Source organism: Rhea pennata, chromosome 2 (assembly GCF_028389875.1).
Source record: "Rhea pennata isolate bPtePen1 chromosome 2, bPtePen1.pri, whole genome shotgun sequence".
In the NCBI taxonomy this organism is placed as follows: domain Eukaryota; kingdom Metazoa; phylum Chordata; class Aves; order Rheiformes; family Rheidae; genus Rhea; species Rhea pennata.
In genome coordinates this window covers 23,927,598-24,071,776 of record NC_084664.1, presented here as the reverse complement: position 1 = coordinate 24,071,776, position 144,179 = coordinate 23,927,598, and the positions used below count along the sequence as shown (strand labels likewise).

General features: G+C 37.0%; 3 protein-coding genes across 8 annotated transcripts; 2 read left to right on the top strand and 1 right to left on the bottom strand.

Moving 5' to 3' along the window:
- The first annotated feature begins 7,858 nt into the window (after window positions 1-7,858).
- LOC134136855 (ATP-dependent translocase ABCB1-like) lies at window positions 7,859-46,376 on the top strand. Of its 3 annotated transcripts, XM_062569076.1 has the most exons (28): window positions 7,859-8,014; window positions 8,490-8,605; window positions 9,319-9,373; window positions 10,699-10,846; window positions 11,976-12,039; window positions 15,911-16,102; window positions 16,755-16,926; window positions 17,912-18,036; window positions 18,845-19,016; window positions 21,138-21,251; window positions 22,592-22,702; window positions 22,863-22,988; window positions 23,176-23,379; window positions 23,753-23,923; window positions 25,336-25,497; window positions 26,961-27,143; window positions 27,951-28,097; window positions 28,409-28,513; window positions 30,482-30,559; window positions 32,178-32,261; window positions 32,646-32,849; window positions 34,192-34,292; window positions 36,071-36,211; window positions 38,477-38,633; window positions 39,090-39,287; window positions 41,660-41,866; window positions 43,509-43,655; window positions 45,025-46,376. In XM_062569076.1, exons 2-28 carry the CDS (start codon window positions 8,514-8,516, stop codon window positions 45,229-45,231), a joined length of 3,867 nt encoding a protein of 1,288 aa, XP_062425060.1. In that variant the 5' UTR covers window positions 7,859-8,014; window positions 8,490-8,513; the 3' UTR covers window positions 45,232-46,376. The 3 variants fall into 3 exon arrangements, with proteins under 3 accessions (XP_062425060.1, XP_062425061.1, XP_062425062.1); XM_062569077.1 differs by lacking the exons at window positions 7,859-8,014; window positions 9,319-9,373 and having other exon boundaries at window positions 8,522-8,605; XM_062569078.1 differs by lacking the exons at window positions 7,859-8,014; window positions 8,490-8,605; window positions 9,319-9,373; ... (16 more) ...; window positions 32,178-32,261; window positions 32,646-32,849 and adding an exon at window positions 33,382-33,470.
- Window positions 46,377-54,385: 8,009 nt separating this feature from the next.
- Window positions 54,386-103,514, top strand: LOC134136028 (ATP-dependent translocase ABCB1-like). The gene is made up of 27 exons (XM_062567730.1): window positions 54,386-54,477; window positions 57,520-57,574; window positions 60,276-60,423; window positions 62,343-62,436; window positions 65,577-65,768; window positions 66,121-66,292; window positions 67,567-67,691; window positions 71,031-71,202; window positions 72,862-72,975; window positions 74,336-74,446; window positions 76,365-76,490; window positions 76,678-76,881; window positions 77,255-77,425; window positions 79,883-80,044; window positions 81,200-81,370; window positions 82,266-82,412; window positions 84,026-84,130; window positions 85,469-85,546; window positions 88,484-88,567; window positions 89,410-89,613; window positions 92,375-92,475; window positions 93,420-93,560; window positions 94,921-95,077; window positions 96,147-96,344; window positions 100,238-100,444; window positions 101,876-102,022; window positions 103,308-103,514. The coding sequence occupies exons 1-27, from the start codon at window positions 54,389-54,391 to the stop codon at window positions 103,512-103,514; spliced, it is 3,882 nt and encodes a 1,293-aa protein (XP_062423714.1). The 5' UTR covers window positions 54,386-54,388.
- Window positions 103,515-104,082: 568 nt separating this feature from the next.
- On the bottom strand, window positions 104,083-123,835 carry CROT (carnitine O-octanoyltransferase). Of its 4 annotated transcripts, XM_062569073.1 has the most exons (17): window positions 123,755-123,835; window positions 123,016-123,139; window positions 117,517-117,641; window positions 116,430-116,611; window positions 116,115-116,239; window positions 114,470-114,578; window positions 112,095-112,188; window positions 111,876-112,001; window positions 111,328-111,429; window positions 110,642-110,725; window positions 110,434-110,541; window positions 110,011-110,141; window positions 108,493-108,616; window positions 106,476-106,554; window positions 105,607-105,700; window positions 105,317-105,436; window positions 104,083-105,006 (listed from the first exon to the last, which is right to left on the bottom strand). In XM_062569073.1, exons 2-17 carry the CDS (start codon window positions 123,128-123,130, stop codon window positions 104,886-104,888), a joined length of 1,839 nt encoding a protein of 612 aa, XP_062425057.1. In that variant the 5' UTR covers window positions 123,131-123,139; window positions 123,755-123,835; the 3' UTR covers window positions 104,083-104,885. The 4 variants fall into 4 exon arrangements, 3 of the variants coding, with proteins under 3 accessions (XP_062425057.1, XP_062425058.1, XP_062425059.1); XM_062569074.1 differs by lacking the exons at window positions 123,016-123,139; window positions 123,755-123,835 and adding an exon at window positions 118,379-118,551; XR_009957565.1 differs by lacking the exons at window positions 104,083-105,006; window positions 106,476-106,554 and having other exon boundaries at window positions 105,348-105,436.
- Between the last annotated feature and the right edge of the window lie 20,344 nt (window positions 123,836-144,179).

Sequence of the window (144,179 nt, the reverse complement as noted above, 5' to 3'; positions counted from 1 at the left end):
GGTTTTAGGCTTTACAAAAGCATGTATGTATACTTTCCCTGAGAGACGTACTACTCTTAATCAGTTCAGTCTATTGGGACTATCAAAGTAAGTGGTAATTGATTAGGAAAACTGGCAATTCTGTCATGTGAAATGGCCCATCACAACACCGTTCAGAAAGAGACGTGTTTGGGACAAGATGAAGTACTTCAATGACCATTTTAAATAAAAATTTTCTTGTAAACACATGATCTCACATACACATTATATTTGGATTTTTAAATAGACACATGAGACATTCTCCCTGGTTCTGTAGCATACCATAATAGCCAGCTCTGATAATGTGGTGGCAAGGTACTTGCTGAATAACCGGATAGATATGTTCTCTTTCCTCATGAGCTATGGTATCAATGTTGGTAATGGGACCTGGCCTTGCACTGGTCACACCTGCTTACAACTACCAGCACAATGAACCTTATTATGAATTGATCACCAGCCATGAGTGATCACTGCAGAAATCATCTGTCATCTTCTAGATTTGGAGTAACCTATCAATCTAACTGTTTATTCCCAGGCCTCTTGCAAAATGCTATAAAATCTACTGCAAATGGCCTGCTATGTGGAACCATTACCAAATTATTTTCTGTAATGGTTATATAAAAGACTTTGTTTGCATGCCATTAAGCTCCAAGATACTCACCAGAGGTAGTTTAAAACAGATTCATTCTCTAAACTTAAGGCAGTACAGTTCTGCTTCACAGTGCTAACTGTACAAGACCCCCAGAGGATATTCTCTTTGAATCCGTACAGTATTTAGCATGAGAAAACCCTTACGTGCTGTAGGATTTCTGATCTCTATTGGAACAACATTCAGAGTGTGCCAGGTGCAGACACTCAGAAGATGGGATATGTAGGCCTATTCTTACAGTAGCAGATATTTCAAATAGCCTGACGTAGTGCTCAGATGGTCTGAAAATTGTTGGCTTGAGCTTCTCTGCTTACTGACCAAACCATTTACTGTCAGCGAACAGTGTCATAGAAAACAGGGTTGCTCTTAACATTTTATTCAGTAATGATGATCTGTTAATCATTTATTACCTCCTGCTGACAATAAAGATAAGTCAGAGAATTGCACTTAGTGTCATGACCCTGGAACAGCAATCCTGCCTTGCCTTGCCTTGCCTTGCCTGTCAAGCGTTTGTGTGCAAGCACAGTAAAAACTGGGCAGAGGTGAGTGACTCAGGGTTGACTCAGAAAGCAGGAAGTTTAGAGAACAGAAGATGAGGGAATAGGAAGATGAACAAAGGTCATTGAATTCCTTCAAACACCTTCGATGTGGCAGGAGCACTGGCCCAAGGCACATGATTCAAGGGTGCCTATGTCACTGACCTTTTGTGGAGCCATCCCCCAACTCTTCTGGCTCTGTCCTATAGCCTTCGTCTCCCATTCTATCTCAGAAGTAGACAGGAACTCCAGAGGTGCCTTCAAACCTCAACCATTCTGTGATTCTGTGACTTGAATAAGTGGAATAGAGGAAATTATTTTTCATGTTCTCTGTAGATAGGAAGAGGGTAACAGGCCTAAACTATCTCAAGGGCAATTCAAGTTAGACATCAGGAGAATGTCCTAATGGGTAGGTAGTTTGAAAAACTACCTTTTAGTTTTTAGGAACTTCCAGCTGAGTGACAGAACTCAAAATCTGTCAAGAATGACAGATGGAATAGTTGATCTGATCTGGAGGAAGGAAGATGGACAACATGATATTCTAAAGTCTCTTCCAGTCCTCATTTTGTGATATTATGAACTTGTAACTATAGACTAGACAAAGGGAACTTTGGGATTCAGTATTAATATAGAGAGACTGAACAACAAGTTTTCTTATTCTCATTATTTCCTGCAAAGTGTACATTTTTCACAAATTATATGCAAAAAAATCAAATATTTATAAAATGCCATTTTAAATAGTAATGTATAAAGTATGTATAATGTATATTAACAGTTTTGATTTTTGTATAAAATATAATATTTATGTTACTATAAATTTCATATAAAATGACTTGAGTTTATAACCTTCTTCCTTTTCTCCCCAGGAGTTCAGCTGTCTGTGATCCAAGGCATAGCTGCATAACATTTTATTGGACTTCTGAGGAAATTGCTAAGATCTGAGAAAGAGCTGTGAGAAAGTCCACAGAGTAGAATTTTGAAAGACAGGAAAAGTAAAATTGCAGACAGAAGTAAGATTGTGATGGAGGTAGGCAGCAGTTCAAGGATTCAAGAGCAAAAACACTGTCATGAAAAGATTAAAAAAAAAAAAATCCAGAAAAGCAGAGAGTTGGAAGATGGTGATTCAGCCACATTGAAGAATCATTCTAGGGGCTGTGGAAAGCCACCATGCCCCTCATTGATGATTGCCTGACTAGTAAACACTTTATCTTATTCAGGGCACTGAGCATACTAACACTTAGCTAGCAATAATGAGTTACTAAACTATCTTTTTGTGTAGTAAATAATCAATAACCACTGTATACTTCGAGGTTGCATATATACTTTGTATATGGCAGAAGGTGTCAAAGCAAAGTAATCCTGAGAGGGAGGAATGCAAGTTCAAGGATGTTCCTTATTAAAATTGCTTCTGTAACAAAATACGGAGGAGTGCTTGTACTGTTACTGTATTACCAGGCATAATATCATTGGCTAGAAAAATTGTGAGGAAAAAAGTAGAACATATTTGGGTTTATTTTATTCATCTGTAACAATATATGTTTTATCCTATCTAAATAGGGAAAATGTTTTAAACGCACACACAAAGTTACACCGAAAGTCACTGTTGTTTTTCCATCATTTTCCTTATCGTATTGAGAACAGTCAGTAACTTGTGAACTCCTGAACATTTTTAAATAACTGCATTATTGTACTATGTTATATTTCTTTGAAAGATACGTCTTGTTTTCCCTGATTCAAAAGACATTTGTTTTTTCCGGGTGCAAATTTCTCTTCTCATACTTTAGAAAGGTGGAACTTTCTAATCCTGGTCAAAGTACTGTAAGAAACCTTGCTAAAAATAAGACGAATGTAAACACAAGTAAAAGTAAATACACTTTTTACGTTACAACTGTAGTAAGAATCAAACTTTAAATGTAGCTATACTGTAAACAATGATTATATAAAACAGTTTTCTTTTTACACATTGATGAATCAGTCATATTTAATGACTTGAATGATAAGTAAGAACCAAGAAGGTTTTTTTCTATACACAGAAAATCTGAAAGTAAGGTATAGTCTCATCTGAATTTTCCACTATTGATTAAGTATGAACCAAATAATCCAAGCTTTCAGAAGCAAGGCTGAGTCTGTAGAGCTGCAAACTGAGACATTACTAATAAGAAGTTAGTGACGTTACTTTAGTTTTTGTCAGTTTGCCTTTCTAAGATAAACAATTGACTCAAATCATCAGACAATAAAATGGAGTTTTTCAATGTCACTAAAATATACTTTGCAGAGTAGATTTTTATTTCAAACACAAATAAAAGCTTGATGCTTACAGTGATTTAATTTGGGCTCATGCTTCATCCAGGACAAATAATTTGTCTAGCAGTTCCTATAGGAGATATATTGTGGTTGAGCATATAACATTGTTCAGAGAACACGCAGTTGTCATTTTCTGACTGGCTGGTAATTCTCCCCATACAGGACAATTCTGGTTGATAGAATGGTGGTCAAGCTGGTAAATTTTGATGCAAAGTCTTATTCTTTTCCAGCACTGATTAGCAGGAGAGACTGCTGAAATGGAACAGGAATTCCCTGGAGCTGTAAATTAGGGCTTACAGTTATTCTAACTTAAGATAGGGCTGAAGATCATGAGGAATCATTACAGGATTCCTAGAGCTCTCTGCATCGTTTTTCCTACTTTGAGCTCATTGGAAAAATTAATTTATGTCTGTATATCTAATTATAATATATAAAGGCTTTCAGTTGTCTTTTTCAGTTTCTTTTCTTATTTGCTATTTTTATTGATAAGCATTAGGAAAAGATTAGTCTTTTTTGGTGTTGTTAAAAATATTCTAAAAGTATCATGCAATCATTTCAAAATGTGTTGACTCTAGTGTGAAAATTATCTTAAATTTTCTGTGACAGTCATGTGTTCGGATATCATGCTTTACTTGACCACCCCTTTCACTGTCCTGCTTCAGATAAAAATTATATGGAACTAATGTGTAATCTGTGCAATAAGTTCCTCTAAACACAAGTTCTTTCCTGTAACTAATTGGAACTCTAACAGAGAACATGATATCTATTTTTCCAAGACTCTTTTCTGCCATTTATGATCAGTTTATCCATAAAATGTTAGGGCATGTTGACCTATAAAAAGGATTTAGAAGAGTAAGTTTAGATCAGTAAATTCGTTAAAAAATGATAGTGAGTTACAAGGTGTGTCACCTAAGTAAGACCTTGCAGTCCAAAAATATGTTAAATCATGCAAAATACAATTTTCATACTTTTATAAAGAACAAGATATACTGACAAGATATATGAATGGTTTGGGAAGGCCATCACTTAACAAAAAATTTAAGGTTCATCATTTATTATTACAGTACAATCTCTCATTGCAGTAATGTGCCCAAGAGAGAAAATTCAAACTTAGATTTCTATCAAATATGAGAAAGGACTTAATTGTGCCTCAGGCATTACAATCTCAACAGACTATTTCAAGGCATCTAGTGGTCATCTTTCAAAAATTCAAAACATTATTATAATTATAAGTCTAAAAAAATCTGTGAATATAATCTAGGAGATGTAAAAGGAAAAGGAAAATGGAAAAGAAAAGGAAATTGGCTACTACCTTACAGAAGAGTGTTGAGTAAGCCTTCTGAATTTTTACCAGTATTTTCACATTGAAAAGGTATTTGATAGTAAAGGTTCTCAGAATAATAATTCAGGAGATATCATTGCGTCTTGAATTGAAAAATTTCCATGAAGGGAGGTGGAACACAGAAGCAGCTAGCCTGTGGCTGTGATGAGCTCATGAATAATTGCAATTTTTAAAGCAAGATTAGATTTTTTTTCTCCCATATATACTTTAATCTGGACAAGACCATCTATCCTGATCCTGTGGGTCACTCAGCACAATTTTCACGTGACTAAGACATATACCACAGAATTCCAGAGAGGTAATTCTTTGAGCTACAGTTGTTACTATTTTCAAAGAGTTTGACTGTTTCATAGATTCATTATGGAATAGGGCCAAAATGGACATGCAGTGGAATTCTTTGACAATGCAGCTGTGTGAACCTCATCAGCCATCTTTGGCTTACTCCCATGCACCATGAGGGGTTCAGATTGTCCAACAGTTCCCATATCAACAGCTCCCTGTTTCTTCTGATCATTCTGATCATATCAAACTGGTTTGGGAGCTAATTTAGAATAGTTTATGAGCCTTACGTAGCTCAAAGGCCATCAATTGGTTACCTCTCTTTAAATTCATCCTCTGCAAGAAATTTTATGACCTATAAATAGAAGGATAAATAGATTTTCTTTCTTCATGGACTTTTGCTTGAACAGGGCACTCCATTTTGCTCTAAAGATGTTCAGAACATCTCTACCATCTCTACTTTGCATTAAGACAATGTCTATTTATACAGATAATGTCTATATGTGATTTCATGCTTCAGGACTTCAACCTACAAGACTAAAAAGAAATATTCCCTAATATTTTCAGAGCTTGGTCAAAGCTGGAGGTAGGATGTTGAATTAACTGATCACTCATCTGAAAGAGCGTAGAAAATATTTCACAAACATTTTGTTTATGTATTCTACTTACATACTGAGGACAAAACTGGTTGTCAGACCAGATGAAGAAGTATTTCCACTCAGATTAGATTGACAGGCACCTACATGGTTTCTTGGCATTTTTTATGTCTTAGATTGTGAATCATTACTGTGTTCACCTAGACATTTTTTACTACTGAAGTGCAGGTAATTTGCAGTGATGATGTCTCAGATTCTCCTGTTGTTGGTCTCTGACACAAATTTAATCTCTTAAATTGAAATCATATAGTCTAACTCAAATTATCCAATTTGATATAGAAATATCTGAATGATTTATAGCAAACTGAGAGATACAAGAAGAAAGATTTAGTGATTCTTTTCTGGACTCAAATTCCATGCGGTGGTCAAGCTAGATCACTGAAAGACAAAGTATAGAACTTATACAAAAATAGAAGTTTGTAACTTACTAAGTAGATGTAAGATACTGTACTATGACGAGTCTTTTCCTTTTTTTAATCTCATTTTAGATGATTGAGCTCCTAATAGTATGTTCAAAACTTTGGATGTAAAATGCTATCTTCCATTTTCTTTTTACTACTTTATGCAGACAGCAGAAACTTCTGTGCAAATACTGTTCTGATTTATGTGTATTTTACTTTCTAATCGTGATCAAGACTTTATGATAAGAACATTGTGATTTAGCTTGTAGTTTTGTCCTTTTTCCCCTTTAAGTTAAATAATTGTGAAAGAGCTGTATGTACTGTTTCATTTATTTAAATTAGTTGCCTTTTCTCTAGAGTCTATCATTTTAGTTTTATTCAGTTCCCACTGAAATAAACTGAAAAATAGTTTACTGAAACTAGACCAGTCTGGAGTACTGTATCTAGTTCTAGGCTCAGTAGTGCAAGAGAGATATGGAGCTGCAGTGCAAGAGAGAGATGGAGCTACTAGAGCGAGTCCAGCAAAGGGCTGCTAAGATAATTAGGGACTAGAGCATCTCTTGTATGAGGAGAGGCTGAAAGAGCCTCTATTATTAGAGGCTGGAAATGAGAAGACTGATGAGGGATCTTATAAATATCTGAAGGGATGATGTAAAGAGGATGAGGTCAGACTCTTTTCAGTGGTGCTCAGTAACAGGATGAGAGGCAACAGGCACAAACTGAAACAGAAAATTCCATTTGAACATGAGCAAAAACCTTTTTACTGTGAGGGTGACTGGCCACTGGAACAAGTTGCCCAGAGATGTTACAGTCTCCCTCTTTGGAGATATTCAAAAGCTGACTGGACTCAGCCCTGGACAGCCTGCTTTAGGTGACCCTACTTAAGCAGGGGGGTGATAATTTTCAGAAGCCCCTTTCAGCCTCAGTAGTTCTGTGAGATAGGTAACTTTTGATAAATTTTGCTTATTCAACAGTTCTGAACATACGTTGTTTACTATGAGCAACGAAATAATAGCAGTTAAGAAGTACAATAATTTCTTCGAACTTTTTAAATGTTTGTTTTTGTTTTTATTGAAGTAGTGCCTGAAATATCAATAACCTCAATACATTTCACAATAAAATAAAATAAAATAAAATGGTCTATTTCAAACCCTTTAGAGTCTGAACATACATTCAAAGATCAGAAGGATACTAATTGAGAAGGTCTCTGCTGACCATACTATTCCAAAGCAACATCTAAACTGAGCCTCTAACTCATCTTGTTGTTCTGCAGTTGCTTAAATGAGAAAGGGTATGCACTATGGTAAAATCCTGTTTTCCTTGCAGGCAAGATGGGTCATGTTTTTCAGGATTAGGATTAGAAGAAAGGAAAAGAAACAAAAGAGCGTTATTTGGTTTCATTCTCACTGCATATTCAAGAATGGATTCTCCCTCAAGCATTACTGTTACCTGGGGCATTCGGTGCCATCTCTGATATGGTAAGGAGGCATTCCTGGGCGTTTTAAGGGACATAATTAAGTTGACAGTAGAAGGGGGGAAGAATAGATTATCTAGACCTATTTATATGAATGACAATGAAACAAAAGTTATTTAAGGCCTTTCTTTGCTAAATATTCCTTTTAGGAGAGAGAGGCAGAGTCCGAAGTACATACACTTTACTCTCCAAAGTAGCTGAGGCAAAGTGATTGGGAGAAGAGAAAGCTGTTATCATTTCTGTTTTCCATTGAGAGCAAAGTTCAGTTATGCTGGGTGTCCCTAGTTACATTCATTCTGTTGACTGTTGAATAATATTCCAGAAGAGGAGAAGGAAACTAAGAACTATCTTCAAAGTAAGTCAATGTATTTATATTTAAATTGGAGATATTTTATAGAATTTGATGATAACTAAAGTAACATTCCAGATAACTGCGTATTATTTTAAATGAACGCCTACTTTCTCATTCATTTTCTGTAATTAGGATGAATCACAGAAAAATAAATACTCATAGTGTTCAAATGAAATTAAATGGAAGAGACAATTATCAAGTAGCTACAAATACAAAATATGGATGTATGTTTTCAAATTCAACAGATCTGGACTTGTTTGAACATGTTTGCGTTTGTCTGTTACCAGGACTTGCTTGCACATTAAATAAATTCATTTGCAAATTAAATGCAAAGTTAAATAATTTTATCAAATTTTCCTTATATATATTTTTTCCTAATATATTTCTTAATATATTTCTCCTTTTGAACAAATGGTCATTAAGATTACTTTCCTTGGCTTAATAGTTCTATATTTCTCACTTAAGTATTATTTTACAGAGAACTGTCTTAAATAAGTTTAAAATGCGTTCTGAAGATGAAAGGAAGCCTACTGCAGATAGAAATCGTCATGAGACCACTGCATCCAGGCAGAGTTGTGAATCTGAAGACAAATGGTAAATGTTCTTAAACACTTTAAACATGTTCTTTTATGAAGCATATATGATCTGATTATTTTTATTTTTATTTTTATTTTACAATTACTTGGAAAGCCTAATAACATAAGGCTTTACTCCAGCTTGTCAGTAGCACTGACTGACACATCCATTTTTGGCAGAAGGATGGAGAGGGGAAGATCTGTCACCTCATACCTTTTCCTTTTAAAGACAAAGTGTTCACAGTATTGAGTACATTTTGTTGAAAAGCAAATCGAAAATATCACAGAAATCATATCACTGTAGACATCTTGGGTACAGTGATATCATCAGATAACAATGTTAATTTTTTACATAAAATTTTGAGTGCTCTGCATAGTATCTTGAGCGTTTTTATTCATTTTCCATTCATGGATTGTGACAAAATTTGATTCTAGAACTTGTCTTTCTTTTTCCCATTTCAAAAGCTATAAAGTGCTTCAGTTCACCACCAACTTGTGGTAGGAGAGCTTAACTTAAATTTATAGCAGTCAGGAACTGATGCTCTTCATGTGCCTAGAAGTTTCCTAAAAACAAGCATCTGAAGAATGCACAACAAATTATTTTCATTTTACACAATATTGCTTCCTGTAAAATTATTTCATAATTATGTTTTAATTTAACTTCATTAATGTGAGTATTTCTGTGAATTGTTGTCACTTTTCAAATGCACTAAAACTATGATACCTTTCAAGCAAAGAAAAGAAGAAGAAAGCAGAAAAGGCTAATGTGGTCAGCCCACTAACACTGGTAAGATGTGAACTATCTAATCAGCTAGCTAGCTAGCTACACATATATACACACATACACACACACACACTTCAAAGTGTGATGGACAAAACGCATTTAAAATAACATTAGAATACTGCATATGTGGTATTGTCTCTACCAAATGCTTTAATACTACAGAATATCATATATACAATAGCAGTCAAGCAGTCTTTTTTTGTGAATATAATTTACAAGTGAAACCCTCTTAATATCAGTATGGATTCTTAGGAGCCTTCCCATAATGAACCAGCATGCTATACACACCTGTATTAGGATATTTGTGTCTGTGGAAAGTAATAATTTCCATACTTAATCACTTCTTGCAACAGAACAAAATGGGAGTCTGTATACTTAAGATTATTATTGCCATCCAATCCTCTAAATTACCAGTCACGCTAATCAACCTATTACTTATTCAGTCACCAGAGTCAGCGGTAAAGTGAAGGGAGCTACCAAGTATTTTAAGTTGCAGATAATTTTAGTTTTCTCTGTATTTTAAAATAAGATAATACATTAATATTTAATTAAAGTAGATCCTGGATGCTCTTTTAGTAAACCTGAAAGGTTTTTTATTTTGTTGGCTTAATGTGAATAATGCACAGCAATAATGTGGAAAATAAAAGTAATAAAACTAATTGGCCAATGATCCAGTCTCCCTACTTTGCTTTACCAGCATTGCATCTACACAGTTCCATTGCAAAACCACTGTTTTACTACAGTAAACCTAGTTTCTTATGGTGCAGAATCATACTAATATTTTTGTTGTAGAAAAGCCCAGAGTTTATTGAAGTCAATGGAAAGAGGTTTTTTTGTGTTTCATTAGGCTTTGACAATACCTATAGTACATTAGGATTTTTTTTTCTAACTACATAATAATGAATTTACAGTAAAATTAATTATTGTCCTAATAAGCACTGTAATATTAAAAATCTTGTAATTTGAACTTCCAACATCAAAATTAAAGAGGGCAAATTTCCTATACCTTGTTTTTATATACCTTTTAAAATGTTTTTATATCAATATCTAGATGTAGGTATTGATACTTTAAAATAGTACAATTTTCTAGTTTGGAGACTTCATAGTATAAAATGCTTTTATTAGAATAATTGAATTCTGTACAGTTAAATTTTAGTATCAAAAAATATAATATCATATATCGTAAATTTTATTTCTAATCAGATAAAGCTGTAGTTTTGTGACAATTAGGTATACAACTGATGGCCTTTTTTTTTTCTTTTTGACTTTGTAACCATTCTGTTAGTGTTCTGTGACTGTAATTAGAATGATTCTCTTCTCATTTGCAGTTTCGATATTCCAATTGGAGGGATAAATTACTAATGATAGTAGGCACTATCCTGGCAATAGCCCATGGAACCAGTCTCCCTGTTGTGATGATAATCTTTGGTGATATGACCGATAGTTTTGTTACTTCTGCAAACACAACTCTTCCAGGTAAGAATACATCTTCTATGGAGAAAACAGTGGCTCATATTTAGCAAATATCCAGGAAGATTAGAGCATTTTAATATGAGATGCTGATGTCAAAAACACCAGCTTGCTACTATAACATGAAAAAAAATATTAATTTTTGTATTTACTATCGTAGAGATTCCACTATGGATTTTTCTTTTTTTTTTGTCCCTAATTTTTAGTTTTTATACTAGTAGATTTTCTCAAATAATCTCCTACAATGCAGCTATATATTGAACAAAGCATGTTTAACAGTGGCTATGATAAATGGGAAATGTCTGGTTTTTTTTCTCTTCCCCTCACCATACGCTCCTGTTGCTCCCTTTGCGTAGGTCTAACAATTATAGTCAACAAGGTAAATTGGATCACTAAGTAGATTCAACAGAAGACTCTAACAAAAAGGAAAGTGCTTGTTTTCTCTTGGATCAATTTGTTGATTAGATTAATCCTGCCAAATCAGAAATACAAAATCAAACACAAAGGGAGTGGAAGAGATGCACTGCTGAATACAAGAGGGAGAAGTGATACTATTGCTTTGTGCCATCTCACAATTAAACCAGATTAGGTTGTACCTGCAATCAAAGATTAGATGTTAAACTTGTGAACAGGTTTGTTGCCCTTCTTTAGAGAGTTTTTGTTAAACATTTAGTAAATCATTAAACATTATATTAAGCAAACACCTAGACCTGTATTTTTAATAGCTGGCATTATACAAGTGCACTGTTCCTAGGGGTGGAAAACAAACAAAAAAAGGAACATTTAATGAGTGCTCAGGAAAATGTTTTATTCTCTAGTTATGTTGATGTGATTTTGTAGTCATCAGAGTCATGGTGTCATGATTAACCTTACATTGATATAATCATTGTTTTTCTGTAGGTAAAAATCTGAACTCTTACCTTTAGAGGTTCTTACAATTTTGCACTCCTTCTCCCATTAAAATTGACTTGTACCATCAGGAAACTTAGCAACTCAAAATTTGCCAAACTCCATGAAGGAAAACAAGTACATTAAAACCTGACATATTAAAAGTACTTAAAGTATTTATTACTTTCTCCCTCCCTTCCTATGCCTTCCCCCCTTCTTTTTTTTCTTTTTTTTTTTTTTTTTTTAGGAAACATTTCAGCATTGAATTTCTCATTAGCCATTCTTAAGAAGCTAGAGGAAGATATGACAAGGTAAATAGAAATTGATACTTGCTTTTCTTTTTCTAATCTAGGTTCGCGTTTCTGATCAAGCCATTCTTCTACCATACATGTTTTACATACTTTAAAAAACAGATAAGAAATTGTAACAAAAGAATTGTTACTTGATTAATGTATGTAACTCAGGATTTGTCCATTAGATTATTACAGGCACTGGGAGAATTCTTAAACATCCCCAGCCATTCCCAACAACTTCCCTTTAATTTCTTGCTCTCACCCATTCCTTTCCCTTCCCCTGAATGCAGTCTGTCCTCATGCCATCTTTATTTCTTTTGTTCCTTCTTCTCTTCCTCTGAATTTATAAGTAGTAATTGTTATTGTAAAAATGCTAATGAATGTAATCCATCAATTGAGCTATGGTGATTCAATGATAAAAAGCAGAAGTAAGATTGTGAGATACTATCTATTTCCCTGTCAAAGCATGAAGTTCAACTAGAATATCTGGACTAGAGGAAATAGAGTTAAATTCTGTGCAACCTTAAATCTAGCCTCCTAGAGCAGACAGTAGAAAAAGACAGCAGTCAGCAAGCAGTTCTGCTATGAAAGAGTAATGCTGCAGTTTGATAGAGAAAATGGCAAAGCTGAAGCATCAGCAGGCAATAGATGTGTTTTTAAGTGCTTTATTAGCCACTGTCCATGCACTTGGTATATGCAGGATGTGTAAAAGTATGTTTTTTCCTGTACATTTTCTTGTACCACTTTTCTTGTACCAGATTGTTGTCCTACCTGAAGAAAAAGATGAGCATTTCCTTTAATAACTTTTGCTCTCTCAGTCTGAAGCGGTTACTTCTTGGATTGATAATGGATTGAAGATTTATGAATTGCTTGAATCAAGTAGTTAAGTAGAAATGTAGAAGTAGAAAAAAGGTAGAAAGTAGTAGAAAAAAAATCTATTTACTCTGAAGAAAGTTCTTTACGCTAAAAAAAGAGTAACAGCTAGTCAGGGAAAGACTGTTACACAGAAGTGGAGAACCCATTTGTAATAAAAAGGAACTGGCAAGGAATTCACAATTATGTGTTGTAAGAGAGTATAGAACATAATTTCTTGCTCCCCCAGCATTTCTGCGTGTTAGTCTCTGACCTGAATGCAAGGAATGCACACACACCTTACATAGAATATACACATACTCAGTCATTTGAAGGCAAATGTTGAATAACTTGTGTAAAGTTATATTAACTGTTTTGTGTTTGGTAATTACTTGATGCCTAGTTGTACAACATTTTCCAAATCTCTTTTATGTTTATTTGAAAGGAACTTTAAAAATTGTGTTTTTATAGAACACCTTTTTGAAACTTATTAAGATCTTAGCTTGAATAGTATCTTTTGACAAGCTCAATAGTCTTGTAAATCATATAAGCAGCATTTCCTGTTACAGTTTAAAATTAGATCATTTTAATTAGACTGTTCTGTTATTCCTGTAAATATTAAAAATTTTTATATTTTATATTTTAAAATATAAATATAAAATTAATATTTTATTAATAAATCTAAAAAAATAGATTTATTTTCTCTACTGGAATTAATTATTCTCTATCTGTTTATCCCCTTTACTGGGTGGTCATGTGGATGAATGGCCTTTAAAATTGTATCACTTATTAATAATTGCTTTAATATTAAAGCTATGTGTGTTACTGATTTTATTTCCATTTTGTTATGAAAGTAATGATACATATAGCTTTAAATTTAACATTTTTTTCCCTCAAGCATATTTAACCTGTATTTTAGGAGATACTCTCAAGATGTACTGTAATTACAGAAAATTTTGCTGACACATGTACTGTAAAAGTAGTGTGTAAATCAATTTGTCATTTACAAGGGTTTTTTTTAGAAAGCTTGTATTATGCTTAAGCTAAAAAAAGAAGGAATCCTCCCTTTGTTCTCAGCCGGCTATTAGTAATCAGTACTGCTTAAAGAGCAAAGAGTACAGAAAAACAAACAAGGTGACATAAAGCAAGTGTAAATGTGACTATCCTGTTCTCGTGTGCCTATATATGGTCTGTGTGCGGGAGATCTTTTACTAGCATCACCCATGTCATCCCATCTTTTAGACATTAAATTTGAAAGTACAGATGTGAGTAAAAAGCAGCTTGACCTTCTCTTTGGAAACAATTTATCCTTAGCACTGAATGAGGAATGTATTGTTTGCTAATGACACAGGAATAGATTCTGTTTTCCAAAGTTTCTGGATAAGGCCTTGAGCTATTGTGTATATTAGTTTGAAGAAGCCCTAGTTATTTGTACCTACTCCTTGTTTTATAAGCACATTATATTAAAAATTAAAAATGATAACAAAAACTATAAATACAAATCTGAAGTGAATGCAAGAACTCCAAATGTGGACTTGATTATGTTTCATATTTAAATAATAGTTTGCCTAAAATCCAACTGTTTCTCAAAGGAAAAAGGACAATTAATTTACAATGCAATAAGCGTTTCTCTCTGTTAAGTTTTGGCAGTGAATTTACAGAATATTTCTCATCAGCATGAAATCTGGCAAAAATGTCAATCACTTTTTTTTATATATATAATATGTCATGAAACAAAGTCCAATCATAAAACAATTCTTCAAAATGATATAACATTGTGAAGTAATTGTCAAAAGTAATTTTTACTGAGTGTTGGATTTTTAGATTTTTAATGGAGCTGATCAAGATGATCAAGGTCAATATTCAGCTAATCATCAACCTTCAGTTAGACATTAACTCAATTTTAGTAATCAGTTTAGATAGAGTTCATTTTATAATGAATATAGTTCCAAAGTCTCAGAATAAACTGTACCTCATCTTTGCCACTGAAGACAGTATTAAAATTCAAAATTGGAAAATCATTTTCTTTTTTGAGCAGAGCATTTACACACAGATTTATGCAGTATGCTTCTGCCAAATGTCATGCTACAATTTTAAAGAATCAGTATACAGAACTTACTACATGTGAGTGAAAGTGATAATTGTTTTAAAGCTTTTTTCTTATTTTTCACTTTTGTATAATTACAGCAGTCATACAAATACATATATGCACAACAAATACTTAGCTATTGGTTTTGGCCATGTTTTGTGAACAGGGAATCAAAAAGTTACATTTTTCTAGTTTGTTTCTGGTTTAAGTTCACCTGTGATGGAAGTTATTTGATTATGTTTGAACACTTCAAAACAGTGGCTCAAATTCAGTTCCAGTTTGAGAAACACAGTAATTCACCTGCTGCTTGGTTTGGATTTGTGTTCCTACTTGTGACACAGAGCTGAAGGCATTTAAAAGTAAAATATTGACTATGAGCAAAATAAGGAGCAAAAGAATTTCTGATCTGATGGCATTTACTTGTAATAGAAATACATATATATATAGTCACATTATATGCTCAAATCCAGAAATATTTATAACATGCATGCATTCTACATATATATTTATATATACAGAAAAGCATGATGTATGTAAAAGTGTTTTTAAGCATGTTTAACATCTGTATGTATGTATTACGACAAAAATACTGATTTTGGAAATTAAACATTTAAGTGAAGAGGATAAAATGTGGTTCTATAAAATAATTTGAGAAAATGTGTACTATATTGATGAGAAGTTGAGAAGAAAAAATAATTCTTATCTAAGAATAGTCTAGTCTGTTGCATATCTAAAAGCAGAAATACTCATAGAAAGCTTGGAAAGATTTATAAGGAAATTCATTTTTATTAGATTAACTGATACAGTTGCAGGAAAAAGACATACTTCTGGGCATATAAACTCTAATTCAGATCTGAAAAGAAGCAGTGAGCATCAAGCTAAATACAGATTAGTTAGGCAATTAGAACTGAATTTGGAGAGTGTTGTAATTATTTTTTTTTCTTTCAGGTATGCATATTACTATTCTGGAATAGGAGCTGGGGTTCTTCTTGCTGCTTATATCCAAACTTCATTTTGGACCCTAGCAGCAGGCCAGCAAATAAAGAAAATCAGAAAACAATTTTTTCATGCAATTATGAGACAGGAAATTGGATGGTTTGATGTAAATGATGTGGGAGAACTTAACACTCGTCTCATAGAGTAAGTATATTATAACTTCCACAATGATATTTTATCTTACTAAAAATGTACGAGACAAATTTTAAATTTTTAAAAATGAATAATTTCATTGTATATCTCATGCAAATTATCTCATTGAGAATCTCAGAAGCTGAACTTCTGACACTTCTGATACTGGTCTATCACAAAGATACCAGAAAAGCCCATCCTAAGACATTACCTCTATGAAGATAAAACACGGTTCATTTCTGTGCACACTGGGGACTCAACAAGATGCTGACTGACTCTGAAGGTGTGAAAAGCTTGAACTTCATGACAAGCTATTCCTTTCTTTTTGCCCACATGAAAGGCTTTACCTTTTCCTTCCAGAGATCATATGGTTTCCAGATAGATCCAAAATCTGGAATTAGAAGAGAGATCAATAGGAACTTTGCACTGTAGGCAGAATTTTAGTCTTTTCAGAGGCAAACAGAAATTTATAGCATGAAATTTTCTCAAGAAATACAAAAATTTCCCATGACTGTGTTATATAGCACTCTATTCTTGAGCAAACTGTTGGCAGGTAATGGAATAATAAGTATCATCTTCTGCACAGCTGCCCATGTAACAAAACTGAAAAGCTTTGTATGCTTTCTATGTTTTCCTTCCTGTCTGGATGTAATTTGTTTTTCAGTGATGTCACCAAGATTAATGATGGAATAGGTGACAAAATTGGATTGCTTATTCAATCAGTAACAACATTTGTAACGGGATTTGTTGTTGGTTTCATAAAAGGATGGAAATTAACCCTTGTAATACTAGCAGTCAGTCCTGCCCTGGGACTTTCAGCAGCACTTTGGGCAAAGGTAAGTTAATATACTTTCAGTGTTATACTTTATATCAGTGAGAGATAATGAAGTAAACCTGCATAACTGTAATTCTCATGGTTGGAATGTATCACTTAGAATAATTTTCATAGCTTTAGACAACATTTATGTACATAAGCTATGTGAAATAAATTGTATACAACTGTCCTCATATAGTTTCAATATTATAATTCCCATCCAATGGACATACTTGCTGTTATTTTAACATAGCTTATTTTTATATGGAATAGGAGGCAAGAAATACCAGTAAAATATACACATCTATTACCGTTTAACTTCATCTACTTGTTCTGTTGAGACAAATTGCACCCCTGAAAAGTAAGTAATTAAGCTAGACCAAGCCTTGGTCTCAGATGCAGAGTCTCTTTTCAGAGTAGTTAATGGCTTTGGGAAGGAATATTAGACAGACTTAACTGAGTACTAAATTACCATGGGATTGGAGTAACTGATGTTAATGTGTAGTTTGGAAGCCTTCAGATTTTTTATAATATTTTATTTCCATTACATTTGGAAAGTTACATGTGCTTCTGTGATCTTGAATGTGTTGGGCAAGAGACAGGAGTAGAGAGGCATATGCCAATTATGTCCATTAGCTGAGAGTCTTCTCGCACAGTGGCCAATGAACACAAGTTACAGAGCTTGCTGGCTAAGGAGATCAGAATGGGCAGATCTGCCTCAGAACCAGAGAACCACAGCCAGCTCAGTATGAGTGCTCGTATCATCTTCTGCACTGGGTGAAAGCCGAGCTGAAAATCCAAATCTCAGTTGTTGAGAATGAATCTTGTTGAATTATTCGATTGAATTTTTAATATAATTAATAATTTTAATATTGAATGTTCTACCCTTTTAATGTAATATAATCAAAAGGCTTCATATTGTAAGATAATAATTATAATAAAAGCCATTATGACATACCTGTACTCATTCTGTTTTTCTTAAGTCAAAATATTTGATTCTGTATTAGGTTCTCTCTGCTTTTACTGACAAAGAACAAGCTGCATATGCGAAAGCAGGAGCTGTTGCAGAAGAAGTTCTGTCAGCAGTTCGGACTGTAATAGCTTTTGGAGGACAGGAAAAGGAGATTAAAAGGTAAGAGTGCTGCTTAGGCAAAAGAGTGCTGCTTAGGCAAAATGTTTGCTTTCATCAGCTAATTTTAAAATATTCACTTCAGATGGTTTGAAATTTTCTTGCATCTTCACTACTGAAAATCTGTCCAAACAAGTGAGCCTTGTGCTTACTGCATTTGTGGATAATGGGGCTGGAAATTATCTGTTGTTGCCTTTTGCAAGTTTCACTATGTATTCAATGACAATTATTTACTTTTCTAGAAACTCACAAAATAAGTAGATATATTGCCTCTGCTCTAGGAAGTGTATAAACTACTTAAAGCATCACACAGCAAGTGAAGGCGTTAGACAAAAAACGGCCATACTGTGAGAAAAGATGATGGTATCCTTAATATGTGGTTACTCAATATTTGTTAGAGTTTCATTAAACAATATCTCTATTTCTGCTGTAGAGCATCATTCTTATGCTATATTTTAACCTTTTATCTAAAGCTAACAATCGTAATCTCAAAACCTGTCACAAATGGTTCACAGTCCAAGTTTGTTAAACTGCTGGTTATTTAAGGAACTCACATGCCAGTCACTGAACTGTAATGCCCCCCTCCCTTTTTTTTTTCATTCTGCCTGCCATTTTATGTGACGTTGGCCTTTCTAGGGACTGCCTTAAGTTTCTGTGCTTGAGTGCCAGGCTTATCTTAGTGCCTTCTAAAGGTTATATGTTGTATATCTCTCGAAGTACCTTATCAGTGCTTTTTTTCTATTTCATCTACAGAATGTTTGGTGTTTTGGTACAAAACAGGGTCCATTTTGAACTTCTGTCTTTCTTCCAGATACCATAAAAATTTAGAAGATGCTAAACGCATTGGAATAAAAAAGTCTATTACAGCCAATATTTCTATGGGTATTGCTTTTTTACTGATATATGCATCGTATGCATTGGCCTTCTGGTATGGAACTACCTTGATATTAGCTGAAGATTATAGTATTGGCAATGTTCTTACAGTAAGTATCAGTAACTGCCCAATAATAAGACATGTTGTTTCTATAGTATCTCAAAATCTACATCAAGTCAAACAAAACAAATATTATTTTCAGATGTTTCTGGACCTCTTCTGACTTTGATAAGCTCAGATAAGCATAAAAAGAAACAGTTCAGTCAAAAATTGAAGTACAGTGCGTTTTTAACAGTATCCTTTTTTAAAAGGATAGAGGAAGAAAAATAAACTTCTAACTAGGAAATAATGTCACCATCCAACCAAAGGAAGAAAAACAGTTCTTCAGTACTTAAATTCTTCTCTTGATGCAGCAACCATTCTAATTTTGTTTAAGTTATTCTTTTTTTCATGTTTGTATAACAAACCATGTGTGTGAAGCTACTTCTGTTTTGTTTTATTTATGAATCACTCAGGTCTGTGAAAAATGCCTCTGAAGTATGGCATAGCTCTTTTGAACCTTTGCAGTACTAGGTCTACATTTTTTTTAAGAGGAAGGTCAGCATACAGACCATCTCAGTGAGGTTTACACAATTACTTGTGCCCCTGTGTGTAGCTTTTTCAGTTCCAAGTATTTAGAATAATTTGTTGTCAATGTTGTAGTTCATCCATACGGTGTTTTTATAACATGAATTGGAGGATGTAAGAGGTTGCAACACTTGATAAAATAGTGCTGCAAGATGCATCTTGGTAGATGGAGCCAAACATGGTACTTTCTTGCCCATACTACAACCAGGACTGTGTCTGATGTTTCCTCAACACTAGCTGGCATAAGCCGCAGATGTGACAGGGGGCATGCTAATAATTAAGCAATATGAATGAAAAGTGATATAGTTAAAGCAATGAACTCTTTGATAGGGATACATTGTTATCATTGTCAGTAAAAAGAAATCTGTCACTATATTATCAGATACAAAAAAGTGGTGGAAATTGGGATTAGAACAAAATTATTTTTGTGGTATAATACTGACATATTTCTGATGAAAAGAAAGTAGTTTTTAAAGAAGAGACTTAGCTAATTTCATATAAATATTAGAGAAATCTACTTGAGGAAATGTGGAAAAAGTGTCACCCAAAGTTTCTATGGAAAATGTTTTAATTTTTGATAGAATACTACTTTAAATAATCTATAAAATTTTTGAGTCTATATTCTATCAAAATATAGGAAATTTAAAATGTTCTGGGAAGATATTTCAGTTAAAAGATTTTTTTTTGAATGTTTATTTAAATAAAAAAGAATTAATCTTTTAAGTTTAGATCATCCTGATTGTTTGTTTAATCTGATTTCATTTCTTTGCATATAGTTAGAGAATATAAAAGTATCAGGGAGAAATATAACAGCAGCTTGCTCTTTTCTTATATGCTTTCCTGGGTTTCACATTTGTGTATGGCCATTGTTGGAGAAAAGAGAATGTGTGTGATAGGCCTTTTGTCTGACAACCTATGGCTTTTATTGACTTCTGTTTGAGTACTCCCTTTTTATCACTTATTTTGAGTTATAATTTTCTTTCTTTCTTTTTTCTTTTTTTTTTTTTTCTTTTTCTCTTTCTCTTGTTCCTTCTTGCTCACACTCACTTCTCACTTATGCTAGTCCTCTTCCCCCGCAGTGGAGGGAACTTGTATTAGTTTCAGGTGGAGAATGTGAAATTGTATACTTCCATTCCTCTGTCATTTTGAAAGCAGAATGCTAGTACTCTGCATATCCACTTTTGTGCTGTTGAAGGGCACACTATTTCCTCATCTTAATGTAGAAATATACTTCCTGGCCTTCACATCATCTTTTACAAAGAATGAATTAGTACAATATATTCTGAGATATCAAGTGGAATTACACGTTTTTGGGGAGACATTTTGGATATTTCATCCTCAGTCACTTTTTCATCCTTAGCAATCTTTGCAACATCAGCATGTGCAGATGTATTGTGCAGGAACACAGTTATCAGAGGACTCTTATTAAGGGAAGCCCTTTTCTTCTTAATATTGTTCTTTATTTTGTTTATCCTTCAATTCCTTAAATTTCCATGACAAGTGTAGCCTCTTGATCCAAAGTTATCTAATGTAAATAAATAAATAAATGTAATTCTCTGCTTAATTATAACTTGATAAATGTCATCATAAAAATTTCTTGCAGGTCTTTTTCTCTGTATTGATTGGAGCTTTCAGTATTGGACAGACTGCTCCAAGCATAGAGGCATTTGCTAATGCAAGAGGAGCTGCCTATGCAATCTTTAATATCATAGACAATGTAAGTATCTTTGCCTTGGCTCTTTTTTTGAAACTCAGAGACCCTTCTTATAGTGCAGATACTATTTATGAATGTGAAGCTAGCAAAAGTAAATAATGAGAGGTAATTCAAATACCTATCTGATATGTTTTCAAGATATATTGAAATATCAACATGGAAAAATACAAGAATTTGTGCTGTCATTAATAAAAAATCTCAATTCTGTATTTCTAAGGAGGCCTATTTAAGGGTGAAAGGAATACCAACATTTCTATTCAGATTTTATGGAATAAAGGATGAAAATGGATCCTTCCTATACTTAAGTTATTGAGAATATTTCTGTTAAATGTAAAAGGCTAACTTTATTGCTGCACATTCATAGCAATTTGCTGCAGTATTTGACTTCTAATTTTATCTGATCTTGACTACGTTAAAACAATTCATTTATTTTCTTATATACAGATATATATATGCATACAAGCAGATAGAATGTGTAGTTATTCACCAGTTCCTCTTTTTCTCGTAGAGTTACCAGTTCTTGCTTCATCAAAGGTAACAGTACTAGATTATTTATCATTGGAGGTATCCTCTAATGTTTTTATTGTGAACAGCATGTCTTCAGTGCTATATTAAGATTGATTACAGTTGATGCAGGTATACCAGCCCAGGTTTCAAGGATAGTAGTGGCACCAGCAGCAGCAGGAGCATCAGCAAGCCTATAAAACTCAATCTAGTATCCTGGATATGTACTTTAATTCCTAGGAGGTGCTGAAATCAGGGATGCTGTGACTTTACTAGCTAATGAAACTAACATAAATTTATCTGCATAAAATGTAATTACATATTTTGGACTGTTGTTAAGATGTGTTTTAAGTTCTAGACCTACCCTGAATGGAAATAAAAATAATGGTCATTAAAAACTCTGTTTCTACTTAATGGACAGGTGGTCAGTTCTTTCTCACAAAAATGGTTTCAGCATAAAGGGCAAAGTTATGAGTGAAAAGACAATTACAGCTTGTTAGAGGTGGTACGTTCAGGTTAATCGTCAGGCAGTGGAATGAATCTCCAATTGCCACTAGCTGTGGGTAAAATCTTAATGTACTAAATTCACACAAAAGCTTAAATGGAAAAGTTATAAAAGTATTCTTACACGTATAAGGAATGTCGTAATGCAAGTTAAGGAATGTAGCAATGAAGCAGCAAAACATGATGCAATTTGTGTCTTCAAAAAATCTCACCTAAATCCATTTAAAATATATTTTAATATTTCTACAGAATGAACGTGAACTCCAAAAATGCTTTGTGAAAGAATATTATTAGGAAATAAGTCTCTGTGTGTGTGTGTGTTTTATTTTGCACAGGAGCCTCAAATTGACAGTTATTCAGAGGCAGGCTACAAACCAGACCACATTAAAGGGAATTTGGAATTCCAAAATGTTTGCTTCAATTATCCAGCCAGACCAGAAGTTAAGGTACTGTAAATGAAACTGATAATTTGATAAATATGTGTTGTGTAATATTAGATTAGTTCTGATGTAAATATGAAGAAAATTTCACTCAACTGATTAGAGCTCTCCTAAATTTAGGCTCACATTTTTATACATTATGTCTTTTCTGACATATTCCATGAAGGTACTGAAAGGCTTGAATCTCAAGGTCAGCTGTGGCCAGACAGTAGCCCTCGTTGGTGGCAGTGGCTGTGGGAAAAGTACAGCTGTTCAGCTCATCCAGAGATTTTATGACCCCAAGGAAGGCATGGTAAGATAGCTCAAGTGAGATGACTGCTGTGTACGTCACCGTTGTTTGAAGCTGAGCTCTGGTCTCTTTGCCCCCTTCAAATGACACAGTAGAGTCTCTCCTAAAATGGCATAGGCCAGCCTGGGGGAGAGAGATGCCGAGGCCAAAACACCTAGCGAACTTCTGTCGTCTGCATCCCTTTGTTTAGATTACCATTGATGGGCAGGACATTAAGACCCTCAACGTCAGATACCTGCGGGAGATTATTGGCGTGGTGAATCAGGAGCCCGTGCTGTTCGGTACTACTATCGCAGAAAACATTCGTTACGGCCGTGAGGACGTCACCATGGAAGAGATCGAAAAAGCTACCAAGGAAGCTAATGCTTACGACTTCATCATGAAGCTACCCAGTGTAAGCAAACCTGCTGAGTTGGCGAAGAGGTTTCCCTTAAGGGAGCCTGCTCATGCCAGAGAGTTCCTTAGAAGGGCTCTTCCCAAGCCAGCACATAGAGGAAGCTCTCCCTGGAGACTCCAAAGAGCTTTCTCATAACTTTTGTGAGAATAAAGTTAATGTCAACTCTTTAAGCCATGGTTGGATGAGCATTTTGGAGCACAGAGAAATACTAGGGGCACGAAGAATGAGTGTTTACCCTGGAGTGTGTCAGAACAGGGCAAAGGTTCTGCTGGTGCTACTAACGCAGATGTGGCCTTTCTTTACGCTGCCTTTCATTGCTGAAAGGGTTGTGCCGCGGAGTGCTCTGGAAGCACGTGTTGTTGTCTTGCAGAAGTTTGAAACCATGGTTGGAGAAAGAGGGGCCCAGCTGAGCGGAGGCCAGAAGCAGAGAATAGCAATTGCCCGTGCTCTGGTTCGCAATCCTAAAATCCTCCTGCTTGATGAGGCCACATCAGCTTTGGATACCGAAAGTGAATCAGTTGTGCAGGCAGCATTGGACAAGGTGAGTATTGCCCTGAAGCGAAGTAGGTAGGTGTGCAGGAGCCTGTTGTTTCCTTTTTTTCAGATAATTGTTTAAAGAGCTGCAAGAAATAGAGACTCCCTAAAAGACATAAATACACTTAAATTTGGCCAATATTTTCCATTTGTGTAGATAAGTGTGGAATTATTTTGTTTCAAGTGAGGATATAGTGTTTTCTGTGTTATTAATCACACATCAAGTTTTCTTGGCATAAATACTCTCCCCTACAATACATTGTCTTATAGTTCATATTCTTGTCATGCACTTAGCTAATTAACTTATGTTGAAACATGACAGACAAGGTTAAGGACTACCAACATGTCATAAGTGATTGCAGCAGTGACCTGGTTCTTTACCTGCAGGAAAAACTTCAAAGAAATATATTATCTTCTGTTAATATGAATACTTCTAGGTGCTCTTTCTCTTCTCAGTGTAGAGACCATTACAGGTCAGAGGTTTAACCAGAATTTCTCTATATTCATATTGTGGCAGTACCCTCCATCTGCTATTCTGAGTTTACCTGGTCAGGTTGTCTTCCAGTTGGAGTGCTGTAATGCTTACTACTGTGGATGATTTCTGTAATAAAAGTATGGGGTAAAGACAGACAGTTTGAGGAGAATTATTAATGGAAATACATTTAATGGAGAATAGTCACTTATCTAGCTTTTCTTCGTGCCATTATCTTATAAACTGAAATCTTAATAAACTTTTGCAGAAGACCTAGGGAAGATGGACTGTAACCAGAATCCATCAGAATTCCACTTATGATCATTAATTTGATTATTTAAGCTGTAAGTTCCTTGATCATTTTTATACAGCCTGATTATTAAAAGGGCCAACTATGACATTTTTCATGTTATGCATGATAGGCATATAAACATCCAAAATGAGATAGCTAATTATATTGCTTTTTATATGAAATTGCACTGAATTTTATTTTCAGTGAAGCTGTTCAAATGAGCGATGAATTAGAGCTTTAAACACTTAACTCTTTTATAAAGCCAATGTAAAACACTTTCAATAATGCTTCTAAATGTATTTACTTGATTAATTGAATATAAATTATCCTTCACAGATTTTAAGGTTTAAATATAAAACTACATATATATACATATTAAAATATATAAGGTTTTAAAATTTACAATGTCGAGACAATTTTTAAAAATAAAAATCTGGTACTTTTCTGTGCCACAGCACAGATTGTCTCTGATACCTATGTTCAAGCTAAAAGTTACATTCCTGTTTTAAGGTACTTTGTTCAAATCTGTTTTTAAAAGATTTAGGGGAATTACTGTCTCCCTGTGGACAATTTTAATGTTTCCATTTGTCTAATGTGAAGATGAATTTTTTTTTAATATACTTAGAGATATTAATATTAAGTTTGTCATTTTTAGGCAAGGGAGGGACGCACCACGGTTGTCGTAGCTCATCGACTGTCAACGATCCGAAATGCTGATTGTATAGCTGTGTTTGAAGGTGGAGTTGTCACAGAACAAGGGAATCATATTGAATTGATGGAAAGAAAGGGAATCTACTACAAACTTGTTAACATGCAGGTAGTTTTCCCTGCAAGTTGTTGCCTGATATTCCCTATCATTTTCAATACCAATAGTTACTGTATGCTCTCAGATGTATTGGAAATTTTGCCGCAAATTTTGTTAACAGTGAGGATTGTGTACTTAGAAAAGAGAAGAATAATTTGAGACACAAAAACCACTAAATTTCATACCATTTCTATTTACAGCTATCAAAATATGTTTCTAATCCTTCAGGGATTTTTACTTAAGGGATTATTTTATATTCTCTTTTTAGGCAGGTATGGGACAGTTAATGTAGAGCAGCTGACATACAGTATTTTGCTAGTCCATTGCATGTTCTTAGTCTATGATAGATGCAGGGTTAAATACTAGAGGAATAGGGCATGCATATTTACTTATTTGATTATAATTCTTCATGCTGAGGTTCTTTCAAAGAAAAAATGTGGAGGAGTGGAAGGAAAAGAAAAATAATCCAGCTATGTTGAATGTAAAAATATGTACACGTTTTAGGTTATGGAGCCAGAAACAAAGAGAATGTAAGTTAACATATTTGTTATTAAATGAAGAATAAAATCTTTGGTACATCCCAATGTCACATGTGACAGACAAATTTCACTCCGGCCTTCTGTTTAATTGGTGTTTTACTGTATGATCACCATGTTTATTAAAGAAATTGAAACATATCTCAGTATGTTGGACTGAAAAATGTAAACTGGCCAATTAAAAATGTTCTATATAAAATAACAATGAGAATTTGTTTAGTCACTTTCAAATATAATCTTGTATTCAAGTAAATATGATGATGGGAAAAAATTAGGAAGTGTTAAATAGAAAGAAAACAGAGTGATTTTTCTTATTCATACCCCCCTCCCCAATACTAAGAAATAATAAAAACTTTCTGAGAAAAAAGAAACACTGATGGAATGTGGCTTTGAATCGAATTATTATTAAGTTCCTCAGTGGTGGGAAGGTACTTATTTATTCTACTGAAGAGAATGGCAAAGTTACTATCAAAAGTAGGGCTCGTCTGACTGTTTTGATATTTTTAATCAAAATTTTTTGACCTGTCCCATCCTGAACTTCCTTGGTATGTTTTAAGTCAAGAATTCTAAGAGAACTCTCTACTGAAAAGGGGAGTCATTCTTCTCACTTCATGAGGACTCATTCATAAAGATCCTAGGATGAGTGCAAATCATTCCTACTCAATTTAATTCTCTGTCAAGAGTTAATTCACACAAGAGCAGCTATTTCCACCCCTGGCCCCTGAGTTTTTCTCCTGTATATCAATCAAGCTCTGAAGATATAGATTTAGTCAACTAGTAGCAATTTTCATTTTTATAGCATCATATTCTGTTCTGCCTATATTTATTTCCATTGAATTGTGATTTTGGTTACTTTTTTATATTGATTTCCTTATAATTTTGTACATTCAATTAATATATGCATAATTTACCTTAATGTCATGTTTTTCCTTGTTTTAGACAATAGGTACTGATGTTCAATCACCAGAAAAAGATGAAAGTATACATCGTGTCAAAAGAAGTGGGTCTGAACCAGAGTTGGACGAATCCTTAGTGAAAGGACTGAGAAGACAATCAACTCGGAGAAGCTTTAGAAAGCCAGGAGGAAAGAATGATGATCCTGATGTGAAAACTAATTTGCCTGTAAGTACATTTGCAGAGCTCTTAGTATACTTTGATACCTTTCAACAAAGTGCATTGAAATTCAATTCATTCTCCTGCTTTAAAATATACAAGAAGAAAGAGGCATTTCACATAGGGGTAATATTTGAGAATTTTCTGATTCTAATAACCCTTCACTTGATGATAATAAGTTGCTTCAGTATCCTCAGTGTGAACCCGTATACAATTAATGTGGGGCTTTTTTAGCCTATAACTAGGATAAATTTATTCTTGAAAATAAATTTGTTATAAAACAAATATACTTTAGTATATTTGACTACCATACAGACAAAATCTGTATAGGTTAAACATTCATTTTTGAATCAGAAACAAAATTCATGGCCCAACATAGAACTCTTGCAACAAACCTGGAATATCAGATGAGTGCATTAACATTTACAGCCAATACTAAGCCATCTGTTGTTATTAATTGTTCAATGAACAATTACCTGAAATAATAATCTAGTTGGGGATTACACACAGCAATAGTCTCAGAATGAATAATACTTTGACCACTAAACAATACCATGAGTATTGGTCAACCAAAATTATATGAATTAAGCTAAAATACAATGATGAGAACTATAGATATGTTTTAATAGAGCTTTCCTTCTTGTACTAAAATTATTTTAAAAACCCATCCAATTAGTTAATTATTTGTGCTACTAAAAAGTATATATTTTGGCTTTCCCAGATTGGATGCTAGGATTATAAAATTCATCATTAATCTCTCCTTTTCTCCATAGCTTTATTATATATTTGTCCTAACAAAATTCCTATTTTTTTTAGGAGAGTGAATTACCTCCGGCTCCATTTCTGAAAATTATGAAGTTGAACAAAACTGAATGGCCATATTTTGTAGCTGGCACTTTATGTGCAATTATCAATGGGGCTTTACAACCTGCATTTTCAATCATATTTTCAGAAATTATAGGGGTAAGTTTGAATAAAGTATATAAAAAGGTATATAATCTGTGAAAATCACTTATTAAACTGAATTTTAAACATTTCCTGCATTAGGAAGCAGAGGAATGGATTAGATAAATCTGAAGAACTACAAGACTTACAAAATCCTAAAAATAAATCTTGTTACAGCTCGAAATTTGATTTTTATACTTATTATATGTAACATATACTCAATTTTTTATAAATGCAAATGACTACCAAACATACTTACTGAGAATTTGAGAGTATTTTAGATTATCAGCTGATTTTTAAAAATGCATGTTTTAAATAATATTTTATAGATTTTTTCAGAAACTGACAAGGCCTTTATAAGAGAACAGAGCAACTTATATTCACTGCTGTTTTTAGCACTTGGGATCGTTTCATTTTTTACTTTCTTTTTTCAGGTATGTGTTATTATTTTAGCTTTATTATAATTGTTCATGATGTTTTAGAAACTAGATCTCAAATATACTAAAAATTTTCTTAATTTTATTAAGCTTCCAACTCAAACCAGAATCCTCACATATGGTTCTGTATGTGCTTCATGCTGAGCTGTAGGTGAGAAGCTCACCTACAGCTTCTCACATGCCAGAGATCTTCTAACATATTCCAGCCTCTTCCTTTCTGAACTGCCCTGTTTCTTCACCAAACACATCTTGGCACACAACTCTGGAATCTCTCACTCCTTTTTTCCATTATCACCTAACCTCCAACCATTCCTACACCCTATGCCACTCCTCACCCCCTGCCCCAAGTCCTCCTACTTGAACCTGTAAGTGCAAATCCACCAGCTCTTCCTATCTTAGTCCTGCAATTTTTTATTCCCCTATCCCCTCCCCATTACAAGTCTTATCCTATACGAGCCCCCAAAGTTTCCCAGGCACAGTTCATCAAGTGATAGCCATCATGCTGATACTTGACTCCTCTGACTTAGATAATAAAGTGTGGATGCTAATACCATGTCCCCTGCTCTTACAGATTTCTGTACCCATCTGAACTTATCCTTTCATTCCACTACATGTTCCTAGCCAGTAAAAATAGTATTTTAATTCTACCTTAATTCTTATATAAGCATCTAACTGCCACAACAGTGCCACAATGAAGAAAGTAATAATTACACAAGTGCAAATTAGATAGTTGATAAAATTTGGTATTTAAATATTTTTATATAGTCTGGTTTATAGTCTCTAAATATTTTAGAGTTTTATCCATTAAATGAATCTACATACTGAAATAATGAAGTGAACCTAAAACATAGCAGCATAGACATGCAACAATCTCTTGCAAAATACACCTGTTCTGTTTGTCTCATTACACATGCATGTAGATTGATCTTGAATATTGAAGACTGAGCTGTGGAAGCATATGTTGGGTTTGCTCAATTTGTAAATGTGCAGATAAAGTTTTAAATTAGCATATGAATGAGAAGAGTGTCATTTTGGAATGACATCCCAAAATTAATGAGAATGAAGAAATACAAAAACATTAATTTCATAATCTATATACTGCCTGCTCTAAAATGTTCAGTTTATTATTTTTTAAAAAAATTCACACAATTATGGAAATATATTGACAGTATACCAACACGATTCCAATGATCAAAGTTAACAGAAAAATATTTGTTCATTGGAATGTGCCATAACAATTTTTCTTAATATCGTATAATACAGTTTATAGTTTAAGGGCATACAATTTCTAAAAAGTAGATTCTAAAATATGAACCTGTAATCACAGAAAACTGGTAGTGAGCTAAACAAAGCTAACAAATGTTGTACCAAAAGTATGAATATATTTTCTCAAAAGTTTAATCAAGATATTCCTTTCTGTATCTTCTAATACTGATTCATATATCCGCCTAAAAATATTTTTGGTTTATTATAAAATATTACTCTGTATTGTTATTGATAGCTCTCTCAAATGGTATTAAGATTCCAAGGAAGAAATCATAGTTCCATTGGATTCAGTAGGAAATCTGCCTTTGACCTGAGTGTGAACTCAGATTTCCTCATAAAGCTTTTAACCTAAAAAAAATCTGTTTAAATTTGACTTAAGTCAGCTCTGATTAAAAATACAGTTAAAGGGTTCATTAGTGATCCTTTCCTTGAAGTGTGGTGGTGAAGTATGGTGATGAAGTAGTGCTGGGAAATATTGCTGTGCTGTATACATTTTATTCAGAAATGTAAAATTTCAGTGCCTATACTATGAATCTGGTAGAATTTGTGAACATTAAACCTGTCTTTACATTTGTTTTCTGTGATCATGACTACAGTATTTTGTATTTTGACGTTGTAGAAGCAATGCATCTAGAAATATTTATTTACTACATAAATCAATGTAATGGTATGATAAGCTTTGTACTTCTTCTCAAATAGGGTTTCACATTTGGCAAAGCTGGAGAAATTCTCACAATGAGGCTTCGATTCATGGCATTTAAAGCAATGCTTAGACAGGTAATTATTTTTAGAACTCTGGAGAGCAAAATATTTTTTATTTATTTAGATATCATAAAATACCTATATTCTACACTATTCTACAATTTTGTGATTTAGTCTACAGAGAAGTTTCTTTAAATCATCTTAGAAACCAATTTGGTTGGTTACACAGAGTTAAGTGAAGTGTTTGCAGGCAAAGATACTTTAATCAACTGAGGAGGGGGAATTACGTGAGGAGGAATTTCTTCCCTGTGAGAGTGACGGAGCACTGGAACAGGTTGCTCAGAGAGGCTGTGGATTCTCCTTCTCTGGAGATCTTGAAGGCCTGCCTGGATTCAACCCTGTCTAACATGCTCTAGGTGACCCTGCTGAGTAGGGAGGTTGGACTAGATGATCTCTAGAGGTCCCTTCCAACCTTACTGATTCTATGAAGAGCTTTATACATACTCCTTGCAAAACCTTAGATTTACAGCCAAGTTACCATGATTTAACAAGTTGATGTGCACCTGCTGAATCCCATTCCATATTCATTTGTCTATTTTTCTTCCTTGGAGTCCCTTCTCCTGCAAAGAAGTTCAATGCAATGCAGCTTACTGTGTAACTTTTATTTCAAATGTCTGATCTAAATTGTAATAAGAACAGATCATGTTTTTATTTTCTGTAAACCCCTTTGAAAGAGTTCCCAAATGCATAATCGTCATTTGTTGATTCAGTAGTAAGATTGTATGCTTAAATCTAAAGCTCCTTTCAGAAAATTTTTAAAAATATGTATTTTCATAGTAATTTTAAGTAAGTCATGTAGTTATATAAATGGGCCATATTATTGCATGGTTTCAGGATCAATATTTCCAATTTTTTCAAATATACAATATAATGCTTCTGCTTTTTTATATCTTGCATGTAAAGCCACATGTAGACACAGAATTTTGTTCATGTAAACATGAGTATTTGCAATGTGAACTGAAAGCTATCATATTCTGAAAAACTATGAACTACAGATCAGCATCACTGAAAGCCTAATGAAAGAAATATTACAACTGGATGTTTAGGTCACAACAGCTTGTACCACTTCACCAGGTCTTCATATAGTGAACATTACATCTTACAATTTAAATTAGATAGTCAGTCATGTGGTGGATAAGGATAAACTGTGGCTGACACCAACTGACTTTGTTCAGCTCTTAAATGTGAGACCAGATTTTTTTCATCTTGTCTTGTTTCCAAATGAGTCTGTTCAATCTGAGGAGAAACAAAGCAATAAGTCAGTTTTCACCTTGAAAATGCATTACAATTCTTCCTCTTACAGTTTTGCAATTATGAAGCAATGTGACTGATTACTCATTTCCTGTAAGAAGGTGCAATTTTAAGAGCAGTGGGGGAGGGCGGGTTTTGATTCTGGGACTCCCATAGCCTGTTCTCATTTCTTCTCAGCAATGACAGCCTACACATTGGGTCATCCACAAGCATATGCTTTTTAACATACTCATTGCGCAATTAAGGAATTATGCCTAATTTAATATGCACACATTGACTTCTAACATTGAACTTACTGATATTATGTAGACCTCAATTTTATTTAAAGGCTTATATAAAGTATATGGAAGACTGGTCCTAAGAAAAATGTTTCTTATTGTAGGATATGGGCTGGTTTGATGATACTAAAAATAGCACGGGAGCATTAACTGCAAGACTTGCTAATGATGCCTCACAAGTGAAAGGAGTAAGTAACATTTTGTGTAGGCATTTTTCATATTTGGGTTAATATATAGTAAAGATGGAACTTGGACTTGACTGGTTACATGGCAGTCTTGATTTTGATAACAACTAAAACTTACAATTGCTGGTAAAATGATAGCTGGTATAGAACGCACTGATGGATTTTATAGCTGTGATGAAGGATATTGCCATGTAAACATATAGTAATCTTCTCATGGGATTATTACTATATTGTGCTATAACCTGTATTATTAAAAAAATAATCGGGAATCTGATTTTAAGACTTTGTAAATATTTTTTTGGAGTACCAGGAATAGTAGAGGTGGAAATACTTTTCTCATCTAATATGCAATTTCTTTAGCAAAAGCTGTCTTTTTTCTTCCCCTAGGCAACTGGTGTCAGACTGGCATTAATTGCCCAAAACATAGCTAACCTTGGAACTGGAATTATTATATCCTTAATTTATGGCTGGCAGCTGACTTTATTACTTTTAGCTGTTGTGCCAATCATTGCTGTGGCAGGAATGATTGAAATGAGGATGCTGGCTGGACATGCTAAGAAAGACAAAAAGGAGCTGGAAATTGCAGGAAAGGTGGGTCTAGAGAAGTTTATGTATTTCAGTGTAGTATATACAATCACCTTTACCGAAGCATTGGTAATTAACATGTTGCTTCCAAATATAGTTTATGCTATAATGTATTACTTTCAAAGATTACCAAACTTCATGCATTTACATTATTAGGACAACAGAACGTAACACCTCTTCAATAATAATTGAAGACATGTATTATTTACTGATATATGTTTTCAGAATTGATAAGCCCCAGAAATGTGCCTGAAGAATTTTTGGCACATTTTTCTGCTTCCTGTCCTGATCCTTTCCTTATTTTGCAGCCCTCTTCATTTTCATACTATCTTGTTTCATTTTTGGCATCCTTTTGGCCATGTCATCTATCTTACATATATTGCAATGCTCTTTTTTCTTTTTTTCTTTCATCTTACCAATGTTTGCAGGGATATATCCACAGGTTTCTGAATCTCTTTGCCATTTTTTATTTGTTGAGTGGAAAAGAAAGATGAGAACTGAAAAGCAAGAAGGCTAGGCTCTTCTTTAAAGGAGAAGTTAGATGAAAGCTTTTAATGTTACTTCACTGCAAAATCCTTTTGTGACAGAACAACTATTTCATCACTCCCAAGTATTACTTTCTTAGAGGTAAAACTCTTCTAAATTCCCTTCCTGTGTCCTACTGTAAAAAGCTGTTGAGAAGAGAGTCATTTATCTAAGGTCATGCACATAAACAATAGTATTAATCTTCAGATTAAGACACCTAAATTTAGTGTTTAGATGTATGTGTTTGCATATGTAATAGTTGTCTAATGTCCCCTTATAGTTGTTGCAGATGTCATGGTATGTTCTGTGTGGCCTCCATCTGCTGTTTCAGAAGTGAATGGGTCTACTGTGTTCTGTGTCACATCTGCCGTGCCTACCCTGGTATTTTGAGTATCTGTATCTCTGATGGCAGAACACCTCTGTGTGATAACTGAGTTAAGCCTCTTACCATTCTAGTCAATAGATCCTGGAGAATGAAACTTTAAGTAGACATAAAGCGGCTGGTGAACTGAATTGCTTTTCAGGTTATGATCTACATTAACAGTAGTGTAGACACCTAAATTTGCGTGTCTTAATCTGGGTCCGAATCCCTTCACTAACTCCTATTTATTAAATTATTTCAATTTTCCTTTCTTTATGTCTGTGGTCAGAGTTGCTCAAAAATATGTTTTCTCTCCAAGACAACAGGAAGTTTTGTATAATGATCTTTCCATGGGCTTTTTCATATACCCCAAAAGATACATTTCCTTCCTTTCTACTAACTCTGTTTTTCCTGTACATTTTTTTAGTATCATTTTGATTAAAGTGTTTGTTTCAATTGTAGACTGCCACAGAAGCCATAGAAAATATTCGAACGGTTGTAAGTTTGACCCGAGAAAGAAAATTTGAGTTCATGTATGGAGAACATTTGCACATACCATACAGGTATAATAAAATAACTAAAGAAAAAAAATCTATATTTTACTTTTAGAATAAATTGCATACATTTGCTTGGACTGACATGAATTTATTTTTTGTTCGTGTATATTGCTTGTATTAATTCTGAAGTAAGACTACGTTAAAGATTTTGCATGTCTTCTTATTAACCAAGGAAGTCACCAGGAAACATTGTAGGTTTTGTTCTTTGTTTTAATTGATTTTATGTGGTAGTATTAGTATCTTCTATTGCAATATCACTTGCTTTCAAAAAAAATCTTGGTTTAAAGAGAGCTTTGGAAGTCATCTAATCTAATCTCCCTGCTAAAATGTTTCAGATACTTAGTTTGATTAAAAATCTTTTACGTAAATATTTCATTAACCCATTTTTGATAGTATGAGTAGGACTGAAAATATTTGAATAATTACTTAGTGGTTTGGAATTGCAAAAAAGCCCTGCTTGGATTAAATCAAATTTAAAAAATCTTAAAATGAAAAAAAGGATATTGTCAAATTTGTATTTATTTCAGAATAAAATATTTCACTTTCAGACTTTCATGAGAAAAGTGAAGGAAACAACAGCGTTATGTACACAAACAAGACAATATGCTGCCAATATAGTCACCCCAATAATTAAGCAATTAGAGCATGGTGTAGGATATGACAGACACTAGTTTAATTTCTTTCTCAGGTTACTCAGATTTGAGCCCATACCTCATGACTTTCAGGACAGTACCTAACCGTTCTTAAGGTTATCATTGGAGGAATTGCTCTCAGACTTTCATCTTCATGTTCCAGTACAAATAAAACATTTATTTTTCCTATGAGACAATTTGTCCTGTGGGAGATAGGACATATATTTTTGATTTAATATCTCAGTGCATCTTTAACCAATGATTAGCAAAGCATTTTTATTTTATAAAAATTGAACTTGCATCTTTTGCTACCCTAGTTTAATGCACAAATTTTCTATGCAAAAGAGAAGGGACAGCAGACTCTATCAGAAAGGCATATTTGTGAATTTGGATCCTATTTTTCCCCTAGAGGAACCATAAAATGGTGATTTAAGAATAACATCAATATAATTAAAATCTGTGTCTGCATAATTAAAATATTTTGTTTCTTTTTTCTGATAAAATTCATATCAGCAGAAATTTTTTTCTCTGCCTTGCTTTTAGTTCTATACATAGTTTTATCATCCAAAATCCCATTTATGCTGCATATATGCTTGTCCAAGAGAAGAATTTTGGCTGATGAACTTTGGAAGAAACAGATTCCCAACTGTCTAATATTGAACTGTCAAACAACTTATTTGGTTTACATAAAATTACAAGAACAACTGATAAAAAATACTCTCTGTGGTTGAAAGCAGTTCTACTCACAAAAAGAACCGAGACTTCTTTTTTACCCCTCTTATGTAATGCAGTAATACAATTTCAATGATATTGTTTAAGTCTTGTTGTAATCATGAACTCAGCTGTAAAATATTTTAACATTCCAACTATGAGATGGTAAGGCAATAATTAGACAGAGCAGCTAAGAGCTGTATTTTTCTTCCTCCATATTCCAGTCTATCCTTTGAAGTAGACAGAATTCTGGAAACAAACAAAAATAACCTTTTTCTTTTAAACACAATCTAAGGAGATAAAGGATTGTGTAACTTAAAGTGCTTAAGATCAGTACTTCCCATTTATCATAGCAGCATCTGAAGTGAGTTAATTGCTTTTTACATAATAGGTTTAAACATGAATGCTGATTCATATGAAAATATACATTCTTTCTTACAGAAATTCTGTGAAGAAGGCACATATATTTGGTATTTGTTTTGCCCTTTCACAAGCAATGATGTTCTTTACCTATGCTGGCTGTTTCCGATTTGGTGCCTATCTAGTGGTAAATGGATTCATGGAGTATAAAAGTGTGTTTTTGTAAGTATCTCTTTTGCAATCTCTTCTCTATCAATCCAGAGAGGTCTTTGATGGTAAGGATATCGTGAATCCATTAGGTACCTCTGAGAAAATGGGCAAATTCTTCCTCTGTGCTTAAATGTTATAGAAACACGTTATAGAAAGAACATTATATTACAAAGTCAGTATTATAGATGATTACAGATTCTGAATTCTTCAAGTAGCCCTGATTTTGGGTTTCCTTTTCTATATTTATTCTGGACTATTATTTTTCCAGAGGATGAAACAGTATCTTACTACGTCACTTTGGTAATTCTCGGCTTATTTTTCATGTAGCTTGAAGAGGTCCGCTGTATTTTCTAGAAGGAAACATTGATGCATAATGATATTGTAAAAAATATTTTAAGAAAATGTTTTCAGTGACTGTTATTTTTATGGCAGTTTAATTCATCAAAATTTGAAATTTGCTCTAATATGTATATTAAATAATTGCAGAGTAATGTTCTGTTTTATAGGGTAGATGCTCTGCACCATAAGGGAAAGATGACTAGATTTTTCTAGGTGATAGGGTTAATCTAAGCAATTTTGTGTGGGAAATGAAAGAATGAATCGTGAGTGTAAGAACAATATAGTGCTATACATACCCATAGTGAGGTATAGCATTTTACTTTTAAGTTAGATAGATACTGCAAATAAAGTATTTCCAATTTGCAGTACTTCTAGAAGGTCTACTGCAGTATGTAATTATAGAAGGAATAGTACAATTTTTTGTCTTTAAGGGCACTTTATTGGCTTTTAAAGATTGAAACCATACAAAAATGAAAGGAGGAATTCAGAAGCTATGGCTGATCCTTAGTTTCTTACTTTTATATTTTGATTTTATAATCACTATTTATCTAGTCATTTACCATAGTACCTTAGAGCCCTTATCATAACTAAAACCCCTTTGGTCTTGTATAAACTCAAGAGAAAGATAATTTACAATGTAAGATAAGAGGCAACAGCTCAATACAGGCCTATGGAAAGATACATGAAAAGAATGAGATTCTATCAGTATGAAAGTAGTGATCTCAATACCTAAGAAAGTCCAATCTTTTTTCTTTTCTTTTCTTTTCTTTTCTTTTCTTTTCTTTTCTTTTCTTTTCTTTTCTTTTCTTTTCTTTTCTTTTCTTTTCTTTTCTTTTCTTTTCTTTTCTTTTCTTTTCTTTTCTTTTCTTTTCTTTTCTTTTCTTTTCTTTTTTTCTTTTTTTTTTTTTTTTTGGGGGGGGGTGCAACCTGATGAAAGATAGTGTTAAGTTGCAATTTGTAAGATAACATTGGAGTAGCCTTATGGTTGTTTAAAAAAAAAAAAAGAAAGAAAAAACGTGCTGAGGAAAGAACTGGACATAGCAGAAATATAACAAGTGGATAATAAAGGTGTTATTGTGGATTGCTTGGAAGTAAAGTGGATATTCTGGTGCTAGAGGAGCGAGGGAAAATAGGGGGAATTAATTTCCAGTGGTTTAGCTAGATTTGGAAGGAACTGTCTGCACTAAGCCAGGGTGAGCCCTTCCCACCTGTTCATATACAGGATTAGTTCATATAGGTCTGAAGATCCTGTAAATTAATCTTTCACTTTTTGCCTCAAAACAGTCTAAGAGGTCTCATGGTCAATTACCATTTTTCTGTGATGGATAATCCTATGCTGTGTGGTAACAATTAAGCGCTGAAGGTAGCAGGTTCATTAAACCATTCTAATGCAGTCCATAAAGGTACATCTACATTCACCATAGAACAGTAATAGTGTCATTTTCAACCTGGGTGGATTTTTTTGTTTGGTTGTTTGGGGGGGGGGGGGGGGGGCATGAATTTTTTTTGGGTGCTGCCAGCCCTTGACAATTTTTCAATAAAGCTATGATAGCAGATTAAACCTTTATTGTCACCTTGCTACAGGGTGAATTTTTGTTTTTCTTTTTGCTAATGACTTAAAAAAAAAAAAATGGATCCCAAACTCCCAGGCCATCCATGGACCGCTGTCTTCCTAGTTCCATTTGAGATTTGTTACAGTTGATCAGTATTAGTAATAAAAGACGTTAGTGTCGATAAGTAATGAAAATACTGAATTATGAATGGAATCTTATTTATCTTTAAATGGAAATTTAGCGTGGTTATGACTTTACTGTTGTTAAATCTAGTCCCCTGTTTTGTCCAAATAAAATAAAAAGTTGAATGCAGCCCTGTTTCCATTGTCCTGTTCTCATTGTCTATTTATTGATTTTTTTCCTTCTTTTATGATTTCTTTTACAGAGTGTTTTCAGCTGTTGTATTTGGTGCAATGGCTTTAGGACAAACCAGCTCTTTTGCTCCAGACTATGCCAAAGCCAAGATATCAGCAGCACATCTGTTCATGCTATTTGAAACAGTACCCTCAATAGATAGTTACAGTGAGGAAGGATTGAAGCCTGTAAGTAAACATTGTTATAGGCAATTTTATCTGTTGTCAATATGAGCATAACATTTGTCACATACTTCAAACTGCTGATTTTTCCTCTCTCACACATTTGTTGCTTACCTTGATGTATACTTGGCACTGTCCGAATTACAACAAGAACCACTCTATCATGAGTTCACCAATTGTTCTCACTGTTTTAAGGTTTATTTGTTTTGAAGGTATAGTCATAAGTAAAAGCTTGTGTAGAGTTCAACTAGCAAAATTTTAAGCATCTTCAAAATATTTCAGTGCTATGATTTAATTTTATTTGGTTTTATAAAGATTTGTGGAATTGAAGACAACATTCCAGCAAATGCAAAACTCTATTGATTTCAATAGATTAAAAGACTTCTGCAGTTTTATATGAATCACTTGTCATCTGTCCAATTATCTTAAGAAACTATTTAAATAATACTGTTTCAATTATAGGAAAGATTTGGGGGAAACATAATGATCAAAGATGTGATGTTTAACTACCCAAACCGACCGGATGTCAAAGTTCTCCAGAGTTTGAATCTAAAAGTAGAAAAGGGGCAAACTCTGGCTCTTGTTGGTAGCAGTGGCTGTGGAAAGAGCACTGTTGTTCAGCTGCTTGAGAGATTTTATGATCCACTCAGCGGAGAAATGGTAAGCATTCTTTTGTAAGAATATGTCTACATGTTAGATAAGAATATATTTGTTTGGTTTTATTTGGTGTGATGAAGTACAACAGATATTTCTGTTCTGGGGGTTTTAAAAGTATGTTTACCATTAGTGACAACCAGTTGATTTTTAGGGTTTCTTATATAAATATAGTGAAGTGAAACAATAAAAAAGTCTTGATTTCTCACATGGTTTTGAATTAATGAAACAAAACTTGTGTAGTGATAATGTGCCTGATCTGCAGCCTAATAATGACAATAGAAAGACTTCATTGAATACAGAGCAAACTTCCTAACGTTTTAATATTAGAAGCTCTTCAAAAGTTAATAAGTATGTACAACTATGTCTGTATATTGTAGTGATAGAATTTGGTATTTGTGCTCTTTCTTAAAGCAATGAAGAATATTGAAGAATATTACTTTTAACTTCATTTTTAGTTAAGTGTCTTTCAGATCTATCCAGTTAGCAAATAATAGATGCTATGTAAGTGCTTTTAATAATTTAGATTTAAAATGTGTCTAGAGTTTCCTGCACTACTTAATTTTTTCATCAACTTTACAATACTTTTCTTTACATAATGGTATTGCTTACTGTCGTTTTCTCTTCAATGATAATGGATTCAGAGAATTTATTTGAAAAAGAACCCCTGTATTTTGGAGGGACGTTGGTGGAGGTCAGTATTAGAAGGTTTCCAGAACTTGTCTCTACAGAGACGCTCACAAAAGGTAAAGCAGAGAGATATTATTAGTAAAATAAGACCCAGGTATGATGGGCAAGATGTGTCTGAAAGGAGAAATGTGCATACACCTTCAGTATGGAAAACTGATGTGTAGAAAGAGGAAGCATAGTTACTCCAAAAAGTATGCTTAACTAAGTGCAAGTTCATGGCTAATGTTTTTGAGCTTACAGCCACAGATAACCAGCAATGGTTTACTGAAGGGATGGAAAAGCACAAGTCAGTAGCATAGAAACCACAAAAGCATTAGACCAGTTCACATGTTCAGTGGAACTGTGAACTGAGTGGTACAAGTGTATGCTCAAGAGCACTACTGTTCACCACAGTGAGACTAGCATTGTGGTAGTGTGGTAAAGAGAGTAATCATGCCAAAAAGTTTTACTGACGATGGTACGATGTTGCTGATACAATGGTTCTAAAATGTAAATGGTTTAATAATGTTCTAGCTTCATCAATGATTTTCACATCAGATGCAGAACAGGAAGCAGACCTTAGTGGCCTGCAAATGCATTGGAATTTTAAAGAAAAGAGATGGCAAATATGTATCAGGTAGTTGAAAGCAACTTCTACTTTCTAGCTTTTTCTTTCTCACGTCTACGGATATAGAAATGCTGCCACTGATTTTGGTAAAACTTGGATCATATTCATTATGATCTTCTTCCTTCGAGAAAGAATTCTATAGACTAAGTAGGCTAACTTAGCACAAACTACAGTATTGGTAGATCAATCACATGAACGTAGTCACGCTGTGAATGGAGAAGTTCTTCAATTACATCGCTAGTCATATTGCATGACACAGAGCCTTAACACAACATTGCATGCATCTAATGGAGGCACAGCAGCCCTCTTAATCTCCTGGTATATTTGTGTCCAGATTGATATGAGTAGTATATTTACAAAACTGATGTATCAAGGGAAAAAACAATCTACCGTCATTTATCTAATAGGCAACAGCTCAGTAGCCAAATTTAGCAGAAATGTGACAGTTACCAGTAAAGAAAACTGGTTACAAATGACATCTTAGAGAATCTAGAAGTAAATTTGTCTGTCATTAGACATTACATCGTAATTATATTTGATTGGTGCCTGTTTTTGTAGTGTATGAATGAATGAACCCCACTCTTATTTTATTTTAATGGAATGCTAATGCCAGTCTGTTTTTTTAAGTGGGACTATATATGTTAAAGCATTTAAATAGATGAAAGTTCTTTAAATTCTTTCTTTTATTAAAAAAACTTATGGTAAAGTTCTTTGAATAGCCTCTGCATTATCCCATCTTCCACTGACTTTAAAATCCTTATGAATCTAGAGGCAAAGAAAAGAACTAAGGAGGAATGGATTATCCTCACTTTTATATCATAATCATAGAATCAGAATGGTAAGGTTGGAATGGACTTCTGGAGGTCATCTAGTCCAACCCTCAAGCAAGTGGTCCATGCGGGGATTGATCTTTAGAATATTTTGGAACTTTGAGGAGAAGAAGTGGAAGAGATTAAGTGATATTCAAACTGGAATCTCTACAGAAAGAACTTCAATTGCATGACTTTTGCTATGAATTTGCAATAAGTCTCAAAACTAGATATATCTGTATGTCTGAAATTTAAAATGTTTGGCTTCTCAGCTGTTTGATGACAAAAATGCAAAGACGCTAAATATCCAGTGGCTTAGATCTCAGATTGGTATTGTCTCACAAGAACCAGTCCTGTTTGACTGCACTATTGCTGAGAACATTGCTTATGGAGATAACAGTCGGGAGGTACCACATGAGGAAATCGTTAGTGCAGCAAAAAAAGCCAATATTCATTCCTTCATTGAATCTCTACCAAATGTAAGTAATACCTTTTCTTTCCTATTTGAAACTGGGAGTGACCTACTGTGGCAGGGAAGAATTGTGTCATTTTTGAATCCCTAAGATGCAAATAGACCTAGAAGAGTTAGTTTGTAAAGTCTTCCTTCTTTAATTGCATTTAGTATGCTTCTAGGAGACTCCTTTGGCATGTGGAGAGCAGAATATTTATGATATCAGAGAAGAAAAACGAATTACATACAGCTCACTTGAGTGTTGGAAGTGCGTGTGCATGTGTTTTGGTTTTATTTTTTTAGGAGAATTAGAAATTTCTTTTGTCAGCACCTATTTATCTCAAACATATGTAGAAGATGATGAGGTTTTAACTAGGTTAACAAAGATTCTTATGCAAATCAAATTGATCATAGGCATTTCTTCCAGTTATGCTTAGTAAGAATTGAAATTTATGTGATTCAAAAATAAGTCTTTCATATATACCTGAACAACACAATATAAGAATGAAATTTCTGAGTCAGATCAAAAATTTAGATTTAATCACTATTAAATTTAATTTCCATTAAATTCTCTTCTAACTTTGTATAATTTGTGACTCGTAACTTCCTAAGAAAGAAATCATGCTTTATTGTTTAACAGTTCTGCACTGACTTTTCTTTTGTGAGTTTGACAAATCAATTTTAACCTATGTCAGCTTTTGATATCCACAACAAACTGATGGAAGGAGTTTGCCTGCTTAATTGCGTGTTGCTTATATGCAATTAACTTTAGGCTGCTTAGCTGTTTTTTTGTGTTTCCTGAAAAATACAGAGGTGAAGGTTCAAAATTTTTTTGCAGATCTCATTTAGTTTCTAATGGCTGTTGTCAAGAGATCTGCTGTTTCCAAAACTGTGTACAGAAATATTGTGATATATAATAATGTCTTGTAAAACTTACGTGCTTTCTGCAACAAAATATATAGTAAGTTACAGACTATTTTGACTCACATATGAGTTTGTCCAGAGGCCTAACTGATCCCACATAACTGAGGTACCTAAATTAAGACCTAATTGCCCCAAGCTCTAATCACTCTAATCATACACACACACACACACACACACACACACACACACACATAAATACATATACACACACACACATGCATATATGTGTATATATATACATATATATATATATATAAATATATATATATATAATTTAGTACCATCTTTCCCTGTGTGTGTGTATTGTGTATACATACACACATACATACACACACACACATATAAGTATATGGCCCAGAATTGATGCATCTTGTAAGCTGCTACTTTTTCTTCATGAAGAACAAATGTGGTTTAGAATAATTAAGAAGCTCGTTTGTAGAATTTAAGGTCAGGGTTTGATCTGCATTATTGTCATAGACTTGTACTATGTCTCAGTGTCCCACAGAATAACATTGTTGCTTGGTGGAGGGCATTGAGAGTTATGAAGTACTTGATACTACAGAGAAGTCTCTTAGAAAGATTTGTAGGTTTGTGACTGCTAGGAATTCTGGACATGTTTTTTCAGAGATCTGTTTGCATGGAATAATCATTTTATAGATCAGTAATGCTAGAATCAATATGCTTAAATCCACTCCAGGACTGATGTATTTGTGTTCATCTTCTGAACTTAATATATTTTTTTCTAGAAATATAATACTCGTGTAGGAGACAAGGGAACCCAGCTCTCTGGTGGTCAGAAACAACGTGTTGCTATTGCCCGAGCTCTTGTACGTAAGCCCCAAATTCTGCTACTGGATGAAGCTACTTCTGCCTTAGATACAGAAAGTGAAAAGGTAACTTCTGAGCCAGGAATCTGGGATCTGTTTATGCTGTAGTTATTATAGTCACACTCACAGATTAAAGCTCAATGCTGAAATATAGATATTTTATGCAAATTATATATTTATGCTAATAATAAACAAATATGAAGGACCTACTTCTTTCCAAAAGAGCATATTGTTCTCTTCATACAGCAGTAGGCAGATTGAAGTAGCAATGAAGAAAGTATTTCTATGCTTGGAATTCTTCAGGGTTCAACTGGAAATTTTAGAAAAGTATGAGGATGCTTTCACAACTGACAATTAACTTTTTTTCTGGGAAATAATCAAGCGTTGCTTTTGATAACTGTACTGTATTGTTTCTCACATTACTTTCCAGCTCTGTTTGTGGCTGACATTCAAACCTTCAGGGAAAAAATTGCTAGAATGTATTGTTACATATTTCCTTTTAAGCCCAAAGCTGAAATCTTGGTATAACAGAAGCACAATTTGGCTGTAGAAAATCAACACAGACACTACAAGTGCAGTTATTGGGGGGGGGGGGGGAATATAACAACAACTTTAACCTGAAAAGCTCAAAATGTGTGGACTAGATCTTGCTCAATTCTAGACAAAATTCTAAGATTTTTGGGGGAAATGCCATTAAATACATTTCAAAATTCTGCTTTCTTAATTATGTGCCATTTAGGTACTAATATTTCATATCTTATTCTGTATTATCTGCATGGAATAAACAAAAGAAAGCTGAGATTCTTATTTTTTTCTGTCAGAGATAGCTTTAAGAAAAACATAATTCACAAGACTTACTATGAAATCATTAGAACTGATATGCTAATAATTGGCTCAAGGCAAGTGACTTAACTCTGATATGTGATTAATCAACCACAGAAGGGATGTCTAAAGCTCTGTAGTAAAACTTCCTGCTCAAACAAAGGTTAACACTGCATTCAGACCACATTGCTTAAGATTTTGTCTAGTCAAGTCCTTGAAGACCTCCAAGGAGATTCCACAAACTCTCTTGGTCCCTGTTCTAACACTTAATTATCCTTCTAGTGATTTTTTTCCTTACATCCAGTCAGAATCTTCCCTGTTCCAATTTATGACCGTTTTATCCTGTTTTCCCACTATGCATCTTAGTAAGGATCCTGGCTCCATCTCTTCCTCTTAACTGTCACAGCATTATCTACTGTAACAGTTTTTGCTCCTTGCCAACACAGGCTAAATCTAAAACTGGAAGCTAAAATCAGAGATATTCCCCTTCTCTCATTGCTCTATTACAATTTACTTAGGAAATGGCAGTTGAAGTATTTGGCACTGCAAACTGCCAAAAATAATTCCAGAGCATTATACTTTTTATTAACCTTTTGATTTGTTCATTGAACAGGTTGTCCAGGAAGCCCTGGATAAAGCCCGAGAAGGTCGCACTTGCATTGTGATTGCTCACCGCCTGTCCACCATCCAGAATGCTGATAAGATTGCCGTGGTCCAGAACGGCAAGATTGTAGAACAAGGGACTCATCAGCAACTCTTAGCTGAGAAAGGCATCTACTATACTCTGGTCAATGTTCAGTCTGGGTCATGCAACATGTAAATTAAAGGCAGTACTTATCTCTAAAGTGTCACTGAAATTATTTCAATACTACATAGTATTAGTAGTCAGTCTTGATACTCTTGTTTTTCCTCCAAAAACAAAAGACCTTTTTTTAATCCTATGAAAGCAGGAAATACTAAGTAAATATGTACCAGTGCCTCATTGCTAGTTCATTATTCAAACCACTTTATTTTGTAGCCAAAGCAGAGGTCTATTGCACCCATAATAGTAGAAGCCCACTATGCAGAATTTAATATTAGTTTGCCTTAAATACTAACAAAAGCACACTGATATGGCATATCTGGTAAAGAATAATGCAAATTATGTATCTATCTATACATATGGTACCTTAGCACTTGGTACCTAGTGGCTCAGTTAAAATGGTATTGCTGTTGCTAAGAACAAGCCTCAGGCCTTACTCTTATAGTGTCTTACGCAAACTATGCAAGATCCCAGTCCTAACCTGCTGGGCTTGTTATCAGCTTGTTACGACAACTTGCAGGTCAACTGGAACTTGATGCTAGAAGTTCTTGTTATGATGTGGAGTTCTAGCCTAGGAAGTAGCAGAAGTCTCAAAAATACAGGGACAGGTTGAAAAAGGGGTCCCATAACTGTGCACACCTTACTGATGGTCAGTTCCTTGTCATTGAAGAAGTGCAGCTTTGGGAGCTGGGAAAAGACTGCTTTAGTATGACATGGAAAAGAAGCAGCAGATCAGAAAAAACTCAACTGATCAGAAGGACAAGGCACATGCTACAGCCCAGCCTCCCAAAGAATATGGGGCAGAGGCCAAGGGCTAAGAACTCTCATAAAAGGAGGAGATCTCAAGTTGAGGGTTGGAGGAGCTGGAGAGAAGGACACCCACTTCAATTCCAGCTCCCCTCACTGAAGTGCTCTTGGCCCTGATCATCCTGATGACTAAGAGTCTAGAAGACTGGGACTGATCAAGGACTGTAACCACCTGTGCTAACTACATGGCATCAACTCTGTACTGTATACTCATTGCTAATTTAGTATATGATTGTTAATGACTAACTGCCTTGAATATGTAGTAATACTGATTAATAACGATTAAGAACTAACAATTAACAATGTGTATTGTTAATGAATATCAATCCAGTAAAGTCTTGTTTTAAAGTTTAAAACTTGCTTGATTTATCAGTCTTCTACACTTCTGTCACAGTAATTTCTGATTCCTGAGATACATACATTTTATGTATCTGTCCTCATGTAGGTGTGTATATATATATATTTTTTATATATGTATATACACACAGACACATGCACATGTGCAAACAAATTCAGGTGCTGGTAGGCTGATTTCTGTTCTTACAGCACTCTACAGAATGCTGATTGACATAGCCTCATTGTACTGCTCTTGAATCACTTATCTGTTTTCTTCTGTTCCTATCTTACATTGGAAAACAATTGTAGTATTGAATTTCTTTTTACTACCTATATGCTATCTAACACACAAGGTCTTGTCCATGACTAAGTCTCTTAGTCTAAACCGTAATATAAATAAGTTATATGTGCAACTTCAAGATGGGAATAGATATTCCTATAATATTATTACATTGTAAATTAACAACTAAGAAATTATTTAGATTGATTTTTTTTGAGCTGACTACTGAATTTTAATTTTTAAACTGTTTTAATTTTTAATGATAGAATTTCTAATGATTGGATTAGCAATGATTGGAGTGTTTCCCCAACATGGATTAGTCTCAAAGATGCTTGATTTACCTGACAATCTGGAAGCTCTCCCTGAAAATCAGATAACCACTGTAAATGTCTGAACATAGACATTCAAGAATCACTTTTCAACATTTTCACCATATTGTTTAAAATCTACCTCAGAAATTAATTTAAAATATATAAACTTTTCAGAACAATCTATGTTTTCCCTATCTTCCTCTGCCTCATTTCTTAAAAATGTATTTCCCTTTCCTCAAGATTTACCTGAAACTTTGCGTAAGAATTACTGAACAGCTCACTTTTGGTTGAAAGGGTTGTAATGAAAATAAACACTTTTCCTTTAAGGAAAACAGATTTTTGTTTTCAAATGCACCGTAGAAGACTTTAATAATTGCACCATGGCTTTCACCACAGAAGACCACAGTCACTACTACTATGTTGCCACCAAATGCCCCATCTATGTATTTTTTAGGCACAAAGCCATGAAGACAGCGACCCACCTCCAAAACACGTGCACTATATTCTGTAATCAGTCTCTGATGTTATAATGCTTGACCCAAAGGAAAGATTGAGTGACTTAGATCATTTCTGCTTTAAAGACTATTATACTACGAGGCATAAGAGATCAAACATACTGGCTCTGCCTTTTCAATTAGGCTCTGAGACCCTCTGTTACTCTATAGTGTCTAAGATACTTTTCTGAGCAATGAATGCTCCTTGTTAGCATAGCCGGTACTAGCATTTGCTCATAATAACCTTAAGCACTGGTAATATATACATCTTATTCTGAAATGAAATGCCCTTTTTCTTGTCTTGTCTTCAGAGAGCCTTCAGGAATTGCAATCACCTATGCAATATACCTTTCTGGAGGCAAGTAATCTAAAACCATTTTTTCACACATTCCCTGCACCAACTTTGTCTGCCTTCTGCCCCATTATCTTTTGAATAGAACTGTAGCGAGAGGTCAGCATTGGTATCACCTTAGCAATCATAGACACTTTCCAAGCATGTGACATTGATGGCATATGATTTAACAGCCTTCCACCCTGATGTTGGCCCCCAGTCAATCTAGTGTTAAGGGAACTAACTCTCCTTACTTACAACTAAACCTTGAACCTGTTGTCACTTCCTTGCTGCTGTATCTATGGAAACAGCTTTCCTGGTAGCATTTCTGCCTGGAAGAAATAGTGGTACTGAAGACCTCCTCCAAATATTTGCTGGTGGGTATTGTTTGTAATCATTCACAGTATGAGTAGACATATAGACAGTCATTTGAAGAAGATACATTTTCTGTCTGTAACTGCTCTTACTCAAGAGGTATTGCTATACACTCATAATTCAATGAGTGCTATGTATACTCATAATTCTTTGTCTTACTCTTCTCCTTCAAAATCCAGTCTACCTTGCAGGCGTGGTCATTGAAAGGAAAGACGACAACTTGCAGGACGAGGGAGACAGGGTACACTACCTATGAGTACTGCAAGGGGTTAGAACACTCTAAATAGTGTTCAACTCTTTTGCAGGAATACCCAAATCATAAAGGTATCAATAGACAGTCTAAATAACTATTATTGGCAAGTGCCTAGTCTTTCTGCTAAATAAGTTATCCAGAACAATGTATTTTAGTCGTATATTAATTCTCTATTTCTAAAATAGGATGGTATATTTCGTTCTACTTATTTTAATGAAGTAAAAAAAGCAGAAAGCAGAGGATTAGGAACAACAGCCACTTTGAATCTTTCTTTACTGTCATGGATTGTACATACATCAGAAGAAGAGAACAGGAAGGAAAGTAGCAGAACACACAAGGAGAACTAGCTTTAGCAACCCCTGTCAATGTAAGGTAAGTCCACTTGATTTTTTCTTTGAATGTTTATTGCTGCTTATGTTCTATTCTAGCTGTACCTTATTAACTAAGACATCAGTATTCTAATCCCATTGCTGTACAGGGCTAGAGTTAGACTGCATCTGACAGTGAACATTCATGCCTAAACTCATTGCTCTTAGCAAGCTTTCCTTCTTCACGGTTAACAAAGGTCTGATAAATAAAATCCAGGGCACAGCTCATCCCATTCTAGTCACTAGCAGACCACATCATTAACAATAACCTAAAAGTGTTTCTCTTCATAAGAAGGACAGAAGCATCTTTAGCACAATTATCTATTTCCTCAATATCTTAGATTGGAGAAAGTAAGTTACGCCTTGAATGACTACTGTACCAAAATAAGCGTCTTAGAACCTGCACTACATCATATTTCATAAAAGTAGATCTGGAAACACTGGCTGCTGCTTCCCATTCATCAAATAGAGACATTTTTAGGGAAATAATAGGAATTACTTGGGGTTGTTTTAAAATGCCCAAACATTTGAAGCCTTTTTAAATAATTAAATGTAAAGACTGTGTCTCCATATATAACTATGTAATCTATGTCTTTATAGACTCACTTTAAGAGTCCATAGGCAGAAATTATATCATCATTCATTTGCTTAGTAAGGGAGCAAAATGTTAACAAAAATTGTTTGACTAGCAAACAATCGTTCTAAGATAAAATGCCATGATCCTTATATCATCTAAGAGGATATAGTCTTATTTCCGTGTGACTTGTGTCTTGTTTCACATGTTCTATTCTAGCTGTACCTTATTAACTAAGACATCAGTATTCTAATCATGACTTGCAAAAGAAGGGTAAGTGATTAACTCAATTAATGTGGAATCTAGGGAAAAAAGTAGGTTCAGGATAAGTAAAATGTTAAAATGAAGCAGTGCTGAGAGAGAAGGGATACAGATACAATAGTTTCTGGTTCCCACTTAATTTACAAATGGATTTAATTAAGTCAGTTTTATATACAGCAATATATAAAAAGAGACAGTATAATGAGAAATAATGAGCTAACAGGTCAGTATTATCCACTCCCTATTTACTCCTGGGTCCCTGGCAGGCTAATTTTGATCAACATCAGCTTCATGTTTTCTTCTTCTTAGGCATTCTTGGCTTTCTTCAATGTTGGTTTCTTCTAACCTTCCTTTGTATATATATCACACTTTATAACTCTTGTGCTGGATTGATCAATGTGTGTTTCTTGTACAAACTCTTCAGTCATTCATTGATATGCATATATTTCATAGTCTCTAAAACTGCAAGTCACAACAACGTTCCAGAAACAAAGAAACAAAATTTATGCACGTATACTGACGGCTGATCAAGAAAAAAAGAACTGTGGAACTATGATTGACTTTTCATTCAGAAACTAAATTCAGTATAGAAACTCCTAATCCAAATAAACTTTTCTCAAGAATTTCTGTAGGAAGTTCTATAGAGGATTTATCTCCATGTCCCTGTCTATTCTTCAGCGTAAAGAGGATGAGCAATTAAAGATGATGGTTACTAACGTACCTGCTAAATCAGAAACAACTGAGACATTACTTTTCATACATGCTAATTTGAGGATTATAGTTCAGGACACTAGTATTTCAAGGTTCAGCCTGTTATAGATAGGTTTGATAAAGCATACAACAATCCAGTTTTGCAGATGTTTTTAATTTCATTTCCTGCAGTTTTCTGAGGAATTCAATAAATCATAAAATATTTAGTTATTCATTTCAAGCAACCTGTTTGAAGGCATTTGAAATCATTCCTTTGAAGACATGGTTATATTTTCTAAGTCTCATTCTTCTGTTATTATTTATGATACTTTAAATAACAAGTTAGAAAAAATATGTACTTTGCATCTAAAAATCTTTCATTGATAAAGAATTGCAAAAGATCCTCTAAAACTTCTCCAAAATTCCTCACGAAAAAATCAAATGATAAGAGGAATTTCTGTGTCTGAATTTTTACATCAGTTTCCTTTGTGTTCATGATCGTGACTGTCTGTGTTCTTGCTATCACCAAAACAATTAATCAATTATTTTTCTCTCTACAGTCATGTCTTTAATCTGCCACATGATGGCCTCATTTGCTCAGACAATAGCTAAGCTGTTCTACATTTTCTCTTAGAAATTTTTTTCTCTTTTTTCCTTCACAGATGTCTTACCCAACTTTTAATATGTATGTTTTTTCCTATCTAACCAGAAGAACGATGTTCTTTTGATCTTTTGGTTATTCTCCAGGATCCCCACTCTCTGTACTGCCCAAAGGAATAGTATCAGTTCATAGTCTGACAGCATTGCTACCCTGTTTATTAATGTCAGAGTTCTTAAGATCTGAGACCGTTTTAAGCAAAGGCCATAGACATTAAGTGCTCTTGTCAGCTTGTACTGTATTAAGCTGTCCTACCAGAGGCAATCGAGTATCATCAAGGAAAACCTATTCTGGAAGTATGCTCAAGAATTTAATGTAACTATACAACTTAAAACTTTCAGCTCCCCACTGTGAAAGATATTTATATCAATTCAGGAGGTAAATAATTGCTTTCAGAATCAAATACCAGAGTTGGCATTTCTGAGAAGTGGAGCTCTAATGAAGCTTCCTCTGGGTGCTCCTGTAGCCTCAGCTTGTCCTGTTTGCCATGAATCCTCACATGATACCCTGCTGCTCTTTCTTTATCCATCCATACCTATACTGGTTTGAAAGCCTTTCTTTTCTTTACCTGCTCATCTTTTGTTGCCACCCCACACACACCCACTGACTGCTTTATTTCTTTTATTATTATCTCTCTATTTATTTATTATTTGGAAATCTGTTTTCATTATCTACTTCATCTACCTGTTTCTACAGTGTTAACTGCTTTTTCTTCCACTTACCTGGAAATCTAGACAGGAACAATCTGAGACAGTAAAGAAATGACTTTTCTTGTGAATCTGTGCCATGAAAGGGCCTTGAGTTCCTCAAGTGGTGGCATAAACCACTGTCAGCTGCTGGAGGTTGCACACATGCCACTTGCTAGCAGATGACTGGTGAGTCACATCACAAAAGACTCAAGCTAATGAAGAGGATGTTCTTGAAGACCCAGCACAGCAATGGCACTTTGAGGAAGGCACAGCAGTTGTGCACCTATTACCGAGAGCTTGAAGAGATCTTTCTGTGGGAGTGCACTAGTGAGCCAGCAGCACGTTTAGACACCTACACCCAGGGTCCTACTTTGTGAAAATCTGAAGAAGAGCATGCACCCTCCAGTGCTGCTCCAGGACACTGTTTATGGAGGCTGCAGAAGTCCCCTGCAATGGCACATCAAGGGATACTCCTTTAGGCTGCTCCATACCACAGCTGGCTTTGGCAATCCCCATGCACACCTCTTTCCAGCCCAGGTAAGAGTACTGCTGAGATACGTCTCTGCACGCCTGTAGAGTGTGTGTGGGAGAGCATGTGATGCTTCTGGTGGAATTCCAGTTCCGGACTCAGCATTGTGGAGAAGTGATGTATATCACCTGACCGAGCGTAAGGCTTGCTGTACTTATAAAAACCCCCCAACCCTGGGGCTCTGAGTTGTGGGACAAATCTTCTGTGTAGCAACTACATGAAATTCATCGACCTAGCCCTTGCAGAGTATGAGTGCCTAGCTCAGGCCACATGAGGCAGGCATATGACATGCCATGCTAATGTACCAGCCTCTACCATTTGGCCCCTTTCCTCTCCATGAATATAATGGTGTATACTCTGATGGCAATGCCCTCATATACAATAACACCGTGGATATTTACGGTGGTCCTTCTCATTGCCCTCCACATCTCAAAAGGCGTGAAGCTCCCCAAATACCCTCCCGCAGTCAGCTCTGGGAGGAGCAGCTGCAGCTCAGTACCACTCCTGAGACTCCCCGCAGCTTCATGCTTCCCACTGTGGAAATCCTGCACCACTCTGAGGAGCCATTTTGGGTTCAGAGGCTTGAGGAGCCACAGGAATGCTGCAGCCAGGACTCGGGACTGTTTTCATCCCCAGTTTTGGCTGGCAGCATGAGACAGGAAATCATTCATGGCTTGTGTACCCCCAAGGAGAGAGAAGGGTGCTTTGCCACATTTACCACATGCTATCATCTCTAACAATACCGTTTTGACAGCGCGCTCTGTCTTTACCCCATGCAAGATAGGAAATGTCAAACTTTTGTGTTAGGAATTGCAGGTAGTTTTTTGCATGCAGCCATGGAAAGCTGAACAGCGTACTGAATCTGCATAGAGGCCTGAGGACTGCCATGTTGCTTCTCTCTCCTCTCCGGCCTCTCTTGATGAGAGAGGACGCTGCAGCAAGCAGCTCCTCCCTTCCAACCTGCTGCCTCCTCCTGCTGCCAACACAGTTCTGTGAGGATGAGACCCCGAGAACTCAGCATGAAGGTAAAACACCAAGTCTTTCTGAGTTCTTAATAAATCTCACATTGCCAAGCTTCATTTTGACTGTTTAAATTTTTTAGTTTAATGATTTTTAGTGCTTTACCTCCCTTCTCAAACAGTGCTATCAAACTCTCAAAGGCAGCACTAACTCTCCAGATATAAATGAGACCATCCCTAAAACTTTGAGATGAACTAACTCAAGAGATAAAGTACAACCTAGTTTAAATCCTATTATAAGACTTAAATGCATCAACTGTTTCCTCTCATAGTATTAGAGCTAGAGAGTCTTTACTAACAATTTCCACTATGGAAAGCATATGATTTTCTGCAAATGAACTCCATCTTCTGGAGTTCACAAGATACCCAGAAGGGAATACATTGTCTCCCATTCAGTTTGATCATGGATGGCTGAACAATGATAACAAGGACACCTTCCACTGAAGAGCTTATAGTGGGCTCACTGCCCAGTGTGGTGGTCTGCTCCAGAAACAGTGCTATTTCACATTAACAGAAAGAAACTTTGGGAGGAGTTAAGAGGTGGCTTTCTGACATGCTTTCAAGAGTGACAATGATCATTCATTGCTGAGCTTTCCCTTTTTGGAGGCAGAGTGTGCACATATTCCATCACAGACCTAGCAGACTCCAAGGGCACTGCAAAAGGCTGGCACACACCCGTTATTGAAAGCTTTTACTCATTAGAGTTTTACGTAGAATGAGCGAAGTCCAACTTCACTGCACAGCCCTATTCAAACTAGTCCTATTGATTGCTGAGAAACCTTCCAAAACAGGTGAAAACGGATTAAGATCAGCCCTCATGGTAAGTCAGTACATTTATTTCATCCGAGAGATATTATCAATGTTTGAAGGGGAAGACCGAAAACCAGAAATTGCCAGTGAAACTTCATTCTACTCTAAAATGCATTTTACTTTTTATTTTATATTAATTACAGTAAACTGAGGAACCTTACATGCTTTGAAATCAGATACTCACATGGATTATGCAGAGGCATAGTCAAATCCTGTAAGCAAAAATTGATTTCCACTGCGAGTCCTTCTTAGAAACTGAAGATAGGCTATAGCTTTGGTTTCAAAGAACATATCAAGATACAAGTCTTCAGTTTGCTGACTTTGTGTACCTTCAATTACGTATTACCTCTGGTTGTTTCCTGATGTACTTCCTTTCTCAAGCAGATTAAAATGGGTTCTGAAGATGAAATAAAGTCTTACATAAATAGAAAAGATGACAGTATTGTATCATATGAAGATTATGGATCTGAAGGCAAATGGTAAGTATCCCAGCTGATTTCAAAATATTCTACTGATGTTCTACCTTTAAATGGGTGGTCTTGAATCAATAATCGATTTTCCTTTTTGGGAAAATTCTTTGATATCTATTATTCTTCTTCAAATATAAATTAATCGTTAACAGATAAATCCTATTGAATCCATCAGGTCAGGGAAAGTCTGTGCAAGAGAGAGATTTGCTGGGACCTTGCTGCCATGATTGATTGAGATTTTCAGCTGGGGTTATTGAAAATTTGGCTGATTTATTCATCCTTTTGCAAGAAGATAGTGGCAGCTTTATCCATCCTGCTTTGCAGGAAGGCTAATCTGCAATACTGAAAGAATTGAAGTGAGAGTAGATAATGGACAGCTAAGTCATATGCATCTGAATGTCCTCTGAAAATAGTATAAATTTAACTATAGGGAAGGGCCAGTTTGGGTCCTGCACACTCTCCTTTGCACCCCATTTATACATTTCAAAAAAAAAAAGAAATGACTCATGGTGGAACATGTATTCTGTGACTTAAAGAAATGCATAATATTGCAATTCTCTGTTTCACCTACTGTTATGCAGTAAAAGACACATAATCCCCAGGTACTTCAGGGGTGAGGGTTTAGTACTGGCCAAGCGGGACTCACAGGCACCAGAAACTAACCTGTGCACATGGTAAATGTGGAAACAGTAACTCTTCTCAGTTAGAATTAATAAGAGTTTATGAAATTGTTGACTGACAGTGTGTTTCACATCCTTTAAAATAACTCGTGCCTGTGACAGCAGGAGAAAGGCTACTATTTAACTGGACATTGGACTTTCCTGTCTCCTAAGAAAACCCCTATTGCAACACAGTGGAAAGAGTTTGACATTTTACCTACATCTTTAAAATGTGCTGGATGGGCTCAGTGTCGCTTGGCGAGAGCAGGCTGCTTGGAGAGGGAACTCACTGTCTGCTCAGTGTCAGCTTTCTCCTGCCTCCTATTTGATTATTTGTAGGTCAGAGACACTCAGGAGAGCTCATCTTCCTCTGATATGTAATCTGATTTAGACAAAAAACTTCAAAGCTAACAAATTGTCCTGACTTAGTGCTGTCCATGGATGGAAGTTTGTTAATCAATCATCTTAGTATTCATCAACTTGCAGTCTCCCGTGTATCAGGAAAAAAAAAAAAAAAACTTACTGCTCTCATTGCTAGTTATACTGTACCAAAAGGCTTTGAAGATGTCACGTAAAAATAAAATATTTCATGTTTTCTCCTTAACATTATTTAAAACAAAAACAAAATTCACAACTGAAAACCCCATTTCCCTCTGCAAATAAAGTAGCCTTTAACAACAGCTTTCAGAAGACTGCAAATGAATGCGAAATTCTATAATATTGTAGCAGTGTCCAGCAAAAATCTGATGCACTCCTTGAACAAGATGCATATTTTTATTGAAGATTACTCTGCCCACTTGAGAGAGCATGTTGCCTCCTAGTTGTAGCTGGGAGTGCTTGAATTAGAGCAGTATACTTTAATCCCAAATTAGCAACTACAAGCATAACAGTTTATTCTATCCGTGCCTAAACAAAAACTGACCACTATGGCTTTCGGATCTAAAGTTGGTATAATTTATAATGGCAATGTAATGAATGTAGGTTTACTACCAAAATAAAAACAAACAAACAAACAAAAAAAGTTTTCCTGTAATAGACTTGACTAAGGATTAGTGCTTCAACTAACCTTTTTCAAGCGGAAACCTTCAGCTTTTTCAACTGGAAGCAAACCTCTTACATCATTTTAACACTGGTTGATATCATAGATCTTCTTCCAGTCCCAGGAACCATCTTAATAACTCAGGGAGTATCTTCACACAGTGTAACTCATGTATCCTTACACAGCACTGACTTAGCTCTGAGTGAGGGAGCTTAACTCCTGGAAGCACTGTCACATGTTTAGCATTTGCTTAGATTTATCTGCCAAAACTATGTTGTCCAAACCTACCCTGAGAACTGTCTGTGTAGCTTTGCATCTGCATAGTGCAATGTGTTCCCCATGCTGCTTCTGGAGTGCCTGACTAATATGAAGACTTTCAAATTCTTTGTATGGTGTGAAAAAAGGAATTAATCCCTGAAAAATAAAGACACTTCCCTGCAAATTCGAAGTGATTTTACTGAAATTCTACCTGTTCATTTTTTGTTTTTACTGCAACAAGTCTTCTGACCATGACAAAGCATTGCGTTCTTTCTGCCGCCACCTCCACCTTTTCCAACCTGGTTTCATTTCCCCTCTTTGTAGTCCGTTTCATGTTTCAAAGGATTCCTCTAAGTTCAGTCTCCTACTTTCTCCTAAATTCAATCCTATAGATTGATTCTTATGATTTGAGAGACCACTTTGCAGGACTGCAGTCTAATAATGTGAAATCAAAGTCCCGAGTCCAAAAATGAGAGATCTTTGACAGACCATGAGAGGTAATATTTCAGTTACATTAGCCCCTCCACCTGTTTTCAAATCTATTTTAAAATATTGCCTATAGTTACTGTTAGGTCCTATTCTAGTCTAGAAAGGCTAGACAGACAGCTTTAAATGATCAAAGAACTCCACACACTCTTCTTCAAGAATAAATCTAGAGTGTTTTGTAGATAGGAGGCAACTAGTAAATTCTGCAAGAGTATTTTTTCTACATTATCTGAGTTCCACTATAGATTTAGCTACAGCCAACTTTCAATACTTTTTAATGGCAGTTGTGATTTTAAACATGAATCTCACATAAGTAGTTTATAATCTGGATCTAAACTGTAGGGTTTTCTTCCAGGAGACTCTCTGTATTTGTATACCACCAAACCTGAGGATTTCTTGAACATATTTTTGATAATGTTCAGAGAAATTCAACAAGAATACATTGAACATTCTTATTTTATTTTTCTGTATCTCCTCCTGTCATCTGAACAAAATTAAGAGAATGTAGTTATATTAATAATGCATTTGTAGTTATATTAATAATGCATTAGACCTGCTTTGATGTTTTAAGTGCTCTTCCTACTTAAAAATACAATCATAATTTTTTAGTGGTGGGGACAAGAAGAAACCTGAGAAACTGAATATGGTCAGTCCATTAACAGTGGTAAGTTCCATGCTATTTGTATATTTAGCAATCTCGTTATACCATATTGTTTTAATTATTTAAATTTATTATTTCTATATGCATATCTCTACTCATAGTGCAGAGCTATACTGGAGGCACTTTGATGTTTTTGGTATAGAGTACTCAGAGATCTACAATGTGAAGGGAAAATGGAAGAGAAAGGAAAGAAAAGGCAGATACAAGAGATGGAGCAACTAGCTTAAATTCTGTCAATGCTGGGAATTTTTTATAGTCACAGCTACATCCAACAGAGGCTGACATAGCTCTATTAGCAGGTGGGTGGAGAGGGAGGTGTTACATGGATGTGAAATGTGATCAGTTGGAGACATGGCCAGAAAGAAAGAAAAATCCCCTGCATAAGGGTAGCTTATGACAGAAATTTCTTTCATTTTCCAAAATAGAATAACTATTCTTTCAAAAGCACCTGGTACGGCTGCTTAATGGAATATTTTCAGACACACGAAAATCTTAGTTTCCATTTTCAGGTCATTCTTTTGCAGTTGATTCTAACTTATTTGTATTATGCTAATTGCTAACTAGTCTCATCCCCTCTCGGCCATCCCCCACATTTATGTCAAATCCACATTTATGTCCAGTAAGCAACAGGAGAGATTCACAGAGTTTACAATATAATTGTATTCATTTTAACAAGGCGACTTGGAAGCACATAATTTTAAGTTCTGTGATTTCTTCCTTCATAGGCAGGCCACAATATTTATGTATTTTGCATTGTTAGAACAATCTTAGAGAAATTCAGGTTGGAGGGAACATCATGAGGTCGTCTGGCCCAATGTCCTGCTCAAAACTAGGTTAAACCTCTAAGTTAGAGTAGAGCTCAGGGCCACATCCTGGCAAGTTTGGAAAATCTCCAGCAGTGGCAATTCCATAGAATCTGTAGGCACTTGTTCAAGTGTTTGACCATGATCATATGAAGAACTTTTCCAGATATCTGATCAGAAATTCTCTTATTACAGCTTTAGTTACTTTAGCTACAGTGATATAACCTGCCCTCTTGAGGACTTCAGATGAAAAAGTACATGAACTATTTGAATTAGCTTGGAAAAGAAAGAAAAGGTCAGCTCCTGCATTTTTTCAGTCTCACTGAAAACTGCGATAAGATTTAGTTTAACCCAATGTCATCATTAGCTTAACTAGTAGTCGACTTTTAGGATTTATTCAAGTTTAAGTCAAATCTGCATCTAACTGAGAATGTAGCCTGCTTTAGGAAAGAAGTTTTTCTTTAAGTGAAATGATCTCCCTAGAGCCCCAAACACCTATAAAAAAAAAAAAAAAAAAAAAAAAAAAGACTCTCTGCTTCCTGGAGCATGATTCCAGCATTTAAAACAAAACAATTTCTGGCAGATGAAGCAAGAGAAAACTACTATCGCACAAGTGAGAAATGATGACAGTGAGCGCCAAACTCTCATCTCCCCCCTGTATTTCCAGTGTTATCACTGCATTCAGCGTAGCTCCCATCTTTCTCTCCCTTTTCTGAAAAGCTAGAGGAAGCTTATAGTATAAATTTACGGGAGAAAAAGCACACATGGGTAATTCCTGCCTCCCCACAAAGACAAGCACCGAACTGCTTGGACTGACCAGAACAACCAGGGCAGCTCCATGCCAGAGCAAAGTCAGTTCCCTTCAAACCTAGCTAAAGGTGCAGCCCATGGCTGTACCCCTGTACACCAAAGAACACAGCATCCTTAAGGGAAAGGGATTCCAGGGATTATTTCTGGCTTTTGGGACACCACTACCAGCTGGAGGAGGAAAAAACATTGATCTTGTTTGGGAGCCAGCTAGGAATCACATGCACCGGCTGCTCCTGAGCACTTGCACCTATTTTCTGACCACAGGGCCGGAGATGTTGTGAACAAACCCCAGGGGCTGCGTAGGGATGCTGGGGGTTTAGCAAGTGCTCCAGGATGCTGCAACCGTCCGCTCCATTAGGCCGCTGTGTTTTTACTGAAGGTCTCTTACTCTTTAGTACGCAACAAGAAAGACAGTTTTACCCTTTTGTCTCATTCTCTTCCTCCAACTTAAGAGACCAGCTTCAGAAAGCTTTGTCAAAAACCCCGAGTAATTATTTTCTAGTTACATATGTCTGTACATTATAATGTATAGTAAAATTCTTACTCTTCTTAGTACATAAGCACATTTAAATTGCACAAAAAGTGATAGTAAAGTAACACAGTAAAGTACATATTGTTTTTGTACAGCTTTAAATATACTGACCTTGAAGTTGTTTAACATGGTAAAGACCCACTAGCCCCAAGTGTGTACGTATTTAAGATATGGTAATGATGTGTGTGTATTTATATATGAATATATATATATGTATATGTACATATATATTATATATATGAAATATTTTATTTTGTTACTTTCAGTTATATTCATAAATTGAAATTCCAGTTGAAGTAGTTAAATGAAGGTAGAACTTGTTGAACATACACTTTTAAATATTTTATTAATATTTTGTTACAGTCATATTATTAAAACACTTAAGATGTTATTTATGTGATGATTTTACCATTTTATTTTATACATTACAATTTTTTTATTTTACTATTTTACTGGTTTACTTTTTATGCTTGCTTCTGCATCATTGACACTATGTTGTCATTCAATGAATTTACTGTGATTAGTGAAGTTTTCAGCACAGTTCTTTTTCCACTTTCAGTTTCGATACTCTGACTGGCTGGATAAATTCCTCATGGTGCTAGGCACTACCATGGCCATACTCCATGGAGCAGGCCTCCCTCTCATGATGATAGTCTTTGGTGACATGACAGATAGCTTTATTACTTCAGAAAACATTACTTATCAAGGTAAGAACTGTTGTAGCTCATAGTTGTTGAAATGCGACTTTTGCAAAAGGAACAATGATCTGTTTGGAAAAATAAAGGGCAGAATAGCAGGTTACCTGAGGCTACTGATTCTCAGAGAACCTGTTTTCTCCTGTCTTGTGAGCCAGATGCATCACCACTGGTAAGAATTAGCTAGGCTTTAATTTTGACAAGTTCTGTATTTCCTCTGACAAGTCTTCTGTGCTTCTACACACACACCACTAGTTCACTGCTACTACAGTTTTAAAGGCAACATTGTAAACTATTACAAATAGGGTTAAAGAACAGAATAAATGGAGGAATGAGAAATGGTAAAGAAACAGAGAAGTGGGGAAAAAAAAACAACAGAGTGCATCACTGTGACTTGAAATCAGAAGTTCTTAAAGAAAATTGAATACATAACCTAGTATATGTATTAAAGACTCAGTTATTGAAAAAGTGCAATAAATATATAAACCAGCACAACATTTATTATATATTTTAATATTTAAAAAGTGCTATGTATTTTTAAGGAGATACTAAATGTGTCCCAAAGACTATGATCTATGATTACAGGTCCATTCACTTTACCTCATCCCCCCAAAAGCTCCTAATACATGCTCATTTTTTTTCATTTGAACAGGAGATCTTCTCCTTTAAACATAAGTTTTCTTTCCCTAAAATAGCAATTATTATATAATTATTATATAATTATTATAATGAATGTACATTTATTTCACTTATGTGACTTAGATGTGAATATCTGATTCTGAAAAAAAAATGGTCCTTCACCTTTTCTTCCAAAGGAGAAGGAGCTTTACTTATTTTACTTGCATGTGGAATTTCCTAAACTTCTCCAAAGTCCTCCGTGCTGTTTCTCACAATTTCTCCAACACTTTTTCCTTTGACAGAGAAGTAGATAAAGTATAAGGGGTAAAGAGCTGAACACTATATTCTCATGGTTGCATTGTCCAGCCAAATGATATTCATTAAAAAGCATGACACAATTTTTTTAATAGCTTCACTTACCTGTCAAGTGTTGAATTCAGGGGGAGTTAAGCATTCCCTCTGAGTGTTTGGACAAGAATCACTGTTGCTGGTTGGTGCACAGAGGTATAATAACATTCCTTGGAGAATCTCAGAAGTAGTTGAACTGAAAAGTGTTGCCACCCCTATCTTCTCATTTGTTTCTTACTAAAACCATTTGCTCTTAAAAATTAGTCTAGATTAAGATCAAGTCTAAATATAATATGCAGAATCTAAATCTGAAAAGCTCTTATGATCACCTTCTTATTGCAGAGCTAAATCAGAACCAGGCACATTTATTCTGAAAATCAGGTGCCAAACATCTATTCCAGAAATCCAGAATTGCTCACTCCTTATTATCTTCACATGTAGACAAACCTGTAGACAATTAAATCTTCAGCCTTAGGCAACAAGAATTAGTTAAATATATACATGTCCCCTGCACAATCAGAAGGAAGTGTCTAATACCATATTCACTAATTTTCTGAACCTTGCTTACTTATGAACTTGTATTCATAAAGTACTTAGAACCACTATTAAATAAGGTGAGCTTCATGGCTGTAGGGTATTGCTTTTTATAGATATTCATAACATCAGTAAGCATTCAAGAGAAAAGATGGTATTTGAAATTTGTATTTCAGACTGGTGACTGCACAGTAGCTCAATTTTCCTTGTTGCTTATTATATTATAGGCAGAAGGTTTCACTTCTAGGTTTAGAAAATGCTTTCACAATGTAGTTCATATCTCCAACTCCCTTACACAGAGTCAGGTGCTAGGTGCTAGATGCCTCTTAAGCTTTACTCAGCATTGTTGGAGTAGTAGTTTACAGAATGAAATTATTAACCATGTGCTTTAATAATTATAATTAATATGCTTTTCCCTGTTTTTAATTTAGGGAATTTCTCATTACTAAGCAATATATCAGTGAATTTTTCTATAGAAAATGTTTATTACAGTCTGATGGGGAAGTTGGAGGAAGAAATGACCAGGTAAGAGGCAAATTTTCATTCTCTTCACGGTTTTCCTTCCCTCCTTGTAGTAGGGATCTCAAGCCATTATCTCCTAAAGATTTTAATATTTATATTAAGTATTTTAATATTTAGCCCCAAGATAAATCTCATTACATTTCATGCAGTGAAGGAATTCAGTTTTTGTTATGTCTTTAGGCTAAAGTCATTGTACGAGTCAGGCGGATCTTGTTTTTTCCTGCTCTTAGCTTAAAAGAGCCTTATTCCTCCTTTTCTTGCATGTTAGAATAACTTCTCCTCCTATGCCAGTTCAACGCCTTTCTCTCAGTGTGTGCTCCTGCTCTTGCTCTTCCTTCTTGCCTGCATGCCTTTTGCTCCTCATCCTCGCCTTCCACAGTGACATACACTCCCTTCAGTTCCCCAGCTGGCTCCTGCTCTCTGCTTCGGGCCACAGCTTTCCCGTTCACTTCTTTTCCTTTTCTCTACTGCTTTCTTTGCTCTCTCAGTGGGTGCACACTGCAAGAAGACACGCCACAGTGAAATGTATGAACGGCTGCAACACACCAGGTCATGGTGGAGATCTTGGGAGTGGCAAGCTTTGTTGCAGCTGAAAGAGCACTGTGCCAGCTCTGCAAAGTCCCCATCTATGGGGACTCCCCGTTCCTGCCCTTTTGGTTTCCTAATTTTATTCAGAATAAAGAATGTTTGGGTTGATGACTAAAGAATTTTGCAAAATATTGAAAGTGATCAGATTCAGAGCCCCAAAATTCATTTTTTTCCATAATGGAATGAGGTCAAATTAGTTGGCAAAGTCAACTAATTACTTATACTCCCTGAATTACATTTTTTCTATTAGTTTGTAAACACTGTGAAGAAAGGTACCTAGAAGATCCTAATAATGTATGAAAACTGTGGATACTGTTTTCACATAACTCCATTGGCTCATGAAATTTGGTTCAAGTTTTATGAAAGAAAGTGAAATGAGGTTTCTACTGCCTTTTTTCCTCCTCTATGCAAAACTTTCAAATCAAAAGCTCATGATGACTTCTTAGGCAAGCCATTTATTAAGTCCATGTTCTTACTGCACAGGATCACACATTAAAAATAATTGGCAGTTTGTTTTTTGTAATGATAATAAAAACAAATTTTAAAGATATTCCCAACAGGTAAAGTAACTTCTGTATTTCTTCTGTAAATAAAACATAATGAGTGGATTGTGAAGTCTCACACAACAGAGTTTCCATTAAATTCCAGGTTTTCCATTTTCATTTAGTCTTCTACAACCATTACAGCAAACACAGAGGAATGTGTTTGCACCTAAAGTCACCCAAGTAATGACAATGAATGGCACTGAGGAGGGAAATCAAGCACTCTTATGTACCCTTTTCTCCTTAAGGACAAAGAACAGCCAACGAAATTAAGTGACAGCAAATTTAAAACTGATTAAAAAACGCTTATTATACAATATCCAAAAAAGCTGTAGTGCCTTTAAATAAGAATATAAATTACAAGAATTTTGTATGCTCATGTGTTTTTAGTATTTCTGACTGGATAAATTGAAGCAGGGACTGCAGTATGTTGGGTGTTCATATTAGACTTTCTTACTGATATACTATTTTATTTTTTGCAGTTTTCTAAGGTGTTAAGCACCAGTTGTTTTCAGAGATGGGCTGTGGGAACACATGGTATCATAGTTCCCAGGTTTAGGGTGGGAGGGGAGTTGTTCCTTTTTCTCTCTCTCTATCTACCTATACCCAATCTCTTTTTTTTTCATCCTTTGTCCTTCTCAGGTTTTCTTTCTTTTTCCCCTTCATTTTTGTTTTTTTTAGTCCTCTTCCTTCATGACCCTTCCCATAGAGGGAAAAAAGAATAGCCTTTTGGTTCAACTTCAGCTAAGCACACACGTTTTGGAAAAGAGGCCGGGCTGGTCTTGAGGGGAAGATGTAATTGCAGGTTGTAAATGCTACTCAAGGGTGCTGCACAACCCTTCCTGTTTAGTATGAGAATTAGGAACTATTTATACAAAAATTATATGATGAATTCTGGAACTGGAATATAAACAGTGGGGATACTCGCCACGCAAATAAGCTGACAGAACCATACCTATAACTTTCTCAACAATTGTCATTGAACAAATAATTCCTAATATATTTTCATTTTCCAATTAATTTTTACTAATGATATTTTAAAATAACCATAATTAATGGAGATTTTTGACACAGACATATTCATTCTGTTGTGGCTTGGCATAAGTGAAATGTTGAAACAAATATTGTATTAATTAACATTAATACAAGAGTTCTACTTTTTCCCAGTCTTGCTGCTTTTTGTAGCTTTTCTACTATACTGGCAATGATTCAGGTTTACATTCAGTTATTTATATAATTTTAAGCTATTAGTTAAACTATTAGTATTTTACAGTTTAAATGATATATTATAAATAATATATTTTGTTGATTTGTAATTATAAATGAAGTATCTTTGGCGCTTGTTTGTAACAGATGGACAAAGAACAGTTTTCTTTGTTTTTTTCCTTTTCTTGTATGTGTAGAGCCTCCTTTTGTTCAACAAAACAAAACACAAAGTACATAGCCATTTTTTGTTTGTTTTTTACTTCAGAATGTACCCAAATTTTAAAAGTAAACTCAAAATATTCAAAGAAGTCTAAACAAAACAAATGATGATGGCATGCAAACATTTGAAATTCCGTGTCTTTTTCCTTATTTCAATAAATGAATATACATTTCCCAAAATCTATATTACTCTCATTTTTATATCACTTAGGCATTTTTAAAAATCCTATTCTGAAATGTCATTCAGTGTTCAAAGTATTTCTAAGATTAAATAAATGATTCTAAGATTGCTTTTTGTCCATGTCTTCATGAACTTTGAGCTATTCATTTTTCAACTAAAACCTTTATAATAATTTATGGAAGTTGCATAATAAGTGAACAGAATATAACAACTGAAATTTGATTCTGAAAGAACTTTTAAAAAATATTCATTATACAGAAGAAAGTGAAATTGCAGATAGTCTAAAGAGTATTCCACTTTGGTTTAATTGCCCCTACAAATCACTGAATTACAACCTATTGCTAGGAGTTTTATTAGAGCAGAATTAATTCAATTTTAAATCAACTCTCTTATTTGTTTCCTTTCAGATATGCATACTATTATTCTGGAATAGGAGCCAGTGTTCTTTTTGCTGCCTACATTCAAGTCTCATTTTGGACACTAGCTGCTGGCCGGCAAATAAAGAGAATCAGAGTAGAATTTTTTCATGCTGTAATGAGACAGGAGATTGGATGGTTTGATGTAAATGATGTGGGAGAGCTCAACACTAGACTTGTAGAGTAAGTATTAAATATCAGTTTCTTAATTAGTAATTATGTCATAATAATTATTATAACTGTTAAATATTGTTGTATTATGCCCCTCAGAACAATGTTGTTTTGTCTTACTAAACTCATCTGTAAGCTATACTATCATTTAAAATGAGCCTTGAGAAGCAGAGATGTTGGAGGATGTTGCTCCATGCTCTGCGTGGCCACAACTTGTAGTCATGTTGAATTGCAAGTGTTAGGAATATGATGAAATACACTGACAAAGTATACTGTATCCAAAGAATGCCTTTCTGTTGTTTTTCATACTTTCTTATTTGTTTGGATATCATTTGTTTTTGTTTTTTGTTTTTGTTTTTTTTAGTGACATCTCCAAGATTAATGAAGGAATAGGGGAAAAAATTGCAATGTTCTTTCAGGCAATAGCTACCTTTTTCACTGGATTTATAGTTGGTTTTACAAAGGGGTGGAAATTAACACTTGTGATCCTGGCAATCAGTCCTGTCCTGGGATTCTCATCTGCACTTTGGGCAAAGGTAGGCAAAAAGTGTGATTTTTTTTTCAATGATCTGTTAAATAATATTTTAGATAATCCTTTTTTTTTTTTTTAATAAGACTTTAAAAGGCACTATTGTTCTTAGTGAAGTTAGAGGAGTTAGTTAAAAACTTTTATCTAGATCTTGCCTACATTCAGAAATTTATGAATATGTGCATGATGACACTGGTGTAGTTGACGTGCACTGCTGTAGAGATGTTTTTCCCTCTTACACGAAAAGGGAAAAAAGCATTGCCTTTCCTTCTTCCTGAATCTCCACAACAACTGCACCAAAATAGCTAAGTACTATCAATAAAATAAATAAATGAAGTAAAAATACACAGCTAATGTCATCATAGGTAACTGCCAGCAAGTTCTGGTATGAACCTGCAGAAAATCAGGTTCCCAATGATAACCCTTTCCTGTCGGCTCCGACCCCGAGGTGATGAGGGCATCACCCTCACGGCTTGACCATGGGCACAGGCAGGCACCACCACGGAGCAGCCAAGGCACCGCGAGCTGTGCTCCAACTTGTTTCTCATTTGCTCAGCTTCCAATGAATTAAAATAGCATACAAAAAGTAAACGTAGACTAGTCTGAGAAAAAAGTCTTTATCTATAGAACTATAACTGCTTTTGAGTTGGAATTTCAAAGGGACATAAGGGTGTTACGTACTAATTGGTCATTGAATTTCAATGACACTGGGGAGCCTTGCCCTTTCAACTAGGACAAAAATCCCAATCCTATTTAAAATGCTAATTTTGTAATGCTTCATAGCACATGAGGACTGTGCTGTAGTTTAATCTGCACTCTACTGCATATCGAGTGCAGATACGCACTCGTGCTTTTCTAGCAATTAATTGTCACGCCATAAACCAGAGCAACTTGAAGGCTGCTCTGTCCTACCTAGAGACCAGTGGAGCAAATCTTTCTGTGTGCAAGGGATCTTCATCATTTCACAAGAGCCCTTCTAGCCTTCCGTACTGATGGAAGCGTAGTAGAACAGAACCTGAACCTCAGTTCAACCTCATCTTTTGTTAGCAGATAACATGCATTTTTCTAGTTGAGACTTTTTATGTAATCCTTGTCATGATGTACTTCATCAAACTGATGCCTACATGTCACATGTGAAGTTTGCTTTAAGTCTTTATAAACATAATAAAGTAGGTAGGAAACTCTACACAATAAATTAAGAATTCATAGACATCAGAACAACATTTGAGCACATTTATTTCTGTTTGAGTAGGAGAGTTAAATTTTTTTGCTTCTACACAGATCATTTCTGCATTCACCAACAAAGAACTAACTGCATATGCAAAAGCAGGAGCTGTTGCAGAGGAAGTTCTGGCAGCAATTCGAACTGTGGTAGCATTTGGAGGACAGAAAAAAGAAATTGAAAGGTTAGCATAATACTTCCCTTCACTGACTGTTTTAAAAAATAGTGATTAAAGAGATTCTGAATTTTTAATGTCTTTATTATTGAATTACATTTTTTAATCTGTTTCAAAAAGCATCATAAAACATGCAGAGACATAGTCACATACCTAGTGAGAGTCATAAGCAAAAAAGACAAGCAGTGGCAAAAGAAGACTAGTGTAACAAGGTCACAAAGTGACGCCATGCACTTGTGTTCATTTTTTCTGTACTATGGAACATCATTCTTGCCATCTGTTTGATCTTTTATCTAAAGATAACCATCCTGACCACAAAAACTGGCAAGAGCTTTTCAGACTCAAAGTTCAATAACACTTGTGTCATCCACAGAAAACACGTGCCATTGCTTGACCTGGTTCTCCCTTTAAGCTCCAGCTGCCAGTGCTCCCTGACCTAGGCAGCTAAAGAAGTCCTTAAGGTATCTGAGCCTTGCTTCTCTGTTCACCTCAGCATCTCTGAGGATGTTTGTCACACTCATACCTCAGTACATATCATCACTTTTTTTTTCCTATTTATCTCTAAAGTACTCTTTGCTAGACTTTTTCTCCTGTGCATCCTGATATATATCTCTTTGTTTCCATCAAATGTAATGCAAGATGGGAGGCTATGCTGATGAAATGTTTAATGACTGTGAATATTCAGCCAAGATGACAGCAAGATAGATTTAAAAAATTACAGATTAGTTCCATCAAATACTGCTGTCTTGTACCTGAGATTCTGCATCTCCTAAATCTCTTTTACCCTTGGGCTGATGACCACTAAAGCAAACAGGAAGTCAATAAAAACAATAAGGGGAGTCAAAAAGAATAATGTGTTGATGGTGGTCAGTGTCTTTACTTAGAACTTTTATAGAATTTTCGAGAGAGAGGAGAAGAGGCCTCTCTGTGTCCTGGAAACTTCAGACATAATATACCAACAAAAAAAAAAAAAAAAAAAAAAAAAAAAAAAAAAAAAAAGAAAGAAAGAAAGCAAGCTGATTTCTAGTAACAATGATATTTGACAGCAACTTAGAAATATTGAGGTGCACTAAATGAGGCGTATATCTTGCCTTGTGATCCAGAAATGGGAAGGACCTGCTAGGTTGCTGAGACTAGGTCCCACTATTGCAGTAAACAAATATATCACCTGTTCCCCCCAATAAGCATAAAAGCTCCACCCTAAAGCCAATTAGGTTTTTGGCTCTACTGTTGCAGAGAGGCTATTCTAGTACTTAAGCATTTGAAGGTTGGACAGCTTTTTCTAGCAAAGTGTATACAACTTCCTATATATTCATTTGTTCCTGTGGCAGCACTAAATTTTTGCTTTAGGAGGTCCCTGACAGTTTTACTTTCCTGTAACATTTATGTAAATATTTATACAGTTCATACCCTCTCTCAGGTCTTGTTTTCCTAAGCCAACTGAGTTACAGTAAAGGCTTTCGGTTTCCCTTAACATCTCTATTTTTTAAATGTGTGATTTTTTTAAAAGTAACTGCAGTTCACCCAGTTCTGTAACTTTTATCCTCCCACGCAATGTATCTAGCTCTGTAAAATATTCTGATCCTCCTTTGTACTGACAGCTCCTTTCAATTTCATACCATCAGGAAATTTCAGCATCCTAACTCTTCCTTTCATGTCCAAAGACCTAAAAACAGTAAAAAGGATAAACCCCAGGAGTGACAGAGGAATTCCTCCTGTTACCTCCCCTGGACATAATAGTTCCGTGTCAAACACTGCTATCTCCCGTCACACACTTCCTTATCGTACCGTTCTTTTGTTACCTTGCAGCTACCATTTCATTAATAATTTATCCTATGGCTTTAGAGTCAATTGGCATTAGATGGTTTAATGAAGTCTAGATGGATTAGTTTTTCTGTCCCCCCCCCCACTAGAAAAGACAGCATTAAAGAAAATTAATTGGTTTAATCCTTCCATTTCATAACTCATTATACATTTTATTTCATTCTTCACTTTCTTCTGTTTTTATTTTTTTCTTCAGGATTTGTTTATGAACTTTATGTACTGTTTTTGTCAAGCTACAAGTTTGTAATTTCTCAGATCACTTGTTTCTCTTTCTTAGAACACTTCAGCCCTGTGGCTCTGTCCACAATTTGAAAATAATAACCAAAAGTCCTTGCAACTAGACTGCAGTAATATTTGCTGGTTTATTCAGTGCTCTGTAATAAAGAGCTCCTGATCATCTTGAAAGGCACATTTCTTTCTTTGAGTTTCTCCCTTCAGATCAGATGGAGTAATTGCAACACTGTAATTCACATTAATCATCCTTCCTTTGCTACTATGCACGGATTTTTATTCTGCTGAAAACTGAAGCCAAACTACTTAGCTTTATGGCTACAATATCTCTGGTGTGATTTCTAAAATCCAGGTTCTTGAACAGAAAACCTTATTTACTCTCGGGGGGGGGGGGGGTGAAGAGGGGTGTTGTGTGTTCACCTTTGATTAGTTTACCTGAACACAATCTAAAAAAAAACCTCTTGTTTTTTCAGTATCTCAAAATTAAACTTGTCTGCTATCATTTCCCAGAGCACACAGGTCATGCAACTATTATTAGCATGTGATTCTTTGGTCAAACATTTCTGATAGACTTGTTCACTTTTCCATGTCCAAGTCCAATCTAGATACCTAATACGCTATTTTACATTCAACCTCCAATGAGCTTTTGACATAAATTGATCTTGTCTTATCCATGTCATCATTTCTCCTTCCTTAACAGTACACTACAGCATTTATGCAACAGTTACCCCATTCTCATTACCTTTATGTCTGATCCAAAATGAGTATTTTCTTTTTCCTGTTATTGATCCTTTCACAGCTTTGACATTGCTGTACATCAGAACTGGTTCTGGAGTTTTTATAAGTGTCTCTCAGCTTTTCCACTTTCTTTCTCCAGAGAGTTTATCCTCAGCCCTAGATGTTTAATATAAGCTGCTCAGATATAATCTGCCCTTTAGGAAGACGCCTCTTGCAGTCAATTCTTTCTGGTGGCTGAGCACAATTTACCTTTCTTCATAGCATTCTTCAGTAATATTCGCTGACAACTGGGGAGTTTCACTGAAAAACACAACTTTACAGTTGCTTCGTGGTTTGCCAGAGCTGTGTTCACTCTTCTGGGACTTGTACCACACAAAACCGATCAGCAAAATTTGTTCTAACATAAAGGATGGTCAATATGTTCCTCTATTCTCAGCAAGATTATCTCAGGATTTGATTATTATTTGCTATAATATTTTATTAATCTAGGAATTTGTGACTATACACAACGAAAGCAAGAACAGTAATTTCCTGTGTGTCTGCTTCTTCTTTCAGATATCAAAAAAATTTAGAAGATGCCAAACGCATTGGAATCAAAAAAGCTATTTCAGCTAATATATCTATGGGTATTGCTTTCTTTTTGATATATGCATCATATGCATTGGCCTTCTGGTATGGAACCACTTTGATGCTATCTGATGACTATACACTTGGAGAAGTCTTTACAGTAGGTATTTACCAGCTGAACAATGTTAACAAAAAATAGTGAACTGATCTTCTATAATCTTACTGGAATCCATGACTCAAATAAATGATGAGTCAGGTTGAAGTCAGCTTTCCAAACTGTATTTTTCACTCCTGCTAACTAAAACTAAAACAGGATGTTCAAAGTATAGCTTTGCTTGTCATGAGTATTTCCATAAGTCGGGTAACAACATAAAAACCATACACCCTGAAATCAGTGGTTAAAAGCCAGCTTAGAGCAAAAATTTCTGTACTCAGTTACACTGTATCTTTGATAAATGACTGGGATATAACTTGCAGGAACACTGATGCATGCCGGATGATTGCATTCAGGAGAGAAAGAGCAGACATCAGGCAGCATGCTCTCTGTAACACATCACCCAGTATGTTAGACACAATTCACTCACTGCATCGTTTGTTGGAAGGCCTAGAGTACAACTGTGGTTGAATTTTTGATCCCAATCACAGCATGCCTGCTAACAAGCCCAGTTTGCATCTCTCTGTGACATAGCAGTTCTTGAAGCCATCCACTCAGTTACATTCAGGTGCTATATCTCTAATTAACATCTAAGAGGCTTTGAGGAGCAGCTCACTTTTAATAACTCCCACTTGTGACCAAGTGTATAAGCCCATTTTGTCCACTGCAGGGCAAAGCCTGGCAGCTGCGTTTGCACTGCCAATTCCCCCACTAAAAGCCAGCAACCACTGGGAAATAGCTTCTCTCTGATCTGCCCCAATGAAAGCTACTGCTGGAGTAAGGAAAGTAGGAGCACTCACAGCCAGGCTCCTGCATCACCTGGTAAATGCCATCTGACTGCAGAGGAGAGCTTGTTGCTGGGCCTTGCATTAGTCCCCACTGACTGTCTTGAACAGTCTGAGTATTCTTCTTCCTCTGGTCCACTACCAGTTTACACTGGAATGTAAGCTTGGATTAATGCTTAGATTTGATTAGGATAAGGTGCAAGTAAACTTATATTCCCAGCATCTGAAACAGAGAGCACAATTGCATGTATTCAGAAGACACAAGAAAATAAGTCAAATCTGAGGATGAATAAAATCATATTAGAAATCAGACTCTGCTTTCAGTGTGACAAACAATTTTAGCTTCACACAAATAAAAGTTTCCTGAAATATTTGGTTTTATTCTTGCCAAAAGTACAACAAGTTGGATTACTGAGTCAGTGGTCCAGACTCTGTGGGTTTGGATTATGGTTTGGATTACCATTGTTCTTATTTTATATGAGGAAAAAAAAGATTTTTTTCCATATTGAATCATAAAAGTTATTAGTGGCTAATTTTTATTCAGCTAGAATTGGAAATGTCCATCTATTTGCTATGGTTCTGCTCTCTATGAAGCATTCCAGTCATCAGCACCTCCCAATATCCTTCTTATGGTCCAGTTGTGAAAGAAGGAAATCTTAGACTGACCTTAAAGATTCCTTTTTTCTGTCAGTGTTCATCTTTTGTGTAAATGACTGCCATTTGTTTACTTGCTGCTTTCATTCTAGACTTCCTCCTACTGTATAGATGTGTGAAACTGCTTGAAGCAATGACAACTAATATTCTCAGAAAACTGAAGTTGTCTAAGCACAGTGAGAAATTCCTAGCTATGTATTATATTTGTTATTTTTCTCCCCTTCAGGTCTTTTTTTCTATATTAGTTGGAGCTTTTAATGTTGGACAGACTGCACCAAGTATGGAGGCATTTGCTAACGCAAGAGGAGCTGCCTATGCAATCTTTAGTATCATCGACAATGTGAGTATCTTTGCCATGACTGTCATCTGAAAATGTTGAACATCTGACTTTCCATTCTGGATATGAAATTAGCAAGCAAACAGTTCTGGGTACAATACAATAACATTCACAAATTCTATCTAGTACAATTTTGGATATAAGACAAACATCTAAATGCTGTGATGCGAGCCCATAAATGAAGAAGATGCGAACTTTTGCCTGTCATTTTATTTGGTAGCTCAGAAGGAAACCAGGTTATAGACGAAAAACAAATTTTCTCAAGTCTTTCCTGATTAAATATACTTGAATCTTCATTCTTAAAAAAATAAAATAAAATAAAAACAAACCCCCAACAACTGAAGGAGGACAGTAGATCCTGTATATCTGTGCTCACTTTATTGAGAATATTTCTTTTCAGCTACCAATAATTTAAAGGACTACCTTTATGATGACTGCATCTGTAGTGATTTGACTTCTACTTTCATGTCCTATGCCTGATCATATTAAAAAATATATTTCTTATACCATATATATATATATGTGTATATATGCACACATACACACATAATATAACTAAACTCTTTCCGCTTAACAGCTATGAAGCAATGCTGAGGTGTCTGATGACATTTTTACCTCTGAAGTCACAGCTGCCTTGCAGCTTGGAGATGTGTGTGCAGCTGTTGTAAATATACTCATGCTAACTCAAGTAACTGAGATACCAGTAATGACAGCACCATGACTGATGAGGGTCATTTGGGCTATAACATTTGCTTACCAGGATGCTGGCATACACTTGGATGGCTAGTAGGGGCTGGAACCTTGGTACTATAGTGTCATAGTGACAGCAGTGCTATCTTAAAACTAGTCTTGGGTGTTTTATGTAAACTAAAATTCTGCCTTTGGGTTTTAGTGCAGACCTATTCCTGATTCTGAAGTGCTCTGGGTAGGAATGAAAATGCATTGAAACCTAATGTCTGTGTTAACAGCTGCCATTTCCAACGGTGTATTGAATGAGGCAGTCTAATCATGAACACAAATTACTGTTAGGAGGCAACAGCTGGATACTAATTTGTAGGTTGCTCCTGCCTATGACTTATATTTTAGATAATTTCCACTATTCCTAAATTTACACCAGTAAGGACTTTGTGTGTCTTAAGGCCATGGGTATTTGCCTTGGTTACGCACCCCTGAGACCAGGTCTGCCACTCATCTGGACTGGAAGTTTCGTGTGTTGTTGAAACAGTTCTTTTCATCCAAGCTGTTTTTCAGTGAGACTTAGTGTCTCTGTCACCAGCTAAGATTTCACAGCCCTATATCATGCTAAAATGCCATTTGGAATCTAAACTTCTTTCTTCCTTTTTTGCCATTTTACCCTGCATAGGAACCTCAAATTGACAGTTATTCAGATGCTGGCTATAAACCGGACCATGTTAAAGGGAATTTGGAATTCCAAAATGTTTACTTCAATTATCCAGCGAGGCCGGATATTAAGGTATTATGCATGGAAATGATACAAGATAACCTGATAGTTTTGGAGAAAAAGAATAGTTGCTATAATAAAAGTAAAATCCTAGAATTAATGGAAACTTTAGCTTTTAACTACAACTGATAAGTTACTTTAGCCAGAACTGGTTAGTTAACTTAGTCAAGAGCACATCTTTTTTAACAAAATGCAGCCACACTAGAAGGTAAAAGATCAGACGCCTTTCTAAGTCAAAAATACAACAAAAAAATTTAATTGTAATAATATTCATTCAAACCCAGGAAAAATGTTATAGAAGTATATTGATCTCCCAGCTTGTCTGCACTGTATATCTAGTAAAAGAATTCTTTGGAGAAATGGGCAACAGCTTATTGCATTTACCATGCAAAATCTGTCCAAGGAAGGATTGTTCTGTTCTAAAGCTCTCACAAAGGTGTCTCTTGATGCAATTAAGTGGGGATGGAAGAGGTCTGAATGATTTCTGAGAAAACATTTTTTAAGAATATCTTGAAAAAAATCTTTTCCAGTGTGAAGGTAGTTCACTAACCTATAACAGGGAACCTGTTCCCATTTTGTTTAGGTAGAATTTGAAAACAGAGAAGAGTAGGGCTTTCTTAGCCAACTTTTAAAGAGATAAATAAACTTAGAAAATATTCCCTCTTGACAGTTTCTCAAGAGATCAAGTGAAATCAGCTGGTAATTATATCAGCTGCCATTAGAGTCAACATGAAGACGACTATTATTCTCCGTGAGTTCTAAATCAGGTTTCTAAGATTTGTATCACATTATCTACTACTAGAGAAGGGGCTTATTTTTTCACTTCTTTCTCTGACTACTACTGTGGTCGCCCTTTTAGCACTTCATCCTTGTGAGAAAGGGTGAAGGATGCTTCATAATAAAAGCAAAATGAGAATGATGAACAAACCAGAGCATAAAAGGAAGCATACTGTGTTAAGTAGAACATCATTGCATACGATTTACCCTGGCCTACCAACAACGGTAAGGCCTAAGACAGCAGTACATAGCTAAAGACCTCCTTCTGCATTCCTTACAGCTTGTGCAGATAGATATATGTGATATTGATCTAGTTAGCTTAGATGGTTGGGAATTTATCCCACTTGGTAACTGCAGGGATGCTTCCCTAACAAGGGCTGCAAAACCTGCGTAAGACCCTGAGTGGATGCTTGTGTGCAATGTCTGTGCCAGGCTTGGTGTTGTCACAGCTACCTTTTAGCAGGCTTTGAGCTTGTGGCTTCTTCTCTAATATTAAGCTGTGGTAGCATGGAGGAAAAATCTACCAGATCCCCTCAGATAAGCCCATTCTAACTTTCAGCACTTTTTATCTTGCATGCTTATGTGTAGGGATATACCACCAGGAAACTTTAGTCTTCCACTTCATACACTTAGTGTTTGACAAGAGCTGACTGAAATCAACCAGATCTTTCCATCTGCATCTTTAGGTTTTGGATCAGGGTATAGTCATTTATTTTATCCCCTATGCTATTTTCTATGTAAATGTCTAACTCTGAGTGTAATAAATTTATTTCCAAGTAATAACTTGGTTGAAAAAGATCTTCAATCCAGTTGTAAGGTAGTGCAAGGGCTTAAACTAGGTTGTTTTAGTTCATACTTGCTCATTTTCACATGACCTGAACTATGATCTCACAGTTCAAAATATTCTTGACAAAAATGGCAATAATTCAGAAACTTCAGTGTTACTGAAACAAAAGACTTCTTGCTTTACTCTTTTCTTGCACAATTCCATCCCTAATTCTTTTTTACTAATTTGAACACTGTTGTGAAAAGTATTGCTATTAAACCAATGCTGATGTAAATATGAAGAAAATTTCACTCAACTGATTAGAGCTCTCCTAAATTTAGGCTCACATTTTTATACATTATGTCTTTTCTGACATATTCCATGAAGGTACTGAAAGGCTTGAATCTCAAGGTCAACTGTGGCCAGACAGTAGCCCTCGTTGGTGGCAGTGGCTGTGGGAAAAGCACAGCTGTTCAGCTCATCCAGAGATTTTATGACCCCAAGGAAGGCATGGTAAGATAGCTCAAGTGAGATGACTGCTGTGTACGTCACCGTTGTTTGAAGCTGAGCTCTGGTCTCTTTGCCCCCTTCAAATGACACAGTAGAGTCTCTCCTAAAATGGCATAGGCCAGCCTGGGGGAGAGAGATGCCGAGGCCAAAACACCTAGCGAACTTCTGTCGTCTGCATCCCTTTGTTTAGATTACCATTGATGGGCAGGACATTAAGACCCTCAACGTCAGATACCTGCGGGAGATTATTGGCGTGGTGAATCAGGAGCCCGTGCTGTTCGGTACTACTATCGCAGAAAACATTCGTTACGGCCGTGAGGACGTCACCATGGAAGAGATCGAAAAAGCTACCAAGGAAGCTAATGCTTACGACTTCATCATGAAGCTACCCAGTGTAAGCAAACCTGCTGAGCTGGCGAAGAGGTTTCCCTTAAGGGAGCCTGCTCATGCCAGAGAGTTCCTTAGAAGGGCTCTTCCCAAGCCAGCACATAGAGGAAGCTCTCCCTGGAGACTCCAAAGAGCTTTCTCATAACTTTTGTGAGAATAAAGTTAATGTCAACTCTTTAAGCCATGGTTGGATGAGCATTTTGGAGCACAGAGAAATACTAGGGGCACGAAGAATGAGTGTTTACCCTGGAGTGTGTCAGAACAGGGCAAAGGTTCTGCTGGTGCTACTAACGCAGATGTGGCCTTTCTTTACGCTGCCTTTCATTGCTGAAAGGGTTGTGCCGCGGAGTGCTCTGGAAGCACGTGTTGTTGTCTTGCAGAAGTTTGAAACCATGGTTGGAGAAAGAGGGGCCCAGCTGAGCGGAGGCCAGAAGCAGAGAATAGCAATTGCCCGTGCTCTGGTTCGCAATCCTAAAATCCTCCTGCTTGATGAGGCCACATCAGCTTTGGATGCCGAAAGTGAATCCGTTGTGCAGGCAGCACTGGACAAGGTGAGTATCACCCTGAAGCGAGGTAGGTAGGTGTGCAGAAACCCGTTGTTTCCTTTTTTCAGATAATTGTTTAAAGAGCTGCAAGAAAGAGAGACCCCCTAAAAGGTCTAAAGTAAGTCTATATTTGCAAAAATTCTCTGTTAATACTAAGACAGGGAACTCTAAATGGGTATGTATAGTAAAATGCCTAAAAAATAAACATTAAAAAACTGTATTGAAATTACCAGCTCTGTATCAGGTTAGGCAGACTGCCCTGTGGTAACGTGTTTTGTAAGTTTAAGTGGAATTCAGTTAATCATATAATGGGTAGAACTGAATTGCAGCAGACTTTCTGAACAAGCTTTAGTCTTTGCAGCAGTGGAGAACACAACACTGGCCAAGTCCTGAGTATTTCCAAGCATTCTTGAAGCTCATTAGGGGCTATGTTCTTTTTTGCACCCAGCAAAGTAATTCAAAATCAATTTGGTTGTGTCTACAAAGCAGCTGCTACACGTTGGCTGCAGTCTAGACACAGCTAGCCACCTAGATTGAAAAAGTAACTAATCCTGTATTTCTTGTTCTCTGTGCTAAGTAAGTGTATAAACTGTTTATAAAACAGTTTCGCCTGTGGCTTGGGGTGAATCAATCACATTCATTGTTTTTTTTTCCTCCCTCTATTTCTCCCTGTCATTATGTATCTGTGTCATCCTCTGGGTGAATATGAATTATGAACATTGCATAAATGTTTTTAGCAGTGATGACAGAGTTCATCTATGGACAATAACTTTAGAAAGCATTTTGTCTCCGTATGTTTTTCTGCCTCAGGAGAAGCACCTTACTCTAACCCCTGTGCAGGGCTGTGTCTGGGAGAATCACACCACGGAAGCCAGATTCTCAGCTTCAAAGATAGTTTAGTCCCTAATTCTTTTTTGGACACACAACTCTCTCTAATTTCAGAGATAGTTAGACTCTCTGTGCCCTAGTCCCAGTTCCTGAGAATTCACAGTACTTTGTGAAACTAGCTGTGTTTGCAGGTTCAGACATCTCTCTTCCAGCCCTTGCCCTATAAAGTAAACCCCAGAGCACAGGAGGGCAGACAACTGTTGATGGAGACAACTGATGGGATCCCAGCTAACTGCTGCAACATGAAATTTATACAGCTAGTTGAAACAAGTCACTTAGCCTCTCACCTCTCCTACCTAGCTTTAAAATATGTTGTATGGTTAGATGACCTCCCTGTGAGTAGGTCTGACAGAGCATGCCGGAAAGACTTGCTCAGACTAGCTGACATTAAGCAAGATGAAGCCAAGGCACTGTGTGCCAGGTATTCATTTGTCCTGCCCTTGCCTTCTTACTCTTTCCTTCACTGTGATGACTACATACTTACATAAAAAGTTTTCATCAGATCTAGAGTAGAACACTTTTCTCTACCGCCTTCATCAAAAATCTGTCTTAATTTCTCGTACAGGAAACATTCTACATTTTATGATTAAGGTCCTTAACTTGATTTTCTTCTATGTCTTGATTTAACCTTTTAAGATTATTTCAGACACTGTGAAATGTTTGAACTACCAATAAACTATGTGTTGTTTCTCATAGGATAATTTGAATCAGTGTAATTTCAAGTCCTTAAAATCATGAAACAATATTAAGATGTCAGCTTTAGCTGGCAATTCTTTCAAGAATTTTTCACACTTAACAGTTTTCATTCTTATTTCCCCATCATGAAACACATATTAATCTAGCAGTTCAAAGTATTAAGTATAAAATTTTAAAAATGAATTTGTTGGATCACTACATACTAATACCAATTTATTCCAAAGCACACTATCAAAATGTGCCTGTAAAAAAATTGTCATGTCAAACTAGATATTTATGGGATTTATTATTTATGAGTAATTAAAAAGATGTAAAAATGACATGGGTAACTGAAGTATGATTTTTAAGTGCAATTTCAGATACCTTTATTTTCAGCTAAGTCAGCTGAGTAATTTAGAGTAAGTAAAATTACAGTGTAAATGATTAATTTTCAATATTTGTGGAATGCTCTTAAATAGAACTGTCACTGACTCACTTAATGGTGGGTATTCTTTTTTTTCAATAAAAATTGGATACATAAATCTAAAGCACATACACATACAAGGAGCAGTTTTGAAAAAACACTTTGATACTTATGTTAAGAAAGTAATAGTCTGACATGCAAAAACATACCTTAATTTTTATTTTTAAAGCAAAAATGTTTTGCAGTATATGATTTAAATTATGTTTTTGCTTAGGTGTGCCTCAGAGAGAATTAAAAATACTCTGTAATTAATTTCTCATTTTCATTTCATCAGAATTTCATTTTAATTTTTACTGGAACACCATATCCAAGAAAAGGTTTCAATTAAAATATTTTGTTCAGCTGTAATATGCAGAGGGGAAATATCGTATGTACCTGAAGATGCAAATGTGGAGCTATTTTTGTGCTATTTCCAGGTCAGGAAAGGACGCACTACACTTGTTATTGCTCATCGCTTGTCGACAGTTCGAAATGCGGATCTGATAGCTGCATTTGAAAATGGCATCATCACAGAACAAGGAACCCATAATGAATTAATAGAACAGAAAGGAGTTTATTACAAACTTGTTAATATGCAGGTAGCTAATGAAAATTTTTCAATAACTTTCTTCATACTGTGTGTTATGGGCTTAACTGGATCGAATTACTTTCAAAGGTATCTCTAGCTTCACAATTTTTTCTCAATAGAGAAACTCTAGGGAAAAAAGTTTCCCTGAAGAATACTAATCTTCATAACAGGAAAAGGAAGCAAAAGTAAAATGTACAAGTTTAATTTAAAGATGTGGAGAAGAGAGAATTCTGAGACAAAAAGTTTAAAGAAAAATATGGAATTAAAGCCAAAGTACAGGAGAAGATAAAAATGAAGACTGTGATAAAAATGAAGTTCTGGAGCTGATTAATTCTCAGACTCTTTCTGAAATCATAGAATCATAAGCTAACTCAGGTGCAAGGGGCTTCTGGAGTTCATCTAGTCCAGCATCCACTCAGCCCTGCGCTGACTCTGCGGTCAGGGCACGTTGCTCAGGACCGTGTCCAATTAGGTTTGGAATATCTCCATGGATAGACTCTGCACCCCCCCCGAGCAACCTGCTGCAGTGCCTCACCACCCTCACTGTGAAAATGCAAACTCTTTTATGCAAGTACTTTTTTTAACTCACCAGCATCCCAGTGACTCAGGCTCCTGAAGCTTTGCCATTCAGACATGGCCTGTCTTGAATATTTTCATTATCTCTCAAGCTATCTCCTGAACCTCTCGTACAGCGTGTCTTAGGCCTTATCTTTGGAGCAGGTGGAAGTCTTGCTTCCATTCTTCATGGCTCACCAGTTCTGCTGAAAGTCCTTCCTGTTGACTTCCGGATTCTCTTTTACATTAAGACACTTTCATACCATGTTTGCATTTTAAGGGGGATTTCCCCTGAGTTTGCTCAATGCGGTTCTCCTGGATGTAGTCAGAACAGTGTAACACAACGAAAAAATGAGCAAAAAACTTTACAATTAAAACTGCTTTCTCTTTTAAGTATGAGTATATTTTGCCAGATTCTGCACCAAGTATAGAGGAGACTATAGAAAACATTAATGCTTGTTTATGTCTTTGTAAAATTGTTCAGTTCTTATCCATCTTCCATTTCCTTAACAGATTTTTTTTTTGTTTTTAATTAGAATTTACGTTTGTTTAAAATACTGGATAATATGGCCATAAATGACTTTTAGCATCATATTGTTGTTCATTTCAGACATCGGGAACTGATGATCAGTTACAGGAAGAAGAAGCTAATGCACCAAGTATCTCAGAAATGGCACTGAAAGGATCAGTACTGGTTGGACGGAAAAGACAGTCAACTCGGAAAAGCATAAAGAGGTTCAGAATACAGAATGATGAACTTGATGTAAAAGCCGTTCAGCTTGTGAGTGTTTCTGTATTCTTACCTGCATGTGTTTTCCATAACTAATAGGATTAAAAAGAAAGATGATCCTCTTTAGAGTAACCTTATAATAAAATGTGCAAAGATAGCCTACAAGTCTGGTTAAATGTCATAAAATGACAAGATCATACAAAAAGAGGTCTCTGAAAACTTCTTCTGAAGCTAAAATGAGTTTTGCTGCAATATTTAAAATAGTTTAACTGTGTAATATGAAACCAAATTACTAAGCATGGAAATAGCCTAAGCAGGCAAAATAATTCATTTAATTTTAGAACATAACCAAACCAGGTAATCAGTCATACAGCTCAAATAACACACTCTGAATAGAGAATAGTTACTATTTTTCTAGAAACACTTTGCTATCTATTGTCTAAAATGTGTTTGTATTGACAAATAAATCACTGAAAATCATGATGTAATTACTGATCTGACTGATGACCTAAACACACTAGAGGTCATATGCAGCAATGAATGAAAAGCAATTCATTCAGCATTTAATACCACCAAACTCACTGTTAAAAAGAAATAAAGTGGTTTAAATTTCCAAATTCCTCCATAAGCCCCAGAAATGATAATTGGGATTTGTGATCAATCCTTTCTGAGAAAGGCTCAAAATATTATTGCTGGAAGAAATGAGAGCTTATGTAACAGTCACTGATTCCTTTCTCTCTCTTTTTTATTATATTAATATTGAGTACTGAGTAATGGTCGTATTTCTGAAATTAATTGATGGAGGTTTTTAAAGAACTGATAGTTTGGGGTTTTGCAACATGGAATATGAGAGCGGGGAGCAGACTATACAGATTATACACATCCTCCATGCCTTTCAATGCATAAATATAGTCATACTTATCATGATGGAATCCTTCTATTCTAGGATAATGATGTGCCTCCAGTTTCATTTTTTAAAATTATGGAGTTGAATAAAACTGAATGGCCTTACTTTGTTCTCGGAACTTTATGTGCAGTTATCAATGGGGCCTTACAACCTATATTTTCAGTCATAATTTCAGACGTTATAGGGGTAAGTATAAAAGATAAGTAAAAACCTTCATTGTATGCTTTACCCTTTGTCACTGTTTCCCAATTACCTTGAATTAGTTTATGATAAACTGCTATATTTTTTCAATATTTGCTTTTAACTGCACACCAAGGACAACACTGCACGCAAAGGTGAGGAATGCAGATCCTCGCAATGAAGACTGCAGACTTTCTGCTTGCAGACTCACAGAGGAGTGGTACAAAATGCACATCTCTGTCTTTGAGCAGATCAGCTTACTGGCACTGAAATAAGGAGAGGTTCTGTTATGACCTCTCCCAATCCACGTCACCTTCGTCCCCTTTATGGAAGACAGTGTAACTGGTACCATTAGCATGAGCAGCACAGGCACAGAAGATGATTCTTGTGATGTCTTCCCCACCTGTGCTCCAAATAACCTTCCTGAGAAAGAATGATGTGAATCAAGGCAAAGCGAAAGCCACTAGATGAAATGGATGTAAGACAACACTTCCAAGTGAGATTTCAGTATAGAGAGCACTTCTGTAAACCTGAATTTATGCCGTTAGAAAATCAAGTCACATTTTTTGCCACCAGGCACTGATGAGAATTTTCAAATTAAACAGTTTTGTTGGAACATACAATTTTATTGTAAAAGTATTAATACTATACAAAAATACTATACAAAATTTGACATTGCAGAAGAGAGAGAAAGTGAGCGTAAGAGTACAAGTATGTGTTTACTTGTGCCTATGCTCATATACCACATGACACTCACCTGCCATATCAAGAGAGATCATTTGGTCACGTTCCTTGGATGGGATCTGAAAGACAAAGATTATTTTATCTGCCCGCTGCAGGAACCTCAGTCAGTTTAGGAATAGATACAACTCTGGAAACTGAACGTGTTTTGACTGTTCTGGGATAAGGTGCTCTATCTTGTTTTCTCCTGTTTTTCTTAGTCTCAATGAAAGAGGAAAAAATGAAAATGGTGCAAGGACTGCACTTACTGGAGGATTTTTCACAGCCAGTCTAGCTATAGTCTATAAAATAAAAGATACTGAAATGATTTATCTTAAATTATCTTTTTACATGTATGTGAGGTGTTACCTACTACGAAGCTGCTTGGGAAAAGGGTACTATGGCAGTGTTACACTTCAGCTTTTAATGCAAACAGCAACAGGAAACATCCCTGAGGGATGAGGAACATACTATGCAGTTGCAGCCTTTCAGTGGCTGTCCCCAAGTTGGTCCAACATGGAAAATAATTCCTCAAGGTGCAGAAGATATATACTGGAAAAGAATTGTAAAAACTTAAGAGGTGCCTCAGCCTCGTGCAGGTATAAATTACAATAATAATTATTTACTGATGTAGGTTTGTTCACCGACATATGTTGCTGATTTTATCTTCCCAAATTACAAAGGAAGTCGTCATTCATAAGAACATGTAAAAATATCCTCAGATCTGTAAACTTCAAAGAAAACAAATTTTGGCCCAACAAGAAATGCACTTGTTATCACTTTAAGTGTATGTTATCACTATAAGTATATGTAATGCACATAGCATGCCTGGGAAAATTACAGAAGACATTATTGCACTGTAAGTTAATAAAATTAACTTTCAGAATTTTCTCTTATAGATGTTTGTAGAAAAAGGAGAAATGGCTATCAGGAAGACAACTAACATGTATTCACTGCTGTTTTTAGGTTTTGGAATAATTTCTTTTTTCACTTTTTTTCTTCAGGTAAGTTTTTGTTACTATAATCTTTCATGGTCTTTGAGACACTTTATCTCAACTGTGTTAAGTTCTCAGTGCCTTAGTGTCAAACAATACACAAAGAAAAAAGATTGTTGATGAATTTTCACTACCAGGTGGGTTCAAAGTGTAGTAAGAGGTTTCAAGTGTGCACTATGGTCCCAGCCCCCTGGCACAGGAAAGTTTGGCTGTAAAGCCTACCTTAGATCACAGGGTATGGAGGAAAACCAATAAAATTCTAGGCTCAATGGTAATACAATTATAAAAATGATAATACTCTAATAACCTTGATAGTACAAGCTCAGGTCAGGTTTTAATGGCACTTCTATCTTGAGTAAATGGTTGCTTCACCACCTACACTGACCTCTGCACAGTAGTGGCTATCAGCATCTGATCTGGTTACACTGAAACTACTCCATCTGCATCTACATGAACAGCACCCAATCCCTTGAATTTCTAAAAAAATATACCAAAAATAACAGGGAAAGACCACATTATATGCTCAATTTAAAATTAATCACAATTCCATACCATGAAGGTTAATTAATATTTCAAGCTACCTTTTATCTCTATGGTATTCGTCCTTCAGTTAGTGCTACCTCAAATACTTTGGACCATGTTATCTAAAAGTCAGTAAATTCACAGTTACGTGGAAGTGTTCACACGAGCAACATGTTTGCCAGTGCATGGGATTACATATATTGTGGGAAAACTGCCACGTTCATACATAAATCATTTCATCTGTGAAGTGAATTGATGCATATCTCGTTTACATGCAGAAATCACTTCAGTCATTGCTCAGCTGCTTGTATCAGCCTTACCCACCACTTGCACTCCTAAAGCTGTGTTGTATCACTGAGGCTTTGTGTAGGGTCAGAAGCTTCCCCTAGAAAATAACTAGTAGTACTATAGTTTTTTTGACTGTAAGCTCTTAAGGAGAGGAAAATCTCTGGTAGTTGTGCAGTGCCTAAAACAAATATGGGGTCTTACTTGTGAACTGTGAAGTGACTACTTTGAGTTTGAGATCAGGTGTGATATTAAAAAGAAAAATAATCCTACAATTAAATGAGTATTTGGTGGGGTTTAAAGCCTGTTAGTGAAACATTTATACATATATATACATATATATATATATATACACACACACACATATATATATACACACACATATATATGTAAAATGTCCCAGTTACTGCTAAATGTTTTTTACTTAGTAATGCCCTTTTTAATATTATTTTCAGGTAGTGACATAACTGTTTATCAGATAAAGACAAAACCTGTAATTAAGTAATTAAGGTTTTGTTTGTTTGTTTTTTTCTCAAACAGGGTTTCACATTTGGTAAAGCTGGAGAAATCCTTACAATGAGGCTTCGCTCTATGGCATTTAGAGCAATTCTTAGGCAGGTAAAAGTGTTATATATGTTTGCTTTCTACAGCTTTGGAAATGCTTGTTTGTGTAGATACCATAAATTATGTTTAGTTAGCTTGTTATTCTGTGATCATATCTGTAAAGATACCCACTGATACCACTGATTTCTTTGGCTTGGTTTAGAAACTGACTGGACTAAATCATCACAACAGATAGAGGTGGATATTTTAAATGGTTTTGAAACCTTTGCATTGATTTAACTACTAAAGGCCATCTTAAAACCAGAGTAGGAAAGCTCAAAGGTGAGGGCTGTGTTTGGTTAAATCAGAGCAGATTTGGACTGGGGACCAGAGAAAGCAAGCTGTACTCTGAGAGACCAAATCTGAAATTCAGATCTGCCTTCACAGTCAGCTAACTCCATGTGCTGCCTTGGGTCTCCAGACAGTTGCTAGTGACACTTATAAGATGGGACTAGCTGCTTTCACTAAACTGGTGGCTTATCCGATGCAGCAGTCACAGTGCCAGAGAAAGCCATGGTAGTGGACAGGGGCAGCAACAGGACCCTGTGCTCTCAGCAGAACTATTTTCAGCAAGGGAATGAACTCTTTTTAGACTAAGCAGCCTGAAATCCAAGTGCAACCATCCCCGGCTGCTACGCAGTGAGGCAGACGACAAGGACCCCAGCTGTCTGTGTAACCAGCCTTATCACCACCTTTTGACTGTGAGGCTGGAGTAACTCCAATGCTTGGGTGACACTACCTGTAGTATTGTGGCTGCTTCCTGTAAAGATACGATGAGAGTAAAGGATTTATATGGCTCTCCCTCCCAGTGAGATGCACCTTTTAAGAGCACCCAAAACCCTCCCTTGTAACGCATGTGTGTGCCATGCAGTAGTGCATTCTGCTGTAGCTGCTTCCTGGAGCCAGCGGTGAGCTGGTCAGAGTACGTGGTTCGTTGCAGTGCTGTGTAATGTAACAGCACAAACTGGTAAGCTCTTACCTGTAGGACACAGCCTGCATTGGTATCTGCACTACAGGCCCACCAGTACTTGCATTTCTTAGGTTAGCACTACAGCTGTCAGGTATTTGTGCCCCTCTTTTGCAGCTGCTAGCACCCTTACCAATTGCTTTTCCTAAAGAGTATTTTTTTTAACTCACCAAATATTTTAAGGAAATGTTGGTATTTGGTATCTCATTATTAATCCACAGCATAAATCTAAGCCTTCCCTGGGTTTATGTTAAATTTTACTCTCAAGCTAACCCTGCTGTAAATGGGCCCATGATCTTTACCAGTAGAAATCAAAACAACATTGTGAGCCAAGACACATGACTTCCTTGTATTTCACTAGCTACAGAAAGTGGTATTTACTCACCATGCTAGTCTGATATATCATCGAGTGTGGGATCAAAAATGATCTTCCTAAACAGGCAGAATTCCTCTGCTGCTTTATCCCATTCAGCCGAATGAGCTCTTTCGTGGTCTCTGCAGAGGGACATTTTCTCCTTGAGAAGTTCTCTGAGCTCAGGCCAGCTTGCGAAGGATCAGCTTGCCATCCATTTAGCCCTCTTCACCAGGGGTCCAGACAAACCTACTTTTAGGTTTACTTGGGAAGGGGTTACAGGTCACCTCCAAAGAGTGGGAGTCCTCCTTGGAAAGCAGAATTCCATGAGACTTTCGTGGAGAAAAGTGGGGTTTCTAAAGCCCCTGCTGAATTTGAGCAGATTCCTGGAGGTATGACCTGAAAGACTCTAAGTATAACAGAGAGGTTTTGATCACCTGGGGAATCAAGAAATTTCATTATATTCACTATCTACACTCTCGCGTGAAAATGCCACCTACTTGCATCACGTTCAAGTGCCAGGCACTAGATTAGTGGGACCTGGGAGGGTTTTGCATATTAACACCAATGCAGGTGATGTATGCTCCGTATTGTGAAATGACAAAGCAGCCATCTGGCTATAGGGAGCCAGATCAAAACTGTTTTTTTTTTTTACATTTTTTTTTACTGTATGATATATATACCACGCCCCCAAGCAATTAAATGTAGCATGTTTGTTAATATCTAAGGGTTACTCCTTTAAACACTAATAGTTAAGAAATATAAAAGCTCTTATAGTAACTTTAACAAACGTTATTACACAGAAATACCATGCTGTTGCTAAGGGTTATGCACGTAAAAGTAATACAAGTAATTAGGTTGTTCCATGAAAAGACCTTTGGTTTTGATATTTGGCAGGTCTTCAAAGTGCTTTAGAGTCATTGATTCCTTTGATCAGTGAATCTAAACTGTTAATAAAATACAAAAGTATGTGACTGTCAAGTTTTTTTTTACCTTAGAAATAGTGTCTTCCAGATTAAGAAGAGGTAGACTTGAATAATCTCCCAGCACTGCATAATCATTTTATGTATGGCATCTCAGACACCACAGAGATTTTACAGCAGCACTCAAATATTCAAAATACTTAGAGGTTTTGATAGTAGACTTTCAGATTTCACAGTACTTATAGCTGACCGAGAACATAGATGCATTATTTAGCTAGGTAACAGAAGAAACGATATTGTTTGATTAGGAGTCTTTGCATGTTATTCATTCAAGGAATTGTCCTCAAAGTGGTAGATTCCTTGATATTGCTCTTTAGTGAGAACTTCATCATCAAAAATAAACTATGTTAAACTCATAAGCAAAGATATCTTCTAAAACTATGTTTAATATGTGATAATGTGATGGTGCTTGTGTTAATGCAAAAAATGACATACAGCTGGTTAACACAACTTAGTTTGAATTTTGTGTTCCCATATCTTTATTGCCTCTATAGGTCTATTGGATTTACGATTAAATCTTAAGAAGTAAAACACTGTTTCATGTGTCATTTACTTATAATCCAAAGTGATTCAGTTCTGTTTTGTAGCCTAGTTAGGTGATAAGCAAACTACAGGTTTTAAGATGATCACAACTATACTTCCTGTTGCAGGAGATTAGCTGGTTTGATGATCCTAAAAATAGCACTGGAGCATTAATTACAAGACTTGCTAATGATGCCTCACAAGTGAAAGGAGTGAGTAACATGCACTGCCATTTTTCATACGTGTTTTAGTATAGAATGAAGTTACAGACTGGATTTGATAGGTACAGACCCTTCACACTCTGGAAAGTGTTGTTGTGTATTAAAAAGTGCTGGATATGTTTAGTACCACACAAAAGTTTAGTATGATGTTAGTGGATAAGACATATGCATATATATATTTACAGCATAATGCTGTAGTAAAGCTTTTAGTTCATGCAACCTTACTAGTGCTCACTACTATACTAGTATAAATGAGTCCTCCAAGGAGGCTGTTTGTTTGAAGTTATTTATCCAGCCTGCTTAGATATCTAGATAGCAATGTGTTTCCATGCTAAATGCTCCAGCTCAAGAAAATACTTAAATATATTTTCATTGCGTCTTTCAGTCTGTTCACATGCTAAATGTCAAAGTGGTCAGAGAGAAAAAATGGTTATCTCAGACTCTAAGTTAGGCAATTTCGTATTTCAAGAGAACTAGCACATTTGAAGACACAATTCTAAGTATAAAAATATGAAATTTCTAAAATCCCATAGCTTTTTCAGCAAAACGTGGGAACAAGTGTTGTATGTCTGAGTGAACAGATGGAAAGAGAGGAGAGCAGATACAGAAAAGTTGAGGGAATGATCTGTACAGTAGAACTTTTTTTGAAAAACAGAATAAAGCTTTCAATTCTCTTCAATTTTCATATTTTCAATTCAGTTTTCACATGTTCTCTGTGACATGACAATTCTAATTGTCTATTTGTCTGAGGTGACAAATAATTTCTGTCTCATTTTTATGTTATCACTCTACATAAAATATATCATTTACAATGGTTCCTTTTTTTTCCCCAGGCTACGGGTTCCAGACTGGCATTAATTGCCCAAAATGTAGCTAATCTTGGGACTGGAATTGTTTTGTCTTTGATCTATGGCTGGCAGCTGACTCTTCTGCTTTTAGCCATTGGGCCAATTATTGCTGTAACCGGAATGATTCAAGTGAAGCTGCTTGCTGGGCATGCAAAAAAAGATAAGAGGGAACTGGAAATTGCTGGAAAGGTGGATTCAGTAACATTTTATCTATTTTTATTTCTTACTACATAGTGCGGCTTAATAGGGATGTTGGCAATGGGTCAAGAATATATTACTTCTAAAAGAAATCGAACTCTGCATTTTTGTATTGTTCTGTTCAAATGGTGATATATTGGATATGAAACTAAAAATTGAAAACATACTATTAATTTATGCTCTAGCATCCAGAGTACACTAAGCATCTTAAAAGCCCTGGGTGCCTCTTGCGTGTCCCAAGCCTGTGTTTGTGTTCCTTATTCTCTCCCAGCACTTTGCCTTTTGTGCTTTCCTTCGTTTCTGTCCGGGCTTGTTTCCTTTCAAGAACCCCCTCTCTTCTGCCCGTGACATACCTTCCTGTTCCCTCATCTTCCAGCTGCCTGCAGGCTCAGTGTGAAAGGCTCAGCATATAAATCGCCAGTAGCAAGGACCCAAGCAAATACGGCAGCGACAGCTGAGCTGGCCGTGCGGTATAGCTGCAGTCCCTTGTGCTTATTTTCATTCCTTCCTCTCCAATGGGAAGCGAAGGAAGGGAAATTTCACTGTGGGGGGGGGGGGCAAAGAGAGAGGCCGTTACTTCATTTCGTAGCTTCGATGATTACTGTTTCCTCGCATCTCGAACCTGCCGTCTCAGGACGGGCTGCACCTTGTGAGGACGCTGTTTTGGCGCACATCAGGCAACGCGGCGGCTGCGTGATGTTATGTGCCCGTGCTTTCCCTCTCTCCCGCTATGCAGTGGTCAGACGTGCAGAGAAGATGCTCTTAGCTAAGGAGTCTGCGCACAGCAAATCTCAGTCACGGTTTCTCTCTTTCCATGGTCTGTATTAGGAAAATTTCTCAGGGGCATTTCTATCTCTCCACACTTTAGGAAATATATTCATATGTTTCCTCCCAGCCTTTTCACACTAAAATAAAAAAAAAAAAGAGAGAGAAAAAAAATTCTCTTGTTTTTGCCTGCCATACATTTTAGTATAGATTTATATGGCAATGATTCATTGTAAGGTCAAATCATAAAGCAGCTGTGAAATATTGTCCCTTGACACATGTAAATGAGTATTCTCTGATAATATATTTTCCTTGTGAAAATGTGGCAAATAGTCAAGGGAACTCAGGGGAATTAACTTATCTTTTATTTATAGCATATTCTACAATAGCTTTGAGCCTAGGCTTAGAACGGGATTTAAATTTAAGAAACAAGGTCTCACAACACTGCTTTGGAGTAAGTATCCAGTATAATCACTGAATGATCTGGAAATAGATGGAAATAGACAGAAATAGACACCTATTTTAACCATTAACTAACCAACTACATACTCCTATTCCCTAACTTGTCTCTTGTCCACAGTGTGATTTTATGGACAGCTAATAAAGCAGCCAGTTAATTGTTTTGAACCTTGAGTATTATCAAAAGAATTATTTTAAAAAGGTTCTTTTAGAAGAATCTTGATTTCATGGGGTGTATAAATATGTATTTGAACTGAACCTGTGCCACAAATTACCATGAAGAAATGGCACCTTCATACAATAGAGATAGATAGAAATAAACTACCCTCATATGCAGTTCGTACAGATATAATATAGCTAATAGTTACTGTATTTCCTTTCTTCTTTATCAGTAGCAGAATTATTCATACACTTAAATAATGGAGCCGGCTCCATTTCTACAAAAAGGAACCCACCATGCAGCGGGACAGGTACTATTGAGGGCTTCTACAAAGATGATGCATTCCACAGTGTAAATACCTTTTATATTGGTGACAGTACATGAGAAAGAATTGATTGCGAGTCCCAGGTCCTAGATGACTTCCTAGACAGTGGATAAAATACTTCTTTTTTTTGTTTGTTTTTGATGAAATGAGTACATCAGAACTAAATTTTGAGCAGAGTGCTCATGAATATAAATCACAAATCGCTTTCCAGAGTGGCTCTACATGTTGAATTTTGATTTGCCAGATTCTTGGCCAAAACTAAATCAATAGTTATTATTAAAAGAATTGCTGACAATATTAACTATGAGTAAATTTCTTTAATATTTGGGCTCTGCTTGGGATTTCAATAGTATTAATAGAATTAAGTCATGAGCTTCCACTAGTTTTCAAACAATGCAAGTGCCTAGCATCATTTTGGAAAACTTACATCCACGTTTTATCACTGTGGCAAAAGGAAAAGTTACAGAATTATTAGGACTTAGATACCAAGTTGCCTTATGGGCCAGAAAAATCATTCTCTACATTTTTAGTAGCCAGTGGTTTTGATTTTCTCCATTAGGAGTCTGAAAGACTCTTAATTTTCAGGAAATGCTGAGAATCCATCATGGGAAAGATAGTTTCTTTAAAGGTAAACTTAAAATCACTAGTTGCTTTCAAAAATGTGGACATATGTTTACAGTGCAGTCATAAATCCCTTTGCAGATTGTGTAGGCTTTTCAGTTTAGCCTGACTGGGTGCCAGTAGCAAAGCAAGCTGGATGGCATAATCTTTATGACAGCTTGTACAAGTTCCCTGGAGAACATATTCCCATCACTGACCTCTGCCAAAACATATGTTGTCTCAACTTTTCTGCTATAATCCATCCTAACTGGATTATATTTGACAGCAGCCTATCCACACATGTTGCAACTGCACTTTCAACAGCATTGTCTGATACTCTGTCACTTCTGTTGCAATTATTCTAAACTCTGTTTACCAGATTGTGTGTAAAAGTTTCCACAGATTTTACTTTTCTATTAATGAACATGATCTCTTTGATACAGATTGCTTCTGAAGCCATAGAAAATATTCGAACTGTTGTTACCTTGACTCAAGAAAGAAAATTTGAGTTTATGTATGGACAAAATTTGCAGGTACCATACAGGTAACAAAATGCTTCCTAAAAAAAATTATTCAAATCTTTGCTTTTAAAATGAATGTAAATTTACCAACAGACTGAAAGACTATTTATCTTGTGTCAGTGTAGCACATAATCTCCTATTCCAAACTCAGTTTAGTGTTAAATAGAAGTACAAACTATTTTTCCATTCAAGCAAAGGCAATCAGCAGCTAATGTTCTTTGATTAAATGACATTTTTCTTTCAGTGCCTCCATGATGCTATTGTTATTAGCTGCTGTAATTCTGGAAATGGAAACCTTTATTAATTCTTATAATCATGAGCCTTTTCTCCTTTTGAGAGCATATACTGTTTAGTAAATCAAAAGCCAATTTTTACATAGATGTTTGCATAAAATTCATATTAAAACCAATGGAATTTTCCCAGGCAAGGCATGGCAAGGGTAGGCCTGCATAGCAATTTAAGTATTGGTTAACTCTGCTGTTGTATCAAAGCAGTATTACAGATGCCGTGAAACCTCTTGAATGTCATGACTGATTTAAAGACTTGCTTTGGCCCGATGTAAACTAAAGAACAAAGATTTGTTCTGTTGAAGTAATTTCTGCTCTCTGGCTATTCTGCAGTTCTTAATGATTTTCCTTGTGTGTCAGTTAGTTGAAACTTTGAACTGGCAACCATGTTGTAAATTTTAAAATAGTTTCAATGAATGTATGAGGACAATATAAAAGTTGAACATACCTAATGACTTTAGAGTTAGAGCAATTTCCTCTTCTCATCAGCTTCCCAATCTTCTCCTCAGCTTTTGCAGACAGAAAGGAAAACAAAGTGCACAAGAATGATAACACCTAAAATACTCTAAAATACTGAGGAGTTGTAAATTCGTGTGAAATTATAGGATATTATTCTCATTCTTGATTGCTACAACCGAAAGTGCAGTAAGATTGTGATCATCTTTCTTTCTGTGTTACAGAAATTCTGTAAAGAAGGCACATATCTTTGGATTTACTTTTGCCTTTACACAAGCTATTATGTACTTTACTTATGCTGGGTGTTTTCGGTTTGGGGCCTACCTAGTGAGGAATGGGCATATGCAGTTTAAAGATGTGCTTTTGTAAGTATCTCTTTGATGGTTTTTTTCTTGTCCATATGGGAGAATATGCTTGATTTTGCCAGAGGTATCATGGAATCATGGAGCAGAAACCTGAAAAAGTAACTAAATACTTTACTTCTTTCTTCCATTCTTCACCCTTCCATTCTCGCTCCTTCCTTCCATTATTAAAAATACAAAATAACTTATACTAGGAATACTGACTGTGTTTAGCTATGTACATATGGTTTTTAATCAGGGCGCTTGTGGTATGAAGGAAGGCAAAATGAAGACAGTCAAAGCAATGCCATTCCTTGTTTTCATGGCCGACAAAGTTGCTTTAATGGAATCACATGGCTTAGCTGTAGGGAGCGTAGGTGGACAAGACTATAAGGTAAGTGGAGCAAGTAATGAGTGAAACTAAAGTGAGGAAATGATGATCGCTGAGGTGAGAGAGGTGGAGGGCAGGAGAAAATTGCAGTAAGATCCTAATCTGGAAAGTACCCAGACCATTGTTCCCATCCATTGGCACCTTCTCAACATTTTCTTTCTTCCCTCCCTATCTCCAGCATCTGAGTCCTTTGTTTGTCTCCTTGCAACTGAAATCTCTGTCTGTATTTGTCAATAGTTATCTTGTCTCCCATGCACATCCCATGCTCCGTTTCAGGATTTGTCACACTTGTAATTGGCAAAAATGCTGCTGAAGCTGAAGCTTCTTCTTACCCTGATTACATCAACTTCTTCTTGAATTTCCACATTAGCTCCCTTTCACTTATGTGTTCAAGTGAATCCCTTCTCATCAGGTGTTTTCTCTCTTCTCTTACTGCCCTTGGCTCATCCCAGACTTCATTTCTGATCCCTTTGACTCCTCTTTCTCATCTCCCACTTCGTCTTTTGTTCCTGAACTCAAGAATTTAATTGCCCTGACACCTGTGGTGGCCTGGAAGTCTAGGCCACTCAACAGCAAGTGCAAATGAATGCAAATGAATGAGGAGTTTTTCCAAAACCTCAGACAACTCCACAGGTAATGACTTCAGTTTTGTAGGTAAAGAAAGGGAGCTGCCAGGAACTGCACCTCTTACCACTTCTCATGCATTAAGAACAGAAATAGGAATTGACACATCCATTTCCAATAAACCTAGATAAGTGGGCAAGCAATGGAAGCTTAGAGTGCTACTTTCTCCCCCAGCTTCCCCTCAAAATTTTGGATTTTCTCACTTAGTAAGGAAAAACGTAACAGACTTTGCAGCAGACATTTTTTATTCTACCTCAGCCTTTAATCATTAAATAGTTATATATCCAAAGCCCCAACTCTACCTAAAAAAAAGCTGTCCGTGCCTGTGCTGTATCATCAATATATTTTTCTCCTTTTTATTTTTTACAGAGTTTTTTCAGCTATTGTGTTTGGTGCAATGGCGCTAGGACAGAGCACTTCTTTCACTCCAGACTATGCCAAAGCCAGGATGTCGGCTGCTCACTTGTTTGTGCTCTTTGAGAGAACACCCTCCATAGATAGTTACAGTGAGGAAGGACAGAAGCCTGTGAGTAAGCCCTGTGTTATGTACAGCACAGCATACTCTACTCATTTATTTCAAGGCTATTTCTGGGGCTTTTCTGATCCAACCCACATCATAGCTGCTGGGAACAAGTACTGTGTGAGCCCATTCACTTCTGACTCATCCAGCCAAACAGGGGTCCAGTGTTGCTTTGTGTCTCCTCCCGCCATCCCCTAGGTCTCACTGCTTCTTGGTGAAACCTCTTTATGAGCCAGCAAAAATCAGATCAATGCAACAGAGACAGTTTTGTACTCCTTTCATGCATGAAGATAACTGAGCATGGATCTTGAACATGTAATTAAGCCTCTGGTATTTAACCTAAAATTTTTGAGGGCTAACTTGTTCTCAAATTGTCAATAATAAATTGTCATGAAATTTAGTAACCAACAATATATATAAGCGTATCAGTATACATGGCCATATATCATATAACAAAGAGGACAGAACTTTGTTCCAGGCAACCATTGCGTTACACATGAATTATATGTTTGTATGTAAATAGTAAAGGAAAATAACTATGAAGTCTTATGGAACATCATGAATTTGACATATTATGCTGAATGCTGATTTACATGTGTTTATATTTTTGTTTTATATATATTCATTCATCAGAAGTATGTATCTTGTTATGTAGATGTATGTCCATACTACACATATCTATTTTCTAGTAAATTAATTAGAAAAAAATCATAAAGTAGAAATCAGCAATGAACATTTAAAGAATCAGAAGCAGGTCATGATGAGGCAAATAGAAGTCAGCCACTCGGAACCATTTTTACTTTTGAAAATGTAATGTTATTTAACAGATTGTGTAAAATAAAGCCAGTCTGCAGGGAGCATTCTAAATAAAATATGTTTGCGGACTAGAATATTCAGGATAGAATTTGTCTTTTCACAATAGCTTTTCACTGCATATTAATTTCTGGAATTAAAAAAAAAAATTCAGATCCTTCAGTAGAATCCCACTGATCTCTTTTACAAATGCTCTCTATGCTGTTCTATGATCTGTTACATTATCCTAAAAAAAATGACCTAACTCTACTATTTCAATCAGAAAATATTTGGTGGAAACATAACATTCAGAGATGTGGCATTTAACTACCCAACTCGACCTGAGGTCCAAGTGCTCCAAGGTTTGAATATAGAAGTAGAAAAGGGACAAACTCTGGCTCTTGTTGGTAGCAGTGGCTGTGGGAAGAGCACTGTTGTTCAGCTGCTTGAGAGATTTTATGATCCACTCAGCGGAGAAATGGTAAGCAGTTCCACATGAAAGTTTAACTTAAAGGTACATGATACATGTGTGATCTCCTTTATTAATATAATTTATTTTCTATTTTTCTTCTAAGTAATTTCATTAAATGTTTGCTAATATAACTACTTACTTTTTGTCAATGTTTGTGAAAATCAAGGGTAGGAGCACATGGATTTTCCATACTCCCTATGCAGTGACAATGAAAGTAGAAGGAAAGTAATATTTAGAAATTTCCCGTGCCATTTTAAGTTACTAGAACAAGATTGATGGACAGAAGTTGCTATATTGGCCTGACCAGATCCTACTGGTATCACTGGTTTTATTGAGTCACAGTAAGAACTAATTGTTGGAAATCCATATGTATTTTTAGATATACAAATGCAGTTTATGCTTTGTAATAGAAATCCTTTTCTATATTGCATCCTAAAACTATTTGTTGAAGAGTACTCTCTTTATACTTTTAGTGCAGAATAGAATATTATAAAATATACCCAAAAGCAAAGGATACAAATGCACATGCTTATAATAATTTAGGCATACTATATGTCTAAAGTGCATATATAGGTTCTTTCACCTAATTTCTGTCCATTTTTATGCTGTATCGATGTTTATCAGCAAAGTCTGGATTTTTAAATTTAAAATTTAGACTCTTTAGTCTGAAAAATTAATAACATTGTTTCTTATGAAACACAGTGAAGTTCATCCCAAAGCCTATCCACAGGCATATTAGGAAAACTAGGGCTAATCTCTAAGAGTAAGAGTGGGATGACATACAAGCAGCAAACCTCTTGATGGGTGATTCATTTTAAAAGCAGTGTCCTTGGTAAACTAGCGTTTACTCTCCTAGTGAGAGCTTGCTGTCCAGGTGGGTGGAACCATTTCGAAGAAGGACTCTCCGCGTGGTTTGCTGAACCATCCCACCCATCCCCTCATTCCAGATTTTGGAGTGAGACTACAAAGAGGAACATGTTGTCCACTGCAGCTGGAAAGAGATGAGCCTGAACCTTTCCCTATCTTTAATGTCTAGAGCCTTCTTTCAAAAAGTAATTGAGATACACAAGCTAGATGTTAGCTAGTTTGCATACACAGATACTAATATAGTTTTTAAGTATTTATGTTTCTATTGTCGGTGTATCTACATAGTAACTATATTCATATCTTTCCACCATTACTGATAGCACATAAATGTCATTATCATACCCTATGAGCTCTTTTAGTTCACAAAGTTATGGCTACAAAGCTACTCATGTGCAATACCCTTCTGGTCCTGACCGTGAGACAGAAATGTTAGTGTTAGATTTGGATAATTTTGCATAGAAGAAGAAGAAAATTACAACACAAACTTTACTTTCAAATGCTGGATTAAGTTTCAAAACTACTGGAGAGTTAGTTTATTGCTAGAGCCAGAAAGCAGTTTGCTTTTTTCCTGTAGCATCAACAACAGTAGTTAGGGTAGGCACTGAACTTTATCACATTGACATCTTGCATTTGAAAACTGAGTAAAGGAAAAATGAAGCAAACTGAAAAGGCTGTTCTGGAAGAGCCTGGAGATTGCAAATAGATGTCTGTGCATCCTTAAGAAAATTTTTTATTTGCTAGATAAGATGATCTTTTATTTTACCTGTTTCTGCACTTATCTCTTTATCTCATCCATGACCAGAACTTCAGTCCAAAAAAGGATTTGCATCAACCTAAACTTTTATTGATCCTTCCAAGGCTTGTTAAAACAGAGAATTCAGAGCTCATGGACCATTTTTACCTCTACGGCTGTCAAATGACATCAAACCCTGGGAAGACTAAGAAAGTGCCTATTTAAAATCATGTTTTTGTAACCAATCTTGCAAGTAGCACCAAAAGACTGCATGTCCTCGCTAGCATAAAAGCTTTCCTTCCTCTAAAAGCCAGAAGAAAATGTGATCATCAGACTCAGACTACACAGATCCAGATGTCTGTCTCCCACCAAAGTCCTGACTTTTAATGAAAGGAAAAATTGTCATCTGTAGCTCAAATTGAATTGCAATCAGCAATAACTAGCCTCTTTCTTTGACAAATGAAGATGCTGGACCAAGTTTTTAGCGTCTTTTCCCTGAAGTTCGGGTTGGGATGAGAGAGTGGTCATGGACTTTGAAATATCTTTTTCTGAGACTTGGAAAACATCCTCATTCACTGCTTGGTGTTTTAGTGGCTACTATTACATTCTTTGAATAAGATAGCCCCATCTCATTAAACCACACTGAGAACAGCTGGCAAGCCACATTATTCCATCCAAAGGAATTTCTACTTTCAGTGCACCCAAATACAAATTTTCTTTCAAAGAGGTATGACAAGCCTACTATTATTTGTTGACCGTTGGACTAATCCACAGCCTGGATCAGGGCTCTCTTCAGTGTCAGGCATTGTACAAACAGAATAAAAAGACAGTCTGGCCCCAAAGAGCTCAATGTGCCAATGTACATTCAGCTGCAGTAACAAGATGATGATTTAGTCCACAGCTTATTAACTCAGCATTAGATAAGAATGATAATGATAAAGCGGGAATATGGATCAGTATTTTATTTTGGACAAAAGAACTGTCTGTTCATAACAGAGACAGTTCAACTCATAAATTCTGCATGCTAATGTGCAGATAAGCTGCAGTGGGAGGAATCCATGTGCAGATATATGGAATAGAAGGTAAAAGACAATCATCTTGCAAGTAGATCTAGAAGAAGATAGAAATAAGAAGTCAAATGAGAATATTTTTTAAAAAAGGATTCATTTGTAGTCAAGGAGAAAGATGTGTTATTGGTTCTAAGGTTTGAGTAATAAGGTCATGAAAGACCTTAAGAGTAGTTTTAGCAGAATGAAAAGGAAAAAAAGGTGGCTAGGGTAGAGGGGAATTAGACGAGAAGAACTCTAAACAACTGTAAAATGTTTGCTACATTTACAATGAACATCATCTGGCAAACAGATCTTAGAAAAATTCCCATATGCTTTCCTTGAGCATACACAATTCCTAATTCTCTCCCCTAACTACCATAGCAGTTATTGTAACTAATTATAATTAACTAAAAATAATTCAGAATATAGGAGTAAATCCCTACTGGACGCTACATTTGGATGTTTTGAAGGATGTGTTCAAACTTACCGCTCTGTTGGTGATAGTTACACCAGACACCTCCAGGAGTGGGAGAAGTGCTTGCAGGTTAAGTTCACTGCAGCTCTGGAGAGGAGATGCTCCATAATTACTGTTTTAAAGATGAGAACTTATTGTCTAACTCCGAAGTCACCCTCACTTTCAAGGAAAAGAGGTATAACAGAAGGTGCATTTTACCTATGTATTTCATTTTACATGAACAAGTGGTGGTAGAAGACTCCTTTTCCCTGATGTACAAGGATGATGTCCAGTTACAGGGTTAGGGATTACTGCCCATTACTAGCCTCTATTACCTGCATTTGAGAAGCAAGGACATCTGACTTCTGGATCAGCAAAAATGGAGATGGGATAAAGCTGCTAATTAAGGAAGTGACTTTGGAAACACTATATGGTATAGATTAACCGGTTTCTGAAATAGATCTTTTTGTCACCTGCATAGTACCAAATGTCTCTGGTACAGATAGCAGGATGTCAGAGAAAGTAATTTTATTTATTGCAATGTATGGTGTAAATAAATGATGTAATATAGTGGCTACATAAACCTGGAGTTTTTCAAGGTTTATATAGACTTCTGATGTTATTGTATTGACCACAGCTGTAAGTAGGCTTTAAAAAAATCACCATCTTCCCATCGCTACTGCTGCCTGGTAAGCTAACAGAGTCAGGGCACGAAATGTCCTGGGCACCTTGTCTGCTACAGGTCTCAGTGGCCCACTGGAAAGTTCTATGATTAAAGTATATTATTTTTGACTTTTAGCTCCTGGATGGTCAGAATGCAAAGACACTAAATATCCAGTGGCTGAGAGCGCAGATTGGTATCGTCTCACAAGAACCAGTCCTGTTTGACTGCTCTATTGCAGAAAACATTGCATATGGAGATAACAGCCGGGAGGTGCCACATGAGGAAATTGTTAATGCAGCAAAAGAAGCCAATATTCATTCCTTCATTGAATCACTACCAAAGGTAATTGGGCTCTCATTGCTAGCTTGCAGCTGGGGGGGGGGGGAGAGAAAGAAAAAGAAAAGAAACTGTATCTTCTAAGTAAATATATGGTTGAAGTGTTTCATTTTTTCCCCAGTTTACTGAGTTAGCCAGATTTTCCTAGAAGATGAAAAGTGCAAGTGGAAAACTAGGAGGTGATAGTGACTGTGGGCATTTAGTCATTTCCATGGCCGTACCTGCTGAGTGGGAAGGGGCCTCCTCTTTCTGCGGACAGTAGCTGCAAAAAATAACCTAGCTGGTACTGGTGCTCAGAGAAGAGTAGCAAACATACAGAATACTCAAAAAGAAGACAGATCCTGTCTTTCAGTTAAGGGAAAAACGTGACGGCAGCCTGAGGAGCTATTTCCTGATTCTGCTTTTTTTCAACACTCTAATCAGTCAGATGCATAACGTAACACACAGCTGGCTTGCAGAAACCGGCAGACATGCATGATCTTATTACGCCGTCCTTCTCTCACTGTCCCTATTATGCCCAGGTATTCCCTTGTAGCATCTGATCTGATGAGCTGAGTCTCCAACACAGTTGGTCTTTTTGCCATAAAATAAATAGCACCTTGGAGTGAAAAGCAGTTTCATGCTTTGTACATCAATTGGGAATAATAAGGGTAGGAGAATTAAAAAAAAAAAAAAAAAAGAAAAGAAAAAAAAAGTAGTCATCTGTTCTGTAATGTTCCTGTTGAGCGGCCGTTCACACTGCTGAAAGGTGAAGGCAGACAAAAGATCTTCCTAACTGCTGTTTGAATTGACTGGCATTTGGCAGCTCACTCTGGTGGAAAATGTGGCAAAGACTTATCTCTTAGACGAGAGAGAGGTACATTTGGTTACATAGCAGGCAATTAGGAAGTATAAAAAGCAATACTGAGTGCAGAGCTGGAGGAAACTTCAACTTTCTCAAGTGCATTGCGTATTAGCTTTAAAATGTGGTCCAAGGCAGATGTGATTTTGCATTTGACTGTTTTCAAATGCATCCTAAATCATTCACAATGTCTCTCATTGGGCTGAGTTTTCTTCTTACAGTGGTAAATGAAAAAAAAAAAATCACTGCCTGGGCTGTTAGATGCTAAGCCAAGGCTATTTGGGTTCATTCCCATCAACATCACAAGCTTCCAATTCGCCCTGGGCCTGCCAGCTGGCTTCTTTGTGCCTAGCCTATTACCTGGAAACAGACACCACTGCTCTTTCTCAACACCACAGGGTGTGTGTTCTGCAAATACACTGAGAGTTTTGATACTCCGCTCAGATACTGCATGCAAGCACCTTAGCTGCGTGTACCATCGGTACATAAGTAGCCCTTCAGAAGGGCACTGCCATAGACAAATCCCTCAGCTGGAAATGCTCGACATGGTAAGATCCACATCCAGGTTTATATTTACACTTACTTTCTGTATTTAGAAATATAATACCTGTGTGGGAGACAAGGGAACCCAGCTCTCTGGTGGTCAGAAGCAACGTATTGCCATTGCCCGAGCTCTTGTACGACAGCCCCAGATTCTGCTCTTAGATGAAGCTACCTCTGCACTGGATACAGAAAGTGAAAAGGTAACTTGGCTTTGCAAATAGGCAACTGTGATTTACAGCTCAGCTGATAATGCTGTGGTTCATGTACTCACCCACATGTTAAAACCCAAAGTTCAAAATATAGGACTTTTATGAAAATAAATATTTGCATTATTATTTGCATAACAAGCCCAAATGTCCCTTATTCAAGAGCAGAGGTGTTTCTGGATAGCTGTAGGAGTCACCTTAGAAAGCAATGCAGAGGTGGTGCCTCTGTGGTGGGAGTCTTCCAAGACTGCAAGTAATCATGGGCTTGTTCAGGAAGCTGTTCCCACATGGACAATCCTACATTTTGACTTGCACTCTTCTAGATGTATCTGTATCTACATTCTGCAACTAGACCAATGGCACAAGGGCAACAGAAGCATGGGACTGCAGTAAAAGCCAGGTTGCAGGAGAACACTGGGACAGAAGTAGTGAAAAATGTACCATTTCTAATAGCTATGTAAATTATCAATTCAGAACAAAAATGTTTTGATATGGACTTATATAAAAATATACTCTACAACCAAGAGATTCTCCTTGTGTTAAAAAAATCAACCTCTCCCCCTCAAAGTTCTGGTATTACCAATTCCCTATGTTATCTTAGTGCAGTTTGGCATCTTTGTTATGGGCCTTTAAATCTAGGAACTTCAAGTGATTTTAAAGAATTTCAAACCTTCAGATTTTTTTTTTTAAGAAACTGTGAGGGTGGCCCAGCATACCATATAGTGCTCAGAAACTAGAAGACAAAATTATCTAGTATAGTTTGATTTTATCATGATTTGATAATGGAGCAATTTGGGGGATTAAATCATAATTTATTTAATGAGTAGAATTGAAATTAGAAGCACAATTGCTAGGGCATTTTTCACATTGCTGAAAGTGAGCAAGAAAGTAAATGGCTGGTAAAAGGAGCCAGCCCAATTTGTTCAGAACAATTTCTAACAGTGACTTAAGACCTGCCTGTAGGAGCAAGGAGAGCTTAGGCTGTGATGAGGTCTGTTTGACTGGGCTGCAGGTGGAAGTGAAAATATGAATGCAGGTACCCAGTAATTGTATTCTGCCCATTCCAAAGGTGTATGAATAGGGAATCTGGCAGTCATCAGTGCTGACAGTTTTCACTGTAAGCTAAATTTAAAATCTGCATGCCCAAAGTTGTTCTATTATATTTCTCACCTCTCTCGTTGCTATATTACAGATTACGTAGGAGATGGCAGATTCTCTACAGTTCTTAACAGAGTTTTTTGTTTGTTTGTTTAATTTGCCTTTTGGTTTGTTCCTGCAGATTGTCCAGGAAGCCCTGGATAAAGCCCGAGAAGGTCGCACTTGCATTGTGATTGCTCACCGCCTGTCCACCATCCAGAATGCTGACAAGATTGCCGTGGTCCAGAACGGCAAGATTGTAGAACAAGGGAGCCATCAGCAACTCTTAGCTGAGAAAGGCGTCTACTATTCTCTGCTCAACGTTCAAAACGGGCCATACAATGTATGATTAACAGGCAGCACCTGTTGCTGAAATGCAGCTGTACAGTTGTTTCAATATTTTGTATGAGACACTATTAAGGATATCAAAGATGTTTACAGAATTTTACTAAAAGCAGAAGCACTGAAATAGTTTCCTTAAATCTTGTAACTAATAAAGGAAATGTCCCTCAGTTATTTAACAACCTAACCCTCACTTTGAATTTTCTTACTCCGGCACAAATATTTGCTGTTGCTCAAATTAAAAATACACATCCTAGCCTGCTACACAGGGAAGGGTCAAGCTTTGAGGAAGGAAAGGAAAAGGGAGATCCTGTCCTTGTTACTGCAAAAAAAAAGTATGTTACAGAGCTTCTAAAGGGCAAGCAGACTGAATCTGTGCTAGCTGAGGATGTAGGTGTTAGTGTAAAACAATCTCCAAACTCTCCCAGAGCTCCAGTATTTAAGAAGAGGGAAAGAGTGGGGTAGTATTTTAAAATTTCTGCTTCAGATTTGTCATTCGTCTCCAAGATCAGCTCTTTCATAAAGTTTAGTTGCTATAATCAGTCTATCTATAAATCAATCAATCAATACAAAGACAATTTTTCAAGAGCTTTATTAAGAGAGGAAAACACAAAGCTGCTTGAATAGAGGAATCGGAGAGTCTTAAAATCCTGAGAATCTTATCAAATTGCATTCAGTGCTTATTTTTATTGTGTATTTTTAGTGTAAAGCAGCAAAGAGATTCACAGTTCACTAGAAGTTGTAAACTCTGGAGAACTTGCAATTACCATCCTGCTTTCTGTTTTTATTTTGAAAAAGGAGTTCTTAATATTCTAGATTGTAGTGCTCTTATACAACAAATGTAGTGGGAACATCCCCATTCATGGATAGAACTTCTGTTTTATATAATCCCAAAAGCAAAAGTGAAAGATAACCAGTCAAAAAACAACATATAGCCTGACGAAAACAGTCTTTCACAAGCCACTATGAATAGGAAGCACAATCACCTATGAGGTTACTCTGAAGTAGTTAAGTGCTCCACTGAAGTAAACAGTATCATTAGATTACAAAGTATTCTACATGTTACTACTAAGATCATAAATACAAAATTCCATAAATTCTCCATTTCCAACACCATGTCTCTCAAATACATTTGCATTGTTGAGGCATACTTTAATATTGCATAGTTCTATATAGATAAGATACTACTGCTTGCATTGTTGTTGCAAATGGCTACATCACTCTTGAATGGGTACTGCCACCAGTAAATCCCATAAAAATAGGTAGACTTCATAAAGATCATTAAATGTATTAACTTGAATATAACAGTTTTCTTGCCTAGCATTTCATTTCAAATAACTTGTGAGCTTGCAAAGGCTCTTTTATATCATTATCAATTCTACAGCTGAGCTGTAACTGTTAGTTGCAACATATCTTGAAAACACTGGAAAACAGTTCTGCACAGCACTTCTGCGTCAGTCTCTGGACATGATTTCCAGGAAGAACAGTTGACAACAATTCTATCAATACAGAAAACAAGAAAGTTACCACTCTTAATTGTCATGGTCTAGAATAAGTCGCGCTAGTTGTCCTGAAATGTCCAATTATTGACATTCACTCTGAGGCAAAAATTGGCATATATACATAGTGTCTCAATGGTCAAGAGTTAGGCATCCGGACCCTCAGTGTCTTCAGTAAGTGATAATGCTGACAGATCCTGAAACTTTTACCTTCTTTGATTTAAATACCCACTTCTATATGCGTATTTACTTACATAAATTTTCTGCTTTGAAAATACTGTGAATGCCCAAAATGAAATTGTGTTCTTACCTGTCATCTCTGATTGCATAAAAAAAGCCATAGCCATTATGTACCATAGGAAGTGCAGATCCACTGAACCTAGAGTAGCCAGTCAGACTAGTTGAAAGAACAAAATTCCCACCTCCTCCACTGTAAAATAACACAAAATAAAAGCCGTGTTTTTAAGAATAACTTAAAACACAATAATCTTTACAAAAAAGTTATTTTGTTCTACAGATCACAGAAGCAACACATTTAAGGCCAATGTAACAAAGCCCTCAGTATCAAGGAATTCCTCATATGACAAGACTACAAATTACCTAGTTGTGAAGGCAGTATCCACAAAAAGTTCTGGCACTGGAAGTCCTTGTTCCTGTGCTATGAGTAGGAGACCCAGAAGATGACGGTCAAATCCTGCAAAGAAATGCAAATACTGCATCATTAAGAGTAGCATTTCCTGATTTTCTGCTTTTCCTGGGCTGGAGAGCGGGAAGCTCATATAGCAGCTCAAGGACAGATAGATGACTGAGCTGTGCAAAAAAACCCAACAAGATTCAGGCTGTAGTACATATAAACATTTCCCAAATGTCTGATCAAAGGCTTTCATCATACTCAGTTTGCAACACTTAACTCAAACACAAATGAACTGAAATGAAAACCAGCACAGCTGCTCGGGAAAACATAAAAAACCTTCAATTTCAGTCAGAGAGACACACAGTGAAACTGGCCCACTGTCAGCTATTACTTAGAAAGGATGAATAGGAAGCTTTCAAGATCAGAGCTGCCCAGATAACTCTCAAAAAAGGATGGATGGAGTATGAAGTTCATTAGGTGATTATTTCTGTTACCTCTTCTCATTTCTTGAACAGCTTAAAATGCTAATACAGGTGGGACAGAATCCTACCCAATTCTCTCCTTCACCTCAGGAGACTTCATTTCCCATTTTCCAGTCAAGTATACTATCTGGAACAATGTTTAATAGGGCAGAAAAAATAAACATACTCAAAGTGAGTATGTCTGTGGGGCACATGGAAGGGTAAAAGGACTAGGTTTTAGTTCCTCTCTCCAAAATTCCTTAAACAGTTAAGGTGTATAGTTTTTACTCAGGTTAACAACAAGGAGACAAACAAAATATATCTGCATACAGTAATACTCATCCACACAAAAAAAAATTTTGAACACAAACTACCTTTTCCATTCTCACACTCTCTCCTCATTCTATTGTGCTTTGCAAACGCTTTATGCATCAGTTGTTGTCGTTGATAAACCTGTGTAAAGTAAGAGGTAAGTAAAAACAAAATCCAGGTGAATATCGCATCAGGAAACACATCAGCAAGTTTTCCCCTTCTGCAAGTTCTAGCAATTCCAGACAGACAGAAAGTGTAGGAACTTGAAAAGGCTTGAACCTTTGATTCACCCATTCTCCTAAATTTCTCAAACTCGTTCCCAAATCCAAATTCCTTTTTCATGAAAACTTGCTCATTTTTTTCCTGTTTCTGTGTTCATTTTTTCAGGCCACTTTTGCACAGAATAGTATCCTTAACCTCATGCTCTTTCACAAACAAGCTGAAACAATAAAGTGGTCACTATAAACTACAGAAATCAAACCCAAGAATTTACCACAATACCATTTACTTAGAAACACATTAGCTTTTAGCAGGTGCAGTTGCATGTAAGTGATCATCAATTTTCATGCCAAAAAAAGAAAAGGAAAAAAATGTGAAGAGGTTGCACTTTTTGTTGTGCTTTATCTTACTTCTTTACTCTAATAAAAACATACAGAGATGTCAGTTCAATCACAACTTTTCTCTACTGATTGAAACATTATTTCCATGCCAGTAGTTCTGTCCACCGTAACACTTTTCCAATGTTAAATTGAAATTTAAATATTAAAAACAGAAAATTGAAAAACAAACACAGGTTTTAGTAATGGAGACTTTGGCAACACCTCTACACAACCAAGATCTTCAACTTTTAAGATCTTAGTAGCTCTTTTACTACTCAAGAAGAACATTTTATTCATTATGTAAGAGACTGCAGCAGAGAATTGTGAAACCTAGCCAGTAACTGCCAGATTTGTATAAAAATCAAGATAATGGGCCCACGAGGAAAAAAAAAAAAAAAAAAAAAGAAGAGAGAAAAGTTGAAAAAAGGATTTATTATTTTTACAAAGTATCTAGCTTTCAACATCTTAATTTCAATACTACTGAACTGACTAAATGCTTTACAAAGCCCTGCAAGAGTTTATCATGGAAAAATAGTACTAGAAATATGTTCGGGTGGTATTTAAAATGACAAAGAGAAGGAGAAAAAGGCTACAAACAGTTATTGTGGCAAGTAACAAACCTCAGTATGTAATACCCATAAAAGCCTCCTTGTTGGTTAGAAGATAACTGAAGAGCAGGGAAGTAATAGGAACCTAGATTTGCAATAGGAAAGAAGATCTGAGTAACAGCATGAAAAGCGCATTTTAAAGCTGCAGCATACATGACCAGAAGCCAGTGAAGTCCAGCTCTACACGACTAATTATCAATCACATATACTTCTTGATAGCCATATTCCTGTATGTTTCTCAGATGCATTAACAATATAGCAACTTTGAATTTCCTTAAAGGTATGTAGCCTTTTGTTTCAAAAATCTATGGTTCCTTGCTTAACTTCTCAGGCTCCCAGAGATGCGCAGTGAGGATAACAGGAAGAGCTTTTGTATAGCTTTCACTTAGCAAGAAAGGCATGAAATCCTTTGCCAGCCAGACAAAGCTGGGAGAAAAAAGGTCACTGGTTGAGCCGTTCAGAGACACTCCAGAATACATTCCTTCGCCACTGTGGCGCAAACAGATTTCAACCCTGCTCGCACACTCAACAATTAGATTAATATTTCCCCATTTCACTTAAAATAAAACAACAACAGAACAACCCCACAACATTGATTTTCACATCTCAAGAAATAGCTGGGTGGGAACCAATGCAAATATAGCTTAAGACAGACTTGAACCAAAAGGTAAATACATAATAGAAAATAAAAGCAAGCTGACACATTACAGCTCACCTCAGTCGCAACCAAAGCCAGCCTTCAGGCAACCCAACATTTGAAATTTGTTGCACTGGCAACAAGCCAACTCCCATTAATAAGACAATAGTAAAGTGAATTGTAAGCAGATCAAATGACAGGCCTTCTAAATACATTAGGACTAAAGCATATTTACACTGGCAGAAGGATCCAGCATGGATTTGCACCACTCCACTGCTTCCATAGTACATGATCTTATGGTCTCTGTGCGGCCATGATAGAAACGCCTGGTCATGGCAGTTTCATAACAGCAGCCCGGACTAAGAAGAAAAATTAGAGAAGAGCATCTCATTATTTCTATAAAACTGTTTGCTCTCTCTAAAGGAAAAATTTCTGTGAAGTTTCCTACACATTATACCCAATTACACCTATCAGTAGCCACTGATTTTCTTAAAATTTTATGTCTAAAAAGGAGCTTTAACCAGCTACAAGCTTTATGAGACATATGACTGAAAAAGTGCCAGTACTGTAATCACGCTTTGAAAAGGCTGCGCTGTCATAGCTATTTTCTGCCAATTACAGATCCAGCAGTTTCTACTGTAAATAAGTAGAAACAATGTAAGCTTCAATTTATATATATATACATACATATTTTTATATATGCAACAACAATTATCTACAACATCCAAAAATTCAAAATTATGAGACACTCGAAATAAGCAGTATCTCCAAATGCTTTTATGTTTGAAAAGAAAAAGTTCAGATCCTTAGTTATTGCATAATGCAACACAACTAGCTACTTTGGAGGATCCCCAGCCTTATGAGTTTCTATCATTTAATATATACTCTACATGTCACAAACGTGATTTTAAAAACAGGCTGAACAGGCTATTTTAGTTGGACAATTAATTTATTGCAGTGTTCTGTGAACTGTGAGAGCTCGTGACCTTTCTTCTGGTGAGACAAACAGCCTCAGTGACTAAGCATCATGCTCACATAATAAAACCTTTTTTCTGAAGCAAGCAATACCCATCAGGTCAGTAATGACGCACGTAAGCCATGATAAGTACTAGCTGGTGAAGAGAAATTTGGGAGCACCTTCATCAGGAAGAATGCCATCTTTTACTGAGAATATAAACCAAAACGACATGCCCAAAACATAGAGGCAGGCATTTGGAATGGTCGCTATCTTTATTTTGATTATTCTGCTTCACTCTTCACATCCTACGGTGCTCAAGAAAAAGTGAGAGAGTGAAGTCTGTGAGGCTTTCCACAGGCTTGGAAGACTAACTATTTTGTTGATGGCTGTCACTTGCTACAGACTAACATTTCTTCTCATCTGGGCAACTCTTTGGCATGAAAGAATCAATTGCGAGTCAGGCATTTACTCAATTATTTACATTCTACTGCTCTAATACATGTTTTCACAGAGAGTCTTCTGTCTTCCATTCCACAAGACGTGCATGCATATTTTCCAGGGGCAGAAGGACACACTTCTCCTGAATCCAAGAGCACAACCCTCATTGATTTCAGTGGTGCAAAGTAAGGCTCTACCTATTTTTTCCAGTAAAGAAACCTTACTTTTTTACTTTTATATAACCTCAGCATATAGTTATACAGTGGCATTTTTCCAGTCCTTCTGTATCTCCAGATTTATCCCATTTGCCACCAATCTATTTTTTTATTCCTAATCTGAGTAATGCACTTTTCTTACCGTCCATGACATTTGTAATAAGCCAGCTGGAGGGCAAGTTGCACAAACGTATCTGGATGAAGTTTTTTCTTCCTAATCAATGCTTTTCCAAAGGATGTGAAGGCATAATTCACCAGTTGTAGGTCAGACACCTGTCAAACGACAGGAGGAATAGATACAGAGGAAGTCAAGAACTGCAAAAATCACAACTCTACCCCCTTTAAATAAATAAAACACATTCAGCTTAAAAAAAACCCCAACAACAGTGGAATAAATTTAGCACTGGTATAAGCCCTCTGATTCAAATCAAAAACTGTAGTTTTGATTTGACACTAGTACACATTCCTCCCTATTCTCTAGTATGGAGAAAGGTCAGCTAAAAATATGCAAATAGAATGAAAATTTCAGTAACAATTAAGAAAGAGAAGCAGTTAGAAAGTCCACCTTTTTGTAGTATGATTCTTTAGCACTTCCAATTTCATCCATAATTTTTTTGTCTACTGTGAATACAAGTTCCTCTGGCCATGGAATATCCCTTACTTTATCTGATCCCTGGAGGAGGAAGGAGACAGAAAAAAAAAAAGCAGAAAATGTCATCCATGAGAAAAAAAACACATTAACTAATACATTTGAAAGCTTAGAAAACACATACCTTCCACTTTCCCTCATTTTCATTGATCTTGCCTTCAGCATAAGATAGCATGGTAATTAAAGCCATAGCATCAAAGGGAGAATGCTGGAATCACACAAGACAAGACATCATATTGTTTGCGTAAGTGGAAGATGATCAAGTTGCTTTCCCCCCCGCCTTCCCTACTCTTTCTCCTGCAGCTTTACTGCACTGTGTTGGACTTCTTCTACATGTATTGTAGAAGAACTAGAAAAACATGTAGAACCACCATAAGTCCACCTGATGTTTTGACTGCTCTGCAGTCATACAGAGAAGCACAAAATAGCACTGCTGTGGAGAAGGAGATTTCAGGCACGATGTAGGATCAAGAATGGTTATCTGAGACTGAAAACACAGTCTGGCAGCAGATATGTAGCGAAAAGAGTTAATTTTAAGCTGCCTTGTGCAATGTATTTTTTCTCCTTGGAACTCCCTCATAAAATACTTTTAGAAGTAAGATTGTGATTTCACAACTCATGTTCTTAATTCAGGTATGGTGTAATATCAAACACTGCAAAATCAGAATGTTTCTGGAAGTTTGCCAGAGGAGACATCTGGTAAACAAGACGGCACTAAAAAGGAATGCATTAAACACATTAACAATACAACTCTGAAAGAGAAAAGTTAGTAAGTAGTTGAAAGGTTTAGAAGAAAAAAAAATAACTTACATCACAGAATGCACTACAGGTTCCATTGGAAAAGAATATGCTGTTGTAGGATTTATCTCCCCAGCGGACAGTGGGATCACCTGTTAGCCCCAGCCTCGTAACCTAAAGCAAAAGATACATACTGTGTGTTTTCAAAAACTCCGAGGAGACTGCCAATACTCTCGGTTAAATCAATCCTATACTAAGACGCTGAGGCCTTTCTGAGAGAAAAGATATTTACAACTAGCTGAGGACAAAATTTTTAAATTAAAACAGCAGGAAAAAGCAGGTGACTGCATTTCTGAGGACCTTGGAGCATGAAGATTATGTAGGAAGATTTCACCATTCTTACTTCCAATATTCTAACAATTATAACTATTTGAATATGCCTGTGAATCAACAAGATACATTATCTGCACATTCACCTGCTTCTCTGCAGACCTGCAATTCACCTGCTTCTCTGTTCTAGAGCAGCAAGAAGAGCTACTTTTAGAAAGTGTATGTACATTTGCATAAGAAATATTTATATAAAACCCATCAGGTACGAATTATCAAAAATCTTTAGCTACCTCAGTGTAGTTTTCAGGAGTTGCATGGGGACTAGAATCATCCAGGCAGACCACAAACAAACTTCTCTGAATTTTTTCCAGAAGAGTTAAGTTTTTTGGATCAAGATCAATTAAATATTCACGTATCTGTTTGGCATAAAAAGAGTGAGCTAAGTGAAAAGACCTGTTTCCAAAAATCTCGATGCTTCTCTGAGAAATCAATTGATGAATTATTCCAACCTCTGCCCATTTTGTCCTTTCCTCGCTTGTTAAAGCTGCCAATCCTGGTCCATCTGGTTCACTATGGCATCTTTTCTGGATATAGGTAAGTTGCCTTTAAAGTTAAAAAGGAATATACAGAGATGAGATCACAGTCACTATTTTGTTTTGATAAACAGAAAATTTTGTTCTACATTCAGAGGCTAATGTGAAATTTCAAGAAGTGTTCCACAGCTCCTGCACAGCGTAAGAGTAGTAGAAGGCCTGTTTTGTTTTCGCTAATAATTAGTTCAAATTGCAGCTACCAGCCCAGTACAAACTTAAATGTAAACAAGCATGATCCTAAAGGGTTCTGTAACACACTTAACCCTAGTTTGAAACTAGATTTAAGACTTCAACAGTGCAGGTCAAACTTTCATTAGCAGTAGACACTTGCAATACTGCAGCTTTTCCAGCATCTAACTTGATATGAGGGTAAAACTTGGTCAAGAGGATGGGGACAAACTCTTTTCAGTTGTCCCGTGTGACAGGACAAGAAGCAATGGGCAGAAATTGAAGCACAGGAAGTTCCGCCTGAACATGAGGGGGAATTTCTTCCCTGTGAGAGTGACGGAGCACTGGACCAGGTTGCCCAGAGAGGTTGTGGAGTCTCCTTCTCTGGAGATCTTCAAGGCCCGCCTGGATGCAACCCTGTCTACCATGCTCTAGGTGACCCTGCTTGAGGAGGGAGGTTGGGCTAGATGATCTCCAGAAGTCCCTTCCAACCTTACGGATTCTATGATTCTATAATTCAACTCAAGGAAAAACCTTGAAGTTTATAGCAGAACAGTACTTAAAGTTTATCCTAAATAGAGAGACTGAACTACACAAGAATACTTCTGTTCCTACCTCTTCCTTGCATTTACACTTCAAAGAACTGTTTACAGAGTTGATTTTTAAATTGCAAATCTAGTTCTATATATACACTGTTCCAGGTTTCTATTCCTTTTGTTAAAGAAATTCCACAAATCACAGACCTTTAAGATGGCAGAAACTAGTCTTGCTTGTCCTGTGTTCTGGCATTCTTGCCCATTAAATTTCATCACTGATCATTTCTTAAACAATTGTCAAAAATACAAGATACTCAGGATGAAGTTACCAAAGACAGACAACTGCCTTTCCTATAGGCAACAGAAAGCTTTAGATTTGGGGTATTATTGAGCTAATACATTTTCACAGTTGTCTGCACTCTATTTGTTCATTTCTGTGTCACTTGCTTGATCTAACATGTACTGCTACAAAAATTAGGAGTATACATGTTGAAATATGTTTTGCAAGTGTTAAAATATCAGACTTCCCAGTTGGTTGAGCTGCTCTAACTAGAGATTTTCCTTGCCTAAGGAACTTGGCCAGCCACCTTTTGTTAAGATATCTTTTTTTTTTTTTTTTAATTATAGAAAAAAAAATCTTCTGTTGCGCTCCAAAAGTGACACTTTCACAAATGCAGCAAACTCTTCCTATAGGATGAAATGTGCAATTCTTCTCCAGGGAGTAGATGCACATGAGTTCCAATCTGATCTGAAGGTACTTATGCTGGACCTACCTCTGCATAAATCACATTAGACTTCAGCCAATAGCACAGAAAAGGTTATGGCCACAATTGCATTGCCAGTTTGAAAAGGTGGCACCTCCACATGCGATGGTGATTTACTGGGAGACATAGGAAGTGACATGAAAGAGCTGTAAACATCACCAGTTGCATTAGTAGTACTGAAATCTACCATTTAAAGAGCCAAATTCTTTCTCTCTGCTCCTTGGTAGCATTTCAAAGTATGAAAGAACACAAACAAGACAGCTTATCCCTGATACGGTGTAAAGACAGGAAATGTGAGTGAAATGCTGCTGCACTGCTCTGTCATTAGTAGAAAGTATTGCCAGTCACTATATACTAGGACTTGTCTCTGCTGCACTCACCACCACTGAACATAGCCCTCTAATCCTGTCAAAAGTGACCACATGTAAACAAGGTTTAAAATGCAGTCAAAAGAGTAGAGGTGCTTTATCTTTGATAATGACGAAGTAGCAATTAGACAATCATCCATACAGATCGATCTTGTTACTTAAAATCCTGATAGGTCCATGCCAAAAACCTTCACAGACAAACGTTGTTCCCTGTTGAAACATCTTCATTCAGTGCTTCTGCATGATGTTTTAGGGTGTATTATAGAAGTACAAGATCCTCATGTTTCATTAAAAGAATATGCTATCCACTGATCCAGAATTTACTCAAATCTGAACCTTCAGGTACAGGAGATACAATTTCTGGGGTTGAGGTGGATGGAGAAAGAGAGACTCTCTTTGGTATGTAACTGTAGCTCAAATGCAACAGCTCAGTTGAAACAAGATAGTCTGAAAACCTGAAAATCTCTGGAGGATTCAGCATACTGCCTTCATATATAGCATCAAAGGCAAACACTCGGCCTCGACACAGGACTACTAAGTGAGATGGGCATTCACCTTCAGTCTCTGAAATAAAGCAAAAAAAAAAAAAACAAAAACAAAACATAAGAACATAATAAGAACATAACACTGATGATAAAGTCAGTGGCAGACACATAAAAAAGACCCCTCAGTGAGACCTGTAGACCCATTTTTGTAGACTTTATACAGTTAAAAACAGGAACTAAGACCAAAAGACTAACTTTCAAAGATCAATTACATGATTTTGCAGCAATTTCGAAAATTTTTTTAAACTATCAGGAAAAAAAATCTACGTAACTTTCACTGTTCTAAATTACTTCAAATAATAGTTATAACTTAGTAGTAAATATGTCACTTATTTGTGCATCTTGTAGGTAGGTACATCTTGTTTTAGATACCTGTATATCCAGGTAATTTAAATCATTCTCTGGAGGTATTCATTTCTCTCTACCAATCACACAGAGAACCAAGGCAACTAAATGGACTAAATATTTAATCTGCATACAGATAATCTACATGGAAATAAATGTCACCCGCTGCATACGACGTGAAAAATGATAAAGCTAGATCCTTTAATGAACATCTTGGACTATTTTAAAGTAGAAAAAGGGTATGAATGACTTCTATCTCCAAAGGATCACAGCTGCTTAATGCTTTACTTAAGTGCAATCGTAACAGGACATTCTGTGTTTAAACCATCTGGATGTTTGTTCTATACTTTAGTATTTAAACTGATTCTTCAAATATAATCCTATGTTGAAAAACCTGAAACTTACATGCAACCCTGTATCTTCTCATCATGTTCTGTTGTATGGAGTTTTCTTCAAATAACTTCTGTGGACCAAAACAATCTCTTTCCACTTGAATTCCTGTGTTTTGTAGGAATTCGCATCTCCATTGATTCACTAGAGGAATGGTCTTAAAGACCTCTGAATGAATCAGATTGTGTGTATGATTTCCATCAGCTGATTACTAATACTACATGATTTCTTAGAGGAGGATGAATCACATCATAGCCCTTTTCCTCTAGCTCTTGACTCTGTACCCCACAAAACCATTCAGAGTTAAGAGAAAGGTTTTGAGAATCACTGCGGAATACTTTCAGAATTGAAAAGGCAAGTACTTGACCAAGTCATGAAATGGCACAGTGACAGAAAATAAGTAAGAAGCACCCATCAAACTATTGGAGCATACTCCAGAAAAATCATTGTGGGAAGAAAGATGCAATTACAAATGGCACTGAAATTCTGTCCATTTTATACCTGGAATTCACCCACATCTGTAGCACATTCAATTTGTCTTTTTCTAATTCTTAACGCTAACATACTTGCTACATGCATCAGACTAGTAATATAAAATTTGAAGCATTATTAAGTACTAAATATTACACCAAAAAGGGCCATAATTATACCAAAATTAGTGGTTTAGATTTCTTCTTTGATTCCCTACATAAGCATTCAACAACCAGCATCTGACCCAATGTTTCAGAAATCAAATATTTTATGACTGAAATGACCATTCTGTTAGTCCCCTAATGCAAAATCTTTTGCTTGTATTAACCCACAATTTGCATTTGTTTACCAGTTTTAAAATAATTGCAGATTGAGTCTCTGGTAACTCCAGGAATCTTACAAGTGCAGAAGAGCATTCGGAATTGGTTCATGTCCAAAACAGCATTCCCAGATCTCTCTATTGCCACCTTCTCTCTATAGTAAACAAAATACACAAATATTAATTAAGCACAAGAGGCAATAGCTACACAAGAAAAAAAAACAAGGTAAGACAAGACCATCCTCTATTGCAAAGAACTTATGCCAATGAACACAAACATATTTTCATGACTCTACACACAGATAATTAGGAAGAAATAATTGATTCTAAATACTGAAGTCTTACGCTCTTAATAGATCCCAGTATTTCAGGGTGTGCCATATATTAACACATGCTCTCTCTATCTGAGTGCCTTCTTTGGGTGGCCAGTAGTTTTCAATAAAGGGGCCAGGACCTCCTATGTTACAGTATATTTGCGTTGATATGCGAAGATCAAGATAAGCCACATTCAGCCACCAGTCCTCCAGCTGAAAAATGAACAATGTTTAACGTCAGAATATGTTTTAAACATAATTACTTACTTGAATCACAGTCCAACTGCCTAATCTCCTTAAGTACCTTTTTTTTTTTTTTTTTTTTTTTTAATATTTTGGATTGTAACTTCTATATAACAGAAGGCAGGACAGTGGTTCAAAAGCTACTTGCTGAGGGTAATGACACATCTAGCTCTTCTCAAGTCATTGAAATAAAAATCAATATTGTTTATGGCTATTAAATGGTAAATTTCTACAAAGAGTTCTTCCCTGATACTCATCTTCTGCTTAACCACTTGCAGTTTTCAGCTGCGGTGAATACCAGAGGGGTTATTCCATAAAAAATGGAAAGAAAGCAGATCTGCTCAAGAGAAAATCTGGGACAAAGAGTTCATAATGTATTTTTTCTGTCATGATTTGAAAATCCCTCATGTATGTCATGTTAAATTTACAGAGCTCTCATATATTACATTTGGTAACAGTCCCCCTTGTATCTCTTTCTCTTTCAAAAGAAAATTTTAAAATGCTAACATGTACAGTCTTCAGAAAAGGAAAGAGACTGAACTCTAAACTGCTTTTTTTTGGGGGGGGGGGACACAGAAAAAGAGGTGATAGAGGAAGAAACTAAGAGAAAAAGCATTTCAAAATCCATCATTAGCCACTCAACTTTGAAAAATCACTTACATAAGCAAGTATATTCCTGTTTGTAGGCCGAGTGGTAGATATAACGAAGAACCTAAGATCGAAGACTACATCTAAGTGCCTCACAAAATTGGATCCTGAACCATCACCTTATCTCCCATTAACCATTATCTTCTATCCTAGTGAATTAGATGCAGCAACACACATACTTACAGGAATAACTTAAATTATGATTTCTTAAGTATGTAAATACATACCCAATTCCTTCTTGTTTTAGCTCTTTCCAGTAATTTCTGATGCAACTCTTTTCCAATTCCATTTTCAAATTTTTTAACTATATCCTCAGTTCTTTGATATTCTTCTTGATTTAGAAATGGCTTCACTGTAAAAAGGAAACGTTTTTAAAGACAACTGCATGTTAAGATTGATTCCAAGATTTGGATATTCACAGGCAAAGGAGGGGATGAAAGCACCCAAAATTAATTTTTCTAACACAAATACTTGAGGAGGAAAAAAAGATCTTTTAAAAGTTGTAAATAAATCACAGCATGCTCCAATAGGGACATACATTTTTAAACAAATACAAATGTCAGTAAATGAAAATAGTTGCTGAAACCCTGAAATATCTAATAGATAATTAAATCCAATATATTTAAGACTGTAACTGGAGACACTGCTACAGAACCCACGGAATAATCAAATTTATATGAACTTTGTTTGGAAGTTAGTATGTTAAGCCATATACTTCTGTCACCTTACTGCACCAATCATAAGCTATTTGCTTGTATTTTCAATGCTCTTGACAGTCTACAAGCACTTTGGCCATGAATTCTCATTCACTATCCTTATGTTAATGCTACCTTTGACTGACACCAATGGCAGTTACTAATATCCCATTTTTATATTTTAAAATACCTTTGGATTTCTCTCAGATCACCTGCCACATGGGCTACAATTCTCTCTAAATATCCTCTGTTAACATCTGCAAAACTACCCATTATTTTCATCTAAACCCCTCCTGAAGACCTTTACACTATGCCATTTATAGTCAGTAACAGTAAGAGGCATTATTGATGTTGGTTTGCATGCAGGCACGTCTAATTGTTTTCTTACACTTACCTTGCATATAATGTACTATCTGTTATCTTTATACTTAGGTTATGAAGTCTTTGGCATATGGTATGGTGTTCTTTTCTTCTGCTTGTTCAACACCTTCATAACAAAGTCTGATTCATTTTTGAGACTGCTGGACACTACTACCAGTTATTTTCTTGTCTGTGTTGCTACAGTGTTACTATCCCTGAGTGATCCACTTACAGCTGTTAAAGAACAAGGAAGGATAATGGTTTAATTTGTACTAGTTGTGTATCTAATCCAGCTTTCAGGAGTAACAAAAGCCTTTTTCAGTTGGGCTGGGTATCAACTACTCACCTATCCTGGTAGAATTAAAGCCTTCCTCACAACTATGCCTTACTGTAATCAAGATCACTTGCTTCCAACCACCACTTTTTTCTTCTTCACAGAATGGTTGAGTTTTGAATGGACACCTGGAGATTGTCTAGTCCAACCCCACTGTTCACAGCAGGCTTAACCAGAGCAGGTTGTCTTGGACTGTCTCCAGTTGGGTTCTGAGTATCTCCAAGGGTGGAGACTACACAGCCTATTGAGGTCCCTCTGAATGGCAGCACAACCCTCTGGGGTCAACCACTCCATCCAGTTTTGTGTTATCTGCAGTCTTCTACAGGTGCACTCTGCCCCACAGGTCATTAATGAAGATATTAAACAGTACTAACCCCAGTATTGACCTCTGGGGGACATCACAAGTTACTGGTCTCCAGCTGGACTTTGTGCCACTAATACAACCCTCTGAGCTTGGCTGGCAGTTCAGCCAGTTTCCAGTTCACCTCACTGACCTTTTATGTAGCCCACAGTTACCCATTTGTCTATGATGATGATATGGGACACCGTGTTGAAAGCCTTGCTAAAGCAAGACAACATCCAATGCTCTTCTGGCTACCAGGTTGCTCAAACACGGTAATCTCCTTTGTAAACCCACGCTGACTACTCCCACTCACCTCTTGTCCTTATTATGCTTGCAAATGGCTTCCAGGATTACTTTTTCATCACTTTCTCAGGGAGTAAGGTTAGGCTGACCAGCCTGTAGTTCCCAGATCCTCCTTCTTGCCCTTCTTGAAGATAGTAGTAACATTTGCTTTCTTTTAGTCCTCAGGAACCTCCCTCCATCATCATGGCCTTTCAAAGACTATAAAGAGTGGCCTTGTGACAACATCAGCTATCTCTTTCATGGTGTACCCCATGAAATCCCATGGACTTGTGCATGTCCAGTCTGTTTAGATGTTCCCTAACCTGAGCCTCCTCCACCAAGGGGAAGTCTTTCTTGTCCCTTCTCGAGATAATTCAAATTTTATCCTAATCATAAAAGGAATTTCAAAAATTTCAAAAAGGAATTTTGCAGCATCTTTTCCAATGGAAGAGCAAAAATCCATGTTCAGCTACATCCTGGCTTCCTTATGCTAGTATACATCAGTCTAATGCAAGTTCTGACAATGCTTTCCCCATTTTACAGGAAAAATACAGAGAAAATAAGGGCCAGACTTTACAGAAAAATGCCTCTTCAAATGGATTTTGACAGCCCTAAGGAAGAAAACAGAACACCTACTTTCAAGCACCATCTGACAGTGCATCTGTTTAAGATTCATTGAGGCTTCCATAAATTCCATCACACCACCACTATGAGTGGAAAGGTATCAGCATTCCACCATAGCCCAGCTGGAAAGGAACAATCAAGCATCTCCAGGCATTACCTAACATATCTAGACCTTATCTAGATGCAGTTTGAATTGCACTAACTTCAGTTCTGAACACAGATGGAAAAAGAAACAATAGAGACAGAGCCATTCACCTATACTATAACAGTTCAGCAGTTACAGCATTCACTCAGGATATAGGAAGTCTGGAGTACATACCCTCCCCAGCCTGAGGGCAGTCCTACACATAGGTTTCCAAGAGAGTGACCTTACTACCACACAGTGTAAAAGGAGCCATTATCCTCTGTTATTCAAGTTACAAAGTCACTACACAGCAACGTGCATACACCCACAAAAAAAGGGAAAATAAACAAAATTACTGGGTTCTGATCCCTGTTCAAGGGGTCACCAAGATGGTTAGGGGTCATGATGGTGAGAAGCAGCTGAGAATTGAGTTTGTTTAGCTTAAGAAGAGATTGCAAAGGTAATATCTTCCTGCAGTCTGTAACAATCAAACAGATACTGTAGAGAAGACTCTTCTAAGAGATGCACAGGAATAGGAGAGGAGACAATGGACTCAAGACAGGAGAGTCTGACAAGATCTAAGAAAAAAATCATGAGGGTGGTCAAATAGTGGAAGGGTTTGCCCAGATAGAGAGTTTGCAGATACCATTCTTGGAGATGAGTAAAACTGAACTGAACAAGGCCTGAGCAACCTCCTCTAATTGGACCTGCTTTGAGCAGGAAGTTGGAAAAGATAACCTCTGGAGGTCCCTTCCAACCTCCATTATTCTACAACTACATGGCCATTTTGCATTTGAAATCTATTTGATCACATGTAGAAGCTGCCCAGGAAAAAGGAGCAGAACTCAGCCCTTTCTCATTAGACTTCAGTGCAATTTCTGTCGTATCACTTTCTCTAGGCCCACAAATCCTACCTTCCTTTCTGCACAAGGGCTCTGTCCATGAACAAGGAGTATCCTGTGCAAGACAGCCTTAGCTGTATAGCATGCATAGGGCACCTTCTGAAAGCTTTGAGCTTTCATACTCTCAGACTGAGGGATTCAGGATTTCAAGTCTCAACCTCTGAGGTGAGCTGAAAGGCTCCATACTGGGGCTACTTCTACCTCCTCTGCTCAAGACCTCCCTTCAAAACAAGGTTAGGAATTTTGATTCCAAAGCAAAGGCAGCTGCCATGAAGTGCTATATATGGCATATTTTGAAACCCACACTGTCCAGCTTGTTTAGCCAACTGGTTTTACACAGGTAAGTTTATCCTTTTCAGCATGCAAACTGACTCACATTTAGTACCCAGGTTCTCCTCCAACCAATAGATGATAGGTAAAGAATGATTCAGAGCATTTATGTTGGATTATTTGGAGGCTCTGAGTCAGAAGCATATCCCTTCCTTCAAGGACAGGACAGATGAAGAGCTTAAGCCTTCAGAATGACCTAGCCAGTGTCTAGAGTCATGCATTGCAAAACTTGACTTTAAGTGAAGTATACAAGTAAAGACTGTGGTAGAACAATAAGTATTGGACTAACTTCCTTCCAACTCCTACTGAGACTTGAGAAGGTCACAAGGATGATCAAACTTACAGAATGGCTTATACGCAAAAAATAGTAAGGAGGAAATAACTTCAGCATGAAAGCAAAACGCAACCACGAAGAGATATAATAGGTACCTATGAAAACATAGATCAGAATCAGACAAGAACAAGCAAACTCTTGTCAATTTTCAGTACTTCAGGAAAGAGTTATTTATTAACTTGGAGAGTCCCAATGGATTTACAAAATTGAGTTCTAAAGGGTAATTCTGTTGTTGCCTGCATTCTGCTTTCACAACACATGTAATTCTAGTTATCTGCATTACAACAAAAAGAAAGAAAAAGGTGATGCACACACCTGTGACATAATGGTCCTTCTCTAAAGCCACCATTTCAACAGTTAGCATCAAAACATGATGACATAATCGAACAAAAAGCATTCTCCTATCACCACTACCATCCATCACACCATTCTGTACTGTATTCAATTAGAATAGAAGGGAACTCGAAGTGAATTTAGGGATTTGCATTTTGTCAAAGGCAATCCATGGTGTAATATTAGTTTCTGTTATGGACAGAATGTCAAGTTTTATTTTGTTGCCATTTCTGTCTTATAAGATAGTAAGACAGCACAGACATTTCAGAGAAAAGCTCAGTGTCTCTGAACTCTGAAAATGATTAAAGAAACATACCAAAAAAAAAGAAAAAAGAAAAGAAAATGCTGGGCAGCATAACTTTGTCCTCTTTGGTTTATCAAAGTCTGATATGATAACAAATAACCAACCAACCAGCTCTGCTTTATAAACAAAGCTACACACACATGCATTGACGTCGTTTTCAAGACTTTTACTCTGTCTCATTTAAGACAGCTGGCACTTCAAGGCAGAAACCTTGCCAACTTAGATTATCCCAAAATGCCCACCACCTTTCCTTACTGCTGTATTATAACTAATAGTATTAATGAAAAAAAAAAAGAAAATTCATTTAAATATGAACAAGACCTTGAAATTCCCTTTTAACACAAAGATACTGAGCAAACACAGTCATAAACAAACAAAGAAGTGATTATGCAAAACAAGATCTGTAGGGCAGTATCTTTTATTAGAACAGCTGACATAGCTGCAAAAAGATAAGCCCTCAAGGGAGAAAAAAAACAAACCAATAACCTTCACACATACCTGATTCCCTTTCATGCTGAAGAGAAGCAAGTAAGGATCAGATGGGAACTTGTACTCAGGTTGCTCTGAGACTTTAATTAGTTTCCTGTTCTGGACCTCAAAAAAAGAGCTTTTGTGCCCTAAACTAGTCTGAATGTTTTTTTGTTTTTTTAACTACAGGAATTGATACAACTTGTTTACAAAATCTTACTTTGCAAATATCCTCAGATCAACCAGGATACAACCGCACACACCACAGTACTGTTACAATAGTACACCATTACCTGCTTCAAGGTATTTCTTTAAAGATTCATCAAGAGGAGGCACTGGCAGTGAAGGCAGCAGGTTTTGGTACTGAAATGTGCGCTCTTCAGAGGACTCTAGCACCTGCTTATCCATGGTGTGGATCTGCAGCACAACATTAATAATAACAGTTACAAAGCCAACTTCAGAGATTAGAATCCTCTCTCCCCTTTCAGATTTCTTCTCCTTTTTCCTGCTATTTACGTGGTAAAACCCGCCTTTCACGGAAGTGCACTCACCGACAGAGCCAGACAAGGGCGGATCCCCTGGCAGGCCTCTGCAGCCGAGGCAGGACACGCAGAAACCGCGGGCAGGCGACCGCCACGAGGCCGCTGGAGCCTCCCCCGGCATTAACGCGGCGAGGCGCAGCGCCCTGCAGCCGAGACAGCCGCCCGCCAAGCCGCCGCCCGAGGCGGCCGCCGCCGGGAACGCGAGTCACGGCGCCAGCGCCGCCATCGCGGCTCGCCGACGCGCGCAGAGCCTCCCCTCCCCTCCCGCCCCGCCGCGCCTCGCCGCGCCGCGGCCCAGCGCTGCCGGCGACCCCCCACCCAGCTCCCGCCGGGCCTCCGGCGCTCACGGCGGCCCGGCCGCGCCGGGCAGCAGCGCCGCGGGGGCCCGGCCGTGCCGGCGGCCCGGCTCGGCGCACGCAGCCGTGTCCTGCCCGCGCCGGCCGCAGGCCAAGGCAGCGTCGGCCGCGTCCCCCCGCGGGACACCTCTCACCTCGCCAGGGCCCGGGATCGCTCGCTCGCCGCCCGCGCGGCCTCGCCTCCGCCCCGCTTCGGGCCCGGAAGCCGGGCGGGGCGGGGCGGCCCCGCGCAGGCGGCGGCCGGGGCGGTGCTCCGCGGCTCTCGTTCGCCGCCCCGCAGCCCCTGGCCGGCAGGGCCGAGGCGCGGGGGACCACGGCGACGTGAAGCGATTCCTAAGGCACCGTGTTCTGGGGGCGCCGCGCCGCCGGTGAGGGAGGCCGAGTCGCTGCGGCCAGGGGCTGTGCGGGAAGCAGGGAGCAGGCCGAGCCTCCCAGCCCCCCGAGTGCCCAGGTCTTCTCCTGGCAGCACAAGTCGGAGGCCGCTGCGAGCGTGAGGGGTGCTGTGCAGCTCGTATCCCCCACGGGCTGTGCTTGTATCGCTGCCTGCAGCCCCAGTGGGCCGTGCAACCAGCTCTGCATGCCGGCAGGCCCGTAGGGGCTCCTCAGCCTCTCCCCACCATTTTGCAAGTGGGCAACATGCGAGGGTGGGGAAGAGCTCAAGCCTCTACAGAGATGTCGCTGTGAGAGCAGGCAGAGCTCGACCAGCTGTTTCTTGTGCAGTCTGTTAAAGTGGCATGTGTGAGAGAAGCTTGTGGGGCAGAGATTCGATAAGCAGCTCCAGAGGCATGGAAGTGGGTACCAACTGCCAATAAGGGTAAGCGTGGGGTTTAGAGCAGCCCTGGAGCAAATGCTACACTGCATGGTCAAGCACTCCATGTGAGGGCAAGCAACCTGGGGCCTACTCAGTCCCACATGCCATAGTTAACGAAGTCTCTACTTCTAGTGACGGCTGCCAAGACTGTCCTTTGGCATACTGAAGAAGCCTCAACCACCTGCCTGCGTAAGTGGGTGATGTGCAAGAGGGAGCTGTGACTCAGCCCAGAGATTTTCCCCTCTCCCTTTGCTGGGGGTGGGGGAGAACCTGGTTGCTCTGAAGATCTTTCAAGCCCTGAAGAGTCCCTGGTGAAAGACTGGTAGCTCAGAGAAGTCTTGAGGAAGATGTCCGGAGCCAGTAATAAAGAGTTACTGGATATATCACAGCCATGAGAGGCAGCAGAGGAAAGTGAGTTTCAGGGTATCTGCATCGTCCAGGAGTGTCTGCAGGGCTAGAGTTAGAAGATACAGACCAGGCTGTGGAGGCAGATCTGCCACAGGCCTGCCACCCTCACCTCAAGGATGGGATTGCTACTCAAGATCTACAGAAACCCAGCATAACTGATAAGGCTCTATTACTCCCTTCTCTCCCTATGAGAGACGTCTTTGCTAGTTCAGGCCATGCGAGGACTAGAGATTCCTATGGCTGCCTGTTCCCTTGTGCTGACTGTAGTCTTCAAATCCCTGTGGCCCTTCCTTTCAAAGGTGCCTGTGGCATATTATTTTTTTAACATTGAAAATTTGTTTGAGCCTTCTCTTTTCACTCATCTCCAGGTAGGTCTAAAGGCAGTTCAGAGAATAAAAACAAGGGCAATTACCTCTTCATCCCAGAATCTAATTAGTAGTCTGTGCAAAAGAACAAAGATATAATACAGTTCTTCAAATAAAATGCAATTTAACAAGGGGTTTTAAATATGTAATTGAGACTTTCTAAGCAGATGTAGGGTTTAGTTCAAGTTTCAGTTCATAGCTTTAAACCTAACATTGAGTAGGTAGAGAAAAGACAGGTTGTGACAGAAAATGCTGCAAATGATTTTTGCAACCCTAGATAATTGTATGATCTCTTGATTATTCTTGCCACTGAAGTATTGGTAATTGGGAAATGAGAAAGACCTTTCTCTCACAGTCTGTATTACAAGTGGAAAGTTTTTGAAATGTTGCTTTAAGGTCTTCAGTTGTTGCTATGGGAATTGCTGTCGCCTTATCTGAGTTGGGCCCCAGCCAAAAATTTTCCATCCACACCTTTTAGATAACACTAAGTCATTCTAATAGCCTATTTGGACTATGGAGATAGAAATATGAAGATAGGGATTTTTTTCCAGACACTGTGCCTCAGTGTTGTCTTTGTGTAGGAGTGCACATAGCATATGTGCTGTGAAAGCAAGGTAGATAAAATAAGCCATCTGTTTGTCTACTGAAATACTGTTTAATTCTACTCTTTTCTGCTCTTAAAAAGAAGATTGTGTCGATCTGTACATTATTTAGAGCAGTAATACTAGAGCAGAAAATAGTGTAATAGAAGTTATGTTGAACACCTTATCACCTTTCTTGACTTTCTTCATGGCTTTGCCATCAATTTGAAAATACAACCTGCCATGTTCAGAGTAAAATTTCAGTGTTGCCATTCTGCGTTATCACTCACAGCTTATCTGAAGAGGTCTTTGTTCTCTGACTTCTTTCCTTCCACCAACTTTCGCTTGCAGTGGTGGGGCCTTCTGGTTGCTTCCCAGTTGCTACATGCCTTTGCTGCCAAAATGGCTTCCCATTACCTATCTCACCATTCTTCCCTTTCTGAGTCGCTTTTTCCAGTCACCTTTTGTTGTGTGCAGTTATATGTAAAGCAGCTATTTGTTGATTTTCATTGCTCCCTGTGACAGATTCTTGATGTTACAGTTTTCCCCCTCCCTCTTTCCTTAAGATCTTGTATCTTTCCATTTTGATGTTTTCCATGATGAATCCTTGAGCTGCTACCTGTCCCCATCTTAACAATCTTGCACTTGTCTACAACTTTATCTTTCTTACATTGCATACTTCTACTCTATGGGCTTTCTCACAGCTCTTTCTCTCAATTTAACAATTTCTTCAGGAATCAGAGCAATGTTTATGCAGCTGTGCCATGTCAGAACTAGGCCTTGCATCACAGACAGCTGAAGTCTTAAGGATGAAGGGGAGGTTATATTATTATTTTTCATGTTCAGCTTTGAAGTGTCCATATAGGCTTTCTTTGCATTTGCAGTTTCAACAACCTGGAAGGTCCAGGTAGCAACATTGGGAGTGCATGTTGTGTGACTTTATTTCAGCAATTTTACATTAGTTATGCTGTGAGCACATCAGCTGCAAGCCTTTCACAACTAAGTTTCTCAACATAAATTTCCTACATTTTCCAAGTCTAAGTAAGTGGCAGGTATGTGGCTTTTTGGATTTAGAATTTCAGCTGGTGGAAGGGTTTTTGTTTTCATCATTTTTAGGTATCAGCAACTACATTAACCTTCTGTTTGAAATATAATTTGTTAAAAATATAGTTCAGAATGATACTTTGCTGGAAAAATATGATTGAGAGAGCAAAAAGTTGAGTGTATTACATACTTTTCTCCATTACTTCATAGCCATTAGATATAATAACTAAAGATTACCCTCGTCATCTTTTAAGAAGTGAACACCAGTAGTTCCCTGAGCTCAGGAGTTAGTGAGACGTGGTTTCCTAAAGAGTTTTGTCCTGTGGTTTATTCATGTTGCTATTTCCTAAATGCAAGATCATTGGCTTTTGCCTAAGAAAGAGAACTTTTAGGTGTATGAGCCCATAGTCTAAAAACCCTGTAATTACACTGCATGTTACTTTCTTACACATAAGCTTTCTCCCTAACAGAATGCAAATACCCTGGAAAAGATACATATTTTACTTTACTTAAAGATGATGTGAATGGTGAAGGTGAACAAGCGTGTGTGGTGTAGTAATGCATCACCATAAGGTAGTGATACATCTGCAGCAATAAGAAATTCCAGCTTGATCACAGTGTTTAGGACACAGACATGCTGATATCTGTAGATGTCATAAACTGCATCTCTACTATAAAGATGAAGTCAATAGAGAAGCACATTGCCCAGCTATCCTACAGCTTACCTGCTTGGTTATTACATATTTGCAGATCTCAAGTTGTTAATGCCCTGACTTGTTAAGGCTTCCATATACCCAGTCAGCTGTCTGTATCAGATGCCTATATATGTGTAATCCAGCTGCTTTGATAGCAGACTCCCTACCTACCAGCCTGGTTTGACTTCCAAACTCCCCAAGCCACTTCAATGCTTATTAGTAGACTGGTGAGTGGGCTATCTTATACCTAAATTCAGTGAGTAATCTGCTTGGGGTTACTTGCTTTCTGGCTTGTAGAATATGCAGGCATCCAGTTTAACTCGGGATGCATGAATGAGATGTCTGGTGTCTTAAGATTTACAAGCATCTGGATATCTGAGAAGCCTCTTTACTACTGGACTGCCCAGCTGGCAAGTTGCATACTCCTTTTCTTAGGTTTCTAGACTGTGTGCTGTAGAAAACAGTGCTACAGAAAATGTTTCATTTGCGGAATACTAAAACAGTCTTGCGGTGGGAACACTCAGATTTTCTTTAACTTAAGCTTTATGTTCTCTGAAGGGTAGAGCTATTGGGGCTATTTCTAGGTTTGTCCTGATCATAGAATCCTAGAATCATTAAGGTTGGAAGGGACCTCTGGAGATCATGTAGTCCAACCTCCCTGCTCAGCAGGGTCACCTAGAGCATGGTAGACAGGGTTGCATCCAGGTGGGCCTTGAAGATCTCCAGAGAAGGAGACTCCACAACCTCTCTGGGCAACCTGGTCCAGTGCTCCGTCACTCTCACAGGGAAGAAATTCCCCCTCACGGTCAGGCGGAACTGCCTGTGCTTCAATTTCTGCCCATTGCCTCTTGTCCTGTCACACGGGACAACTGAAAAGAGTTTGTCCTCGTCCCCTTGACACCTTCCCTTCAGGTACTTCTAGACATTGATAAGATCCCCCCTCAGCCTTCTCTTCCCCAGGCTGAAGAGGCCCAGCTCTCGCAGCCGTTCCTCACAGGGCAGATGCTCCAGCCCTCTGATCATCTTCGTAGCCCTACGCTGGACGCTCTCCAGTAGCTCCATGTCTCTCCTGGACTGGGGAGCCCAGAACTGGACACAGAACTCGAGATGAGGCCTCCCCAGGGCTGAGTAGAGGGGCAGGATCACCTCCCTTGACCTGCTGGCAACACTCTTCCTAATGCAACACAGGAGACCATTGGCTTTCTTGGCCACAAAGGCACATTGCTGGCTCATGGTCAACTCGTTGTCCACGAGCACTCCCAGGTCCTTCTCTGCAGAGCTGCTCTGCAGAAGGTCAGCTCCCAGTTTGTACTGGTGCCTTGGGTTGTTTTTCCCTAGGTGCAGGACTCTGCCCTTGCCCTTGTCGAACCTCATGAGGTTCCTCTCTGCCCAGCTCTCCAGCCTGTCCAGGTCTCTCTCATCAATACAAAAGCAGTTTTGTTATTGTTTGTGTGTTCTATTGTACTTTTGAGTTAGTATTTATCTTCTTACCATAAGGTAATGCCATAACAATAAATAAGACAAATGTAAAATGTCATCGTGCCCTGAAAGTATGTGTATCAAAAGTGTGAATAAGAATCAATCTGGAAATTTATTTAATGTACTACAAGACAATGTTTGGAGTACTGTATCTGTTCAGAACTCCCTGCTACAAGGAAGATTCTGACATACTGGAGTGAGTATGGCAGAGGTCCCCATGATTGTGGCTAGAGTGCATGATGTTCAAGGAAAGGCTGAGAGAGCTGGGTTTGTCTTAAGAGAAGCTAAGTGGAGATGATGTCTTCAACCTTTTTACTAATATCTTCAACTACCTAATGGAAAGGTACGAAGAAGACAGAGCCAGACAGCAAAAGGACGAGAGACAGCAGACACAAGTTGCTATAAGGGATTAGATAGAAAGAAAAATATTTTCATCACAACTGCACTGGAACAGTTTATCCAGGGAGGCTGTAGAGTCTCCATCCTTAGGTATATTCAAAACTCAGTTAGACAGAACCCTTAGCAACCTGATTGAACTTTAAAGTTGATTCAGACTTCAAAGGTGGCCCTGGTTTGACTAGGGGGTTGCACTATCCCAACCAAAATTATTCTATGACTTTAATGATTGCTCTTTTAAATTTTATACAACTCTTTAGAGGACTAGAATTTTATCTGGAGTTTATTCTAACTGTAAAGGGGGTAAAAGAGCACATATTCCCCCAAGGGATATTTTCTTAAAACAAAGTTCTTTTAATTACTCTCACATTGAGTTATTTCTTTGCCAGTAGTTCAACAAAGAAGCCATTCTCTTTGACCATGAACACTCTCAAGCAGATTTCATCTGTTATTAATGTACAGTGTCACATATTTACCTTAAATTTTATAGATAATAAAAGACTATTTATCATGAAGACTTACACAGAAAAATCTTGATTCCAGAGAGAAATTCTTACATATCTTTCTTCACTGTTCTAGGGTCTAAATTAAATCTTACATATGAGGCCAAAAGATGGGAGTAATGGAAAGATAAAATTCAGAAATAAGCTATTATTTTTTACAATTGCTGTCTTGCAAAGAACAAATTTCCCAAACTAGATATGCTTATATTTCACAAACATTCAATGCAGCTAAATGTATGCTGAAGATTATTTATTCATGCAATAATTCTTTCTTGTGAGAGTGATGTATGTGTTTTTCTGAATTATAATGAAAACAGCTGAATGTGTCTTGAGAACCAGTAAGACAGACTCTGCAATTTTTTTTTTCAGTAAGAGTTATAAAATAATTCTTAAGGGCAGATTACTCCATTATCACAGATGTATCTTTTACATCCAAGCCCCAGGAATGTATGTGCAACCTCAGCTTTCATCTTTCCAGCTGGTTTAAATCGATCAAAGCTTGCAAAAAGGTCATGAATTCTTGCTCTTTCCATGTATCAACAGGAGGATGATATGACTGTATGGGATCAGCTGGTTGATTTGGCTGAAAACTAATCTACAAAGTACTTGTTTTCAGCTTGATAAACAATCCAGTCTTACTGCATGGCTACATAGTTGCTAGTGTTGAGAATAAGATTGGGGCAGGAATTTATTGTCTGAGAAGCTAGGGGAAAGAGCAGGATTACCTCTTTCATCATCATCAAGATGAGACAAGCTGATGAAGAACCTGTGTTTCAGGTACCAGTCTTTGGTTTTGGGTCCTCTCTGAACCTGGCAGTTTCTCTGTTTCCCATCCTTTCTTTCTCTGCAGATTTTGCAGCAGATTTAGATTTGGCTTATGACCACTATTGCAGCAGAAGTTGCCTTACTGCTTCTTCTAGCTTCAGACATCAATACATCCTATCACTGTGATAGCCAACTGGAAGTCTTTCTGGACTCTGTGTGTCTTATCCTTGATAATATCTTTAATAGTCTCCTCAGTTCTTTTTTCTCATGTAGATTATCCTCGATTCAGCAAAACAAAGTTGTATCTGAATCCTCAGCCCTATAGAAGAAGGAAACACAGATGACTTTGCCTGTATTCTTGCAAAAATACACAAAACATTTTTATGAGAACTTTGAAGCAAAGACAATTTCCTCTTTGACTACTGTTGACATATTTGTTGTGTTGTGAATGCTGTAGGTGGTGCCATTGACCAATAACTATTAACCGCAATGTATTAACACAATGGTGACTGCCGAATGGATTCAACCCTTTTACAAAAGAAATATATCAAATACGAAAGAAAACATAGCCAGAATTCTTAGCAAAAAGGGCCTCATCATATTTCCTCTTAAGTCTTCTAGTCCTGAGTGATACTCAACTCAGTTTCATCCTGGCTACAATCCCTTGAAGAAAAGGCCCCATACTGAGGATCCTGGTACTAACCTGAATGCACATTGAATCATTCCACCAGCACATTGGCAGTAATATACCTACCATTTCTTTCTGTTTTTCACAATGGCTGTTCTTCTCTACAGAAACAGAACATTTGTTCCTCATTTCATCATATCCTTATCAAAATTGCAGCACTGTGACCTTGCTTAGTTGTATATTAGTCACTTAGTGGAGGTCAGCCGCTGTGTCTGCTTCATGGCAAGAGCTAGGACTAAAATTCATGTATCCTAGTTAACATCACTGCATATAAAACAAAAATAAGAATATTTCTCTTCAGATATTGTATGTTCTTACACATATACATGTTATTATGCTATAGATTTGGATACTTGCTGGAGAAGTAAAACAATATCTACAAATACAGGCTTTTTTTTTTTTTCCTGTTCTGTTTTTTGGATCCCTGCTATTTCCATATATAATACTGGCAGTTCTTTAGTGTCACATTTGAATTCTGTTCTTCTGTATTAGTGGCCTTTTGACACTAAAACATCATTCCTTCCTCAAGCTCTCCTTTTCCATTATCAGCCCTGATGTTTATCACCCTGGGCCCTTGGTTGTCCATACAAAATTCCTCACTTACTGAGAATAGTTTCTTTGTGCTCTTCAATAACTATTCCTATCTTTTCTGCAATTCAGTCTCTGGCAGTTTTTTGCTCAACTCACACCAAGTGTTTGTCCTTTCTGAAGCATTAAGCAGCAGTGCTAGTAATGCAGTTTTTCCTCAATAATTCCTGATCACTATCCTCTGTTTTAGCTGTTGCAGAGAAATTGCTCACCTTCCAGACAAAAGTGCTGAGAGTTTCTCCCTATGTGGTCTAGCAATTGCCAACAGAGTGTTATGTCTGATGGTAGTATAACATATTCTGGGACACTGGCTTGATCATTTAGGAAATCAAATCCCATGGTATCGGTTTATTCAGAAGAGTGATGGCTTCTGCTTAGCAATAGTACTCACTGCTTGCAGCAGATATGTGTGGCTTTGTATACGGGCAAAAAAAAACCCACTACGGTTATACAGTGTATAACTTGTTGATTTTTGGTTCTGTGTGCAAGCCAACTCAGTCTATCCTTGTGAGTTTACCTTGGAACTGAGGTAAGCTAGTAAAAGTTTTTTTGTTTTTGTTTTTTTGTTTTTTTATAGGGTGAATGTAAGATGAATACATGGTCATATTCATTTCAGCTTCTGCATCTGATTTGCTGGGTCATCTGTTTCTTTGTGGCAACTCACTGGATCATCTGTCTAAATCTATGTTCTGTGTAAATTGGCAAGTACTTTGGCAAAACAGGAACAGGTTAGTATATTGAATGAATGTGTACTGAGGCTCCTTACATCTCCAGGATAGCCAGATGGATTTTTCTTTTATTTTGAACTAGTTTAGTCTGGTTCCCTGGATTGAACATCCCCTCTATACTTTGGTTCAACGCTATTCAAAAGAAAGCTATCCCAGAAATATTCCTGCACTGTCTCATGCATTTTATTGCCCCTTATCATCCTCATCCACAGGAGACCTTTCACACAAAAGCCTTATTTCTCCTACTGCTTGTACTTTTTCTGAGTGACAATATGGTGTGTCTTATCTGACCCTCTGGCCCATATGGTTTGCTGCAAGGATCTCTAGCAAAGGAAATAGTAGACTTAATCTTGCAGCTGCAACTGGGGCAGCTATTCTGGGAGGATCCCTCCCTCCAGCCCCAAGAACTGATGTCCACCTTCCTGATCCACCTGTTTTGGGGGGAACAGAGCACTTGGAATGGTTTTCCTGGAGTCCTTGCTACTGAGAGAGACACAGGAGATGGGCTTAGACTGATGAGACAAAATCACTCTTAAGATACTGAATAACCAGCAGCAAATGCAAAACCTTCATACTGAAAGGGACACCACTGAGGCTCTCAGTTATGAGTAGGTACTGTTGTTTCGTTGTTACTGCAGACAATACCTGTGTTTGAGAGAGAAGATATAGCAACCCCAAACTCCTGCTTGTCACTGGGTAAGCATATTAGAGTGGGCAAGTCCACAGCAGCAAAGTGGTGACTGAGGTTTCCAAGACCTTCTTCCAAACCATCTTTCTTTGAATAGCACAAATTGGAATTACAAACAAAATCTCCCAGGCTTTTGCTCTTTCTGAGTGTCTGAGCTGCCTTGATGCTCTTGGTAAGAGTCCAGTGACCAATTCAGGGGAAATACAACTATCATAAACTGCAGGGACTGTGAGCCCCTTGTTATTTAGGTCTCGATGGACCACAAGGTAGATTTCTGAATGACTTCAGTGTATGGGTTTGATGCCTGTGTCTCTTACAACTCCAGCTTCAGAAAAGGGAGGACAGTGTTTTCCATACAAGGACAAGCTCATTCATGGCCATTGGGTAACTGTCTGCATTGTGAATATTGACTACATTCTGGATTATGTATACTGAATGCCTTCTGTACCACTGGCTTGTGAGGCCATACCTTAACAGTGGTGAACACCATCTTCATTTTAACTATGCCCTCATTTCTTGCAGAGTTCAAGTGGAATGTGCAGGTGGTCATCTCACTGCAAGATCCTGATCCTACGTGACAAATGCAGTGCCAGTGTTCTCTGTTCTGTGTGTGCCTTCTGCACAAAGGTTAGAAAGGAGCAGATTCCCCAAATCTGTCATTTATTCATTTCCAGCTGAATGTGATCTCTCAGTACCCTACTAGATTTCCTAAAGTTTGCATGTTTCACTCATGTTAGTCCTGATGCTACTTCATCCACCATTACTTTTGAGCAAGCAAAATTCTCTCTTCCCTAACTTGCTGTGTCCTTTTCACCTTTACTGCATATCTTACAGCTTTAACTGGTGCTTTCAAGGCTCACCATTTGTAGTACAAGATCTGTATTTGATAATGCTGGTGGGAGATGGAGGGGCCTCCTGCAGAGCCTCTTGTGGAGCCTACTACTCCTAGCCTCAGCTAGTTTGACATCAAAAATTGCTGGCTGACACCATCATCATCATAATCTGTGGAGGAGAGAAAAACAAGCCTTGTCAGTTGTTGAATGTCTGAAACTACAATGTGCTGTTCTGTTGCCTATGGTCGTCTTTCCACTGGTTCCCCAGGACACAGTTTTGTGCACAATGGTGAAAGTACTGGAGTAAACCTTTTTCTGCCCCAATTTTGGTGACAGATAAATGAGATCAAGCTCTAAATAACACACAGGGTATTGTCAAATTACTATTGCTGCTCACTCCCAGTGACTGACTGAGCATTGGCAACTATGTGACTTCTCATGGTTTGCAGAAATGTGGAGGGAAAAGGAACAAGCGTTAATGCAACTGTCATGTCATCCACTAGAGAGGGTGCATTGCTTCCAGCTTTCGTTGCTGCTCCCCTCCTTTGAGGAATACAGCATCAGACAGCATTTCCATCCATTTTATCCAGTGGCTCCATCACTGGTTCCTGGTTGCTTGCTTTTTTCCTCTTGCTCTGTTTCCCAGTGACTTTTACATGCTGCTTAGCAGAGACATGGACTGTACAAGGAAATTATGATCAGGATAAATACAAGATCTGCTATACAAACTCAGGGAGTGCAAAAACAATGGATATAGGAAGATGGAGGTACTTGTAAGCCATCACTGTCTAAACTCAGCTAAGCCCCATAAACAGGGGAAAGTTGTGCTTAGTTAATTTTACTGCCATCTATTTGCAGATGGCAGTTGCTATGCTCTTTCTTTTACGCAATTTTTCTTTTAATTTCTTGTGTGATTGTTCATGCACCATATGATGGCTGTCATTAGGAGAAAATTAATCTGGCTTTAAACCAAATGGGTTCTTAAGTAAATGATTTGCTATCAGTGCAGCTAGTATTCAAGTCACATGCACACAACGTTGTAAACACTTTCCACTTCTATTTCTTCTTCCAATTTCCAGGTCAATTGCTATATTTCTCATTTTCTTTATCTATTTCACGACTGTTTGCTGAACTGCTGAAGCAAGAGATTAAGAATACATGGCTGAATGAATGTTATGGCACCAGTGTTAGAGCTGGTCTTCAAACATATTTCATTTGTTTCTTTTACTGATGTCCATGCTTGTTTTCATGTTGTTTCTGCCTTCACTTTGTGGTTGGCATCCTGTCTAGGCATGGTGCTTTCCTTGCCAAATGCACGTTCAGTGTCCTAATTATAGATGTTGCTAGTTATAGATCTTGTTTACCTTATAAACATGTTAACATGTGACAGCAATTTGCCGTCTATCATTTCTCCTTGATAATCAGTATTCTGCATATTTATCCTAGGCTATGACAAATACAAAGTATTGTGACTTAATTTTTTCTCAATGCCAATCCTCTCACTTTTCTGTTAGTGAAGTGTGTATAGTTACTGCAGGTTGGCTGATGTGTGATAACTTGTAACCCTGCAGAATATGTGCTATAGTTAGTCTCAAGGTGTCCGGATACTCCTCAAGCTGGAGTTGTAATATGCTATGGTGCAGTAGCTGCTCTGTGAAAATTGAATATATATCTAGTGACTGTTTTTCTAGGCTCAGGGCTCTGATTTCTGTTGTCAGTTACAGGCAACTATAGGCCAGTCATCCTCACCTCCATCCCTGGAAAGGTGATGGAACAACTCATTCTGGATGTCATCGCCAGGCATATGGAGGAAAAGAAGGTGATCAGGAGTAGCCAGCATGGATTCACCAAGGGGAAATCCTGCTTAACCAACCTGATATCCTTCTGTGATGGAATGACTGGCTGGGTAGATGAGGGAAGAGCAGTGGACATTGTGTACCTTGACTTCAGCAAGGCTTTTGACACTGTCTCCCGTAACATCCTCCTAGATAAGCTGTGTGGGTTAGATGAGTGGATAGTGAGGTGGATTGAGAACTGGCTGAAAGGCAGAGCTCAGAGGGTCATCATCGGTGGCGTGAGGTCCAGTTGGAGGCCTATGGCTAGTGGTATCCCCCAGGGCTCAGTACTGGGTCCCATCCTGTTCAACTTTTTCATCAGTGACCTGGATGAGGGGATGGAGTGCCTCCTCAGCAGGTTTGCTGATGATACCAAGCTGGGAGGAGTGGCTGATACAGCTGAAGGCTGTGCTGCCATTCAGAGAGACCTGGACAGGCTGGAGAGTTGGGCGGAGAGGAACCTCATGAGGTTCAACAGGGGCAAGGGCAGAGTCCTGCACCTAGGGAAAAACAACCCAAGGCACCAATACAAGCTGGGAGCTGACCTTCTGCAGAGCAGCTCTGCAGAGAAGGACCTGGGAGTGCTTGTGGACAACGAGTTGACCATGAGCCAGCAATGTGCCTTTGTGGCCAAGAAAGCCAATGGTCTCCTGGGCTGCATTAGGAAGAGTGTTGCCATCAGGTGGAGGGAGGTGATCCTGCCCCTCTACTCAGCCCTGGGGAGGCCTCATCTCGAGTTCTGTGTCCAGTTCTGGGCTCCCCAGTCCAAGAGAGACATGGAGCTACTGGAGAGCATCCAGCGTAGGGCTACGAAGATGATCAGAGGGCTGGAGCATCTGCCCTGTGAGGAACAGCTGCGAGAGCTGGGCCTCTTCAGCCTGGGGAAGAGAAGGCTGAGGGGGGATCTGATCAATGTGTACAAGTACCTGAAGGGAAGGTGTCAAGGGGATGAGGACAAACTCTTTTTCAGTTGTCCCATGTGACAGGACAAGAGGCAATGGGCAGAAATCGAAGCACAGGAAGTTCTGCCTGACCGTGAGGGGGAATTTCTTCCCTGTGAGAGTGACAGAGCACTGGACCAGGTTGCCCAGAGAGGTTGTGGAGTCTCCTTCTCTGGAGATCTTCAAGGCCCGCCTGGATGCAACCCTGTCTACCATGCTCTAGGTGACCCTGCTGAGCAGGGAGGTTGGACTACATGATCTCCAGAGGTCCCTTCCAACCTTAATGATTCTGTGATTCTATGATTCTACTCTGATGACCTTTTTCAGTCTGTGTCTCAGATAGACACTTGTTCCTGGCCAGTTGATACATTCCTTGGTTCATCTATCCCCTAAGTGTGAAGCATATATCTATTGATTTATACTTGTTCTTTAATCTATTGCTATCACTACTTCATCCTCTCTAAACAAAATTCTGTCTTTTGCAAGCAGATTATCTCTTACTTCATAGGGTAGATGTAACAGACTCGACATCAGATCTTCCTTGCAATACTTACGGTTTTACTGCTATAGCACTATGGACTTTGCTGGCTTTCTTGGAGCCTCCCTCAGCAGATGTGAATATATTGCTATATGTCTGTAGGTTATCTCCTGTTATATACAGCAAGTTGTGCTGTGCTGTGTACAATTTCTAAAGACAAAGGTAATGTCCTTCTCAGTGCACTTACATCAGGAAATTCTTACCCTCCTTTAGAAACACTTGCATGTTAGAAACATACCTGAGAACATTCACCAGTAGTTTCCCCATGCCATTTCCTAATGACTTATCATCAGATTGCATATATGCTGCATGCACTGATGGAATTACTATGTCCTGGATAGCACAGTCAATTCATTTTATGTATGTGCTCACCTTTTGACGTGTGGAAGGACTGTTTTAGCAGAAGCTTTGTATGGTGCTACTCCTGGGCATCTTATGTAAGCCTCTGCCTGTAACTTTAGTGCTTCATATGTTTATTGTACATTAAACCTGGTGCCTTGCTAATTGCTTTTTATGTATTCAGATCAAGTCTACCTTTTCTCATTTTGGTGATCTCTAGTACTCACTGTACTTCATTCATATGCTCTGATCTGAGCATTTCTTTGATGGTCCTCTGGGTCCAGTCGTAGTCATTCAGAACTCAACAGATGCCTGACATAGATAATTGTAGGTTTCTTCTGCTTTAGCTTCTTTCTGCCCACCCTAACATTTTGTTGTTGACACTTTTTTGGAGTTTCTGGATTGCTGGATTCATGGTTAGGGATTGCATTTTTCTTGCAATCTCCTGCTGCTGCTGTAAACTTTAATCTTAAGCCTAGAAGTCTCACTGAAGTATGATTCAGTTTACTGTGGAGCATCTCAGCACCTGAACTGATGTCCATCTGATTCAGACTCAATGGTATCTGCTAAGAGATTTGACAGAGATTGTTTCAGGAGTGTCACAGATGAGATTGACAGATTGAGATTCAAAGGGCATGTTTATTTTTGACTTCAGGTTGGTGTCTGCTTCTTGGAATATATCCTCATATTCTCTTACAAGCTGGACAGAGGCCACAGTAGCCATTTTGCCTCTCTTTCACACTGAGGATATTTGTGGTGTTTGCTGGACTGCAAACAAACCTATGATTTCCTTTTATGCAAAGGAGCAGAGCTCTTAAGGACCACTGAGTTCATTTTTTTATTCAGTAGGTACCTTACTGACAGTTTGCATTTGTCTCACTGGCTTATTATACAGTCCTAGCACCTAATAGCTTTTATCTTATCTGTCATTGCTGTCTGGAAGTGTTGCAGTCTGATTTTACCTCTTGTTCTGCAGCAGTAGGTACTGACATTTGGATCCCCGCCTTGAACATTTCATCTGTCTTTGCTGTTGAAAGTGTTTCTGTAGCGTGAGCTTTGTCCCAAATCTCTTCATGAGTCTCCAAAATTAGAGATCAGAATTGTATTTTGAAGCTGTGCAATGTATCTGAAACAACAGTATTTGTTTTATTTTTTTCTGGGTTGTTGCTTATTATATAGTCTTATGTTTCTTTGGGAGGATTTGGCTGGGCAGCAGGTCACGTTGCTAAGGCTCCTGCACTTTAGGTCAGATAAACTTCTCTGGAGTAAGGTGAGATTGTGCGTAGGGTGGGAACATCTGGGCACCTTTCGGTAGAAGTTTCAAGAGTGCACTGTAGGCTGAGAGGAAGAGAGTGTGACAGTCTGTCTGCTGCCCTGATTTCTTTATTTTGAAGCTTTTTGTTCTAATTTCAGTTCTTACAGTTTTGGAATTCAGATCTGTTTTCATGGTTTTGGGGTTCACTGCAAGAAGGAAGGGCAGGCATGGCAGGCACATCTCAAGGGCCTGGAATCCTGCCATGTTGCTGTTCCATGACTACAGCTGAGCACAGAGCAGAGAGAGGGGGAGACTGGTACTGATGAGATTTCATCCTTTCTCAGAAGCATTTTTTTGGTTGTACTAGTGAAGGACGTCCAGCCAGTTATTCAGATGCTGCAGACAGTGGTGTGTCACTGCATGTTCATCTCCTCCAGAGATAATAACAAAATCTTCCATTTCATTTTCTTAAATTGAAAGTGGACACACACTATGTATTAGGTGCAATAGTTAAAAAAGACTATATATTTGTTAAACTAAACTTGTTCTATGTTATCATAACTATTCTTTAGCATTGCAATTAGCTGGCTTTTCTCACATCTCACTCACTCCTGCATCCCACTAATAGGAGGAGCATGGTGCTAAAAGGGATCACCAGGGCCATTAGTAGATACATGTTATGTAACTGCTTTACTAACTTTCTGAATTTCCATCTTAAAGCAGTTAGCTTTTCTGCTCTTGTATAGAAAGCTGTTCCAGAATCTGATGGCCCGATGGTTAAGAATCTAATTTCTAGACATAGTTAATTCATGGACAATCTATACGCATTTCTTGATCACGTCCTCAATCTCCCACCCTCATCTTCAAGTGAATCTGTATTATATTCCCTTTCACAAGCTCTCCCTTCAGGTCATACCCTGCATGTGAACCCAGTTTGAATTCGTCTTTCTTGAACACATGACCAGCATTATACACAGAAATCCAGGTGAGATCTCTTCAATATTGGCTGGTGGCACTCATCTTTTCCTCTCTCTCCTGGAGTTCCTTCTGCTAATGCCTCTCTGAAGTTCTCTCCTGCAAATTCTTCCCTTCGTGTTTCATCTACACAACTCCTAATTTTGTTTTTCAGGTATAATTCTCTGAAGCCACACTAAAGAGTAATAACAAGTTGGGTTGCATGATATTTTGATTCATTTAAGGCTGTCTCTGGCTTTGTCTTAGAGAGAAGGCTTACTGCTGCTCTCCTTTGGATGGAATTAGAACTGCATAACTACATGTCTCTCCATGTACAATTAACAGCTGCTAATGTGGTAGAAACTAGTGTTTTTTAAAGGAGAAAAATTTAAATATATTTTACTTTTTCTTTTTATCCTTTGAAACTGAGTAGCCAGGAAATGTAGTGTAGTCACAATAAAGATTTTCAAAGTGATACAGGCTTGTTAAAATAATGAATGATAATAGAGAATAAATAATGATTGACAAAGGACAAAGCAAATGAAATTGCTTGCAGTATGTATAATCCAGCGTGTTTCACCACTGGCAATATGAAAAGCTAACCTATGTTAAGCAACATGTATGGCTTTTCTCTTTAAATCTTATGTGTCTAACAGAAAAACACATACTTTGTTACCTTACTTGAGAGAGAGATTTATGCTTTTCTTACCTTTCAAAATGAGTCACACTAAATTACTATTAGTGAACTGCAACTGCCCCTTTAAAATTTTTATATTTGAACAAGAACTGCATTTATCTTTTTACAGTGTAATACCTACTGTTGAACTATTTCATCATCATTTCTGAAAGATCATACTTACTAATCATCTTATAAGTTTTACTCACTTTTAACCTTGATAACTGCTACAAGTGACATTTTATGCATTTATGCAATTGCTATGATCCGAGGAGTATATACTCTTTATATAACCTAGGAGGTACTTTACCATCAATAGATAGATAGTAAGTTTCAGTTTTTAAAGAATGAGGACACTTCCTGACTTATCATTAGATCTATTTGTATTGCTATTAAAGTCTAAATGAGACTGAAAATTGCCATAAGGTAACAGCTAAGAAAACGTAAAGGATGAGGAATTTCTGGACCGATACTTAGTTGCCAAAGTTGGCTCTATAAAGCTCTTTTAACTACATCCCTAAAAGTATGAAAAAAATGTTTGTTTGAGAGTGGCAAGGTGCATCAGTCTCCTGGAACTGTTTAAGTTTGTGAAAATATTTTCATTTGAAGACCAATGCATTTCTAGTCCTTTGATGCTGAGAAAAACTTGAGAATATTCCATTGCTGCACCACAAAGACTCAGATTACAAAGCAAACAAAACCAATCTATATACATATACATATATGTGTATATATATATATATATATATATATATATATATATATAAAATATAATGACATTATTTTTAAGGAATTATTGTGCTATTTGATTCATGTTACACTTTCAGAATCTTATTCTTAAAATATTTTATTTTCAGCCTTTGTTAGAAAACAATTGTTTCTGATAGTATTTTATTATTTTTGGAAACATTATTAGTGGGTGTAATAACATTTACATTATGTGTCAGATTTTATAACTGGCACAATTTGAGGTAAGAATAAATAAAACATTTCAGGTACTTTACTATAAATTGTATGTTGTAAGCAAATACATCTGATAGCAGCTATATTCATATGGATTGGGCATAAACAGTACAGGTCGGAACTAGTTAGCCTATATAAGCTTTTTCAAATTGTGCACTTTGCAAACATAGGTGTGCCTCCTCCTATTTTGTAATAATTACAACATAAAAGTACTATGAAAGAAGCCTTGGGAAATGTTTGCATTTTTACTTCTGTCATTTGAAACTATCAGTTACAGAGCTGGTAAACAAAATTCACTGCCGTGGTCTGGCTTTCCCCACTCCTGTTCCCAGGGAGACTGAGGCAGTTAGTAGAAGTGTGATAAGACATTTTATGATAATCACTTATATTTGGACGTTTTGTTTTGTTGAACTAGAGTTCCACAAAAGTAGAAATCAGCAATGAATGGAAGACTACAGACCTCATTTGGGAAAGTCAGCACTGCTTGCTCAATGTGTAGATCAACAGACGTGGGTTTCTGTAGACAATGCAGATTTTTCAGTTTCGCAGAAATGGCGAAGAGGAATTTAGAAAAGAATAATGGGAAAACTACAAAGTAGTCTAGTTTATGTGTTTGAAGTTAAGCATCAGAACCCCTTTTGGCACTCAGGTTTGTCTGTTTTGCCCACTGCTTTAGAGAATTCTTATACTTAGTTTATTGTTACTAATATTTTGGCAGAGTAGCAAAAAAAACAGGGAGGCAATATTCCTAGTACCAGAAATGTAGTTACAAGATATATTGTATTTGTTTGGTTGCTTATAACATTTGGCCACCAGTTGCACAACATACTGGATAATAGGAAATTATCATATGTAAGCACAGTATGTTGTACTATATCTTCAAACTTGTAGAAATTAAAACTGGCCCACTGAGCAACTGCAGTTTTAATGGTCTTATATATGATTTTTTTTCCTGATTTTTAGACCCTTACAAAACTGTCCAGTGGAGGTATCAGTGCTGTAATTCTGAATATAGTTCTTTAAAATGTCTGACTTTTCTCTGTTACTTTGTGCAGGCTTTCTTTTTTTCAATTAGGTCATAGACTTCCAGCACTAAAATGGCTATGACCTCTATATTTGACATTGGGTCAAATTAATTGGTCACATGCTGAGTACCTTCCCAATGTTGCTGCCAAATGCTTTGTGTTTCACATAACACATCATATTTCTGTCTCCCTTCAGGGATGTTGCGTGCTTCAGTCTCTGCCTTTTCTGGTGTGTGGGCTCCTCCCCTTAAACCTGGAAAAGACTTAAAGCAAGCAGCTGTGCCACGTGGATGCACATCCCGTCCTCTTCTGAAAGACTGGCTTTGTCCCCACGCCTGCTTATAAGAAGTCTGACTCCTGCTTCTTGCTATGCAGCACTGAAAAGTGAATCAACCTTTGGGCTGTCCTTTCCTGGTACTTGTGGTCTTCCTGCTTATTCAGGTATTTTGCATCTGAAGTAACCTTGGTGGTGATGGCATAAACCTGCAACAGTAGAAAGTGTGGAAGATTCTTACTGACTGGTAATATATCTTTAAGGACTTTGACCAAATGTTCTTGTTCATGCTTGAATGTTTTCTGTTGTTTTTGGAATCAGCTTGAGAACAGTTTTTTTCTTTTCTTATTTGTCTGTGAGGTTAAACTATCAGCTCCAGAAACGTCTGAGCTAGTATGTCTTTTTGTGGAAGAAGTACTTGTGTAAATAGGACTAATGGTGGTGATGCTAACTGAATGTGTTAGAGGAATTATTTGTTCTAAAGTGCTTGTTCCACTGTCCTTCACCTTTTTTTAAGCTCATATCTGCCCACTGATTTTTTGGCTTGCTCTTCTTATGGTTTCTGTGAAATGATTCTTAACAAACACTGATAAACTTTCCATTTTAAAAGCAAATGAAAATCAAGAAAAATTTAGCCACAGCAACATTCTGTGTAATTTTTTCCTGTCTTGCTTGCATTATTTGAGTTTTATATGGGCATGAATTGCTGCCTATTCTGATCTGGCTGCATTCTCACATTTATTGTCAAGTAAAAGAGACTGCATGTAGAATCAGCCCTTGCATGTACTGAGCTATAGTCAGAGCAGCAAATCGTATCCATAGTGTTTTTCAGCATTTTAAAAACTGAATTTTGCTCCTCATTATCTCATTATTAGTTTTTCATTTTTTAACATGAGCAACTATAGTGAGTTTATTCTAATGACTGCAGAAAATAAAATTTGTATTCTGTATTAGTATTGCTTCTAATTCATTTATCTTTACCAAACATTCCTTTCATACATGGTGTTCTCAGGTTCTTTCAAGAAGGGCTCACAAAAGCTGAGTGGGAAATCTTGAGGGACTCACCATTCACTTCCTTTACTATACAATTTTGTGGGCATCAAATGAAGTTGTAGAAGTCAGGTTCAAAACAAAAAAGGAGATGCAGTGAGTAGTGGATCTGTGCAACTAGTTGCCAAAGGATGTTG

Bases quoted from the DNA above. Each gene is read 5' to 3' on its own strand.
- LOC134136855 (XM_062569076.1), top strand. From the start codon at position 8,514: ATGCGTTCTGAAGATGAAAGGAAGCCTACTGCAGATAGAAATCGTCAT. The intron at 23,380-23,752 runs GTAAGCAAACCT...GTTGTCTTGCAG, and splicing joins TCATCATGAAGCTACCCAGT to AAGTTTGAAACCATGGTTGG. The intron at 36,212-38,476 runs GTAAGTATCTCT...TTTCTTTTACAG, and splicing joins GAGTATAAAAGTGTGTTTTT to AGTGTTTTCAGCTGTTGTAT.
- LOC134136028 (XM_062567730.1), top strand. From the start codon at position 54,389: ATGGGTTCTGAAGATGAAATAAAGTCTTACATAAATAGAAAAGATGAC. The intron at 65,769-66,120 runs GTAAGTATTAAA...TGTTTTTTTTAG, and splicing joins CTCAACACTAGACTTGTAGA to TGACATCTCCAAGATTAATG. The intron at 76,491-76,677 runs GTAAGATAGCTC...CCCTTTGTTTAG, and splicing joins ATGACCCCAAGGAAGGCATG to ATTACCATTGATGGGCAGGA.
- CROT (XM_062569073.1), bottom strand. From the start codon at position 123,130: ATGGATAAGCAGGTGCTAGAGTCCTCTGAAGAGCGCACATTTCAGTAC. The intron at 114,579-116,114 runs GTAAACAAATGC...GCTTTATTTCAG, and splicing joins CTGCAATTATTTTAAAACTG to AGACTGAAGGTGAATGCCCA. The intron at 105,437-105,606 runs GTAATTTGTAGT...GTTATTTTACAG, and splicing joins GATACTGCCTTCACAACTAG to TGGAGGAGGTGGGAATTTTG.